Raw genomic sequence first — 144,179 nt, 5'->3', positions numbered from 1 at the left:
ATGGATTATTTAGCATTCTACCTACTTGTGTTGTCACTTTTATAAGGTCATAAGTGATAGGAGCAGAATTAGGCCATTCGGCCCATCGTCTACTCTGCCATTCAATCATGGCTCTATCTCGCCCTCCTAACCCCATTCCTGTCTTCTCCCGTAACCCCCGTCACTTTCAGGGAGCTATGGACTTGGACCCCAAGACCCCTCTGTACGTTATTGCTGTTAAGGGTTCTGCCACAAACAGTGTACTTTTCCCTGTTATTCGACCTCCCTAAATGCCACAACAAATTTGCTCTCATTGAACTACCCTTTTCTCTCTTACCCTCTATGTTTCCCCTCTCAGTCGCTTCCCCTCCAAATGAATTACTTCTGTGAAAATATCTTACGTGTATGGCCACGTGCTAAAGCATTATGTGAAGATATAAATCCCCTATTCAAATTATCAAAGAGCTGAACTGATGATGTTCTTGACTTAAATATACATGGAGGGACATAATAAAATGAATATGGCAGACACAAAATGGAGCGAAGGAATGGGCGACGTTTCAGGTCGAGACCCTTCTTCAGACTGATTAATTGATATTATTATAATAAAATTAATATGCATGTGTATAGAATGATTTCAGTTTCCATAATTGGTGAACACAAAGGGTGGGTTGGGTCAAATTAGTCATAGTTATATTTTACACCAACATATTTTCATGCATTGAGATAGAAATGATGGGCCTAGTGATTCATCTAGACCAGGCCACATTATTTTCCCCAGTGTCGTTCCCAAATAAAATGCTGCTTGATCTGCTGGGTATTTCCCAACATCTTCTGCTTTGTAAAATTGTTTCAGATTTCAAGCATCAGCACTTTTGTGCTCCGATTTAATAAACAGCCATGGGTAAATCAACATTAGCAGCTGTTTAAAGGCTCTGGAATCTGCAGGGGCCTCTAGCCAGTATGTTCAACATTAGAGAGAGTGAGGACAGGTCTGCGGAAGGCAATGGAGTGGTGCACCTCTCCCATTGCAGGGCAGCAACAGGTAGAGTGAAATATATTATCAAGGGAAGCAACAGGTAGAGTTAAATAAATTATAGAGGGCAGAAACAGATATAATGAAAGAAATTATGGAGGGCAAAAACAGGTAAAGTTAAAGAAATTAAGAAGGGCAGTAACAGATACCGTGAAAGAAATTATAGGCAGAAACAGGTGCAGTGAAAGAAATTAAGGTGAGCAGGAATAAGTGCAATGAGAGAAATTAAGAAGGCTGGGACACATACTGAAAAAGATTAAGGAGAGAAAAGACAGGCACAATGAAATAAAGTAAGGAGGCTTGCAACAGTGCAATTACATAAGTGATTGGAGCAGAATGAGGACATTCGGCCCATCAAGTCTACTCCGCCATTCAATCATGGCTGATCTATCTCACCCCATTCTCATGCCATCGCACATAACCCATAAATTACATAAATTAGGAAGGGCAGGAATTGTGAAAACGAAAGAGGGCATGAAAAGATACGGTGAAAAAGATTAAAGAAAGCAGGAGCAGGAACAATGAAATAAATTAAGAACGGCAGGAACAGGTGCAGTGTATAGAAGTAAGGAGAGAATGAACAGGTAGAATGAAAGTAATTAAGAAGGGTTGCCGCAGGTATAATGGCGTGAATTAAGAAGGACATGAAGAATGAAAGAGACTACAGGGCAGGGACATGTACATTAATATATTTATGAGAATCGCAACAGGTAAGTGAAGGAGAACAGGAGATGCTGAAAATAGTCCAAATTCTGCATCATCTTCCAAAGGTGACCAAAAGGCAATGTTTCTGCATGTGTCGCTGCATGATTCCCCCCCCACCTCTCCCCCCCCTCTCTCTCCCCCCCCCCTCCCTCCCATTCTTGCAAAACAGAAATAACCTTTAAGATCATCCAAAGTAAACTCAGCACTTTGTATTCACAATTATTAATAGACTGAAACACCAAAAACGACCTCACCCCCACCCCCCTCCGTCTCTCCAGCGCCCCATCAATCTTCAGACTTATTATTGATCGCAGCACCGGGCGAAGACCCAGCCTGCGCCGGCCACTCTGCACTGCGCTGAAGACGGATCGGATCGGATGCTGGCCTCTTCTCTCCTCGGGAAGACATGTCAAGCTCAAATGTTGTGACCGCCGTCGCCAGGTTGCTGAGTGCTCTGGCCATTATTGTTTCCCTGTTGACTTTCTGCACCAACTGCTGGCTGCTCGCTACCGAAATCTGCGCGCTGCCAAAAAATGACACAGAACCGGAGTTGAGTCAGGTCTGTGAGTTACAGCTCTATTTGTAATCTAAGCACGCAGTTTGAGCGCAAGGAGAGTTATATCGAAGATATGCATTAAGCATGAGCGTTTAGAATAGATTCGGAACTTAAAAAGTCTTAAAATTAAAAAAAACGGAAAAGTTGGGTATGTGTTTACCGTAACTTAACCTGGAGCATGTGTAACTTTATTGGGGGCCTGTAAATCAGAGTTGAGCTCAAGTTTGCAAACCATTCCCTCCTGGAGGCTATACGAAGGCGCAGGTTATTACGGGTGGCCTGTCTTTACTATATTATCCAGAGACTCTGGTACCAAGCGTTGATTTTCGTTAATGATCCGTTAATCCACACTTAACAACCGAGTTAAGATACGTGAGCGACACTGGAAGGGTCTGTCTCCGAAGATCTCTATAAGACTTTGGGAATGTGAGAATGTTAGTGGTGAAACAGAGAACTGCAGATGCTGATTTATTTAAAGAAAGGCACAAAGTGCTGGGGTAACTGAGCAGGGGGGCAGGCATCGTCTCTCGAGAACATGGATTGGGTTACTTCAGCATTTAGTGTACTTTTGTTCCAATAATGAAATGGTGGTGGGTGAAGTGATTTGGAAATGGAAGGATGAGCTCTCATTGTTGGCCATGCAGGTAGGAGTGAACAAAGATCTTAGAGCTGCTCTAAGATCTTTGGGAGTGAACGTAAACAGGTACACAACGGAGCTCAGTGTCTTCCCTATCAACATAGAGCTCACCCCCTGCCACAAGGCTAAGTTGGTTAGTCCCGTATTTGACTGCTACTGCTCGGGTCGAGGGGACTGTCGGGTCAGAGCGCCGTGTGCGGCCCCGCCTCACCCGTCCCGACGTAGTGCAGCCCATGGAGTGCAGCAGCAGAGCCTCGCCCTTGGCCCGTCGGTCGGCAGCCCAGCCAGCAGTCTGACCTTCAGATCTTCGCTTACCGCCGACACCACCACCCCTCCTTCTCATGGCCGATCATCAGTTCATGACTTGGATGACTTTGCGTGCCACGTCGCGCGACCCGGGCCAAAACTCCTCAGCTGGCCCACTGGCTGGGCTTTGTGTGCTGTTCAGCACCTGGGCCAACTCATCATTCATCCAGCCACGGCCGAGTCGGTCAATGAATTGCCTTCGCGAATTTGTTCCTTATTTTGACCTTTAGTTCCATATTTGGGAATGAGAAAGTTGGCACCCCTAGACTGAACAAGGGTCTCGACCCGAAACGTCACCTATTCCTATTTTCCAGAGATGCTGCCTGACCCGCTGAGTTACTCCAGCATTTTGTGTCTATCTTCGGTGTAAACCAGCATCTGCCGTTCCTTTCTACAATAAGATATTGTGTATATATAGAACTGTTCAACACAGGAAGACGCCCTTCGCCCCACAATGCCCATGTTGAACATGCCAAATTAAACTGATCACTTCTGCCCACATATGGTACATATCCCTTCATTTACCTGCATTTCAATGAAAAGCCTCTTAATGAAAAGCCTTTTATCTGCCACCACTGCCATCCCTGGCACCACTGCCACCACTCTTTGTGTCTAAATTGTGCCTTCTACATCTCGTTTCAACTGCCCCGCTCACCTTAAAGCTACACCCTCTTGTCTTTGGAAGTTCAACCCTGGGAAACATGTTCTGATGGTCAATTCCTTCATTTCCTGCATATCCACGTACCCATCGAAAAGCCTCAGACCCCACTATTGGATGTGCTCACACCATCATCACCCCTGGTATTGAGTTCCACGCACCTCCCACTCTCTGTGTGTAAAGAAAATTGCTCTGCACATCTTCTTTAAAATGTCCCCCTCTCACTTTAAAGATATGCCCTCTTGCATTTGACACTTCCAGCCTAGGGAAAGGTTCTGACTGTCCACCCTTATCTGTGCCTCACATTATTTTTGAAATTTCTATCAGGTCTCCCCGTAGCCTCTGATGCTTCAGAGAAAACAATCCAAGTTTCAGGTTTTCTGTTTAAGAATAGTTCATGAATAACACTCGGACAACATAATTATCAAATAAACTTGGGGACATGACTACTTGCACTCAGAGTAGGCTGAGGTGGTCTTATTTCGAGTAAAATCATAGCACTATTTGCCATATCCAGATCTTGAGATTCTGATTCCTACTTATAAAGATATTAGGGAATGATGGAATTTGCAAACATCTTAAAATTTAATGCCATGTTATTTGCAAACAAAATATGGACCCAAATTATCTTGAGTAGCCCATGCCCATTTCAGTGTTAAATTACTTGATTGGCCAAGATAAAGATAACTTGAGCCTATAGTTTAAAACTTGATATGGATCTGTTTCAAAACCTCGGCCTTCAAAGGAAGTAATTTTTCCAATGTGGTAACTATATACTGTTAGAATGAATGGATACAATGCTGGTATTTCAGAGGGTTCTGGCTAAAAGGATTGGTATAGAGTGTGTGTATGCATGCACATGAGCACGTACATACTCATGCATCCATTCACACACGTCTGTTTCTGAGACCATGTCTGCTAGATCGGCATGGTGGCGCAGAAGTGGAGTTGCTGCCTTACAGCACTAGAGATGGTTCGATCCAGACTTTGGCTGATGTCTGTATGGAGTTTGTATGTGTTCCCAGTGACCTGCATGGGTTTTCTACAGGATCCCCGGTTTCCTCCCACACCCCAATGACCTAGAGGTCTGTAGGCTAATTGACTTGGTATAATTATACATTTACCCGAGAGGGTGTAGGATAGTGTAAGTGTGTGGGGATCACTTGTCGGCACGGAATTGGTGGGTCGAAGAGCCTGCTTCCGCCCTGTATTTCTAAACTAAACTTAAAAAGTTCTGTGTTGAAGACTAAAGGGGCTGTCCCACTGCGGCGACCTAATCTGCGAGTTTAGATGAGTTTGCCCTTGACTCAAACTCTCAGCATGGTCGACACGTGGTCCTAGGAGGTCACCGGAACTATCCTTCATGCTCGAGGGAAGTTCCCGCATACTCAGTGGAGTGGGGTCGCTATTTAGTTACAGGCAGTCGAGGGCAGTCGTAGGCAATCTCCTTCACTGACCGGGCATTTTGATTGGTTCATCTGAGTTTTCAGGACCAAAGAAAACCGATCCGTAAGTAAAATGCCTGCTAAACTTTATTAAACTTCTTAAAAGTGTTTCCCCTCCTTCTACCCCCCCAGTCTACCCCTCCCTTCTCCCCCTTTCTCCCCCCCTTTCTCCCCCCCTTTCTCCCCCCCTTTTCCCCCCCCCTTTCTCCCCCCCTTTCTCCCCCCTTTTTCTCCCCCCCTTTCTCCCCCCCTTTCCCTTCCCCCCCTTTCTCCCCCCCCCTCTCTCCCCCCCCTCTCCCCCCCCTCTCCCCCCCCCTCCCCCCCCCTCTCCCCCCCCCCCCTCTCCCTTCTCCCCTCTCTCCTCTTCTCTCCCCTCTCTCTCCTCTTCTCTCCTCTTCTCTCCTCTTCTCTCCCCTTCTCTCTCCTTCTCCCCCCCCCCTCTGTGCTCTCTAAAGGACTTACCGTACACTGTGCAGCCATCTTACCTTCCTCTTCATCGCGGGTCTGAATTTCAGACAGCGCTCCCCTGCTTTCCCAGGCCCCCACCTTTGCGATGTGTGTGTGTGTGTGTGTGCGATCGGTTGCTCCAGCTCACGGTTTCAATGCTGACGGTCAAAGACACTCTTCTTAACTCGCAGATTAGGTCGTCGCAGTGGGAAAGCCCCCTTTAAAGGCCTGTCCCACTGTGGCGACCTAATTGGCGAGTTTAGAAAAGTTTGCCCTCGACTCATACTCGCAGGATAGTCGACACGAGGTCCTAGGAGGTCCTTGTAACTCTCTTTCAATCTTGAAAGTAGTCCCCGCGTACTCTAGGCCTCAGCTACGTCACGGCGTATTTTTCAACATGCTGAAAAATGCCCACGAGTAAAAAAAGGTCGCCATAGTAAAAATTGTTTTTTTTTTACTCGTAGGTTTAGTCGAAGTAGGTCGTAGTAGGTCGGCATGTTATTCGTAGGTAATCAAGGGGTCTAAGGTAATCAATGGTAGTCGTAGATAGTCTTCAACATAGTCGAAGGGAGGTCGAAGGAGATCGAAGGAGGTCATCTTCACTCTCCATTATTTGGTGTCCAATTTTCCCGAAGCTAGTCGAAGCTAGTCTTCAACATAGTCGAAGGAGGTCAAACTCTTCTAACTCGCCAATTAGGTCGCTGTAGTGGGACAGGCCTTTTACGTGTGTTAGGCACTCTGGGGCAAGATTTTGTAAGGGCAATCTACAAAATTGATCTTTCCCTGTTCTAAGCTTTTATCTATAAATTTTAAGATGTTGGCAAATTCCATCATTCCCTAATACCTTTATATGTAGGAATCAAATGATTTGGATTGATTTAGAATAAACTTTTTGATTTTACTTACGTTACATTTAGATTACATTTACGATACATTAAGTTTACATTACATTTTAGATTAAAAAGGGGACTTTTGTTGGTTGGATATGTTCATTTAAACAATAGTCAGGAAGATAATGAACAAGTGGTCTCCTCCAGAAAGAGCCAAGGCAGTATAATATCAAATCACTTGATACTGAAGTAGATAAGACAGCACAAAGTTGGGATAGTTACTTGATGAAAAGTTAATAACCTCACCAAAAAACTTAGGGCTTGTCTATTGTAGTTTAAATTGAATTTTATTGGCTTGTTATATCTTCTCTTAATGGACTGTTATATCGCTCTTAATTGAGTTTTACAATTTTGGTGTTGACTTCTTTCTGATATTAATTATTATTTTAGCTTTGAAAGTGTTGCTTTTTCTACCTGTGTTATTTTCCTTCTAATATGTTTCTTTCCTTACATCTTTCCTGCCCTCTCTTTCTTTCTTGCCCTCTCTTATTCCTTCTCATTCTTTCTTTCCTGCACTATCTATCTGTTTCTCTCTCTCCACCTTTTCTCACTGTATGGAAGTGAGCTCAACAATTGTACAATAGTTTTCACTCCAATTGATTTGTGTCTCTATTAACCATGGAGCACTTGGGAGTGCGTGCATACCAACAATTTAATGAGCATTATCTGCAATTACGCATGGGTCGTACAATAAGTCAGTTAGAAGGGTAAAATATAATGGAGTGTTTCTTGAATAGTTCCACGATTGCTTGGCAAAAGCTGGAAAGTGAAAATAAAACTAGATTTGAAGTCCAGCAATAACAAAGATCAAAACGAATGTTCAAGTGGAAACTTACATTTGTGAGGGAGAAACAAAGCCACACGTAAAGCAGATATTCGAGTACTAGCCTGCATTGGGTTTCATATTTCAGTACTTCAGAAGAATGTACCGTAATCACATTTATCCACAGATTACGAAAGGACTATTCATTGACAGAGGGACAGACAAGGAAATAGCATGTTAATCCATACAGTGCTAGGTGACCAGTTTACCTGCAGAACATGGTGGAACAGAGTGCCAGCCATGGATTGTTCTGAGCATCGAATGTTGATAGGTCCTACTGCAATGTATCTCCTTCTCTTCCTGCTCTTTGCCCTTTAACTGATTCTCCTCTCCTCTTACCCCACCCATGACTGCCCCTTCTTCCTCCCCAGCCATGACTCTTGCCTCTTCTGTCTCACCCAACTGTAACTGAACCCCATTCTCGAAGGGCCGAATGGCCTACTCCTGCAACTAATTTCTCATCCCACCCATTACCTCCTCTCTTCCCTACCCACTCAGTACTGCCCCTCCTCTCTCACCCCAGCCATGACCTGCCCCTCCTCTCTCACTCCTGCCATGACTTCTCCCTCCTCTCTCTCGCCAGCCATGAAGCTTCCCCTCCTCTCTCACCCTCAACTATCACCCTACTCTTGCCCCATCTCTCTCAGGCTAGCCATGGCTATACCCTTCCCATTTGTTTAAGTTGTCATTAAACTGGAAAGTTTGCAATAAAATTGACGAGAATGTTACAGGGAATGGAGGGTTTGACATAAGGAGCGGCTGAATAGACTGAGTTTTTTTTCCTCAGGAGCGTAGGAGTGTGTGGCTCAAAGGGCCAAATGGCCTACTCCTGCACCTATTGTCTATTGTCTATTGTTAAGGTGTGACTATTGAGATTTATAAACAACACTTGCTAAAGAAAGAATGAGAACATCAAAGATGTCATAGAATAAAAACACTCATGTTTAGAGTGGACGTGGCAAAGACGGATAGGGGGCAGCGTCTTTGCAGGAGATGGGGAGGGGGTGGAGTCGAGGCAGCGCCACCTTCTTCCATTCCGTCTCTTGCAAGCTTGTCATCCATTCAAGGACCCTAGCAGCAACTTCCAGGTGAGATCAAATTTACAAGCACCTCACCCAACCTTGTCTATTGCATTCAGTGCTCCCGATGTGGCCCCCTCTACTTTAGTGAGAACAAGGGTCAGACTAGGCAAATGCTTTGCTTAACACGTGCTCTGACCATCAAGGCAGCTCTCCAGCTAAGAGGAGATATCCCTTTATTTAGGTGGGGAATCTGGGAATTTTCGACCTCAGACGGCTGTGGATGTTCAGTCGCTGAGTTCATTCATAACGGCGACTAATAGATTTCTGGATAATAAAGTGATCAAGTGACGGGAAGAGTGCAGGAATGTGGCATTGAGAAAGAAGATCAGCAATGAGCAGGATGGCCTATTTCCACCGTTGATTCTTGCGTCCTTATGTTCTGACCCAACCTCATCGTACTCATAAACCCTATCACCTCCCAAACCATAGGTGTACCTGTTCATTTGGCCGAGAAACTGCGCCACATAGAACCACATACTAATACTTCCCCATACTTCTGTGTGACTGAGTAACACCCATTTGAAGCAGCCGCTTTCATAATCCCTCTCTAATCTCTGCTCAATAGTGGAATTCTCTCTCTCAACTGGAGATCAGCCAAAAGTCATGGGGCCCATGCAAGCTTTTCCAATACACTGGAGCCCCTGGAGAAAATCCAATTTCCTGGTTCAAAAGAGTGCCTGGTCTGTTAAGATTCAATGCACAAGCTGTTAAATGTAGCTTTGTTAAGAAAAAGAAGGAAGCCCCTGCTTCTTCTTAGCACCACGACAGGCTGGACCTATAACATGAACAAAAGTAATGGGACATTTGTTCAGCTTGAGAATACCAAGTGACGCACAAGTAATGGAGTACAGAGTACTTGATTGTAAAATGTAGAAGCTTTTTTATTCAGCATCAGCTTTATATTAAATCGGCTTTATAATTAAACTGAAATATATTTCAATAAGAATCCTGGGAATGAAAATTAAATTGTATTAAATAATCATAATTACTTTGTAAATAATGACATGGATCTTACTTAGTTTAGTTTAGGGATACAGCACAGAAACAGGTCCTTCAGCCCACCGAGTCTGCGCTGATCAGCGCTCCCTGCACATTAACACTATCCTACACACACTAGGGACAATTTACCAATTTACCAAGCCAATTAACCTACAAACCTGTACATCTGCAGTGTGAGAGGAAACCTGAACTTTCCTCCCACACTCCTGGAGAAAATCCACACAGGTCATGGGGAGAATGAACAAACTCCATACAGACATCATCCATATTCAGGATCGAACCTGGGTCTCTGGCGCTGTAAGGCAGTAACTCTACCACCGTACCGTCTTGCTGCTCCTTACTGTTCACATTGTTATATTCAGCTCAATGTGAGTTTTATTATGAATTCATTACTAATCTGCAAGTGCTTGAATTGTGTACAATAGCTAGAAACCTGAAAAATTAATGTGCTTACATTTATTACACATTATTCACGTGCAGCTTTTTCACAAATTATATCATGGGATCAGTTTGCATTACTGTAGCGAAATCTTACTGAAAGGTGTAGAGGGATATGGACCAAATGCGGGGAAATGGGACAAGTTTGGATGGGCATCTTGGTTGACTATGACTCCTGAGTTATAGTCCTACAGTATGAAAACCTGTCCTATCCAAGTACCTGTCTTATTGTTTCTTAAACGTTGCATTACCTTCTCTGGCAGCTGTTCCCTACACCCACTACCTTTAGTTGAAAAGGTTACTCCTCATATTCCTATGAAATATTTCCCCCTTCACTTTAAACTTATGTCCTCTGGTTCTCGATTCCCCTACTCTGGGCAGGGTACTCAACAGGTCAAACAGCATCTCTGAAGAATATGGATGGGTGACATATTGGTTCAGGACCCTATTGCAGGGGTGAGATGGGTCGTTTCCACAGTTCTCTATGCATCGAAGGCCTTGTCCAAATTTGCTGTGTTCCCTCCCCCCAACCCCCCCCCCCCCCCCCCCCCCCCCCCCCCCCCCCACCCCCCCCCCCCCCCCCCCCCCCCCCCCCCCCCCCCCCCAAAATCTCCAACATTGTTTTGAATTATTCATAGGTCATGATGTTATCAAAACTACTTCTAGTTCTGATGTAAGGTCATCTGCTTGGAAGAACTGCTCTTGGCATCACCTAACCTACTGGTGACTTCCAGTTTTTCTGTTGGTATCATAATATTTATTGAACATCACTCGTTTCACTTAGAGCATCAATAATTAACCAGACAGTGTGTCGGGAATTGCATGTAAACCATGTGGTGGGAGAGCAGATGGAAGGGGATGATTTCCTTCCTGATTTCCAATGGCTTTCACAATCCATCAAGCAATCAGATTAAACTTTGACCAGCGATCCCCACACACCAACGCTATCCGACACACTAGGGACAATTTACAATTGTACCTAAACCAATTATCCTACAAACCTGTACTTCTTTGGAGTCTGGAAGAAACCGGAGCACTTGCAGAAAACCCGCGCGGTCATAAGGAATAGGAGTAGAATTAGGCCATTCAGCCCATCAAGTCTACTCTGCCATTCCATCATGGCTGATCTATCTGTCCCTCCTAACCCCATTCACTTGCCTTCTTCACATAATCTCTGTACTAATTAAGGGAGAACGTACAAGCTCTGTACAGACAGAACTCGTTGTCAGGTTCCAACACAGATCTCTGGCACTGTAAGGCAGCAACTCTACTGCTGCACCAATATAGCTTCCTAAATTGCCAGATATAGTATTCGTGCATTGTTATGGTTTGTTCAAAAGTCTGGACAATTGGGGCATTTCTGCATTGACATCACTACTCGGCTGACTCTACTGCATTGTAGTCACTACCATGTAAACCTGTTTAAGAAAGAACTGCAGATGCTGGAAAAATCGAAGGTAGACAAAAATGCTGGAGTAACCCAGCAGGTGAGGCAGCATCTATGGAGCGAAGGAATAGGTGACGTTCCGGGTCGAGTCCCTTCTTCAGTCAGAATATAAACCTCATTCAACAAATAGACATAAATCTTGCACAATTCATTGCTTGACTGAGTCTAGCAAAGCAAGTTATGTGGAAAATATCTTCACATTTTTGTGCAAATCAAAATATTTTTTTGTTTAGTTTATTTAGTTTATTGCCACATGTACCGCGCTGCAGTGAAAAGCTTTTGTTTGCATGCTATCCAGTCAAATAAAAGATTATGCATGAATGTAATCAAGCCATCCACAGTGCTCAGATAAAAGGTACAACCTTTAGAGCAAAATATAACATTGAAATCTGATAAAGTCCAATTAAAGTCTCCAAAGAGATAGATGGGTCAGGACCACACTCTAGCTGATGAGAGGACTCTTCAGTTGCATGATAACAGCAGGAAACTGTTCCTAAATCTGGAGGTATGAAACTTCTGTACCTGTTGTCTGATGGGAGAGGTGTAGAAGTGGAAGTGACAGGTAATGAGACTGGTCCTTGATTATGCTGACAGCCCTGCCGAGGCAGCAGAAGTCTTGGAGTGTATTGGACCTGCACATCCATGCAAGAAGATTATTAAACTCACATTTTACCAGGGGTCTTCAGATTATTTCCAGCAGCACGACTGTTTCCTGACTTGAGATAAACTGGCAAAAATGTGTAAACACTTTGAGCAATTTTCCTTAAGTATTTATACTAGGTATCCTTGTCCTTGTTCCAGTGGAGCAAAGTATTTGTGATTATGGGAAGAAGGCATGAGATGGGATTGAGAGGGAAAAATATATGAGAAGGACGGTGTTATTGCGAACCGAGCGGAGGTGTTGGGCGAAGCGATTGCCAAGCCTACGCTTGGTCTCACCGATGTAGATCAGCTGACACCTAGAGCAGTGGATGCAATAGATGAGGTTGGAGGAGATGCAGGTGAACCTCTGCCGCGCCTGGAAAGACTGCTTGGGTCCTTGAATGCAGTCAAGGGGGGAGGTAATGCGACAAATGTAGCATTTCCTGCGGTTGCAAAGGTAAGTGCCAGGAGAGGGGGTGGTTTGGGTGGGAAGGGACGAATTGACCAGGGAGGTATAGAGGGAGCGGTCTCTGCAGAAAGCAGACAGGACAGGAGATGGGAAGATGTCGCCAGTGGTGTGATCCTGTTGGATGTGGCGAAAATGTTGGAGGATTATTTGTTGTATGTGACGGCTGGTAGGGTGGAAGGTGAGGACAAGGGGGACTCTGCTCTTGTTATGAGTGGGGCGATGGGGAGTGAGAGCAGAGTTACGGGGTATAGAAGAGACCCTGGTGAGAGCTTCATCTATAATAGAAGAGGGAAACCCCGTACCCTGAAGAATGAGGACATCTCCGATGCCCTGGTGTGGAACACCTCATCCTAGGTGCAGATGTGGCATAGACAGAGGAATTGGGAGTAGGGGATGGAGTCCTTACAGGAAGCAGGGTGGGAAGAAGTGTAGTCCGATAATCGGACATTATTGGTCTTCAATGTTAATTCTTACACTAAAGGGTGTACTCTTTAGCCTTTATCTATACACTCTAGATGGCTTGATTATATTCATGTATAGTTTGTTCTTTGACTAGATAGCACGCAAACAAAAGTTGTCCATTTTACCTCGGTACACATGTCAATAATAAATAAAACTAAACTAACCTAAACTAAACACTGTGGACTGCTTGATTGTATTCACATATAGTCTTTGACGAATAGCTTTTCACAGTGCCTCAGTATACATGACAAAATAAACTAAACTAAACTAAACTGCTTCCAGTGGTGAGAGTAGGGGTGGAGATAACTACTGTGTCTTATCAAGGTGGCTCTCTCACTTCTAGTGGTAGGCCATGTGAAGACTCAGTAAATCTTTTGCTTCATGCATGGCATCAGAGATCATTCAGTTTCACTTCAAGATAGACACAAACACTTGGAGTAACTCAGCGGGACAGGCATCATCTCTGGAGAGAAGGAATGGGTGATGTTTCGGGTCAGCACCCTTCATCAGACTATCTTTGGTTTTAACCAACATCTGCAGTTCCTTTCTACACATTCAGTTTCGCTCTGACAGAAGAGGATGCTTTAGGAGACACTGAGATTCTACTGTTGGGAAATCTTACTTGTGGTCAGCTGACATCGCAAGATGAAATGTCTTTGTGCACTTAGAAACGCTTGTTAAAAGTAGGCTAAAACATGTTAAAATCGTGGTGGACACAAAATGCTGGAGTAACTCAGCGGGTCAGGCAGCATCCCTGGAGAAAAGGAATAGGAGGTGTTTCGGGTTGAGACCCTTCTTCAGATAGAGAGTTATACCCCTGTCCCACTTAGGAAACCTGAACGGAAACCTCTGGAGACTTTGCGCCCCACCTAAGGTTTCCGTGCGGTTCCTGGAGATTTTTGTCAGTCTCCATAATGTTCGAAAGTGGTTTCTGCTTCTTCTATGTTCTGGCGATTATTTCAAAAATTTCAAAACCGGTCTCAACAAAAAATAGGTTGGCATTTTAAAAATCGGTAATTTTTTATTCGAAGCCGGTTGCGATGCTAGTTGAAGGTGGTTGCAGGTGGTTGCAGGAGGTTGCCGGAGGTTGCAATAGTGGAAGGTAAGACCTCCCACTACCTGCAACCTCCGGCAACCATCTTCAACTAGCATCGCAACAGGCTTTGACTAAAAAATTATCGATTTTTAAAATGCCAACCTATTTTTAGTCGCGGCCAGTTTTAAATTTTTTGGCACAATACAGCACAATGGCTCAGCTGGTAGAGTCGCTGTCTCAAAGCACCAGAGACCCAGTTTCCACCCTGACCTTGGGAGCTGTCAGTGTGGAGTTTGAACGTTCTCCCTGTGCCCACATGTTTTCTCCGAGTGCTCCGGTTTCCTCCCACATCCCAAAGACATGCGGGTTTGCGGGCTAACTGACTTCTGTAAATTGCCCTTAGTATGTTGTCTATCCAATTCTATCCAGCCTCTCCCTGCAGCTGAAAACCTCGAATCCAGGCAGCATTCTGGTAAAGCTGCCCTGCACCCTCTCCAAAGCCTTCACATCTCTCATGTAATGGGGCATCCAGAACTGCACGCAATACTGCACAAATTCAGCCGAACCAAAGTCCTATAGAGCATCACATTAACCAGAAGTATTTCAACTAAATAATTGGCCAATGCTGTTAATTTGTCAGCTTTCTGGAGATATAACATTAAGTACATCAATTTAGAAAAGTCTAAACATAGATATAAACATTAAATTTACTGGTCCATGACTCAGTTAATGGTGAACTATAGTTAAACACTCAGATGCTTTTAAAATCTCTGTAAGCCGATTTGTTTTCTGTTAATCATTTGTAATTTAATCTGCTGCATTCTATAAATACAACCTTTTTTAATCACAAAAGAAGAGGCTGGAAATACTCAGCAGGTCAGCCAGTGTCCACAGAGAAAGGAAAAACAGTTACTGCTTCAGATCTTGTAAAACGTTGGTGATTAAAAACTTTAAGCATTAAGTTGTAGGGAAAGGGGGAAGGGGCAGGGAGAACAAAAAGTCAGCTGGACAATGGAATAAAGACTATGAGATGCTGAATTATGTCAATTGTAGAGTTGCTGAATGAAACTAGGTGTTCAAGGTTATGGATAACAAAAGGCACTTCTGAGAAAGATGCAGATGAGAAGAGACAAACAAAACTGGCGAGAAGAGCAAATAGGATAAATTGAATTCTGGAACAATGAGATCCACGACTGGACTAGAATGGTTGATATTTTGAGACTGTTGAATTCAGTGTTCACCCCCAAAGGCAGTAATGTAGCAGCTGGAAGATGTCCTGGGGCAGCTCAGTGGCACAGCGGTAGAGTTGTTGCCTTACACTGCAGAAACCCGGGTTCGATCCTGACAGGTGCTGTCTGTGCAGAGTTTGCACGTTCTCCCTGAGACTGCGTGGACTTCCTCCGGGTTTCCCGCTGGTTTCCTCTCATGTTCTAAAAACGTGCAAGTTTGTAGGTTAATTGGCTTCTGTAAGCTGCCCTTAGTGTGTAGGATGCGAAACAGGGATAACATTGAACTAGTGTATAGGTGATCATTGGACAGCATGAAGTCAGTGGGTCAGTGGCATCTCTAAACTAAACAATGTTTAGGACTGGATGGTTTGAAGGGAAAAGATTAAAGGGAAGATGTTACATTTTTCAAGTAGGTGCTTTGGGAGAACAAACAGGTACTGATGGAAACATTGAAAAATAGGTGCAGGAGTAGGCCATTCAGCCCTTCAAGCCAGCACTGTCATTCATGGCTGATCATCTAAAAACAGTACCCCATTCCTGCTTTTTCCCCATATCCCTTGATTCCACTAGCCCTAACTGAAAACATCCAGTGAATTGGCCTCCACTGCCCGTGGCAGAAAATTCCACAGATTCACAACTCTCTAGGTGAAGAAATTTTACTTCATCTCAGTGCTAAATGGCTTACCCCTTATTCTTAAACTGTGACCCCTGGTTCTGGACTCCCCCAACATGGGGAACATTTTTCCCACATCTAGCCTGTCCAATCCTTTATAATTTTATATGTTTCTATAAGATACCCTCTCATCCTTCTAAATTCCAGTGAATTCAAGCCCAGTCGACCCATTCTATCATCATATGTCAGTCCCGCCTCCCGGGAATTAACCTGGTGAATCTACGCTGCACTCGCTCAATAGCAATATTGTCTTTCCTCAAATTAGGACACCAAAATTGCACACTATACTCCAGGTGTGGTCTCGTCAGGGCCCTGTACAACTGCAGTAGGACTTCTTTGCTGCTAAACACAAATCCTCTCGCAATGAAGGCCAACATGCCATTAGCTTTCTTCAATGGCTGCTGTTACCTGCATGCTTACTATCAGTGACTGATGTACAAGCACACCCAGGTCTCGTTGCACCTGCCCTTTTCCTAACCTGACACCATTCAGATAATAATCTGCCTTCCTGTTCTCGCCACCAAAGTGGATAACCTCACATTCACCCACATTATACTGCATCTGCCCACTCACCCAACCTATCCAAGTTACCGCGCAACCTCATAGCATCCTCATCACAGCTCACACTGCCACCCAGGTTTGTGTCATCCACAAACTCGGAGATGTCACATTTAATTCCCTTGTCTAAATCGTTAATATATATGGTAAATAACTGGCGTCCCAGCACCGAGCCTGCCATTCTAAAGAGGACCCAGTAATTCCCACTCTTTGCTTCCTGTCTGCCAACCAGTTCTCTATCCATGTCAATATCCTACCCCCATACCACGTGCTATAATTTTGCACACTAATCTCTTGTGATCAGAAATGGAAGATTGAAGAGAGGAGGGTGACTCATCATAAGTTATAGGAGCAGAATTAGGCCATTTGGCCCATCAAGTATACCATGCCATTCAATCATGGCTGATCTATCTTTCCCTCTCAACTCCATTTTCCTGCCTTCTCCCCATAACCACACTCGAAAGACCTAAGAAATTCCTCATCTCCTTTCTAAAGGTACATCATTTTATTCTGTGGCTATGGTCTCTCGTCCTAGACTCTCCCACCAGACTCTCCACATCACTTCAGGAAGAGGTATAGACAGGAAAACAGGAAGAATAGAGTAGAGCTCTCATAGAATACAGTGTGGGAATAAGTGTAGTTAAGGTATTGGTAGGTCTTAGTGGGCTTATAATGGACAATGGCTGCTGATTGTTCTGAGAAGTAGGGGAATTAGGGAAATGAAAAAATAGTCAAAAATGGATTGTGTTGAAGTAATGGTGGAAACTGGCAGCAAAGGTAATAATACATAAGTTCTGTAGAAGGGCACTAAACAGCATTAAAACTACCATCAATGTGCCACGAAAGGTGGTGAGAGAGAAATCACAACGATGGCAAGGCAAAGCATGGACCCAGGATGGTGAATACTACAAAACATTTGTTATGCAACCCAGACTTGCAAAAATACCCTCAGAAAAGGGAACTGATACCTTCAGTAAATAACTTGCATTGTATGAGGTTTAGTTTAATTTGGAGACACAGTAAGCCCTTCAGCTCACCGAGTCCGTGCCACCCACAGATCACTAACACTATCCTGCACACACTAAGGACAATTTACAATTTTATCAAGCCAATTAGCCTAAAAACCAGTACATCTTTGGAGCGTGGGAGGAAACTGGAGATCCCAGAGAACAAACATGCAGGTCACGGGGGGAATGTACAAACTCTGTACAGACAAGCATCCATAGTCAGGATTGAACCTAGATCTCTGACGCTGTAAGGCAGCAACTTTACTGCTGCGCTACCTTGCACCTTGGCAATTAAGCATTTTTTCGATTGCTGTGGGATAATTCATATATTCCTAAATGTAAAACTTTTGAACTGTATGTTGCAGTATGGATTCATATCATTCAAGGAAACAAACTCAATGAAACAAATTCATTGCACTTTTCAGACAACTTTTAATTGACTTGATGAATTTCCTGTTAATTATATAATGGGCTTTGCACTGCCCAGGGCTGCAACAAATTGCAGAGTTGGAAATATAGCTCAGTCCATAACACAGACCAAAAGTCCCATCATTGACCATCCTGGTCATTCCTTTTTCTCCCTGCTCCTATCGGGCAGAAGGTACAGAAGCTTGAAAGTGCCCACTGCCGGACTCATGAATAGCCTCTACCCTTCTGTTATCAGGCTTCTGAACAGTCCTTCCATAGAATGGGGTACTGTTTGATTTGCATCTACCCCCTTTTGGACATTGGACTTTGTCTATGAAACTGACTTGCTACAATTGCAAAAAACAAGTCTGCACTCGTTTTCTTCCTCTTTGCTCTATAAATTGTACTTGAGTTTAAATTAATGTTTTCCATGTGTGGCATATCTGATCTGTTTGGATGGCATGCAAATCAAAGTTTTTCCTTCGTATCTCAGTGCATGTGACAATAATAAATCTAAACCTAAACCTTTTCTCAATGCGAAAAAATCCTTGAAAATTGATGTATCCTTTACAGGAGTTTCAAGCTGGCAACGAATTGAAGCCAACTCAAATATTAGATGAAGTAAATCAGCTGTCAAAGAACTCGTGGAATCAAAGTGGATATGGAGACCAGGTTGAACGACACATTCAACGACGAAGTATTGCTGAAACATTGAAGAAAGTCGAGCACTTTTCTGAAATATCTAGTTACCACAGCAAAGTAAGAACCAATCTGCATTGTATAAACAGTTACAATGCAGGGTGAATTTTTTTTGGATAAGACTTCAAATTACTATATACAATGAGTGATACCCCATGATAATGAGCTGTGATTTTGGCAGGCGTGTTAGCCCAACAGGTCACTGCTCTTTAGAAGTGCTTACATTACACAATGTGTATATCAGGAAAAGATACATTTATTGTGAACTTTATTGTGGCAAAACAAATAGTTTTCATCTTTATGTCATAGTCAGGGTCACACAGCATGGAATCAGGCCCTTTGCCCACAACGACCAACATGTCCCATCTACACCAATTTCACCTGCCTGCACTTGGACAATATCCCTCTAAACCTATCCTATCCATGTACCTGTCCAAATGGTTCTTAAACATTGCAATCGTACGTGCATCCCATATACCCACGGCTCATTCCATACACCCACCGTGTGAAAAAGTTGCCCCTTGGGTTCCTATTAAATCTTCCCCCCCAACCTTAAACCTGTATCATTTGGTTCACGGTTCCCTTAATATGAAGAATAATGATAGGGGAATTAAATACACCTTGTACTCATCAAAAGTGCAAATACACCATAAAATGAAAGTTCTGGGCTCTGACATTTCACGGGTTCAGTAACACCTACCAGCTCTGCAACAGAGGTCATGTACAAAAGATTGTCTAGTAGTTATCTGAAGACAATCCTGAATGTTTCATGTGCTAGACCACATTTCACTGAGGTTCCACCACAGTAAAAAGATGTAAAATCCCCACGTTGGGAATTTATTGGCCTGGACTCATGATGTTTTCAAGTTAAATGAATTTGGCAAACAGGTTATTCAACTCTTGGGTGAGAGGGGTGTCAGCTGGGCTCCATGCTTCTCGCCTTAAGCAACGTTGGGAAGAAATAAAATGATGAAATAAGGGCAGTGAATGACCTACGCCGAGCTTGCAATCATAACATGATGGGTGTAGAGTTAAGCCATTCAGCCCATCAAGTGTACTCTGCCATTCAATCAAGGTTGATCTATCTCTCCTTCCTAACCCCATTTCCCTGTCTTCTCCCCATAACCTCTGACAATCAAACAAAAAGATCAGCCAAATAGCAAAGCACATATTGTCTTATCCCCCAATCTTCTCAGTTGCGATCAAATACTTATAGTTGGCCAAATGACTCTATATTTATATGATGCTTTTACTGTGGTAAACCACTGTGAGAATATGCACAATAGACACAAAGTGGTGTTGTAACTCAGTGTCAGCATGTCTGGAGAAAAAGGATGGGTGACATTTCGGATCGGGACTCTGAAGAAGGGTTCTGAAACAAAACATCACCCATCCTTTTTCACCAGAGTTGATGCCCCGTTGAGTTATACGAGCACTTTGTGTCTATATTTGGTATAAATCACTATCTGCAGTTCTTTGTTCCCACATTGTGAGAATATGTATAATGAGTTAATAGACAACCCTTCGGCCCACTGTCTCTGCACCGCCCCATGATACCAATCTGCTTACATCCCTTCTGCCCATACATGGTGCTTTTTCCTCTATTTCTTCCCTGTCTGAATGCTCTTATACATTGCATTGTATCAGCTTCTATCATCTCCTCTGGCAGCACATTGCAGGCACTTACCATTCTCTTTGTAAAACAAATCTCCTTTAAATGTTAAGACACAAAATGATGGAGTACCTCAGTGGGTCAGGCAGCATCTCTAGAGGAAAGGAATGGGCAATCTTTTGGGTTGAAACCCTTCTTCAGACTGGAAGATGCTAACTGACCCGCTGAGTTACTTTAGCACTTTGTGTCAATCCTCACTGTAAACCAGCATCTGCAGTTCCTTCCTACACACTACTCCTTTAGATGTTACCTCTCTCAACTTAAAGCTATGATTTCAATTACTTGACATTCCCATTGTGGGACTCTGACTGTCCACTTTATCTATACCTCTCACAACGTTATGTTCTTTCATCAGGGCACGATTTAACCTCCGATGCTACAGAGAAAACAATTTAACTTTGTCCAGCCTCTTCTTCTAGCTAATATTCACCGGTCCAGGTAACTTCCTGATGAACCTCTTCTGCATTCACCCTAAAGCCTCCCAATCCTTCCTGCAGTGTGTTAACCAAAACTGTAGAGAGGCTTTTTATGCAACTACAAAATTGGGAGTGATGAGATATTATACATATGTCCTAAAGGAGGAGAGTAAAGAGCAGAGAGGTTTAATGATGGAATTTCAGAATCTGGGACCCAGACTGAGGAAGGTTAATTTGCTTCACCAACTTCGCTGAATGGGGTTTATTGCTGATTAATTAGCTATGGTTGTTAAAGGAGGGCTTAAAACAGAGAGCAGGTAGAGGAATGCAGCCACTACAAAGGACTCGAGGAGGCTACAAAAATAGTTTGAGCAAGGCTATGTTGCGATTTGAATACAGGGAGGAGAATTTCTATCAGGGAATCATCGCTATCCCAAGAATCAATCTAGATCTGGACTACAAGAGTGATTACAAGACTGATGGTAGAAGTAGACTTCTAACAGTCAGGGCAGCAGAAGTTTGAATGAATTCCGCATGATATAGAAACCAAGGAAGATGTAATTGGTTTCTCTTCTTTTTTGAATATTGAGTTTTGGTTTAAGATGGGAGGCTCTTATTGCACTGTTCCCTCCAAATGACTCCTTTTGTGGAGATGTGAAAGTTCTATGTGGAGGCAATTTCTTCCAGCCATTCACTGTATTTCTGGTGCCAGAGTTAGCTCATGTCTCCACTAGGATCCTACCGATCACTATAACTTCAGCAGGAACTGTAAAAGCTGGCATGAAATGTAGGTCATGGAGTCATAGAGTCATACAGCACAGAAACAGGCCCTTTGGCACACCATGTGTACGCTATCTGTCAAGTTATTCTATATTCATTTCCCAGCACCAGATCCGTAGCTTCTGTGATGACAATTCAAGCATTTAATTTAGTTTATTCTAGAGATACAGCGCGGAAACAGCCCTTCACCCCACTGAGTACACGCTGACCAGTGATCTCCATACACTAATATTATCCCACACACTAGGGACAATTTTACAATTTTTTGCCAAAGCCAATTTTGTATGTCTTCGTAATGCGGGAGGAAACCGGATCTCCAGGAGAAAATCCTGGCAGGTCATGGGGAGAACGTACAAATTCCATACAGCCAGCACTAAAAAACTGAACACCACTGTATCTGCCTCCATCCCAGATATCTCCGTATAAAAAACATGCCTTGCGCATCTCCTTTAAACCTTCCTCCTTAAAGCTATGCAACATTTTTTTCTTTTTTCAATCTTTTCCAAACTGCATATTTGCAATGCTTGGTGATGAATTGGCAAGGCAGAGAAAACACTCACATCTTATTTCACTTTTAACTCGGAATTGTTTTGTGTGAATTTTAAAACAATGGAACTTTTCATTTTAATACAAAAGTAATTAAGTAGATTGTTTAATGCTAAATGAAGGATGAAAAAGTAATGCAGGACATTTTGACCAATTGCAGAGTGTATATTTTTATTGTCTTATGAAGTTGTCGTTGTTTTTCCCCAGGCATCTGCGAAGATATTTCACTATGAGGGTTTCTTCTGGAGTTGTGCAATGAAAGTACCACATATTGACGACAGTTTTTCAATGTATATGTTTTGTGAGTGAATTTTACATTACATTACATTGGGTTTTAACAGTCTCATCCACATAGTAAACATTACAAACCTCTAAAATCCAGTAGATAATAACCCTTTCAGAAAGCTTTATGATGATAAATTCTTATGGGCATAGTAACTAACATCAAAGTTTTGACATGCATGACAATGCCGTAAGGCAGTCCTGGCTACAATTGTTCAAGTGTTCATGTAAGACTGTGGCTCTTGTTTTTGTCTACAAAACAGGTAACTATACCTAAAATTACTTTTGCAGTGTCCTGATAACATGAAATGCAATGTTCTTCCTTTATCTAGCAGAATACTCTGATTATTTTTTTTTGTGCAATGGTTATTAGGCAAACTATGGTTCACTTGTGGTTATCAGGTTTAACCTGTCTTAAATAGTGGAACTAAATTTGTTGTTCCATGCTTTTCGGGGATTGCTCCAGTCTTTATGGAAATCTTGTGTTGGCTGCTAAAGTTCAGTTTACTGAATTTGAACTTTAATTTCTTGAGATTCCAGAATAGTTCATCCTTTCAGTTTATCAGTTACACATTCTTTAACAATATCTGCATGTGTCATTGACCAGTGAGCCTGATTAAACTTGATTTGAATGTGTCCACTCAGCAGACGCATCTGAAGAATCAGTCCACGAGCCTGCTGTAGTCCAGTCTTTCAGTTTAGTTTTACTCCATTTACCTTTTAACTGACTCAGTTGTTAACTGACTTTATTCATAAAATTAACAAAGCCCTAAAACTGTTTTGGGTCTCCTTGATGACCTCTGAAATTTGGTATTACTCTTTTATTTAGTATGAATTCAGTCTCATCAGTCCGACACCAGCAGTTGCTATAGGAGAGAAACACAATGCAACCCTCCATGTTTTACACATTTCATATAAAACCTTTTATTGAAACGCCTTGGATAAATAACAGCAAAAAGCACAAAGACAGATATTCTACAATGCTGAGATTCTCTGTCATCTGTAGCTTGAACCATGCTGTATGTACTGATGTTGCCATGGGTTACGCTGGTTGGAAACCTCTTGGGGGCTTGGGATGAAATGTAGTCTCTTTTCCAAAGATAGACACAAAAAGCTGGAGTAATTCAGTGGGACATCAGCATCTCTGGAGAGAAGGAATGGGTGACATTTGGATCAAGACTCTTCTTTGCCAGTTGGGTTTTGTGTTGGGGGGGGGGGGGGGGGGGGGGGGGGGGGGGGGTTGGGAAGTTAGGGTGAAGTGCAGGGGGGATGTAGACTTTCAGGGGGAGGAGGATGCATTTGGACACACTTTTAGCACATTTGAGAAAAGACGTGTTTCAACATATTTATCTTGGCTTGCATAAACTGCGTGGAATCCAAACTGTGCAAGTCAATTCTTACTTTCGTTATTTTGCGCATTTTCATCACACACACAACCTTTTATTTGCTTGGATTTGTACCAATTCCACCAACAGACTTGTTACTTCATGCTCTGGTTAAGTTAGTCTTTTTGTGATGGGTTAGACATAAACCACATGAATTATAAAGATGGACATTGGTTTCTATTCTAGCTTCTCCCTTCTGTCATGACAAATATTTTTGTAATGATCACATGAACTATCAACTATAAGAAGGCCATTTGTACTGGGAACAGATTTTAGATGATCAGCCATTTTCTATGTTTCTATGTTCCCTTGTAATTTCTCTCCATTCCCATGGCAAACATCTCCATAATCTGCTGAGTGAAGTGATAATTGTTGAAAGATTGACTTAAAAAAAACAAGATGATACATTGAAGCCAAAAGTCTCCTGTTTTCCTTCGTAGCAACACAGAGGAATTAAAAATATATATATATATTTGCCATTCATCGACCAGTGTGGTTTGATTGCATTCAAAAGTTGAAAAATAATTTTTGATGGCCATCTAATTTTGGATAATCTGAGCTGGTGTTATTGGAAGGAATACTAATGAATTAATGAATGAATGAATGTATACGATTATGGGCCAAGTATTCACATACAAGGAATTTGCCTTGGTGCTCCGCCCGCAAGTGACAACATGACGTACCGTGATAGTTAGGAATTACACATAAACATTAAACATTAATAATAAAACATTATTGATTAAACATGTGAATTATATAAAATACCAGAGCAAAAGGAGGCTACAGATTTTTGGTTATTGAGTAGAGCTACTACTGGTGGAAAAAAGCAGTTTTTATATCTGGCTGTGGCAGCTTTGACAGTCCGGAGTTGCCTTCCAGAGGGAAGTGATTCAAAGAGTTTGTGGCTAGGGTGTGAGGAGTCAGAGATGATCTTACCCGCTTGCTTCCTGGCCCTTGCAGTGTACTGTTGTGCCTTTTTGACAGCTAAATAGCCCTTTTACACTTCTGATTTACTTTAGTAACAACCCAGCCTGCGATAATTTCATTTGTTTGTATCGATTCCCTCATATGTAAACCAAACCAATGAAGTATGGCGACACTTTTATCTTGCAAGGAGTTGATCACTTTACTTCTTGCTGTCTATTGGTGGGGGTAGACGATGATAGCATTGTTGTGCAATATCATGTCTTGTGGGATTGTGGGTCACAAATCCGATGCACAAACCACACGCAGTGGGGGCCACGAGGGCCGCTGTGGGAGGATTTAGGGCTGCAGCCTTCCTCCTGTCTCTGACACGAGTTGCCTTTGGCGATTATCTTCGAAACTGCTGACTGCCTTCCTAGTGGTTGTACGCCAACCTGTCCTGCCACTGTCACGGGTTTCCAGTCTTTTGGGGCTAGGCCTGCATGCTGGAAGTCATCCTTGATGCAGTCTTTGAACCATTTCTTTGGGCGTACTGGGTTCCTTTGACCCTGTGACAGAACTCCGTACAGGAGTTGACCAGGCATACGGGATTTATCCGGATCACATGGCCTGTCCATTGAAGTTGGGCCTTTATCATCATTGCTTCGATGCTTGTGAAGCCAGACCGGTCCAGCACTTCCACGTTGGTCACCCTGACTTGTCAGCGTATGCCCATGATGAACCGCAGAGAGCGCATGTGGAATATCTCAAGCTGGCGGATGTGTTTCCTGTACAAGGTCCATATTTCACATCCATACAGCAAGCTGGAGAGTACTACAGCTTTGTAGACTTTCAGCCTAGTTGGCAGCTTGATGTTGTGGTGGTTTAACTTGTTGTCAACTACCTGCATTTCCACTGGGCTTCAAAGGCCAGTGATGAGCAACACTCATCTTTGCAGACACCATTGTCTACAGTTCCCCCACCATTGCCTGTACTGCAGTTGGGAATGTTTCTTCATATTCGGATAGAGTCTGGTACCACATCTCATGGTGCATTTGTCCACTGTGCCACTCATGGGAGGGCTTCAGAGTTAATAGCATAAGAAACTTTAAAATATACAGTGGATATTATTATCAACTCCATTTAAAGTTTATATTTTTGCAAAAGTATGTGTTCGATCTGAGTAAATGTGTTTCCAACTTCTGTCTTATTTAGCTGAGCAGAAAGTATCGAAAAGCTGTATCGGAGCTTACCACCTTCCTTTCCCAACAAGACTGACCCAGAACAGCTCTGCTTATGATCCTGCCATTGGTAAGTGCAGTAATGGAATTTATATACTGGACCTGCAAATGTATTTGTTCAAATTACAGGTATGAATGTGGGACTGAAGCATCAGCCATGATTGATAGTCTGGTGGGTCAAATGGCCTAATTCTGCTTCAACAGCTGAGGAGGTAGAAATCAGATGGTTACTTCTCATGTTTGACAATTTCTTGATAATTAATTGGGGTCTATAGTATAGAGATCTACCCTACTTGTGCCCTACTTGTACCCTACTAGACTTTAGTAAGGTATAAGGTGAGAGGGGGAAGATTTAATGAAGATGGGCAAGATTTCCTACACAAAGAGCAGTGAGGGCCAAGAGCGCATTGCCAAGAATGGTGGTGGTAGACATGATAGTGGCATTTCAGAGGAAACTCAGCGGGTCACGCAGCATCTCTGGAAGAGCTGGATGTATGATGATATCTCTGGATGTATAGGCGATGTTCTGGGTTGGGATCCTTCTTCAGACCCAGCGTAAACATATTAGAAACATAGAAACATAGAAAATAGGTGCAGGAGTAGGCCATTCGGCCCTTCGAGCCTGCACCGCCATTCAATATGATCATGGCTGATCATCCAACTCAGTATCCCGTACCTGCCTTCTCTCCATACCCCCTGATCCCCTTAGCCACAAGGGCCACATCTAACTCCCTCTTAAATATAGCCAATGAACTGGCCTCAACTACCCTCTGTGGCAGAGAGTTCCAGAGATTCACCACTCTCTGTGTGAAAAATGTTCTTCTCATCTCGGTTTTAAAGGATTTCCCCCTTATCCTTAAGCTGTGACCCCTTGTCCTGGACTTCCCCAACATCGAGAACAATCTTCCTGCATCTAGCCTGTCCAACCCCTTAAGAATTTTGTAAGTTTCTATAAGATCCCCTCTCAATCTCCTAAATTCTAGAGAGTATAAACCAAGTCTATCCAGCCTTTCTTCATAAGACAGTCCTGACATTCCAGGAATCAGTCTGGTGAACCGTCTCTGCACTCCCTCTATGGCAATAATGTCCTTTCTCAGATTTGGAGACCAAAACTGTACGCAATACTCCAGGTGTGGTCTCACCAAGACCCTGTACAACTGCAGTAGAACCTCCCTGCTCCTATACTCAAATCCTTTTGCAATGAAAGCTAACATACCATTCGCTTTCTTTACTGCCTGCTGCACCTGCATGCCTACCTTCAATGACTGGTGTACCATGACACCCAGGTCTCGCTGCTGCATCTCCCCCTTTCCCAATCGGCCACCATTTAGATAATAGTCTGCTTTCCTGTTTTTGTCACCAAAGTGGATAACCTCACATTTATCCACGTTATACTGGGTCTGCTATGCATTTGCCCACTCACCCAACCTATCCAAGTCACCTTGCAGACTCCTAGCATTCTCCTCACAGCTAACACTGCCCCCAGCTTTGTGTCATCCGCAAACTTGGAGATATTGCATTCAATTCCCTTATCCAGATTATTAATATATATTGTAAATAGCTGGGGTCCCAGCACTGAGCCTTGCGGTACCCCACTAGTCACTGCCTGCCATTGTGAAAAGGACCCGTTTACTCCTACTCTTTGCTTCCTGTTTGCCAGCCAGTTCTCTATCCACATCAATACTGAACCCCCAATGCCTTGTGCTTTAAGTTTGTATACTAATCTCTTATGTGGGACCTTGTCGAAAGCCTTCTGGAAGTCCAGATACACCACATCCACTGGTTACCCCCTATCCACGCTACTAGTTACATCCTCAAAAAATTCTATAAGATTCGTCAGACATGATTTACCTTTCGTAAATCCATGCTGACTTTGTCCAATGATTTCACCACTTTCCAAATGTGTTGCTATCCCATCTTTAATAACTGACTCTAGCAGTTTCCCCACTACCGATGTTAGACTAACTGGTCTGTAATTCCCCATTTTCTCTCTCCCTCCCTTCTTAAAAAGTGGGGTTACGTTTGCTACCCACGAATCTTCAGGAACTACTCCAGAATCTAAAGAGTTTTGAAAGATTATTACTAATGCATCCACTATTTCTGGAGCTACTTCCTTAAGTACTCTGGGATGCAGCCTATCTGGCCCTGGGGATTTATCGGCCTTTAATCCATTCAATTTACCCAACACCACTTCCCGGCTAACCTTGTATTCTCGAGAGATGCTGCCTGACCCGCTGAGTTACTCCAGCACGTTTGTGTCTTTTGCTCAAGATTCTCACATCTGCAGTTTCTTCTGACTGCTTTCACACTATTGCATAGTTAGTAATTTACAGCTTCTGTTATAATCGGCATGAAACCAATGTTGTTATTTGCCTTTTCTAGGTTATCGCCATTCCTGGAGCGTGCTGATCGTATTGTCTGTACTAACCATTGGAATCGGTTTTGGGCTCATTGTTTATGAAGCTCTCCAAGTGCACGACTCCATGTACATACTGGGAGGTGGATTCTTCATTTTGGCTGGTAAATAAACTTGGGTTTAGTGCATTGAACACTAGGGGAACGTACATGAAAACTCTTGTGTGTGAAATGGCACCTTGGTTTGGAAAGGAGTTGAACTGTTTTTTGGTGGTACTGTTTATTTCAATGTTATTATTCAACATAATGTCCTTCTCCGGTTCTTGACAACCACATCAATTGGCAGAAGACATTTGATGGAGCAGTATGCAGTACAAACTTTATTGATATAAAGCAGTGTTATAGGTCTAATGGTTATACAGAGTAAGTAGCTTTTCAGCTTCCGTTTGTTCAAATTACATTTTCATAACATGTCAATTTGTGTGCTGTATGATTGAATTTTATCAAAAGCCTGTTCACTAAATTACTATAGATACAGCTGGTTGTGCACATTTTTCAATTTAACACACTTTGGTAAACTTGGCCACGATTCTTCTGTCACAGTCTGCCCTCTCCTCATTCTCATCCACTTCACCTTCCGGTACTTTTCCACCGGTCCCTCCTTCTCCTCACCTGCCTGCCTGCCACTCCCCTCTCATCAGCCCAACTCTCCTCACCTGTTGCACTCAGTTGCCTCTGATCACCTATTAACCCGGTATGTAGACTCTCCTCACCGTTCACACAGTACCAGATTGTTCTGAGCATTCATGCAAGACTCTCCAGCGATTTCCCGACTGCCTACACGGATTCGAACCTGCCCCTGCCCCTGCCCCTGCCCATTCCGTCCTGTCGTCTTCCCGGATATCGCCTCAGCCTTCTGTCCCCGACCACGGCCTTCGTCCCGTACCTCCTGGTTTCTGTCTACCTCTCTCCTGGGCTGTCTGGTGTATCCCTGCAACGGCTCCTCGACTTCCTGCCTGGCTTCGACTCTCCTTTCGTCTGTCCCTTGCTGGTTTGTTTGCATCGTGTGTTGGATCTCCTGGTTACCGGACCTTCCAGTACCCCAACTACATCTCCTGCCTGCCCCTCTTCGGAACCCTCGCTCAATCCTGAGCCTCTGTGTGAGTACGGTGTACCCATTTCCTGTGTTACTACTCTGTGCTGCTATTGGGTCCAAGCTATACCCGTTACATCTTCATGCACATTTATAGGTCTCTGGATATGTGCAGCTATGGAGTACAGCACACAATGTGTATTTTGTATGAATGGTGAAGAATATATTTGTATGTACAAAGTCCACAACTGAATGGAGATCTTTGGTGTTACACGATCAACTGGCTTGGAGTTTGAAGTGTTGTGGTCCCTTCATCTGCTTCTGTGCCTGACCTAACCTTCCATCAATCTCAACCTCATCAGACTATATGACTGCCTCCTCTGTCCCCTGTCTGACCATAGTTGCTGCTCTTCTGCCATTTCGGCGATCCCCCTGACCACTGCAAACATCCGTGTTCCTATATCCACCCTCTACAAATCCACCTGCCTACTTGACATCCTTCAACAGTCCATGGAAAAGCTAAGGAAGAAAAGACCATTGCTAATGAAGGAGAGACCAGTGTGCAAGATCTGTTCTCATGCATATATGCATTGAAGCTCTTGTGTGATAGATTCTTTCTGTTAGAGGTCGTTCCTTAACAATGCGGCTTTAACAGCTTTTCTGTAGATATACATTGAAAACCATGTTCCTTGCCATATATTTTGCCTTTGCAATGCAGACTGCATAGTATACGCATCAGGGAAAAGAGCTTGAGATTCCAAAATCCTTTTTAGACACTCTAATCATGGAAACAATGGCACGTGCGTGCACCAAAGCTACTACATTTAGACAAGACGTCCTGACTTGGCTGTTCTAAACTTCCTTGAAGAGCAGTCTTTATTTTTAATTATCTTCCTATGTAAAGAATCTCTTAATATGTGCAGTAAAGAATCTCTTAAAAGAATGTTAAACCTCAATCACTTATGCTTGGCATTGTTACCATCAGGGCATTCTCCTACAGAATCTTGCACTTTGAACACTGAAAGCAAAATACAAGGCATCAATTAATCTAAAAAATGTATCCTGTTTATCTTGGAAAGCCTATTGCTTCGCACTGTAAGCTATTTTGAGCGTTAACCTTTGTCTTCTTATTCATTCATTTACAGGATGAGGGTATTGCTGATAAGGCTAGGATTTACTGTCCACCCTAACATGCTCGTGAGAAGCTGGTCCTGAATTGTCCCCTTAAATGATGGCAAAATGAGTGGTGAAGCGTTGTGCTGTTGGGAAGGGAGTTCCAGGATTTAGAGCCAGCAGCATTGATGAAACCATGATACACTTCTAACACAGAAAGATTTCTGACTTGGATGGAAATCTGCAGGCGGTCTTTTCTTTTACACGCTGCCTTTGACCTTCTTGTTGGCAGAGGTAGTAGGTTTGGGGAGTGTGGTCGGAGTAGCCTTGGTGAGTAACTCCGGTGCATTTTGTTGATGGTGCACCATTCTGCAGCCGATGATGGAAGAATTGGACGTTTTCAGGAGTGTGGAGGGATCAGTCAAGTGGGCTGCTTCATCTTGTATAGTGTGTTTTATCGCCTCTTAAATATTCATATGTTTATAAGCTCATAAGTTATTGGAGCAGAATTACGCCATTCAGCCCATCAAGTCTACTCTGCCATTCATCATGGCTGATCTATCTTTCCCTTTCATCCCCAATCTCCTGCCTTCTCCCTATAACCCCTGACCCATATTTATCAAGATTCTATCAATCTCTTCCTTAAAAATATCCATTGACATGGCCTCCACAGCTTTCTATGGCAATGAATTCCACAGATTCACCACCCTCTGATGAACTATTGCTGGAGAGTACATCAACATGTTCTTAATTCCAAGTGAATAATACTACGCTGCAAACCGGCCTTATAGATGGTGCAACAGCATCACAGAATCAGGAGGTGAGTTGCTTACCACAGCATATACAATGCCTAACTCGTAATCAATGTATTTAATGTGGCTGTTGCAGTGAAATATTTACTCACTGGGGCCCCTTGGTTGCTGATTATTTGCCACCCAGTGATGATAATGCCATTCACTGTCAATGGTCAAATTGAGGTGGTCAATGTCTGACACTTGTGTGAATCAAATATCATTTGCTGCATTCAGCCTGTGTCTGAATATTACTTGGGTCTTTCTGCGTGCAGGCATTTCCTGGGGAGTTGTAATTGAAACTGAACCTTGTGCATTTATTTCTAAACATCCCTCCTTTGCTCTGAAGATGGTTGGGCATAAAGCACTGCCCAGTCTGGCCATTGATGCTGCTCTATTCCCTGATGCCATTCCAATGATACCCCTGATCTCAGCATACTTCAGCGGACCTATATCCACCCTCTACCAATCTAATAGTCTCTTGATGTGACATCCTTGGGCTGGTGACTTACCAACAACCGCTACCATCTTCCTTTCTGCAAGATTTGCAGAACCTTTTCCCTTGAAGGCCATTGATTCCAGGATTCATTATCAATATGCAACAATTATTGGCAACAACACTTCCATAAGTTCATAAGTTATAGGAACAGAATTGGGCCATCCAGCCCATCAAGTCTACTCCACCATTCAATCTTGACTGATCTCACTTTCCCTCTCAACCCCATTCTCCTGCCTTCTCCCCATAATCCCTGACTCCCATACTAATCAACCGTACTCCCTCCTTGTTAACTATTAGCACACGGGCCTTTAAGGCAACATGCTCGGTCCCATCTTCTACTCCCTGCATATCTTTAAATGTGTAGCCAGACAATGCTTCAATGCCATCTCTAAATTCATTGATGACACCATTGTTCAATGAATAATGATGGGTAATGAAGAATCGGAGTGCAGGAGGGAGATCGATAATCGGGTTGAGTGGTGTCCTAGCACAATCTTGCTTTCAATGTTAGCAAGACCAAAGAACTGATTGCTGACTTCACGAGCGGCAAGCTGATGGTCCATGAACCTGTCTTCATTGGCAGCAAGGCAGTGGAGAGAGTCAACGGTTTCATGTTCCTGGGCATTTGAGGTTCTGTCCTAGGAACAGCACATTGATGTAAACACAAAGAAAGCTCACCAATGCCTCTACTTCTTCAGAGGTTTGAAGAGATTTGGCAAGTCACCAAATACTTTCTCATGTTCGTCCAGGTTTATGGTGGAGAGCATACTGACTGGCTCCCTCACGGCCTGGTTTGATGACTCGGGTACCCAAGAACGAAGCAGACTGCAGAACATAGACCTGTACAGTGCAGGAACGACCCCTTTGGCACACAGTGTTTGTGCAGAAGATGATGCCAAGTTAAATTGATCTCATCTGCCTGTACATATCCCTCTATTTCCTGTGCTTCCACATGCCTATCTAAAAGAAAATGAAGGGCATCGGGAATATTGACCTCTTACCATTAAAGGGATTCACAGAATGCACTGCCTGAAGAAGGAAGTAATATCTCCAAAGACCAAACACTGCCCTGGCTGCACTCTCATCTCACTGCTAACATCGAGAAGAAAGGACAGAAGTCTGAGAGTCGTTACCTCCAGGTTCAAGAACAACTTCATCCCATCAATCGTTAGGCTCTGCACAATCCTAAACACAACCATACCTCACCCTGAAATATTATGTACATTATATGAGGTTGCACTACACATGTAGTCTTGCACTATTATGGTCTAGTTAATTAATATAACTAATCATTTATTTATTATTGATTATAGTATATGTATTTGTTGTGTTAATGAGCCTGTAAAGCTGCAGCAAGTAAGAATGTCATTGTTCAGTTCCCGGTACATATAACAATTAAACACCCTTGACACTCTTGACTTGATACTTAATATAACTGTAAATTTATTGTATTGTTTATTGTATATTTACTTGTTGTATTGCTTATTGTATATTTACATGTTGTATTGTCGTGTTAATGTGCTTGTAACACTGTAGCAAGCAACAATTTCAATGTTTAAGACCCAGTGCCAATGACAATTAAACTCTCTTGACACTTAACTCTTGGCTTGACCAGATTTGACAATAAAGTTGGACTAAGTTGGTTATGGTATTAGATTTGGAGTTTTATTAACATTTCTTGGGTTCCTTGCTGGTCTGCACTTTTATGATCTTTCTTTTGGCTTAAATCCAAGAAAGATGAGGATGTAGTAGTGTAAACATTATATTCGGGTGCCACATTCATCCATTTGGTAATATGTTCATGAGGATTGAAAGAAGATGTTTTTAAAAAAGAAGAGGTGCTTGTAAGGTCACAGGTGCCCACAGAAAGCAGAGAGAAACTTTAAAGAACATATGCATGTTCTCTGCATTAGACTCTGATTATTGTGTGGTTAACCTTCTGGTAAAAATTGCTGTGACGACTGAAGTGAACAGAAGTGATATGTGAAAAATTATATATTGTACAAAACCCATCTCTCTTGTATGTAAAATAGAGATACAAGTGTCTGCAGTCCAGATTAAGCATCAACATCAACGGTCCAATTCCCCCCACAGATGCTGCCTGACCCTCTGAGTTCCTCCAGAAGTTTATTTTGTGCTCTATTGTGTCAAGATAATCTTATTAACCTTGCAAGACCAGATTGTCATCCTCATAACCAGCCAATGGTTCAAGAGTGGTAAAGTCAGTAGAACTTTGCGCGGGCACATGGTCTATCAAAAATATAAAACAAAATGGCAATGTAATCTTCTTGGTAAAAATGATGGCTTTCACTTTGAATAACAAGGAACTGAAGATGCTGGTTTACCAAGGAAAGGCACAAAATGCTGGAGTAACTCAGTGAGTCTGGTAGCATTCCTGGAGAATATGGATAGGTGACATTTCAGGTTGAGATCCTTGTTCTTCACTTGAAGCTTTGTCATAAAATCTTGCATTGCCAGTTGCTGCTGGATAGCATGTGTAAGAAGGAACTGCAGATGCTAGTTTTAAGCAAGGATAGACACAACATGCTGGAGTAACTCAACGGGTCAGGCAGCATCTCTGGAGAATAGGCTATTTTTAAGAATAGCCCCAGAGATGTTGCCTGATCCACTGAGTTACTCCAGCATTTTGCATCTAGCTGCTAGATAGTTTGTGTACCTTCCAACAGTATTGATGACACTTTTTCTTTTTATTTTCAGGTATTTTGTCCACATTTTCCATTATTATGTACATCTTTTGGATTCAAGCTCTCAATGCTATAATGAGTCAGATCATTGAACCAAGTAAATCATGTCTACACCCGATGGTTAAAGTTCAGTTTGGTTGGTCTTTCATGTTGGCTCCTGTTGGCACACTCTTTTCCATACTTGCAGGTTTGCTTTTCTTTCAGGTTGGATGGATGGTCCAGAAGAAAAAAAGGGACATAATGTATTCTGTGCCATTTGAAAAAGTTGGTGATGATGACCTCTGATTGTATTTCCATGCTGTGATTTCCTACTTCTTCCATTTTCTCCTAGTTTCTCCAGTAATCACATACATTGAGTATCTGCAGTCCTCTTGTTCCTAATCCCACTACACAAGTGTGGGAAATGATTGTTGATGTGCTACTTGTCCACTGCATCCATAAAGGTGCTGCTCAGCACCATCTATACTGGGCAATAATCAGGTTGGAGTAACTTGCATGGAAGTAAATTGGATTGTTTGTAGAGTCCCATAGCTTACTTAGTGTAGACCGTGTCAAAACATAGGTTTTCATGTTCTAGGTGCATAATGAGGCCATTTGGACCATCAAGTCTACTCCACCATTCAATCATGGCAGATCTATCTCCTCTCCCCCCCTCAGCCCCATTCTCCTGCCTTATGTCCATAACCCCTGACACCTGTAATAATCATTTTTTCTTAGTCTGCATCATTCATGGTTATGTATTTCCTCACTGAACACAAGGAAGCCAGCTTTTTACTACTTTCAGACCTTTTGTGAAAGCTGTGCCTAAGATTTGAAATGCATTTTGCTCTGTAAACAAGTTAATGGAAGACGTTAAGCAATCCTTCTTCCAACAAGTGCCCCCATCACATAAAGCTTTGTAGTTTAAGCGGTGAACTGCTCAGCAGTTTATAGCAATAAACCTTATTCTGCATTTAATTATGCACTATCTAACATGGAGTGTTTTACATTTACAAGAGACATTCAGAACAGTAATGCTTTCCACATAGTTTTAGTGACTTTCTGCACTCTAGTGTCTCCCAAAATGAAAAATTATGAGCTGTTTCAATTGTTGGGGCAAATTATGATAACAAAGCTTAGTTTCAGTTAATATACCTGTATATAGTTTCCACCATCTATTTTCTTTCCTCTTACTTACTTTTAAAGCTCCCATTCGGTTTATTTTTTATCTGCATGCATTTCCTCTTGGCAGTTACGCAGATGCTTCACCTTATTTTGATAAATATTCATGTGAATAGCATTGTACTATCCTGAGATTTTTTTTGCACTTTCCTGAAAAATGTGAATTAATCCATTGAGAGAAATGCAGAATTTAATTCAATCACTTATGTCACCAGGGCTAGTGAAGCCAAGAATAACGGAAACCTTTTATATCCTGTGTGATTTTCTAGCTAAGTACTAAAATTAAAATCTATTTTCTATGTTAAAGAAAACAATAGTATCAAGTAACCAATATAATTCCAAAATACTTTTGTGCCTTTGTGTATGTAAGAATCACTTCACCAAACCTGTTATCGCAGTGAAAAACTGCTTGTGAAGAGAGTTGGAAGCTTGGCTGTGATTTAATCTCATGTTGTTATCTCCATAATGAATGACTAAAATACACTATTAGTAAGCAATGTTCTGTTATGATATTCGCATGCACTTTGGATCGATCCAGCCTTGATTTATAATAATACTGTTATCGAATTGCACAGCACAGAAACAGGCTATTTTGAGCCACCTTTTCCATGGCGACCATAATGCCTGTCGATGCATATTCCATTTGCCTGCATTTCGCCCTCTATTCTCAAAACCTTTCTTATCTAAGAGCCTGTCTAAATGCCTTTTGAATATTGTGATAGTATCAGCTTCCACCACCTTTTCTGGGAACTGATTCCACACAATCATCATTCACTGTGCGAGAAACCTACCCCTCAGATCTCAATGCATCATTGAATCTTTCATGGTGTGTTGAAGGGGGAGGAAATGAACAATTCAGTCATTGGATGAGGCACCAATTAAGTGACTGTTTGTTTTTCCTCAATGGTATAGAGCAGTTTGATTGTTTGAGTGCAGTTATCCAGACACGTGGAGGGTATTCCACCCTATTCCTGACTTGTACCTTGCCAGTGGTGACGAGGTTTTGGATAAAACAAAGTTGTGAACAAAGTTACCACAGAGTATCAGTCTTGGGCCTGTTGTTGCTGCCACTGTGTTTGTAGTTTAGTTTGTTTTTTAGCTTAGAGGTACAGCGCGGAAACAGGCCATCAGCCCACCGTGTCCGCGCTGACCAGCGATCACTGCACACTAACACTATCCTGCACACACTAGGGACAATTTGCAATTATATTAAGCCAATTAATCTACAAACCTGTATGTCTTTGGAGTGTGGGGAGGAAACTGGTGATCCCAGAGAAAACCCAAGTAGGTCATGGGGAGAACATTCAAACACCATATAGACAATCCATCTGTCCAAAGCAAGCGCTGTCTGCGGAGGGCGCTCAGCATCGCCAAGGACTGCTCTCACCCCAACCATGGACTGTTTACCCTCCTACCATCCGGGAGGCGCTACAGGTCTCTCCGTTGCCGAACCAGCAGGTCGAGGAACAGCTTCTTTCCGGCGGCTGTCACTCTACTCAACAACGTACCTCGGTGACTGCCACCCCCCCCCCCCCCCCCCCCCCCCCCCCCCCCCCCCCCCCCCCCCCCCCCCACCCCCCCCCCCCCCCCCCCCCCCCCCCGGACACTTATTATTATTTATTCAAATCGTTTGCTATGTCGCTCTTCAAGAGAGATGCTAAATGCATTTCGTTGTCTCTGTACTGTACACTGACAATGACAATTAAATCTGAATCTGAATCTGAACAAACACCCGCAGTCAGGATCAAACCCAGGTCTCTGGCGCTGTAAGGCAGCAACTATACTGTTACCTCACCATGCTGCCCATGGTTGGTCCAGTTAAATTTCTGATTCTTTTTTGATTCCCATCCCCTCCCCCCTACTCTTACAAAATAATAATTGTCTCTTGTGTTCACTCTGTGGGCCTACTGCTAAAACCATAAGGCTCCCCTATCCATCAGCAGGACAATAGTAAAGGATTTTAGACACTCATCTTTTTTTAATATGAACTACTTGTTAGTAAGACTCTGACTGGAAAAGTGCTTGGGCTTGTTCCAGGCTGGCTAAATGTCCTTGATGCCATTGCACCTGGTCAACTTGGCTGGAGAAGTGTCATCATTGGAGCTAGGATGTTGTTTGGCCCCATAGTGTTACTGTTCACAATTTGCTCAGAGGTTGCTTGACATCACAAGGAATGAATCGAACATATCAAAGATTTACATCTGTGATAGTGGAGCTTGTCCTTCAGACTGATTGGCCAGACCAATGGAAGAAGGATCCCAATCCAAAAGGTAATCTATACATTCCCTCCATAGATGCTGCCTGACTCACTAAGATACTCCAGGACTTAAAATTTTTACTCGAGGTACAACCGTTTGGAGTTCCATGTGTTTCCATGGTTCATCCATGGTAATCCTTGCTGGAGATTATTTCTTATGCTTCTGTTGTATTTTGCACTCCGGTGTAGGACCCTGTCTTCAGTAAGAACAGTCTGTTCTTGCATCTCCTCCTTCCTTTGCCATTCTTTGGATATTGCAGGACTGCAGTTTTGATCTGCGGTGTTGTTCGAAGATTCCTTTACTTTGCTAAAGCAGCTTGTTTCTACAGTTTGGCAAGCACCTAGTTATTTGTGTTATCAATAGTTGGTGGCTTTCTTAGCACTCCTTGCCCTTATCTCTGTTCAGGCTGACTCTTCAGGCATGGAAACTCCATGATCATTCCCACCAAGACTGTAGCCAAGTTCCAGTTACATGCACGTGCAAAAATGAGCCTCTCAGCTCGACCTTCCTGTCCTTGCTTTCCTTCCAGTGGTACAAGCTGAAATAAAGAACAATGCATTCCTGATTTCCAAAAATCATCAAACATGCTGGTTTAATTGGCTGTCTGCCCAACTTCCTGAAAGGATCCTTGCCCGAATCATTTCACGTCTTTCCTTGTGCTTAGAATAAATTGTTTCCTTTAGTTTCATTCTTACCGTTCCATTTCTTGTAAACCTGATTGAATCTTTGTTTGAAATAAACTCACTCCTAACTCTATTTTACTGTAATTATTAAGGTATTGAATTACAGGCAGCATTGAAAGCAGTTGAATGCAGATGTAATTAAAACACAGGGGTAAAAGCATTTATAAGAAAATCTTCCATCAATGCCAGCAAACTGTGATAGCTTCTCCACCCTTATGAATAGAGTTTCTACCCCATCCAAATCTGTTATAAGATGAAGATAGACACAATGCTCGAGTAACCCAGCGGGTCGGGCAGCATCTCCTGAGAAAAGTAATAGGTGATCTTTTGGATTGAGACCCTTCTTCAGACACCTCCCTTCCTACACCTCTAAATATATATAACGATAAAGTTGGATAAAAATAACCAGTTGGGAGGGGAAAACAAGCCTCATTAGGTCTGAAGAAGGGTTTCGACCCGAAACATTGCCTATTTCCTTCGCTCCATAGATGCTGCCTCACCAGCTGAGTTTCTCCAGCATTTTTTTCTACCCTCATTAGGACTGATGGACTCCACAATGGAATGAAATGAAGGTGGGTGCATAAGGTGACTACTGGTTCACTCATCACTTAATTAACGCACGATTAAATTTAATGGTTGAAAAAGAAAGGGAATTCAAAGGTAATTTGCAGACACAGATTTGAGTGAAATATATATTGTAAATTAAAAACTGTAGCTTATTTGAAAGATTAAATTCATTTCACACAATTTTGGAGATTAAGACAGAATTTTCAAGGTATTTGAGACATTCATTATGCAATGCTACAAGATGTGATGACTAAGAATACTTTGTGGTTTTGGCAATGGGTCATCAACACTAAAGGCACAAATCAAAATGACTTCTCTGTAATATGTGGAATGGAATTGAATAAATATTTAATGTATTAATATGCAGATTTCCAATCCAAAAAGAGAACAGAAAGACTGTAACTCCTGTAAAAAAGATGCAATTCTTCTACTCATACAATGTAATGATAGGAACCTGTTTGGGATTGTTAATAAATACTACTTTGCAATAACATAAGTTGATTAATTTGTATTATTATTTCTTGCATTTGTGCTAGGTTAATAAAGGTGGAAATTCATGGAATGATTACACTGCAACCAATGAAATTAGGCATGCTTTCAAAAGGTCATTTTATAAGATGTATAAGATAAGAGACCCCGGTTCGATCCTGATTATGGGTGCGGTCTGTACGGAGTTTCTACGTTCTCACCATGACCGCGTGGGTTTTCTCCGGGTGCTCCAGTTTCCTCCCACACTCCAAAGACGTACAGGTTTGTAGGTTCATTGCTTTGGTAAAAATTGTAAATTGTCCCTAGCCAACAGTTCCACATTTGCTTGATCATCATCGGCTTTGTTCTGTCGTTTTCACTCCATAACCTTCCATATCTCCAGTTTCCCTCTCCCCTAAATCTGAATATGGGCCTCGACAACGGAACATCACCCATTCCTGCTCTCCAGAGATGTTGCCTGACCCGCTGAGTTACTCCAAGATTTTGTGTCTTACACCAAGATGTGTGAGTTACACCAAGATCTTTGGTGTAAACCAGCCTCTGCAGTTCCTTCCTACACCAGATCAGATGTAATTAGATGCTTATGATTATTGAAAATCAATCCTCCCAACCTTAAATATTGCCCTTCTTCAGACTGCTTTACCAAAGATAAACACAAAAGGCTGGAGTAACTCAACCAGTCAGGCACCAGCTCTGGGGAACCAAGGAATAGGTGATGTTTTGTGTTGGAAGCCAAAGTCAGAAGAAGGATCTTGACCCGTAATGTCTCCTATTCCTTGTCTCCAGAGTTGTTGCCAGACCCGCTGAGTTACTCCAGCATTTTGTGTCTATGGAGGATATACTGAAAATTATCATTGTCTGGAACTGTTTGGGCTTCCCATTTTATCAGCTCGTGCCTGAATGTTGCCTTGTTCTCCTTGATGGTGCGGCATGGCCCAGTCGCCGTTGTGGTAGCTCCGCAGAGACTGCGTACTTTTAACGTATGTTCATTTTAAATTTATTTCTAAGTACTAACACTCCAGCATTAACAACGTACGACCGGGAAACTCTCGTAAAACAAAACTTTAACGTAATCAGAGAATTTTTAAACACTGTACTCACCGATGCAGCGTGGCCGGCAGAGATCAACAGAGCGCGCCGTGGCAACAACAATGGGAGCGCGGCTCCAAAGAATAAGCCGGAGAAAACATCGGGGTAAGCGGGGGGGGGGAATTCGGAATAGGCTGAGAGCCCAAGCATTCTTCTGGCGAACGTCCAGTCCCTGGAGAACAAGCTGGATGACCTGAGGGAGAGGATCGGATTCCAGCAGGACATAAGAGACTGCAACATTCTCTGTCTGACCGAGACATGGCTGACCTCGTTGGTGCCAGATCAGGTAATCTGCCCAACCGAGTCCTTCACTCTACAGAACGGAAGAATCTGGGAAATCCAAGGATGGAGTAGTCTGCTTCATGACATGACTGGAAATATTAAAACGCTTTCTCGTACCTGCTCGCCGAACTGGGAGCATCTGACGATCTCATGCCACCCATTCTACATTCCCCGTGAGTTCAGCTCGGTGATCGTCACAGCCGTCTACATTGCACCGCATGCGGACACCGACGTGACACTATCGGCCCTACACGATGTGCTATGTTGACACGGAAACAGAAACCCTGATGCGGCTGTGGTGGTGACTGGAGATTTTAATAAATCAAATCTCAAAAAGGTCATGCCTAACGTCTGCCAACACATCACGTGTGTCACCAGGGGGGAAAGAACATTGGACCACTGCTACACGCCGTTCAGGAAAGGCTACAAGGCCGGTTCACTCCCTCCTTTTGGAAAATCTGACCACGCTGCCATTTTCCTGCTGCCGGAGTATAAACAACCGATAGTACGGGAAGCGGCAGTGACGAGGGACGTAAAGCGATGGACCGACCAGTCAGAGGCCGTGCTACAGGATGCACTGACCGATGTCGACTGGAATATGTTTCAAGCAAGTTCCAGTGATGTCAGTGAGTTGGCGGAAGCGGTCAAGGTAAGGTAAGGGTCAGCATCTTTCCTAATCAAAAACCCTGGGTGGACTGGTCCATTCGCGTTGCCTTGAATGCTCGCACCGGAAATATGGACGGCATCCGGAAATATGGATGACTACAAGGTAGAGTCCTACCGACTGCGAAGGGCAGTGAAGGACGCAAAAAGGAGGTACAGGGACAAGATGGAGTCGCAGTTGGAGTGGCAGGACACTAGAGGCCTCTGGCATGTAACTAACTACCGGAGAAGCTCCCCCTCATCCTGAAGTGCCGGCACCTCCCTAGCTGATGACCTGAACTCTTTCTACGCACGATTCGAGACGAGCAACATCACCCCTAGCTCGATGGCTAACGACAACAACACCAGCGCGCTGGCTAGTGAGGCTGGAGCGAGGTCCTCCGCTGGGAATGAGCACACATTTTCGTTGTCCGAGCACGACGTGAGGAGGGCTCTGACACGTTTATCTGGGCGAGTACTTAAGTCTTGTGCTACTCAGCTAGGTCCAGTGCTCACCACAATATGCAACCTCTCCCTGGCCAAGTCTGTGGTCCCTGCCTGCTTCAAAAGATCCATCATTGTACCTGTACTAAAGAATGCCTGTCCAGCTTGTCTGAATGACTACCGACCGATGCCCCTCACCTCGATAGTCATGAAATGCTTCGAGAGGCTGGTCAAGAACCACATCTGCGCCTTCCTCCCTCGCAACATGGACCCACTACAGTTTGCATACCATCCGAACTGATCCACGGACGATGTGGTCTCCCAGGTTCTGCACACCGCTCTCTCTCATCTTGACAGCCAGAAGGGGGGGCTATGTGAGGATGCTGTTCATTGACTTCAATACGATAGCCCCCACCAGACCTGCTGAGAAGCTGCTGGAATTGGGGCTCAACACCCCCCTGTGTGCCTTGGTCCTGGACTTTCTCACCGCCAGGCCCCAGGTAGTCAAGATGGGGAGAAATACATCGAACACCCTCACCCTGAACACGGGATCGCCCCAGGGTTGCGTCCTCAGACCCCTACTGTACTCCCTGTACACACATGACTGTGCAGCTAGGTTCAGCTCCAACTTGATAATCAAGTTTGCTGATGACACTGTGGTGGTGGGCCTGATCTCCGATAACAATGAGAAGGCCTACCGGGAGGACGTGGCTAATCTGGCACTCTGGTGTCAGGACAACAGCCTCCTCTTGAATATCATAAAAACTAAGGAGCTGATTGTGGACTTTAGAAGGGCTCAACATCCGAGGACGTACATGTCACTGGGGATAAATGGGTCTACTGTGGACAGGGTGAGCTGCTTTAAATCCCTGGGAGTCCACATCACAGAGGATCTGACATGGACATCACACGCTGCCACACTGGTGAGTAAGGCAAGGCAGCGCCTTTACCACCACAGGCAGCTGAGAAAATTCAGAGTCTCGCTGAGGATCCTTCAGTGCTTCTACTCAGGGGCTGTAGAAAGCATCTTGTCCGGCAACATCACAATCTAGTTTGGCAACTGCTCTGCCCATGGCGTCAAGTTGGGAAAAGGGGAAGTGCAACGGGATCTGGGGGTCCTTGTACATCAGTCTATGAAAGTAAGCGTGCAGGTACAGCAGGCAGTGAAGAAAGCGAATGGCATGTTGGCCTTTATAACACGAGGAATCGAATATATGAGCAAATCTGCAGTTGTAAAGAGCCCTAGTGAGACCACACCTGGAGTATTGTGTTCAGTTTTGGTCGCCTAATTTGAGGAAGGACATTCTTGCTATTGAGGGAGTGCAGCGTAGGTTTACAAGGTTAATTCCCGGGATGGCGGGACTGTCATACGCTGAGAGAATGGAGCAGCTGGGCTTGTACACTCTGGAGTTTAGAAGGATGAGAGGGGATCTCATTGAACCATATAAGATTGTTAGGGGCTTGGACATGCTAGAGGCAGGAAACATGTTCCCGATGTTGGGGGAGACCAGAACCAGGGGCCATAGTTTAAGAATAAGGAGTAAGCCATTTAGAACGGAGACGAGGAAACCCTTTTTCTCACGGAGAATGATGAGTGTGGAATTCTCTGCCTCCGAGGGCGGTGGAGGCAGGTTCTCTGGATGCTTTCAAGAGAGAGCTAGGTAGGGCTCTTAAAATTAGCGGAGTCAGGGGATATGGGAAGAAGGCAGGAACGGGGTACTGATTGGGGATGATCAGTCATGATCACATTGAATGGCGGTGCTGGCTCGAAGGGCCGAATGGCCTATTTCTGCACCTATTGTCTATTGACAAGAAGGCTCTGCAGAGAGTAGTGCATTCGGTGGAACGCACTATGGGAACTACACTCGCCCCCCCTGCTGGAACTATACATCAGAAGATGCAGATCCAGAGCCAGCAACATTATGGGGGACCCCTACCCTCCCAGCAACGGACTGTTCCAGCTGCTATGGTCAGGCAAACGCCTCCGCTGCCATGCTGTGAAAACAGACAGGATGAGATAGAGTTTCTTCCCACAGGCCATTAGGACTGTAAAATCCTATCTCTCCAGGTACTAATTTCCTGTTCCAATTTACTGTTGTGTTGTGTATTTTTAAAATTGCTGTTTTTTTTCCTAATATGTAAAAACTGATTCTGTTCTATTTTGTTCTGTAGTTTTTTGCACAATCTGCAGGCATTGCCACTTTCATTTTACTGCACATCTTGTATGTGTATGTGACAAATAAAGTTGACTTGACTTGCAAGCAGCCATGGGCAGCTTAATTTCCTGCGAACTTGCTTTTTATCAAACTTTGGTACTTAATCAATGACATGAGAAAGCAAACACACGATTTACAACATATATTCAAAGATCTGCAGACAGACAGCACTTACAGCCTGCCCCAATATGTTCTGCCAAGTCTGGCCACTGGTGGAAAGAGAAACAGAGCTTACAGTTTAGGTCAAAGATCGTTTCGTTCAGTTTAGAGATACAGCGTGGAAACGGGCCTGTCGGCCCACCGAGTCCGAGCCAACCAATAATCACCCTGAGCATTAGTTCTATCCGACACTCCAGGGACAATTTACAGAAGCCAATTAGCCTACAAGTCTACACGTCTTTGGAGTGTGGGAGGAAAGGGGAGCACCCAGAGGAAACCCACGCGGTCACCGGGAGGATGTGCAAATTCGGTACAAACACCCGTAATTAGGAACAAACCTGAGTCTCCAGCGCTGTAAGACAGCAGTTCTACTGCTGCGCCAACGTGCCGCCTACTTGTGACCATTTGTCAGGACTGGGACCGAGATGAAAGAATCTTGTAAAGCTGCAGGGAAGGTGGGTGTGGGCAGATGTTTCGGACAGTCAAACACAATCACCACTGCATTTTGCAACCCCATACAGTCCTGAGCTAGTGTTCTTTGCCTATGTTCTCACTCTCCAAATGCTCCCGTTCATTCACTAACTCAAACTTCGTTAACAGCTTAACCCCGTGGTCACCTTGGTTTTACCACATCAGACACATCTGCCTCCCCCATCCACCTTCTAGCTTTCCAGATCTGACAACGGGACCCTGCCCTGAAATATGAGCTCTCTTTCTCTTCTCACTGCTGGGATCTGCCCTGCTATGTATTTCTCGCATCTTCTGTTTTTATTTTTAGTATTTGCAAAATTCTTGTTGTTTCCACTTAACTGTTCTGGGCATCAGTCAGAGTCATGGAGACATGAAGTCATCCATACAACAGAATTGGGTCCTTTGGCCCCAACAGCATGACAACCAAGTTGCCCCTTCTAAGCCAGCCCCATATGGAGATCAGTTGATCAGCCGGAGCTAGCATCTTGCTCTCAAATTCAGGGTCCTTTCTCTCGCATGTAGGTGCTAGGTTTGTGTGACCAAACCAGCTCAAAACCCCTTTTTACTTATCTATTCAAACATGATGGTAGCCTCACATGCTTACACTTGGGTCCACTCTGGGAAGGGTTCCAATCTGAAATGTCACCGTCCTTTTCTGCAGAGATGCTGCCTGACCAGCTGGGTTACTCCAGCATTTACTACCTACTCTGGGACTGATCTTTATACTTTGTTCTGTTGTCTCTTACTGTCTCTGGCTAAATATTAACAACATTGACTAATAGTGTTTACACGCAGTCCAAGATAATATATACAGAACAGGAACATGACAGTACATAATTTGCAGTTCAACCAGGGCTTGGTATAGTTGCAACATAACCTCCTGACCTTCTAATTACCTCTTGTTGCTTCATTGAAGGATCTATGAACTTGGACCCCAAAGTCCCTCTGTTCATCGTTTCCTTAAAATGTACCATTTACTGGAGATGTCCTACTCCAGTTGATCTGAAAAGCACCTCTTGCATTTTCCACCTTATACCTTCTCATGTGCTTAGGCAAATTCCTAAAATTGTGAGATAGACACAAAAGGCTGGAGCAACTCCTGTGGGTCAGTCAGCATCTATGGAGAAAAGGAAAAGGTGATGTTTTGGGTTGAGACCCTGCGTCTCCTGAAATGGTATGCCTTGCACACAGCAAACAGAATGAAACATTGCGGATTCCACAAACAGTCTCACATCTGATCTTTGTTATGGAAACAGATTTGTGTGGAAGTTTTCTGGCATTGCGATTGTGATTAGACAATAGACAATAGGTGCAGGAGTAGGCCATTCGGCCCTTCGAACCAGCACCGCCATTCAATGTGATCATGGCTGATCATCCCCAATCAGTACCCCGTTCCTGCCTATTCCCCATATCCCCTGACTCCGCTATTTCTAAGAGCTCTATCTAACTCTCTCTTGAAAGCATCCAGAGAACCCGCCTCCACCGCCCTCTGAGGCAGAGAATTTCAGACTCGCCACTCTCTGTGAGAAAAAGTGTTTCCTTGTCTCCGTTTTAAATGGCTTACTCCTTATTCTTAAACCATGGCCTCTGGTCCTGGACTCCTCCAACATGGGGAACATGTTTCCTGCCTCCAGCATGTCCAAACCCTTAGCAGTCTTATATGCTTCAATGAGATATCCTCTCATCCTTCTAAACTCCGGAGTGTACAAGCCCAGCTGCTCCATTCTCTCAGCATATGACAGTCCCGCCATCCCGGGAACTATGCTGCATTCCCTCAATAGCAAGAATGTCCTTCCTGAAATTGGACCAAAGGGGACCAAACTGTACACAATACTCTTCTTCTTCTGTCGTGTGTCTTTTAGACCTGCAGCTCCGTTGAGGCGAGCCAGGCCAACGTGTCATCGTCCAGGTCAATCAGACCTCGTTCACCATTCGGTGGCCGGTGTTTGGTGCAACTGGTGACTATGTGCTCCACTGTCTGTGTTGGGTCCCAACACTCGCAGGAGGCGCTGTCCACAAGGCCCCACCTCCATAGCGTCCGATGCCTGTCCCCAAGAGGTTGAGGGTTGTCCACTGCTTTTGGGGCAAGTCCTGGCCAGGGACGTCCATGGAGTCATCGATGTAATGGTGTAGCCTAGATGGTTCCGCTGACTTCCACTGGTTTCTCCATCTCGTTTTGACCCAGGCGGCTTTAGAAGCGTCAGTCGGTGTTGTGCAGAGCAGCTCTTGGGCTTGCGTGGCAAAGGGGCGCTCTGTGACAATCTGATGGAGGAGGTGGGGTTTACTGGTCTGTGCCTTTTGAGAGGGCCAGCGTGGCTGCTTCTCGTCCGATGTTGGCTGGGGAGATGCCAGCGAGGACGGGCAGTTGGTTTACTGGGGTGCCTCGTAGGCATCCGGAGACAGACCGCAGGGCACTGTTGAGGAGACAAAGACAGCCTCTACGCGGCCTCCTCCACGAGTAGCTTACAGGCTCATAAGCCCACAAAGCAAAACCAATGTCTTCATCACGTCTGCAGACCGCTAAAAGCCATGCCTCCCCAGGCCAGGCGGCACCGTTAAATGCCACCAACTATCGAGGTTTAGTGCTACTGCAGCTCAATGTTGAAGACCTTACCACCGCCAAGCACAACGTCATCGAACAGATTGCCATCAAAAAACACAATACTCCAGGTGTGGTCTCACTAGGGCTCTGTACAACTGCAGAAGGACCTCTTTGCTATATTCGATTCCTCTTGTTATAAAGGCCAACATGCCATTAGGACACCAATGAGCACCATTGTCCGTCCTCAGGGGCTTTATTTAGTAAAGGGATATATTTGCACGCACAAGAGTTTAGCATGAAAATTGCTGAAATCTCCCGATTTTACTGAAGTTCATGGAATCTGTTTAACATCTGTTTATTAACTCATACTCAACAACAGTTAATGAAACAAGAAATAGTTGGGCATGAGTTCCTGGAATTAAAGCATGTTATGATTGGAATTAGATCATTAGATCATAGAGAATAATTACTTTGGTTCTGTCTTCACTAAGGAAGACATAAATAATCTGCCAGAAATAACAAGGGACCGGGGATCTGAGTGAAATCCAGGTTAGCCGGGAAGTGGAGTTAGGTAAATTGAATGGATTAAAGGCCGATAAATCCCCAGGGCCAGATCAAGTTGCATCCCAGAGTACTTAAGGATGTAGCCGCAGAAATAGTGGATACATTAGTGATAATTTTTCAAAACTCTTTGGATTCTGGAGTAGTTCCTGAAGATTGGAGGGTAGCTAATGTAACGCCACTTTTTAAAAAGGGAGGGAGAGAGAAAACGGGAAATTACAGACCAGTTAGTCTAACATCGGTAGTGGGGAAAATTCTGGAGTCATTTATTAAAGATGGGATAGCAGCACATTTGGAAAGTGGTGAATTCATTGGACAAGGTCAGCATAGATTTAGGAAAGGTAAATCATGTCTGATGAATCTTATAGAATGTTTCGAGGATGTAACTAGTAGAGTGGATAAGGGAGAACCAGTGGATGTGTTATATCTGGACTTTCAGAAGGCTTTCGACAAGGTCCCACATAAGAGATTAGTATACAAACTTAAAGCACACGGTATTGGGGGTTCAGCATTGATGTGGATAAAGAACTGGCTGGCAGACAGGAAGCAAAGAGTAGGAGTAAACAGGTCCTTTTCAGAATGGCAGGCAGTGACTAGTGGGGTACCGCAAGGCTCAGTGCTGGGACCCCAGCTATTTACAATATATATTAATGATTTGGACGAGGGAATTGAATGCAACATCTCCAAGTTTGCGGATGACACAAAGCTGGGGGGGCAGTGTTAGCTGTGAGGAGGATGCTAGGAGTCTGCAAGGTGACTTGGATAGGTTGGGTGAGTGGGAAAATGCATGGCAGATGCAGTATAATGTGGATAAATGTGAGGTTATCCACTTTGGTGGCAAAAACAGGAAAGTAGACTATTATCTGAATGGTGGCCGATAGTAGCTTTCCTGGGTCCTCGTGGGTGTTTTCCTTTTCTCATCTAAAGGTCCCATTAAACTCCAAATTTTTTTGTCGATTTCTGATTATGTCACTCCCGCGACGCCAAGCAGCCCTCGGTGAGTATTTTTTAAATTGTTCCCGACTTTAAAACGGCTTTTTACATAATTTTTACGCTATTTTACGGGAGCTGAGTTCAATGCTGCGCCCTCAGCACAACATGGCGCCACCGGAAGTGGTCATTGTTTTTATGAGGATGAATACTCATGCTTGTTTCATTTATTCACATACAACTGTAAGCACATCTGAATTTTTAAGTGTGCAAAGGAAATGCTGAATGTTAAATGCAGTATCCACCACCAGTATGCCCACAATAAATGAGAAGTGATCTTGAGGTTTGTCTCTGGGATTTCCTTTTGCCTATTTCTTTCAATTCTTTATGAAACATTACATAATCAGAGAGATAACAGCAAGTTGATGTGAGCCACTCTGTCATGTAAGAGTAGAATTAAACACGTACAATTGGAATAGCAAGATATTGGTCTTATTACTTGTGTTCAATCTCTTGGCATTACGGTGGAGTAGTGGTAGAGCTACTGCCTGACAGCGCTAGTCAAGTCAAGTCAACTTTATTTGTCACATACACATACAAGATTTATAATGTGGATAAATGTGAGGTTATCCACTTTGGTGGCAAAAACAGGAAAGTAGACTATTATCTGAATGATGGCCTTTTAGGAAAAGGGGAGATGCAACCAGACCTGGGTGTCATGGTACACCAGTCATTGAAAGTAGGAATGCAGGTGCAGCACAGTGAAGAAAGCGAATGTTATGTTCGAATTCATAGGAAAAGGATTTGAGTATAAGAGCAGGGAGGTTCTACTGCAGTTGTACAGCGTTTTGGTGAGACCACACCTGGAGTATTGCGTACAGTTTTGGTCTCCAAATCTGAGGAAAGACATGCTTGCCCTAGAGGGAGTACAGAGAAGGTTCACCAGACTGATTCCTGGGATGGCAGGACTTTCATAGGAAGAAAGACTGGATAGACTCGGCTTGTGCATGCTAGAATTTAGAAGATTGAGGGGGGATTTTATAGAAACGTACAAAATTCTTAAGGGGTTAGACAGGCTAGATGCAGGAAGATTATTCCCGGTTGGGGAAGTCCAGAACTTGGGGTCCCAGTTTAAGGATAAGAGGGAAGTCTTTTAGGACCGAGATGAGAAAATCATTTTTTACACAGAGTGGTGAATCGGTGGAATTCTCTGCCACAGAAGGTAGTTGAGGCCAGTTCATTGGCTATATTTAAGAGGGAGTTAGATGTGGCCCTTGTGGCTAAAGGGATCAGGGGGTATGGAGAGAAGACAAGGGATGGGATACTGAGTTGGATGATCAGCCATGATATCGAATGGCGGTGCAGGCTTGAAGGGCCGAATGGCCTACTCCTGCACCTATTTTCTATGTTTCTATGTTTCTATTAAATAGGATGTTACTGCCTTTTTACTCTGGCAATGTTAAGTTCAGCACCAATGAATTGTTGGTAACCATTCAAACCATCAATAGTACATTTAATGCATTCAGTCTACAAAGAATGCAAGGTTGGTTGCTGAGATTAGACAAACAATGCAAGTAGAAATATTGGTATTGGTTTATTAGTGTCACAGGTGCTGACATATAATGAAACGTTTTTGTCAACATGCTATCCAATTGAACCAGATAACTTTAGGGTGTCGCAGTGGCACAGTGTATACACCTTTAGGGGTGCAACGGTAGAGTTGCTGCTGTACAGCACCAGAAACCCAGGTTCGAAACTGACTCCAGGTGCTGTCTGTATGGAGTTTATATTTTCTCCCTGTGACCGTGTAGGTTTTCTTCAGGTGTTCTGGTTTTTTCTCCCACACTCCAAAGACCTGCAGGTTTATCGGTTAATTGGCTTCGGTAAAATTGTAAATTGTCCCTAGTGTGTTGGATGGTGCTAATGTACGGGATGATCGCTGATAGCGGACTTGGTGTGCCGAAGAGCCTGTTTCCTCACTGTATCTCTAAAGGGAGAGGTTGAACTCTTTTTCACCTTCCATCACAGTGAGGAATATGGAGGAGTCACTGTGGTTTATGTTCATGTTAAAATGTATTTGGTGTGTTCTGTTGCTTTTTCTTGGTACGACTGTATGGCAAATCAAATTCCTCGTATGTTGCAAAACGTACTTGGCTAATGAAGTATGATTATGATAGTTTTACAACATTGTAAATTGTAGCCAGACACAAACTCCACCTTTCATCAGACTGAAGGTATGGTTAATTGGCTTGGTATAAGTGTAAATTGTTCCTAGTGTGTGTAGGATAGTGTTAATGTGCGGGGATCGCTGGTCGGTGCGGACTCAGTGGGCCGAAGGGCCTGTTTCAGCACTGTATCTCTAAACTGAACCCTGTCCGGCTAGCAGGGCTGTGTAGGGCCAAGTGCCGGGACACGGTGACATCTGGCTCTGATCTCCACAAAGCCAATCACGTATCGAGCAGCGCCGCAGATCAATGGGCCTCTGGTGCTTGGAGTCGGTCCACAGACACAGAGAGAAATTGGATGTTACTCCGGCTTTTTGTGTCTATCGGCAACTTGGCGAGTAGGCTGGACAATGAGTGACACAGCTGGTCACGGCTCCCCTAATCTATGCTATTCCCACACATTTATTGGCCTGTCCCACTGAAGCGACTCTTTAGGCGACTGTCAGGGACTAGTTTTACTAGCATTCACCTACAACACCTTGCGACAATCTATGACATCCTCCAACAGCAAAAATTGTTGCCACTGGCTCTTGTAGTCACCCAAAAGATGGCCTAATTGGGACAGGCCCTTCAGGCTGCGGCTTGGTGCACCCTGGAGGACAACCAGTGGCTGCTGGAAGTAGGTACCAAGCACTGGGTGGAAACGGTGGAAGATAGTGGCCTTCAAATAGGAGTGGTTGGAGAAAGCATCCTGCTTGCCTATCAGATTTTCACTTACTGTAACTGCAGGAAAAATGTTCCCGATGGTGGGGGAGTACAGAACCAGGGGTCACAGTTTGAGAATAAAGGGTAGGCCAGTTAGGACTGAGATGAGGACAAACTTTCTTCACCCAGAGAGTTGTGAATCTGTGGAATTCTCTGCCACAGAAGGCAGTGGAAGCCAATTCACTGGATGTTTTCAAGAGAGTTACATTTGGCTCTTGGGGCTCGCGAAATCAAGGGATATGGGGAAAAAACAGGAAAGAGGTACTGATTTTAGATGAACAGCCATGATCATATTGAATGGCAGCGCTGGCTCGAAGGGCCGAATGGCTTATTCCTGCACCTATTTTCTATGTTTCTATGCTTGAGTATATTGCAATAAAACTCGACCACTTGATTTTGAAGCATTCATGCATGGTGGAGGTATAATGTAGTCATAGAGTGATACAGTGTGAAAACAGGCCCTTCAGCGCAACTTGCCCACACCCGCCAACATGTCCCAGCTACACTAACTGCTTTTAGTCCATATCCCTCCAAACCTGTCCTATCCATGTATCAGTCTAACTGTTTCTTATATGTTGGGATAGTCCCTGCATCAACTACCTCCTCTGGCAGCTTGTTCCATACACCCATCACCCTTTGTGTGGATAAAGTTACCCCTTAAAAAGTTACCTCTTAAAAATACTTCAAACAAAAAACATTGAAATCATACTTCTGCAATGCACTAAAACATATTTTTAATACATCAAATTTCAAAAAGTCCCTACCGTGGGAGGGGGGGACACCTCCACTCCCTCGCCAGGTACCCAAGGCCAGTGATCAGTGATTGCTCAGCCTCCCTACTTTCAAAAACGCTCTGTGGCTCCTGGTTCAAACAGAAAGCACTACCAGATGTGAGCAGGGAACTGTGGCCAGTTGTCCGTGATGTCTGGATCCCAATGCTGAGCGCTTCGTGTTTCGGAGTTGGCTAATGGTATTGATTTGTAATTAGCCTGATTTGTAATTAGTTGATAAAACCTTAATTTATTAATCCGGAATATCCAGGAGGATGGGATAAGTGTAATATTAAAATGACATGTAAGGTGTCAGGCTGTCTGTCACAACATACAGCCCCGATAACCCATTATTTCCTTCAGGTAAATATTGGGAAGGTAGCACTATTGTCATTTGCCACTCAACTATTATGTTTGTTTACCTCACTGACTATTTCTAACCCCCCCCCAACTCCCACATATTCCTTTGACAGGTTGAATAGAAATATCCCCAATCTCGATGTTTTATTAATTGAACATGTAGATGAACATGCTCAAGGAGTGTAATCAGATGGAAACTGATCGGATATTTAAAAGATGCAATATTTAAGAGCTTGTTCAAAGAAGGGGTATATTTTACAGGAGTGACAGAAATACTTGCAGGGGAATGTGTGAGGAGGTTATTATTTGTCTTTAGTTTTAGCTTGAACCAGGATATCTGAAGATTCAAAGTTTAATATACTAATTGTGCTGATACTGACTCCAACCATCCACGTAATGAATATCATCTATTTTGGAGGTTTTATTTTTCTGATGCCATTTAAACTTCACTTAGATTTCAATCACTACAATGTAAAAGTAATTGGGAATGGTGCGCATTGGAACAATTCTTTTCCCGCAGTACATATTGGCTGTAATATAATAATGTATTCACTTTCTTTTTATTATTTTATTCTGTTCAAAATAAAGAATTAAATTAAAAACAAAAAATATATGCATGTTGGTAGGTCCAATCAAAAAAAGATATTTTTTATCATTATTGTGTTATGAATACCACAGAAAATATTATGTACTTTCAAGATCACATTTAATAGAATAATATTGCTTAAATATATAGTTATTGGACTTTGCATTTCGGAAAAGTCCCAGCTGAGAGGAAGACAGCAAAATACTGAAAATATTGGAGGTGAAAATGACTTCAGGACAGTTTGTTAGGAAAATTAAGGAAATAGTAACAGAATACATACAGCTGAGTGAGTATAATTTTATGGATGAGAAATAGTGTTGAACCAATTGATGACTTCTTTGACAAAGTAACTAGCATGTTAGATAACAAGGAAGCCAATGGATGTAGCAAATTTTGTTATACAAAATTTGGTCCGTGATGTGCCCCATAAAAGATTACCGCATTAGATAAGCACCTATGGACTTGAATGTAATAGGTTAAGTCCAGGAGGTCAGATATGGGGCTTTATGTGTGGGCCAGATATATTGTCAGTGCAGAGGGGCTAGGAGCAAGGCCAAGCATGCATCCTGAGTCAAGGTCTGGAATAGTACTAGGTGTGCAGTCAAAGCTGGGACAATGGGGGTGTTCAGCACTGGGAACATAAGCAGGTAAGCAGCTATGATCAAACTAGAATAGGGGGTCAGGTGTAAGGCTGGACTTGGGGTCAGAAATGAGAGAAGGTATGCAACTGGAATCGGGGTTAGGTGCAGTACCAGGTGTGCAGTGAGACCCAGGTTGGTCAACATGGGCCAAGTGTTTGATTATAATCTGATTTCCATACATGAATACACTAAGATCATTCATGTGCTGTATCTGTTGATCAGAGCCTGGCTCGACTGTGGAATCTAATTAGGAATGTAATTTAGCCTAACCTGATTTATAGCTAATCCAATTTAAAGCATAAGTATTGAATTCAAGTGTAAGTTAGAAGAGTCGCTACAGTATGCTCCAGATTGCACAATTTCAATCTGCGAAATGCAAAGGCTCCGTAACAACCTTCCACCCCCCCATCCCCCCCCCCTCGGACACTACGCACCCTCTGGCGTGGTCTCTCACAATTTTTCACTCCCAACTCTCACCCAATGTTGGCAGCCGTGAGAAGACCAAGGAACTCAATGCGTACTTTGGAAGAGGAAGGACCAGGGTCTACAAATTTGTCTTCCTCGATGGGATGATGGTGGAGTCAAAAACTTGAAATTCCTGGGCATGCATATCTCAATAGACAATAGGTGCAGGAGTAGGCCATTCGGCCCTTCAAGCCAGCACCGCCATTCAATGTGATCATGGTTGATCATCCCCAATCAGTACCCTGTTCCTGTCTTCTCCCCATATCCCCTGATTCTGCTATTTTTAAGAGCCCTATCTAGCTCTCTCTTGAAAGCATCCAAAGAACCTGCCTCCACCGCCCTCTGAGGCAGAGAATTCCACATTCACCACTCTTTGTGAGAAAAAGTGTTTCCTCATCTTCGTTCTAATTGGCTTACTCCTTATTCTTAAACTGTGACCCCTGGTTCTGGGCTCCCCCAACATCGGGAACATATTTCCTGCCCCTAGCGTGTCCAAACCCTTAACAATTTTATCTTTTTCAATGAGATACCCTCTCATCCTTCTAAACTCCAGAGTGTACAAGCCCAGCTGCTCCATTCTCTCAGCATATGACAGTCCTGCCATCCTGGGAATTAACCTTGTAAACTTACTCTGCACTCTCTCAATAGCAATTAGGGGACCAAAACTGTACACAATACTCCAGGTGGTGGCTCTCACTAGAAGGCTCTTTGCTCCTATATTCGAATCCTCTTGTTATAAAGGCCAACATGCCATTCGCTTTCTTCACTGCCTGCTGTACCTGCATGCTTACTTTCATACTGATGAACAAGGAACCCCAGATCCCGCTGTACTTCCCCTTTTCCCAACAACACCATTTAGATAGCCTTCCTGTTTTTGCTACCAAAGTGGATAACCACACATTTATCCGCATTAAACTTCATCTGCCATGCATCTGTCCACTCTCCCAACTGTCCAAGTCACCCTGCATTCTCATAGCCTCCTCCTCACAGTTCACATTGCCACCCAGCCTTGTGTCATCTGCAAATTTGCTAATGTTACTTTGAATCCCTTCATCCAAATCATTAATGTATATTGTAAATAGCTGCGGTCCCAGCACTGAGCCTTGCGGTACCCCACTGGTCACTGCCTGCCATTCTGAAAGGGACCCGTTAATCCCTACTCTTTGTTTCCTGTCTGCCAACCACTTCTCTATCCATGTCAACACTCTACCCCCAATACCATGTGCCCTAATTTTGCCCACTAATCTCCTATGTGGGACCTTATCAAATGCTTTCTGAAAGTCCAGGTGCACTACATCCACTGGCTCTCCCTTGTCCATTTTCCTAGTAACATCCTCAAAAAATTCCAGAAGTTTAATCAAGCATTATTCCCCGTTCGTAAATCCATGCTGACTCGGACCAATCCTGTTACTGCTATCCAAATGTTTGGCTAGCTCATCTTTTATAATTGACTCCAGCAACTTCCCCACCACCGATGTCAGGATAACTGGTCTATAATTCCCTGTTTTCTCTCTCCCGCCTTTCTTAAAAAGTGGGATAACATTAGCTACCCTCCAATCCCCAGGAACTGATCCTGAGTCTATAGAACATTGGAAAATTGTCACCCATGCATCCACGATTCCTAGAGCCACTTCCTTAAGTACCCTGGGATGCAGACCATCGGGTCCTGGGGATTTATCAGCCTTCAGTCCCATCAGTCTATCCAACACCATTTCCTGCCTAATGTGGATTTCCTTCAGTTCCTCCGTCACCCCAGATCCTCTGACCACTACTATATCAGGAAGATTGTTTGTGTCCTCCTTTGTGAAGATGGATCCAAAGTACCTGTTCAACTCATTTGCCATTTCCTTGTTCCCCAGAATATATTCACCTTTTTCGGTCTTCAAGGGTCCAACTTTGGTCTTAACTATTTCTTTCCTCTTCACATATCTAAAGAAGCTTTTACTATTCTGCTTTATATTCTTGGCTAGCTTACCTTAGTACCTCATATTTTCTCCCCATATTGTCTTAATGGTTATCTTCTGTTGTTCTTTAAACATTACCCAATCTTCTTTCTTCCCGCTCATCTTTGCTACGTTGTACTTCTTCTCTTTTATTTTTATACTGTCCCTGACGTCCCTTGTCAGCCATGGTCATCCCTTTCTCCCCTTGGAATCTTTCTTCCTCCTAGGAATGAACTGATCCTGCATCTTCTGTATTATTCCTAGAAATACCTGCCATTTTTGCTCCACTGTCATCCCTGCTAGTATATCTTTCCAGTCAACTTTGGCTAGCTCCTCCCTCATAGCCCCTGAGTCCCCTTTATTCAACTGCAAAACTGACACCTCCGATCTACTCTTCTCCATCTCCAATTGTAGATTAAACCTGACCATGTTATGGTCACTACCTCCTAATGGCTCATTAACCTCGAGGTCTTTTATCAAATCCGGTTCATTACATAACCCTAAATCCAGAATTGCCTTCTCCCTGGTAGGCTCCGATACAAGCTGTTCTAAGAATCTATCACAAAGGCACTCTACAAAGTCCATTTCTTGGGGTCCAGTAACAACCTGATTTTCCCAGTCTACCTGCATGTTGAAATCTCCCATAACAACCACAGCATTACTTTGTTACATGCCAATTTAAATTCCTGATTCAACTTGCGCACTATGTCCAGGCTACTGTTTGGGGGCCTGTAGATTAGTCCCATTAGGGTCTTTTTACCCTTACAATTCCTTAGTTCTATCCGTAATGACTCCACATCTCCTATTTCAATGTCACCCCTCGCAAGGGACTGAATTTCATTCCTCACCAACAGAGCAACCCCACCCCCTCTGCCCACCTGTCTGTCTTTTCGATAGGAGGTATACCCTTGAATATTCAGTTCCCAGCACTGGCCCTCTTGCAGCCATGTCTCTGTAAATCCCACAACATCATACTTGCCAATTTCTAACTGAGCCTCAAGCTCGTCCACTTAATTGCCTATACTTCCCACATTCATATACAGAACTTTGACCTCTGTATTCACTTCTCCCCTCGCACAGTTCACAATTGGCCCTGACCTTACTCTGTTGTCTCTTCTCGAGCTTTCTGTCCCATTAATTCGATAATCTTTTGTAATTTTTCCTGTAGCCACTTCCCCTTCAACTCCATCTTTATACTCCCAATTTGTCAATCCCCTCCTCCCCACTATTTAGTTTAAACCCACACGTGTTTAAACTACTACTAAATCTCTGAAGATCTGTCCGATCAGTTCTGCCCTGACCCGCTGAATTACTTCCAGCCCTCGACCACATCGAAGCCCCTGGGGAATTAAAGGGCATTATGGAAATGGGAGTGCCCCGTGTACATATCCAATCGGCTGGTTAGTATCACATTCCCAAACATCACACACCCACTCTTTTCCGCAACCAGCGCCGCTATCGCCACTCGGATCTCCCTCTTCCTAGGAGGTGCAGAATTAGTATTATTTTCCTTAGTATTATTTTCCGGGTCTGTAGGCATATCCTTAATCTAACAGACAAAACCAAGTGAAGGCTGCTACTACTATTCTTCCTAAAATTAGTCGACAAAACACATGTTTACCATATCTTGATCGACAACTGTCAAAAGTGAGAGAAAAGTGCCTGGATTCTTGGAATTGAAACATTCTGCATGCCATCAATTGACCTAATTGGCTTTTGCTAGCAACATGGAGACACAAGGAAGTGCAGCTGCTGGAATCTTGAGCCAAACACACAGTGAGCTGGAGTAACTCAACAGGTCAGGCAGCACCTGCGGAGGGAACCAACATTGGATTATATAATTTTAAGTAATACTAGACCAAGTGCAGACCGGTTGGGTCTGCTCCCCCAATGGTGTGATCCCCCAACCCAATATTCCACCATGCACCCGTCTCCTCCAATGGAACTGAAGCCGTTCTCAAAAGTAAGATTCCAGCACTGCCCTGCCTCTTTAAAAAAAAATCCATTGACACCTCCCCTGCCTGCTGCAGCAGTGATAAGTTCAGTGTTCCTATCTTGCAACTTTGTTTCGAAGTGTGTTGGAAGCTGATAGGAAGGAGCAGCCTGTCCGATCAGTTCTGCCCCGACTCGCTGAATTACTTCCAGCCCTCGACCACATCGAAGCCCCTGGGGAATTAAAGAGCATTGTGGAAATGGGAGTGCCCCGTGTACATATCCAATCGGCTGGTTAGTATCACATTCCCAAACATCACACACCCACTCTTTTCCGCAACCAGCGCCGCTATCGCCACTCGGATCTCTCTCTTCCTGGGAGGTGCAGAAAACTTTTGTCCGCAGGGTCACAGACTTTACTTCTTGGACGCACACACTTGGGGAATTTGTCCCTGACTTGAGTGTGTGAAGCCGGGTGGGGACCCTGGTTTATTCTCATCCGCAAGCAACGCAACGCAGCTCACCCACCCACTCACCCTCGCCATGAAGCGGCAGCGACTGATGTTGATCACTGCGCGGTTCTTCGCGGGAGCGGCGCTGATCCTTTTCTACCTAACGTCCTGCACCAACTACTGGCTCCACGCTGTGACCTGCGGGTCCGACAACAATACGCAGGTGAGGAGAGAAGAGGGAGGGAGGGAGGGAGGGAGAGTGGGGAGGCTAGAGAGGGGGAGAGAAAGAGAAGGGGGGAGAGAGAGAAGGTGGAAGAGAGAAAAAGGAGGGGGAGAAAGGGGAGAGAGAAAATTGTGAATATACAAATGTGCTGGAGTAACTTAGCGGGTCAGGCAGTGAAGAAGGGTCTCGACCTGAAATCACCCATTTCCTTTATCCAGAGATGCTGCCTGTCCCGTTGAGTTACTCCAGCATCTCGTGTCTATCTTCGGTGTAAATCAGCATCTGCAGTTCCTTCCGACATATCCCTGGGTCGAGACCCTTCTCCAGACAAGTCGCTTCATGCCCCTGTACCATTTAGGAAACCTGAACGGAAACTTAACATTAGGCTTACGGAAATTCCACAGTTGGCGATGAATGAGTTCTGACTTGTTTAGACACGGACCCATGTCTCATTGGAAAAGTTAAGATAAAGTTGGTGAGAGAAGGGGGAAAAGAGATTGGGATAAGAGGGAGGCATTTAAAAACCACAAAGTAGCAATGTTACAACATTTTGAGATTTTAAAAAGCAAGTCTGTAATTTATCCCATCAGATAAAGCATAAAAAGACGTTTAATTTGACACCTAATTCACTTTCATATCTTCAGTATTAAAAAAGTTATGGCCATTTTCATACTCGAAAATCAGCATCTTGTTCCCTATTGCTTTTCCATTGACTTAACAAAAAAGCTGTGATCGAGGACAGTCAAATCGCCATAACTTTCTTAAAAATTAAGAGAACTGAAAGAAATTTTCAGTTATTATAGATTGAAGCATTCTGAAACAAATATGAAACAATCTTGATTAGATGACTTGAAATTAAAGCATATAATTAGTTAGTTACCTAATTGTAGCTAATTACAAAATTCAATTACTAGATCTAAACATCTATCAATTTCTTAAGAATAGATTAACAATTTTAAATAGCCTAAGTGCCCAAATAACATTCACACAAGAATTCACAATATAACATAATTTTTAAATCTCATTGTCATGGATTTATAGGCCAAATGGAAGGAATTTAATGTTTAATACCTGTAAATTAATGGGCATTTAAATCAACTTGCGAGTGGGTTTTTCTGGAACGCGACCATTTGGAACGTTGCGGTTTGCAGTGATTTAGTCCCCATATCGGCAAGAATAACACTGCCGGTTCTTATGGGGACTAAATCACCGTTTTGCAACTTAAAATGTGAACTAAAGGCATATTAAGGACCACTTTTATACATAAAATAAGCGGCTTTCGTTTACCTGAAATCCGTCCCCGTTGTCGGCGTTGATGGCTTTAGAAGCTGATTTAAAAATGACTCCAGCGCTGAACTAGTCGGCCGATTTAAAAAAATAAATAAATAAAAATAAATAAATACACAGAACGCCCGTCGGAACGATTCGTCAGCAAAAGCTTGCACTCCAACCAAATATAATCCAGGACAAGGTAAGAAACGCGTTTTAACCCCTCCCCCATCAAAGGCGGCAAAATCGCGCACACGGCCAATGGCAGAATTACAGTACCGCTGAAGGTAAGTATTGTAACATATCTACACAAAGGCGTGTTCAGAGCGTGTACATAAGGATAAGTGAAAAGGGAAGAGTCTCAAGGTTTGTTGGCGGTGTTGAGTCCGACAGCACCAAAACAGGCCATTCGGCCCAAAGCGTCCATGCCGACTCAGGTCCCATATCCAAGGGTGTCCCATTTGCCCGCGTTTGTCCCATATCCGTTTAAAACATCCCAATCTATGAACCTGTCCAAGTGCCTTTTAAATGGTGTTATAGTACTTGGCTCAAAAGCTCATTCCCCCCCAGGTTCCCATTAAATCCTTACATCCGTAGTAGGGAATAGGAAAAATATGTTTTGGGTCAAGACCCTTTTTCAGATGTCAGTCTGACGTAGGGTCTTGACCTGAAATGTCACCCTTTCCTTTTATCCAGATTTGCTGTTTGTCCCGTTGAGTTACTCCAGCTTTTTGCATCTATCTTCCATTCTAATAAGGCCTTGTATATTAAATCTGTTCTGGGCACACCTTGACTTGTTTTCTTGGACAGCAGCCAAAGCTCTTGGTTGAAGGTAGACACAAAATGCTGGAGTAACTCAGCGGGACAGGCAGCATCTCTGGAGAGAAGGAATGGGTGACGTTTCGGGTCGAGACCCTTCTTCAGACTTTGGTTATTTCTTAACATTGTTAATTTATTATCTGATGGAGCACTTGCTGGCGTGAACTTTCCCTTCTGCCATTTTGCCAAACAACTCCCATCCCAGTGACATGGAATCATTATCATCAGTTTGACGGTTCTGTTCCTTAGACATGCCCTTCTCCCAATTCTGCTCGAGCAGGACCACTACCCGAAGCACTATCAAAGCATCGACACTGTATGCATCCAGAGACATACATGGTCGGCCCAGGATTATGGTATTGCCCCGTCATGATCAACTTGATACTGTATTTGTTGCTCCTGATGTAAGCTTCTTTACTTCGGCGATGCCATGCGTAGACTAGGTGACCGTTTCGCTGAGCACCTGCACTCAGTCTGCCAAGGTCAGCTGGATCTTCCAGTTGCTAATAATTTTAACTCTCCGACCCATTACTGTACTGATGTTTCGATCCTGGGCCTCCTCCATTGCCAGAACAGACTGGAGGAAACAGCACCTCTATTTCCACATGGGTAGATTACAATCCAAAGGTATGAACATTGAATTATCCAATTGTAAGTAGCATCCCCTTTCTCAATCTCTCTTTCCCATGCCCCCTAACCTGATGCGTATCCATTACAACCACAATCCCAGCCCTCTTTCCCTTCCCTACCCCTCTCCTCATTGTCCCCTTTAACCTATATCCCTCCCTCTAGCTTTACATTTCACCCACTCTTCTCTCCTTATCTGCCAACCACTTGTCTCCTTTCCATCTCTAGCCCTTGTCACTTACTCCACCCATCTACCAATCAAAGCTTCCTCATCTGTTTCCACATATCGTTTGCCAGGCCTTGTCCCATCCCTACCTCTTTTCCAGCTTTCTCCCCCCGATTACTACAATTAGTCTGAAGAAGGATCCTGAGCCAAATGTTGCTTATTCATTCCCTGCACCGATGCTGCCTGACCAGCTGAGTTATTCCAGCACTTGTGTAGAAAGGAACTGCAGATACTGGTATATACTGAAGATAGACACAAAGTGCCGCAGTCTGAAGAAGGGCTCCAACCTGAAACATCACCGGTCCTTTTTCTCCAGAGATACTGCCTAACCCACTGAGTTACTCCAGCACTTTTTACTCTAGCACTTATTCCATCACGGCTCAATATTCCTTGCTGCAGGTCCTTGTGTCTACTTGATTTCTCTCTCCCTTTGGTGCTTGCTGAGCTTCTGTATATCATTCATTTCAGCACTGACACATCCTTATCAGGTCACATATTTACATTGGCCTTAAGGTCCTCCTGAAGCACTACAAAGAATACATTGACATTGGAACAGCATTGGGGACAGCGAGTCACACTCCAGAATCGTCACTCGTATACAATTCACACTAGCACACTAGTCTCTTGTGTTTCAGATGTTACTTATTGCCTTTGAGCTTACCCTAGCAGCTGCAAAATATAGACCGGCATTTAAAACAGTGCCTTCCACTCCCTCCAATACTCCTGAAGGTACTTTCCATAGAATGAAAAATACCAACTGGGAGGGGATGTCTCTGATGGGGTGAAATTGGGGTGAATATGGGGATAAACAAGGTATCTTGTTAGCGGGGAGACACAGTGGTGCAGCGGTAGAGTTGCTGCCTTACTGCGCCAAAGACTCTGGTTTGATCCTGACTATGGGTGCTGTCTGTATGGAGTTTCCTCCCACACTCCAAAGATGTGCAGGTTTGTAGGTTAATTGGCTTGGATAAAAACAATGTAAATTGTCCCTAGTGTGCAGGATAGTGCGGGTGTACTGGGCTATTGCCAGTCAGCATGGATCTGTTTGCCAAATGGCCTATTTCCACACTATCTGTAAAGTCGAAAGAGTGATTGGGATCAGTTAGTGCATGAGAACTCGGACAAAAGAATGGAGGAGATGTGAAACACAGAGGGCAAAGAGCTAGGCTGATTTGGTACTGAATTTCCTGTCCTGACACGCAAACTCCTTTTGTCATTGAGTTGCTCAACAGTTTTATGTTCTGCTGCAGAGGAGAAGCCAGTGAAGTTACTGAGAGAGTGCAATGATGTATTGTGGGAGAGGTTGGTAGTTTTTTTTTTTTTTAACAAGATTTTATTCCAAACAACACATTTACAAAATACTGGAAAGATTAAAACTGCCCTTCAGTCTGCAAACATAAATCAATCAATCAATCATTAAATTGCAAGTGGGTGAAATGTAAATCATCCTTATCCATGACGTGTTCAAGGAAGGCCTCCAGAGTTCCCATGGACATTGCATGTTCCCTCTCCAAGGACATGTGGGCACGGACATTGAGCTGGAAGAGGGGCAGGCAGTTGGCTCAGGCAGAACCCTCAATGTCCGCTGCATGGACTCGTGAATGGCCATCTTGGCCAGGCCCTGGAGCAAACTGACAGGGAAAATTACTTATTGTACTGCTAATTAATAAGTAATTACTTATTACTGATTCATTTAACTGCATTAGTCTCTTTTGCCTTAGTATTATTTTCCGGGTCTGTAGGCATATCCTTAATCTAACAGACAAAACCAAGTGAAGGCTGCTACTACTATTCTTCCTAAAATTAGTCGACAAAACACATGTTTACCATATCTTGATCGACAACTGTCAAAAGTGAGAGAAAAGTGCCTGGATTCTTGGAATTGAAACATTCTGCATGCTATCAATTGACCTAATTGGCTTTTGCTAGCAACATGGAGACACAAGGAAGTGCAGCTGCTGGAATCTTGAGCCAAACACACAGTGAGCTGGAGTAACTCAACAGGTCAGGCAGCACCTGCGGAGGGAACCAACATTGGATTCTATAATTTTAAGTAATACTAGACCAAGTGCAGACCGGTTGGGTCTGCTCCCCCAATGGTGTGATCCCCCAACCCAATATTCCACCATGCACCCGTCTCCTCCAATGGAACTGAAGCCGTTCTCAAAAGTAAGATTCCAGCACTGCCCTGCCTCTTTAAAAAAAAATCCATTGACACCTCCCCTGCCTGCTGCAGCAGTGATAAGTTCAGTGTTCCTATCTTGCAACTTTGTTTCGAAGTGTGTTGGAAGCTGATAGGAAGGAGCAGCCGTCAACTAATCAAAAGGCAGGAAGGGATCCGTACTGCAGGCGGACGGATTTGAGTTTTATATATTAACTAGACCAAGGGCAGACCCGTTGGGTCTGTTTCCCCAACAGCGTTGGGGGGGGGGGGGGGGGGGGGGGGGAGGGGGAGTAGGGGCTGCGGCTTCACACTCAATTAACCGCCCCCCAAACTCACAGGTGGGGGGAGGGGGGGGGGGGAGGTTGGTGAGAAGAGGAGAGGGAGGGAGAGGAGGAGGAGGAGGAAACATGACAGATTTGGGAGGGAAAGGAGAGACTTTCCTCCTATGGGGTGAGAGAGGGGGATGGGGGGAGAGAGATGTGGGGGAGGGGGAATGGGGAGGGAGGGGAGGAGGGGGGAGAGGGGTGGAGGGAGAGACAGGAAAGAGTGGGGAGTGAGAGGGAGGAGGAGAGGGATAGGGGGAAGGGGGCAGGTGGAGAGAGGGAAAGGGGGTGGAGTAGAAAGGGAAGGGGGGTGAGGGGTGAGGGAGAGGGGTGAGGAGAGGGAGAGGGGTGAAGAGAGGGAAACATAGAAATTAAGTGCAGTAGTAGGCCATTCGGCCCTTCGAGCCTGCACCACCATTCAATATGATCAAGGATGATCATCCAACTCAGTATCCTGTACCTGCCTTCTCTCCATACCCCCTGATCCCTTTAGCCACAAGGGCCACATCTAACTCCCTCTTAAATATAGCCAATGAACTTGCCTCAACTACCTTCTGTGGCAGAGAATTCCAGAGATTCACCACTCTCTGTGTGAAAAATGTTTTTCTCATCTCGGTCATAAAGGATTTCCCCCTTATCCTTAAACTGTGACCCCCTGTTCTGGACTTCCCCAACATCTGGAACAATCTTCCTGCATCTAGCCTGTCCAACCCCTTAAGAATTTTGTAAGTTTCTATAAGATCCCCTCTCAGTCTCCCAAATTCTAGAGAGTATAAACCAAGTCTATCCAGTCTTTCTTCATAAGACAGTCCTGACATCCCAGGAATCAGTCTGGTGAACCGTCTCTGCACTCCCTCTATGGCAATAATCTCCTTCCTCAGATTTGGAGACCAAAACTGTACGCAATACTCCAGGTGTGTTCTCACCAAGACCCTGTACAACTGCAGTAGAACCTCCCTGCTCCTATACTCAAATCCTTTTGCAATGAAAGCTAACATACCATTCGCTTTCTTTACTGCCTGCTGCGCCTGCATGCCTACCTTCAATGACTGGTGTACCATGACACCCAGGTCTCGCTGCATCTCCCCCTTTCCCAATCGGCAACCATTTAGATAATAGTCTGCTTTCTCGTTTTTGTCACCAAAATGGTTAACATCACATTTATCCACATTATACAGCATCTGCCAAACATTTGCCCACTCACCCAGCCTATCCAAGCCACCTTGCAGTCTCCTAGCATCCTCCTCACAGCTCCCCCCCTCTCCATACCCCCTGATCCCTTTAGCCACAAGGGCCACATCTAACTCCCTCTTAAATATAGCCAATGAACTGGCCTCCACTACCTTCTGTGGCAGAGAATTCCAGAGATTCACCACTCTCTGTGTGAAAAATGTTTTTCTCATCTCGGTCATAAAGGATTTCCCCCTTATCCTTAAACTGTGACCCCCTGTTCTGGACTTCCCCAACATCTGGAACAATCTTCCTGCATCTAGCCTGTCCAACCCCTTAAGAATTTTGTAAGTTTCTATAAGATCCCCCCTCAATCTTCTAAAATCTAGCGAGTACAAGCCAAGTCTATCCAGTCTTTCTTCATTTGAAAGTCCTGACATCCCAGGAATCAGTCTGGTGAACCTTCTCTGTACTCCCTCCATGGTCTGTTTCCCCAACGGCGTTTGTGGTGGGGGTGAGAAGAGGGGAGGGAGGAGGAGGAAACGGGATAGATTTGGGAGGGAAAGGAGAGCGGGGTAGGGGGTGAGGGAGGGGGAGAGAGCTTTGGGGGAGGGGGGGATTGGGGAGAGGGGGGGGGGGAAAGAGGGGAAAGAGTGGGGAGGGAGGAGGAGAGGGGGTAGCGGGAGTGATGGAAGAGGGACAGAGGGATAGGGGAAGGGGTGTGGGGGGGAGAGAAGGTAGGGGGTGGGGTAGAGAGGGAAGGGGGTGGTGGAGAGAGGGATGGGAGAGGGGTGAGGAGTGGGGGAGGAGAGAGTGGGAGAGAAGTGGAAGATTGGGGAGGGAGGGAGGGGTAGAGGGGTAGTGGGAGTGGTAGAAGAGGGACAGAGGGGTAGGGGGAAGGGGGTGGTGGTAGAGAGGGTGGGGTGGTGGTAGAGAGGGAAGAGGGTGGGGAGAGAGAGATGGGTGGCAGAGGGAGAGGGGTGAGGAGAGGGACACATAGAAACATAGAAATTAAGTGCAGTAGTAGGCCATTCGGCCCTTCGAGCCTGCACCATTCTCCATTCAATATGATCACGGCTGATAGAAACATAGAAACATAGAAATTAGGTGCAGGAGTAGGCCATTCGGCCCTTCGAGCCTGCACCACCATTCAATATGATCATGGCTGATCATCCAACTCAGTATCCTGTACCTGCCTTCTCTCCATACCCCCTGATCCCTTTAGCCACACGGGCCACATCTAACTCCCTGTTAAATATAGCCAATGAACTGGCCTCAACTACCTTCCATGGCACAGAATTCCAGGGATTCACCATTCTCTGTGTGAAAAATGATTTCCTCATCTCGGTCCTAAAAGATTTCCCCCTTATCCTTAAACTGTGATCCCTTGTTCTGGACTTCCCCAACATCGGGAACAATCTTCCTGCATCTAGCCTGTACAACCCTTAAGAATTTTCTATAAGATCCCCCCCTCAATCTTCTAAATTCTAGCGTGTACAAGCCGAGTCTATCCAGTCTTTCTTCATATGAAAGTCCTGACATCCCAGGAATCAGTCTGGAGAACCTTCTCTGTACTCCCGACATTTTTCCGGTTTTCTCTAATTTAATAAAAATGTGCAAGTCTTATTCATATCGAGTTTCAGCGGTGATTTATATAAATATTTTTACACAATATGTGACAATTTCATGTAGTTTGGTGACTTGGGTCACGAAACTGCTGAATAAAGCTCCTCGGCCCACAGCCTATTCTCTGTACTCCCAATATGGCAACAATGTATTTGAGCCTTGGGCATTGTGACATCACACGATGGAATGTTCACCATGGGCTGTGGCTCCTGCAAAGGCATATGTAAATGAATCCATTCCGATTGGCCATCTGTGAGCATCGGGCATTGTGACATCACACGATGGAACGTTCACAGGGAGCTGCTTGTGTGGGTGAGAATCCAGTTTTTTTTTTGAAAGATTGGGGTGGGGGGGGGGGGGGGGGGGGGGGGGGGGGGGGGGGGGGGTGTAGGATTTGATTAAAAAAGCGTACTTAAACACGACGAAATGTAACGAGGAGCGGATACTTAGAAAGAAAAGCGAAATCTCTACCGAAATGGAAAAGACGTCGGCGATCCTGCGTCCGGTTTCGGAGTTGCGGAGCGTCAAAGGAAGAAACGCGCGGCGGACGCCGTACGGCGGCAGGCGGACTGATTTGAGTTTTATATATATAAGATAGATTGCAGTACCCGCTCATTCTTTCCTATGGCAACGCCCTCTCTCTTCCTGCTGTGCACTTATATCTTCCACTAACACGGCCCTCTTTCAACTCTCCCACTGTCCCACAAATTTCCCCTCTCCCACTGTCCCCTTACATCTATATCCCACCCTCTGGCTTTACAATTCACTCTTCTTCTCTCCTCAGCTGTTAAAGTTCTATCCGCTCTGTCAGACAACAAAACACATTAGTTGGTTTAAGTAAATAACAATTCCCCTTAATTACGCACTGGGAGTGGGAGAGCATGGTTGCACACTCATTGTCCCTCACGGTCCCACTCAATTATTCTGCACACGGGCAGTATATTTACACATGAGTAGTCACGGGTCCAGCTAATCACACAATCAGCACATTTCTGCACCGATTCTTATTGTCTAGAACAGACTTGGTTTTTCTCTGCAGTTCTACTTGGTTTCGGGCCTCTTCCCTTTTTAGTCATGACACCCTTTGCAGTTCTGTAAAACCTCCTGTTATTAATTAGCTTGCAATTCTAAGTAAGTAAAACAGGCTCATCACACGCAACATGCAATCTGTCACATTCACATTAACACTGAAACCCCCATCCTCCATCACATTCCATCCTTGTTGATCCTTGTGCTCAACATTTATACTGTAGAACGAAAGGATTTTAATATCTTCTCTCATTAATCAGTTGGAAAAATGGAGGCATACGTGTTGGACTATAATTTGGTTGGAACCCGTCCTTGGGCTTGCAAAAGAATACCTTTTTCAGCATGCGGAGAGATATGGGCACAAACCCAACGTTCTAATCAGATAAGGGAGTCTGTTTTTTTTTCAGCTGCGAGTTCACTGTTGTTGTTGGTGGACCGATTCGCTTGCCGTCCGTCAAGTGTATCCATCGAGGATGATTTTCGACCATAAAGGGCCTGTCATACTTGCTGATTTTTGTGGTGAGTGCCAGCGTTATTGACTGACGTATTAGCAAGTGTGACAGGCCTTTACCTGCAGTGGGGTTGTTAGGAGCTCATGGAACGGTCCTTTCCACCATGGTCCTAACTTCTTCCGATCCCAATTTCGGACGAGAACGTGGTCACCGGCCACACTGTTTGTTCTTCAAGGGTGTCAGTCGTCGCTCCTTGTACTTCATGAACCTGGGACACAAGTGATAGTGCGCTGGTTAATTGCTGAACATAAGTTACTAGTTCATCACTGAGAGCATGCAGGTCGAAGCTAACCTTTACACTATGGTCTGGCAGAACTTCTATCTATCAGCTAATAAATCCACAATGTCCAAACAATACTTATAGCGCTGTACCCGCAGTAGCTCTATAAAATCTATTTGTATACTTTCAAAGGGTCTGCCGGACATTGGCGCTAATCCCTTTGGGCATTTTAACACTTTCCCTAGGTTGTTTCCTTTACCAATTTCACATTCAGAAGCTTGCTGGCAGATCTTCAGATGCCACCAGGTTGCTTTCGCCATTCTCACCATTCCCACCTTTTCAGCGGCGTCAGTGAATGGATGTAATTAAAGAGGACAGGCAAGAAGGTACACAAACTTGTCCAACAGGGGTGGGCCAAAAATTGGTGCGGGAATCTACGGCACATCCCTTTCGTTTCCATAAATCATGTTGCGCAGCAGAGGTGTCCCTCTGCATAGCCCTAACCTCTCCCATATGTGGCAAGGCCGTTCTATTCACAAGGATCTGTAAGGGGGATCGTAAGGGGGTACGTTTGTGCGGCGGCCTTTGCTGTGGTGTTGGCAAAGGCATTTCCCTGGGAGAACAGATCGGAGGTGCCAGTGTGGGTGCTGCATTTAATTATTGCCAGGTGGACGGGAAGGGCATGGGCCTGCAGCAAGTTGTGGATGAAAACAACATTCTTATTGGGGGGTGCCGGTGGAGGTGAGGAACCCGCGATGCTGCCACAGCGGCCCCGAAATCACGGGCAACGCCAAAATGCGTATTGGGAATCGGTGCAGATATTCAACTGGTGGGCCTTGCCGTGGATGCATGCTCGGGTAAGGTCAAAGAGATCTGCCTGTTGTGCAGAGAGGGGAGACAGGAAAGCGGCAGCCTCAATGACTGGGGTCGTATCTTGGACGATGGTATATCCGGATTATCCGTCGTTGTCTGGTGTCCGAGAAAAGAGATGAGCCATCCACGAACCATGTGGCATCGGCCTCTGGGAGGGGGACGTCCAGCAAGTCCTCGCGTGTGATGGTCAACAGTTGGTTCCGCTGAAGGCTATCATGCTGTGGCCCCACCTGATGATCCGGTAGAGAAGTGAGGAAGGCGGATGGGTTGATAGTTGTGCAATTGTGGAAGGTAAGGTAGGGATTAGTCAAGAGGGTGACCTCATAGCATCCCTGTCGGGCCTGCGTGACGTACCTTGTTTGTCCGGTGGTGAGGAGCGCCACAATGAAATGCTGGGTGTAAACCTGGACTTGCTGATGGAGAGTGATGTTGGCTGCCTCACTGATAGCAGTGTGAAGTTGTAAATAGCTTGTTCTAAGCCCCCCCCCTTTTTGTTTCAGTCAAAAATCACTGAGTCAAGCACTTGCGCAACTAATCTTTATTTTGACAAAACACAATTACAGTTCCCGCTACTATACCTAACCGCCGCCGGTTCGATGCTCGTATCTGCCTGACCAAGCCCATTCTAGGTCGCAATCCTCCTCTTTTTCCATCTATGAACAGGGTCGCTATGACAAATAAGGGGCCCCGGGGTTTTCTCGCTTTGACGCCTGTTTTGTTTTGGTCCTGTTGTTGCTTATTTAGTGACTTAATTGGGCCTCTTCCATTTGTCAGTGATATAATAGAAGAGGCACACATTTGTCTCTTCATCTCTGGCCTTTGTCTCACCCGAAAACAAACCCTCTCATCTATCACTTACTGGCTTTGTTCTATCCCCATCTCTCTCTCTTCCAGCATTCTTCCCCTACTACAGTTTGAAGAAGGGCCCCAATCCAAAACATCACCTATCCATTCCCCCCAGCGATGCTGCCTGACCCGTTGAGTTACTCCAGTGCCTGTGTGTTTTACTAGCAACAGTTCTGTTGACTTGAACAGACAGACTTTTACTCTTGAAATGTTGACTTTAGACTGGAAATGATTACCTTATTCAACCCAATCCAAGCACAGTATTTTAACGTCATAACCTTTTAATGTGTCTGTTGGATTTTGAAACCCAGTCTTCACTCCAAATGCACAGCCTGAATATTAAAAATGAATTATGCTGTCGCTGTTTAATTTAATGGGGGTAATTATCTCTTGTTCTCATTAGTCTGCTGAGACCCAGTTGTCAGACAGCCAGACACAGAAAACACTGACTGACAATGCAACGGAGCTGAAATCTGGCACAGACTCGCGACGGACCGCAGTAAGTCAGCATTTATTTTTATCCCTGTATTGTTAAAGAAAACTTTAAAACATAACGCAAAGATCTGGCAAGAAAATCAAGACTTTATTCAAAAGCGCCAAATACAGAGATCACTGAACGAACAACGAACAAAATTTCATCTGCTCCTTATATACAGACTTTTGATATCCTGTTTTCCATAACAAGCACCTTCGGAATTCCCCTTCTTCCCAAATGGTTTTAAAACACACAGACCATTCACCTTGAGAAAACACAGAACAGTAAACACAGCTAAATGTCACCCGATTACAGATAGACAAATGTCCTGTTACCCTTTCAACCTTATTTTATTGTTTTATGATTGCCATTTGTCCTTTGACAACAGACAACAGAATCTGACTAAAGTAAACTGCAGTGAGTGTCAGCTATGGATGCTCAGTTTCAACCTTCTTTAAAGAACAGAATTATTATAATGCATGAAGAGGTTTTTAAACATTTTAAGCACTCTACCTATCCATATCCCTCTCTGTCTTCTTGAAGTTTTGTAATTTATCTTTGTCAGTATGTTTGGGTTTAGTTTTTATTATTGTCACGTGAACAAACTAGAGTGAAAAGCTTTGCATTGTATGCTATCCAATCAAATAGAAATACAATCAAACCAAAGTTCATCAGTTCATATGTAATAGGAGTAGAATTGGGCCATTCGGCCCATCAAGTCTACTCCACCATTCAATCATGGCTGATCTAAGTCAGGGCTGCCAACTCTCACGCTTGAGAATCATGCCCTCAGGCAAACTCTCACGCCCTCACGCTGATCAGAAATTTCTCACGCTCTGTGGTGAGAAATTCTGTGATCAACGAAAATTTCAAAACTCAGATAAACTGCATAGTCCGCGGATGTTGGGGAGCCTGGGCTGAGGGAGAGATGGAAGCAGCGGGCGGAGACAGATGCAGGGAGCCGGGGCTGTCGAGTGTTTGCGGGGCTGGCGAGTCGCTCGCTGCAGCTCCGGCCATGGAGAGTCCCGGGCCGTCAGAGGCATCGGAGGCGTTGCGCCGCTGCTGCAAGAGTCTCTGTGCCGAAGGGACAGACTCTCAAAGGGAGGTGGAGAGAGAGAGAGAGGGGGTGAGAGAGTTAGGGGGAAAGAGATGGGAGAGAGAGTTAGGGGAGAGAGAGAGGGAGGGGGAGAGAGAGAGAGAGAGAGGTGAGAGGGAGAGAGGGAGAGAGAGAGGGGGAGAGAGGGGGGAGGGAGAGAGAGAGAGAGAGAGAGAGAGAGGGGGGATAGAGAGGGGGAGAGAGAAGAGAGAGAGAAGAGGAGAGAGTAAGAGGGGGGAGACAGGGGAGAGGGAGTGAGAGGAGAGAGAGATGGAGAGAGGAGAAAGAGGGGGAGGGAAGAGATAGGGGGAGAGAGAGGGAGGTTGAGAGGAGAGAGAGCAGAAGAGGGGGGAGAGAGAGAAAGAGGGAGAAGAGAGAGAGGGATGAGCGTGGTGGGAGGGGGGAGAGAAAGAGAGGGGAGAGAGAGAGAGAGAGAGAGAGAGAGAGAGAGAGAGGGGGGGAGATAGAGGCAGGGCTGCCAACTCCCATGCATTGAGTGTGAGAATCATGCATTTCGCCAAATTCTCACGCTGATCACAAATTTCTGTTGTGAGAAATTCTGTGATCAATGAAAATTTCAAAACTCATATCAACTGCATGGGCCGCGGGTGTTGGAACCAGAAGCAGCGGCGGGGACAGATGCGGACGGGGAGCGGGGCTGGCGAGTGCTTGCTGGACTGGCGAGTCGCTCACTGCAGCTCCGGCAATGGAGCAGCCTCAGTGCAAGGCGCCGGAAGCGTTGCGCCGCTGCCATGAGAGTCTCTGTGCCAAATTCGCCCAGGTGACCGGCATGGATCAGGCTGCGGCTCAGTGCAACCAGGAGGACAACCAGTGGCTGCTGGAAGTAAGTACCAAGCACTGGGTAGATACGGTGGAAGATAGTGGACTTCAAAGGGGCAGTTGGTGAAAGCATCCTGCTTCCCTGCTATATTTTCACTTACTGTAACTGCAGGAAAAATGTTCCCGATGTTGGGGGAGTTCAGAACCAGGGGTCACAGTTTAAGAATAAAGGGGGGGGGGGGGGGCAGTTAGGACTGAGATGAGGACAAACTTTCTTCACACAGAGAGTTGTGAATCTGTGGAATTCTCTGCCACAGAAGGCAGTGCAGGCCAATTCACTGGACAATTTCAAGAGAGAGTTACATTTACTTCTTGTGGCTAACGACATCAAGGGATATGGGGAAAAAACAGGAAAGAGGTACTGATTTTAGATGAATAGCCATGATCATATTGAATGGCAGTGCTGGCTCGAAGGGCCGATGGCCTATTCCTGCACCTATTTTCTATGTTTCTATGCTTGAGTATATGGCAATAAAACTCGATCACGTGATTTTGAAGCATTCATGCATGGTGGAGGTATAATGTAGTCATAGAGTGATACAGTGTGAAAACAGGCCCTTCGGCGCAACTTGCCCACACCACACCCGCCAACATGTCCCAGCTACACTACCTGCTTTTGGTCCATACCTCCAAACCTGCCCTATCCATGTATCATGTTGGGATGGTCCCTGCGTCAACTACCTCCTCTGGCAGCTTGTTCCATACACCCATCACCCTTTGTGTGGCTAAAGATACCCCTGAAAAAGTTACCTCTTAAAAATACTTAATACAAAAAACATTGAAATCATACTTCTACAATGCACTAATCGCTGAGTCTCACGTTGCGAGTTAACACAAGAGGTACCCCGAGTTAAAACTCGTGGTAATAAAGTACGATTAATGTACGGAACTCGTGGAGCTTGTCAACTCTTGCAAAAAATCAAACATGTTTAAAATTTTCCATGAGTCAATTTTACTCTTGTGGTTAAGAATTGAAACATTTTAACTCGTTGTAAGAACGTAGTGGCCCGTGCGTTTACTTTAGTGTATCGTGAGTCTACCGTGGGAACTCTTTAACTCAGTGGGCAGGCAGCAGCAGATTGCCGCTCCCTTCAGTTTCCCAGCGCCAATCACCTGCCATAACGTGAGAGAAATCATGTACTGTTGTATGTCTCCTTTGCACGTCTGTGTTTCTGTCTTTCTCCACTCATTGTTGGCCCTATCTGTCACCACCCCCACCTACACCCCTGGGGTTGTTTGCAGTTGCAGAGGGAGGGGGCAAGGGTGGTACAGTTCCCAGTCTCAGCTCCTGTCCAGGGGGGTGGCCGGAGACGTTAGGACCAACGGGACACCGACCCCCAGGCCCACCAGGCCCACTGCAAGCATGGAGAACCCAGAGACCCACAGCCAGCAGCAACTCCAGCCCAGCCCCGCTCCAACTCCAGAGGAACCTGCTCCCCGTAGGGGCAGAAGCTGATGGTGTGCAAGGTACATCTTGTTCTTGGGGTGGCGGATGAGGGGGCGTAGCTCGGGCTGTGGGCGAACTCCCATTTGTCGCCGTAGCGGCTCAACCGTCCACATTCAAAGATTAAATCTCCCGTCTCCCCGCAATGTGTAGACATGGCAGTAAATTCAATTAAAACATATCTAACAAATCATAAGTATAACTGCTCTGGCACTGGATGGTGCACATTTTCCCTTTGTAGGTCACATCAATAGATGCGGCTGCGCTGAATTCTATCTTTAAAACAAAGCCACAGGATGGAGAGGTCTTCTTTAACACTGTTGCTTATTAAAACAAACCTTCAATCAGGATTGGCTCAAGAGTAACTCGGGAGACGAACTTGGAACATCGCAGAAATGACAAGTAAACGGCAAACTTGTCATACCCGTGGGAACTCGGTTAAACTCTTGATCATACACTTGCAATCTCGTACACAACCACGAGTCTTTCACTCGGGGTACCACTCGTGTCAACTCGCAACGTGAGACTCAGGTTTAAAACATGATTTTAATACATCAAATTTCAAAAAGTTCCTACCCTTGGAGGGGGGAACACCCTTCTTCCACACCCTCTCCCCACTCGGTTGCTCCACTCCCTCACCGGGTACCCCCAAGGCCAGTGATTAGTGATCGTTCAGCCTCCTTCTGTCAACTACGCTCCAATCCAATTTAAAGCATATATATTGCATTGAAGTGTAATGTTAAAAGACTCGCTACAGTATGCACCATATTGCACAATTTCAAGCTGAAAAATGCAAACGTTCCGTACCAATTGGAGGGGGACAACCATCTCTCAATGTCTAATGTACTCAATGGGTAGATTAGGAAATACATTCTTGCCATAGAGGGAGTACAGAGAAGGTTCACCAGACTGATTCCTGGGATGTCGGGACTTTCATATGAAGAAAGACTGGATAGACTTGGTTTGTACTCGCTAGAATTGAGAAGATTGAGGGGGCATCTTATAGAAACTTACAAAATTCTTAAGGGGTTGGACAGGCTAGATGCAGGAAGATTGTTTCCGATGTTGGGGAAGTCCAGAACAATGGGTCACAGTTTAAGGATAAGGGGTAAATCTTTTAGGACCGAGATGAGGAAAACATTTTTCACACAGAGAGTGGTGAATCTCTGGAATTCTCTGCCACAGAAGGTAGTTGAGGCCAGTTTGTTGGCTATATTTAAGAGGGAGTTAGATGTGGACCTTGTGGCTAAAGGGATCAGGGGATATGGAGAGAAGGCAGGTACAGGATACTGAGATGGATGATCAGCCATGATCATATTGAATGGCGGTGCAGGCTCAAAGGGCCGAATGGCCTACTCCTGCACCTATTTTCTATGTTTCTATGTAGAGGTGAATCAAACATTACCTTAGCTTACGGAAGGACCATTCAGAAACCTGCTACTAAAGGGAAAGAAGCTGTTCCTGAGTCTGCTGGTGTGCACTTTGAAGCTTCTGTAACTTCTGCTGGATGGGAACAGGGAGAAGGAATGACAGATATGGACAAGTCTTTGTTTATGTTGGCTGTTTTTCCAATTCTCCAATTTCTTTGTGAATTGTAGATGGAGTGGGGAGACTGGTCTGCATGATGGACTGGACTACATCCACAACTCTTTGCAATTTCTTGCAGTCTTGGGCAGAGCAGGTCTCAAACCAAGCTATTGCACCCCAAAAATAAGTTTTCTATCCTGAATCTCTGTGGTTGTTGCACCAGTATTTTGTGTTCTGTGAATGGTTCCCCATGCAGTTTGAAAATAAAATTTGTGCATTATTTATTTTCTATCATTCAATGCTTGGAGCTATCCAACAGTGATATTGAATGCAAAAAGTATCCCGGAGGGAAACTGAGAGTCTTAATAATGTCACTGTGCTTAGTAGTCTTTTCCTCCTCGATCCTACATTTTTCAGGAAGGGTTCAATTTCATTTTTAATCTGCTCTCTTCGGTCAGATCTGACCGCGTCATATTTTCTCCAGTCATCACAACCTCAAATCTCATTTTATTTTGGCTACCTAATATTTTCATAGGGTTCCTGGAAGGTTTTAATATAAAGAAAGTCATTTTCTACATGATCACGGCCATCTCTTGCTATTTGTTCACCTTCAGAGAAACAATTTGCAGATTACATCTCATGGGTAATTCTGATAAAGAAAAATTGATCTAGGTTGAGCTGCTGCCTCAGAGTGCGGGCATCTTGGTTTCAACCTTGACTTTGGCGCTGCCTTTATGAAGTTTGCGCGTCCTCACTGTCGAGTGATTTTTCTCCGGGTTCTCCTGTTACCTTCTCAATCCCAATGCTGTGCAGGTTTGTAGGTTAATTGTAAATTGCCATTTGTGTATAGGGAGTGGACTAACATAGAATTAGTGTAAACGGATGATAAATGGTCGGCATGGACGTGGTGGGCAGAGGACCAGTTTCCATGCTGTATCTATCAATGAATCATTCAGTCAATTGAATGAAAAGTTCCTGCACGCTGGATAGAGTCTGTATTATGGCATCCGACTTGCTTCATTCACACCACTATTTTTGAGTCACCTTTACAACATTGTCTTCCCATCTCAAACAGTACATTCCCCGAGATGTAACATAGTAGATTGAGAGTCGGCTTCAAAGATTGTTTCAACAAATATAGAGACACAGTGCGGAAACAGACCCTATGGTCCAGCAAGTCCGTGCCATCTAGCGATCTCTCCCGTACACTAGCACTATCCTACACACTAGGGACAATTTACAATTTTACCAACGTCAATTAACCTACAAAGCTGTATGGCTTTGGGATGTGGGCGGAAACCAGTGCATCCAGAGAGATGTGCTCACAGGGAGAATTTACTATGTAGACAGCTGAGGTCAGGATCGAACTGTAAGGCAGCAACTCCACTGCTGCGCCACTGTGCCGCACCTGGGTTGAATAAATTGGGCAATATTGCTGTGCATTCTGTACATTGTCCTGTGACTTAGATCAGACCATGCCAGATGTTGCAGCAGTCAATTCCTAATTTGTGTTTGTTGCATTCTGATATCTCATTTCTTTTTGTATTTAATTCTGTTCCAATGGCTAATAAACTATAGACTTATGACCAGTGAACCAACATAGCATCACATCAATTTCTGGTCACCTGTTCTTGGAAGCCCTGCAGAGAAAAATGGTCACCTGCTCTAGGACATGGAAGCCCTGCAGAGAAAAATAAATTATTGGCAAGATTCCTAGAACGCACATTTTCTGCATCAAGCTTGGAAGTGGGCATTACTTTCTTTACAGCGGAGACTGCTCAAGTCGTCAAGTCAAGTTTATTTGTCACATACACATACAAGATGTGCAGTGAAATGAAAGTGGCAATGCCTGCGGATTGTGCAAAAAAAACTACAGAACAGGATAGGACAGAATCTGTATTTACATTATTATAAAAAAAGAAGAGCAACTTAAAAAAGACACAGCACAACAGTAAATTAGCACAGTAAATTAGTCCCTGGTGAGATAAGAGTTTACAGTCCTAATGTCCTGTGGGAAGAAATGCCGTCTCATCCGCTCTATTTTCACAGCATGGCAGCGGAGGCATTTGCCTGACCATAGCAGCTGGAACAGTCCGTTGTTGGGGTGGTAGGGGTTTCCCATAATTCTGCTGGCTCTTGATCTGCACCTTCTGCTATATATTTCCTGCAGGGGGGCGAGTGTAGTTCCCATACTGCGTTCAGTTGAACTGGGATGGGATGAGTGCTGGGATGAGATTTGAGTCATGCCAAGGTCATGACTGGTCTAGATAAAGTAAATAGATGGAAGCTGTCCCCATTAGTGCATGTAGGGCCAAGAGGCATAGATGTACAATTTTTGATACCAGGTATGGATGGGAATAGAGGATAAACTTCCTGTATGCTGAGCGTTATTACAGTCGGAATTCCTTGCCCGTAAGCATGTTGGAAACAGGATCAGGATCAATTGGAGCTTTCAAACAGGAACTGAATAAGCACTTGATAATGATGAATGAATGATATTTTAATATCACATGTGGCATGTCATATAATAATAATAATAATAATAATAATAATAATAATAATAATAATCTTTATTGTCATTGCATATTGATATTCTTTGTTTTGTACATGCAGGCATGCAAACAGTTAGCACATAAAGGGCGCCGACATTTAGTCCCCAATAGTCCTCCTTTGTTCCCCCCCCCCCCCTCGGATAATATATAACTTTTATAACTGAATGGTTCTGTTTCAGAGATTTTTGACTGGAAGAGACGAATCAAGTCCGATGGGTTCATCAATGCCTGAAAATGGAACTTTACAACATCAGAGGAAAAAAAGATATTCTGATTATACCCTATATTTTGGATATACCCTATTATTGGTGAGTAATATGTAGCAATTTTACAACTTTTTGAGATTTAAAAAACCAAGTCTGCAATTTATCCCATCGGATAAAGCATTAAAAGAAGTTTAATTTGACACCTAATTCACTTTCATATCTTCAGTATTAAAAAATATATGGCCATTTTCATACTCGGAAATTATCATCTTGTTCCCTTTTGCTTTTTCATTGACTCAAAAGCTGTGATTGAGGACAGTCAAAAGCCCATAACTTTCTTAAAAATTAAGAGAACTGAATGAAATTTTCAGTTATCATAAATTGAAGCATTCTAAAACAATCTTTGTTTTATAAAACAATCTTACTTGGATGACCTGAAATTAAAGCATATAATTAGTTAGTTACTTAATTGTAGCTAATTACAAAATTGACCATTGTGACGGAAATAGTAATAAACAACCAGACTACCTTGAAAATTAAAAAATGTGATATTCTCATGATCAGAACTTTAATATTATTGTATTATATGCTGTAAGTCTGTTATAGATAGGTAAATAATTTACAATTTCTAGCAAAAGTCTTTATGGAGAAGATCAGCTGCTATCTGGTACATTGGTATATCAAAATCAGTAGCATCATCATACTACTCAGATTGCAACCAATAAGCAACTCTGTACACATTGTTTTCCTCGACTTTTCAATTTTGGCATTGTAAACTACAATTTTTTGCTCTTCAAACCATGCATGACATGCCTTTCTGCCCACTACTTTCCCATTAAGAATGTCCTGTAGATCATCACATTTAGAGTAGTCCAAATTTGGATAATCTCTACCAATCAGTCTCTTTCAATTTTTTTCCTAGTTCTTTTCCTCACTTTCGTATGCCGAGCATGCTCCTTGCCTTTCTGTCGCTTGATGATTTCTGCTCTCAATTCCTTCCTGTTTTTTATTCCGTCTATTCCTCTGCACTCTCCCCCATGTCACTGCCTTACAGAGCACCTCCTCCCTACGTTGCTCCTTGAGATTATCAAGGTAATTGACTGTTTTATTCTTGCAGGCCCGCATCCTACATGACAAATAGCACATGGTGGCATTGGGAGATTTCTGTTTCAATGAGCTAAACATCCCCATTATCTCCTCCGCACCGATGTTGTGTGATCTTGCTGATGTAGTCTCCTCCTTCAGTTTCTCAGTTACATCAAGTTCAAAGTATTTACTATACTGCCTCTCCAACACAGTGATGACAGCTTGAAGACAGCTCCTCATCTTTGAACTGAACTGTGGCTGTACTGGTAGCTCCCAAAGTTTTTTCAATGTGGTGTCAAGATGTACCTCCTCACCGAAGAAATCTTCCCTTGCCAATATCAATTCCTCTGGATCATCTGTGGCCTCCTTTATAGCAGCAATCACCCCTTTAACCACTTTGATGCCATCTACATGGTTGATCTGATACTGGCTTGAAGTGTAGAAGCACTTCATCCAAGGCCCAGTCAGATATTTGCCAAGTAAGTCTAATATCTGAAGTTCTGCTTTTGCTTTAGCCTGGGAGAAGTCATGGAGGATGCCGTTTTTCAACCCCCCACCGGATGTTCCGCTATTCAGCAGAGCAACAAAGTCATCATAATGTTCTATGAGCTTGCTACTAATATGAAACAGTATGTGCAATCTGTTGCCATGGTACTGTGGAGGGACACCTCTGGGGATGTTCCTGTCATCTAAAAATGCGACAAATCCTTTTGGGTCCCATTTTCCGTTTTTGTACCGAAGTTTGCTCATCTGCAGAATGGCATTTACTGCTAGACAGTCTTTCCCAAACAAGAATTGTCCTCCGGATTGTTTCTGCATTTTTAGGGCTAAGCGAACTGATGTAGAAATGGAGTCAAGAGGATGCAAGTGGCAGTAGAGCTTGTTCAAAGATTTACCCCACTCACTACTCGCAATCCTAATAGCAGCATGATTAGCTGCACACCTGTCATTCATTGTGTTTGAAATGTTGTTGATTATCTTTTGTCTGGTATCTTGAAAATTTGCTTGCTCATTGAAATAAGTGTAAGTTTTACACAAATTGTCAATTGTTTCGCAAATATGTAGTCCTCAGCAGTCCCACCAGCCAATTCATCGACTGCTGCAGAGAGACATTTGTTTGTGGTGGTGAAATGAACACTGTTAATGTGGGTCTCTTCCTGTGTGGTTGCATCAAAACCCACAGTCTACCTTCAGGTAGAAGGTACAGGAGCCTGAAGACTGCAACCCTTTGTTGCTAGGAGCATCTCTGCCGTTTGCAACTCAGCAACTGTTCCCAGGTCTCGGGAAACTTGAGTTGGCGTCGATCAGCCATAATCCAGATGAAGTCCACTCCGCGTAGAACTGCTTATCAGGATTGGAATTTTCCTGCACCTAATTTTTGTGTTTACAATACAGTTTGACACCTGCATCCTTGTTGTTGAGGAGTAAGTTTTCTTGAACCTTTGCCTTGACAATACTGCAGCCTGCAGAGTTTCGATTTTTCTTTGATTGTCAACAAGTTTCGCAAAATATGGCGTCTCAGCTGGCCCTCAACACCCAATACCAAGGAACTGATTGTGGATTTTGGAAGGAGTAGGTGGGGGATGAACACTGTTAATTTATATCAACGGGTCGTTGCATGAAATGGTCAGAGCTTCAAACCCTTTTCCTGGGCGGCACATCTGCTGAAGCACCTTTCCTGGTCCAATAACACTAATGCAATAATCCAAAGCTCATCAACTGCTCTGCGTCATAGAAACATAGAAACATAGAAATTAGGTGCCAGTAGGCCTCGGCCCTTCGAGCCTCCACCGCCATTCAATATGATCATGGCTGATCATCCAACTCGGTATCCCGTACCTCCTTCTCTCCATACCCTCTGATCCCCTTAGCCACAAGGGCCACATCTAACTTCCTCTTAAATATAGCCAATGAACTGGCCTCAACTACCCTCTGTGGCAGAGAGTTCCAGAGATTCACCACTCTCTGTGTGAAAAAAGTTCTTCTCATCTCGGTTTTAAAGGATTTCCCCCTTATCCTTAAGCTGTGACCCCTTGTCCTGGACTCCCCCAACATCGGGAACATTCTTCCTGCATCTAGCCTGTCCAACCCCTTAAGAATTTTGTAAGTTTCTATAAGATCCCCTCTCAATCTCCTAAATTCCAGAGAGTACAAACCAAGTCTATCCAGTCTTTCTTCATAAGACAATCTTCCTGAGAAGATTACGGAGAGTTGGTTTGTCAAGGAAGACTCTCTCTAACTTCTACAGGTGCACAGTAGAGAGCATGCTGACCGGTTGCATCGTGGCTTGGTTCGGTAATTTGAGCGCCCTGGAGAGGAAAAGACTACAAAAAGTAGTAAACACTGCCCAGTCCATCATCAGCTCTGACCTTCCTTCCATCGAGGGGATTTATCGCAGTCGATGCCTCAAAAAGGCTGGCAGTATCATCAAAGACCCACACCATTCTGGCCACACACTCATCTCCCTGCAACCTTCAGGTAGAAGTACAGGAGCCTGAAGACTGCAACAACCAGGTTCAGGTATAGCTACTTCCCCGCAGCCATCAGGCTATTAACTTGGCTCGGACAAAACTCTGATTATTAATAACCCATTTTCTGTTATTTGCACTTTATCAGTTTATTTATTCATGTGTGTATATATTTATACACTTATCTGTTCTGTAGTAAATGCCTACTATGTTCTGTGTGCTGAAGCAAAGCAAGAATTTCATTGTCCTATACAGGGCCACATGACAATAAACTCACTTGAACTTGAACATCCTCGTCCCTGTCCTTTAACTTTAACTCATGAACTTTTCTGTGCTGGTGAATTGAAACAGTTTTCCTCTTTTACGTACTGCCACGAAACATCAGCAATTGTCTGTGTGTTCTTTTAAGTCTCAAAAGCTCTGCCTTGGTGTCAACAAGTTCTTGTGTCAAAGTATTCCCACGTAATTTGGTTTTGAGTTCCTGAATCTTTCTGTCCTTTAAATCTATTTGTTTTTACTTTCTCTTTAAGGCTATACATTAACTATACGTTTGAGAGTTTTCATTCATGCCCTAAGTTCACTGATCTTTGTGTGATACTTTGTTGAAATTGCAGCCCTGGATTCAGACAGGAACTTTAGTCTTTTCTTCAATTTCTGTTTCCCTGGTGAAAGACTTAGAAATTCTCTGCTACATGTTGTTGAAGCACTAGATGTCGATGGCATTGGTTCAGGTTCAGGTGAGGCAGCAGCTGTTGTTGGCGTTGCTAGATTCAGTGGAGGATGCAGAATATGACTGTCATCGCCCATGTCCTCAGTGTCTTGAAATATGAGGCACTTGGCTTTCGGCAAATGTCAAGGATTCAGGATCTTGAGCACCAGGCAGTGGAATGTCTAAAGAAATGTGTTGACTGCCTTCTGGAAGTTTAAAAGTTTCATCACAAATTTCCATAAATGCTCCCAAGGTCCTTGGGATTGGTGAGTTTTTTAAACTCAAGCAAAGTCTGGTTAACGAGAGCCTTCACTTAACTTCACAGTACCAAATGAATAGCCTTCTGCATCCAACAAAGAGAAATGTGAACTCAGCGATTTCTCTGTTTCAGACAGACTTTTTCCAAATGAGGTATACAAGTACAAGATGTGTTCATTTTTAAGATCCCTCATAGACTCGGGCATGACAGAACTTCACTTCAAGTTGAACTCTAGCTTTGTCTGTCTGGGCTTTTGGATTGACAATTTTGCGTTTCTTCTTTGGAGACATCTGTTTACAATGTAAATAAAAAAAACCACTGAACAGCATTAACAGAAACAAGTTATTATTTTCAGTTTTAGAAAAAAAGGTAGAAATGATAAAGTTAAACGCCAAAACAAATAGTAAATACTCAACAAGAAAATCATCAGTTTCATCTAAATTCAATTACTAGATCTCAACATCTATCCATTTCTTAAGAAAAGATTAACATTGTCAAATAGCCTAAGTGTCCAAATAACATTCACACTAGAATTCACAATATAACATGGTTTTTAAATCTCATTGTCATTCATTTATAGGCCAAATGGAAGGACTTTAGTGTTTAATTCCCGTAAATTAATGGCCATTTAAATCATCTTGCGAGTGGGATTTTGTGGATCGCGATCGTTTGGAACGTTGCATTTGCAGTGAATTTAAACCCCATATCGGCAGGAAAAATACTGCTGGTTCGTATGGGGCGTTAGTCACCTTTTTGTAACGTGAAATTTTGATTAAAGGCATCCTAAGAAGCACGTTTATATGTAAAAATAAACGGAGTACCTAGCTTTGTCCCGTACGTGAGATCCGTCCCGTTGTCGGCGTTGACGGCTTTAGAAGATGATTTTTAATTTACTCCTGCTATTAAATTATCCAGCGTAGTTTAAAAAAAACTTCAGAGAACGTATGTCGGAGCGATTTTTCTTCAGCAACTAAACAGCCTGACAAAGATCGATTTGAACAGGCTGGAGAAAATGGCATTTTAAACCCTCTCCCTCTCAAAGGCGCCAAAGTCGCGCACACGGGCAGTTACAGAACTGCAGTGTTGCTGAAGGTAAGTTTTGTAACATACCTATAATATGTTCAAACAAATTAAAAGTTGCTTACAAATTTTCTCTAACATTCTTCTCATGAGACATGGTGACTATAACAATCTGAAAGCTTCACAGATTAGCATTTGTTTTGCTGGGAGAGACTGTCTCAATGTCCCTTATTCTTTCCTATTTGTGAGAAAGTATTTGACATGTATTTGACAAAAGTGACGCAATGGAAACCAAACTATAGGTGGAGGTGAACTGGCTCTTAATTCTCTCTCTCTCTGCTCTTATGCACCAATTAGAAAATGACTGTAGGAATAGTGTTCTTATCAGATCTACATGGCAAACAAATAAAGCCACCAAATAATACATTTTACTTCGGAGTCACGTGAGTGACTACGTGACGAAGCCCGCCAGCCCGCATGCGCGTGAATATGTCTAACGCATGGCGAACGACTGGCTGAGAGGCGCGTTGCTCCTCCAGCAGTATGTTTACAAGGCCCTACAGGTAAGTTTTGCACTTATTCTGAGGTCATTTCTTGTGCAGTAATCTTGATGACAGAACTTTGAGATTCGAATTATCATGGAAAAATCCAGGGCGAAGTCCAGACGGGGTGCGGGGAAACCATCTACGGAGGACCACGGGAATGCGGGTAGCTGGCGACCGTCGATTTCGCCAACTGAGTCGTTGATGGTGCGGTCAACGGCTTCCGACTTGGTGCCTGTCGAAAGCACTTTGGTAACCCAGAAAGGGGGTAAAGCCAAGAAAAAGTCAGACAGGCCTGTGTACTCGAACGAGTCAGGCCGGGAGGACTCGCCTCCTACAATGGATAGCGTCTTCGGACGTTTATCCCGGATGGAGCACCTGATGGAAAGGATGCTCCATCGTGATATTCTCCGGGGAACGGAGTTATATCAGCGCGGGTCTCCTCGGGGGCCCGCGGCAGCACCTGGTTCAGGGCTGCATAATGTCTCCCTCTCTGAGGAGGGGAGCGTACGGAGTCAGTTCTGGATTGACTCCGAATTCGGAGGTTTGGCTGGGGAGCATAACATTATGCACGAGGTGTATGAAGCACAGGATTTGCCTGCCATCTATCTATATTTAAAACTCTGTGTGCTGTGCTGTGCTGTGTGTGTTTCTGCCTGGCTGTCTTGTGGGTGCCACATTCGGCCTTTGATTCCATGCTACGCCAGCACTCCGTCATTAAACTCCGTCATTTTTTCCATGTCGCTAGCTCATTCATTTTACATCCGATTTTGCACTCCTCAAAACATTTTTTCTTTTTATGTACCCTTTTTAAAAAAATAAAATCATACACCCCCCCCCCACTCACTCGTTTTGTCGCCTCCTGCTGGCCAGCGACCATACCGGCTGCTGGCGCTCGCCTCTCGCCTCAAAGACGCCATTTAAAAACAGCTGAAAGAAGCCGCCCCACGACCGCCAGCTGTCTCCCCCCTCTCTCTGTCTCTGCCCTCTCTGTCTCTGCCCTCTCTGTCTCTGCCCTCCGTCTCTCTCTGTCTCTCTCCGCTCTCTGTCGCTCCCCTCTCCCCTCCCCTCTCTGTCTCTCCCCTCTCTGTCTCTCCCCTCTCTCCTCTCTCTCCCCTCTCTCTCTCTCTGCCCTCACACTCTCCCCCCCCCCCCCCCCCCCCCAGAAAACAGACCTTCATGGTCAGGTCAACACCTCTGCAACTGGAAATTGGAAGTGGTGCCAAACCGGTGACTCTGTATACCAGGGCTCTCCAAACGATGCCTCTGTCCTCTCTCCTCTAGCCCTCTCCTCTCTCACTGCTCTCCCTCTCCCTCGACCGCTCCAACCCTCCCCCTACGCAGCCCGCGGCTCGACTCATGCACGCCCACTCCAAACCCCCCCCCCCCCCCCTTCACCTCTCTGCCCCTTCCTCTCCCCCACTTTGCCCCCACTCCGCCCCATTTTCCCCCCCGCTCCAACCCGGCTGAAGCGCAGAGTTCTCATCCCTCCCTTCTGCCCCACCCTCCCCTTTCTCTCCATCAGCCAGCCCTGTTCACGCTCTCCCTTACTCTCTCTCTCCGCGGCACAGTGGGCAGATTATTGTGTTTAATAACCAGCCCTCACCTCTGACGACGCGCGGCCTTTGATTCCATGTCCCTCGCCCTCTGTCTCTCCCTCTCCGTCTCCCTCTCCGTCTCGCTCTCGCTCTTTCTCAATTCAATTTCAATTTTCAATTTAAAAACTTTATTGGCATGATAAAAAAAAAAACATTCTTATATTGCCAAATTATAAAACATGACATACATATTTGAAATGCATAAGTATAAATACAAGTATACAGTGCATGGATAGATATGTCCCTGTACATGAACTTGCAATAGACCAATAGCCCTTTATTGATTGCTACATGTTCTTGTAGCTGTAAGCAGTACCACACAATAGCAAGTTTAGCAATTCAATATTAATTTCTTAGTGTTAGTTAATATGGATTAGTGTGTGCGTACATATGTGCATGTTGGTTATTCACCGTCTCTCTCTTTCTTTCTCTCTGCCCCTATCTCTGCCCTCACACTACCCTCCTCCCCCCCCAGAAAACATACCTGGAATTGGAAATGGCTGAGGCTCACTCTGAGGCTGACGGCTGCTGGGTGGCCCTACCCCTCTCCTCCCTCCCTGCCGCCCTCTCCTCCCCCCCTCCCTCCCCCCAACCCCCCCTTCGCTCTTCCCCATCCATACCCCCCTCTCCCCTCCCCCTCTCTCACCCCTTCCCCCCTCACACCCTCCCCCCCCTCCCCCCTCTCCACCATTTCTCCCCCCCGGCCCGGCTCCGTCACGCTAGCATTAGCCACGATCGGCTGGTCCCCCCCTGCTTTTCACCCTCAGATCACTCCGTGACTCGATGGCTGCCCGCAGGCTCACTCCGGACCACGCACGTCTCCCACTCCACATCCCCTCCCCCCCCTTCCCATACTCGCGGTCTGAAGCGTTCGGGGATCGGTCTCTCTCCCCTCTCTCCCCATCCCCTCTCTCCCCCTCCCCTCTCTCTCTCTCATGGACTCGTGTTCACGCCATGAAATCACAGAGCTTTGAAATCTTCATGTAGTCACTCACGTGACTCCGAAGTAAAATAGTAAGATTAAATGAGAACTTACCAGTTTGAAGTTTGATCTTTATTTTATGAGGAGTTATGATGGGGGATTGCGTGCCCTCCGCTCCAAACCCTCTCTCATAAAGGTCAGCTGGTAGTTCTAGCTTCTCGAATCTTCCTATATTTAGTTCAACAACTGTTATCTGTGATTTCACACCGCTGCTTTGAAGGTTGATGCGCATGCGGGCTGGCGGGCTTCTTCACGTAATCCCTCAACGTAACTCCTTATAAAATAACGATCAAACTTCAAACTGGTAAGTTCTCGTTTAATCTTCCTATTGTGCATTTTACACATTTCTATATTTTTTTAAATGAGGAAAAGTAGGGACCTTTGACCCATCCAGCTCCAGAAAATGTGTAGGAAGCAACTGCAAATGCAGGTTTACATCGAAGTTAGACACAAAATGCTGGAGCAACTCAATGGGGCAGGCAGCATCTCTGGATAGAAGGAATGGGTGACATTTTGGTTCAAGAGCCGTCATCAACTTCTTTCTTTATATTGTGTGATATTACAGAAAGATAACAGGTTAACTTACCATCATGAGGGCTTCACCTGGAGATGCTCATTTACCGATAAAGAGGCGGAAAATCAACACTCAAAATTTATTACCAGTGAGTGAACACTTATATTTTGTAGAGTTATAATCTTTTGTCTTTTGGTTAATTGGGGGCTCATCGGATAATGTGACGCAGCTCTGGGATTTTGGAGCCTAGGTACTCACTCGTTACACCATTTGTGTTTTCTGTACACAGTAAATAGGGCAACAAGTACTGGAGTATCTCAGCAGGTCAGGCAGCATCTCTGAAAGACCGGGATAAATGACACCTTGTGTTGGGACCCTTCTTCAGACTGACTGTTATAGGGGGGAGAAAGTTGGGGACAAAGCCTGGTATGTGATAGGTGGATACAGATGAGGGGAGGATTGATTATCAGATGGTGAGTGATGTTCTGGGGCACCATAGGGTTAATGCAGGGCTGCTATCTCATCTAGTGTAATGCCTGCTGTTGGCATAAATTCCCTGCTGGACTCTTGTCCTGACTTTCTACCCTCTTGTTAGGATGCAGGTACTCCGTGTGGTATTGAACAGCTTTAAAAAGAGGCTTTGTTGAAGAGGTTTAATGAGTTTCCACAAAGGGTAGTGGGCGAATTAAATGAACTGCCAGAGGAGGTAGTTGAGGCAAGGAGTATTGCAACATTTAAGATACAATTAGACAGGTACATGGATATGACAAGTTTGGAGGGATATGGACCAAACATGGGCAGGTGGGACTAGTCTGGCTGGGACATGTTGGCTGGTGTGGGCAAGTTGGGCCGATGGCCTGTTTCTATGCTGTATCACTCATTATATGACTACTTTCTCCACTACTAAAAGAAAATCTCCAATGTTTCAAGTCTTTTCAAATATCTGGGTCCATTTTCATAAACCTTTGTCTGCATTTTTCCATGCTGTATGACTATGATTATCAAGAATGATCTGGAATCCTGCTTCTCACTCATGCCTGGGTACTTGAGCTCCAGGATATATGTCTGATAATGTGGCACCACAGGTAAATGGGGTGGTCATAAAGGCTTTTGGCACATAGGCATTCATCAGTTGAGTATAGATGTTGGGAGGTCATGTTGCAGTTGTATAAGACATTGATCAGGCCACATTCAGAGTATTGTGTTCAGTTTTGGGCACCATATTATAGGAAAGATGTTGTCAAGCTGGAAAGGGTGCAGAGAAGATTTACGAGGATGTTGCCAGGACTCGAGAGCCTGATCTATAAGGAGAGGTTGAGCAGGCTGGGACTCTATTCCTTGGAGCCCAGGAGGATGAGGGGTGATCTTAAAGAGATACAAAATCATGAGAGGAATAGTTTGGGTGGACACACAAAGCCCCTTGCCCAGAGTAGGGGAATAAAGAACCAGAGGACATAGGTTTAAGGTGAGGGGGAAACGATTTAATAGGAACCTAAGGGGTGATATTTTCACACAAAAGGTGGTGATTGTATGGATGAGCTGCCGGAGGAGGTAGTTGAGGCAACTACAATTGCAATTTTTAAGAAACATTTAGGAAGGTATTGTACATGGATAAAATAGGTTTAGCGGGGTTTAGGCCAAATGCAGCCATCTCTGAAGGACATATATCTGTGGTCAATATCGCTGAAAGATGTGGAAATCAAGAAAGGCTCTATATCAAGGAGGAATTTACTCAATGACAAAATATGTCTATATTTGATCTCCCATCGAGTGCTCATTTAAAATGTGTGCTTATTTGGAGTGGGAAAGAAAATGCCTGCTGCTGTGGGAACGTCTAGTCCTTTGGCTTATTATTGTTATTATGGGCATATTGTTTAACAGTCAGAAATTAATGTCTTGCTTTCTCTGTTTAGTTTTTCAACCACCTGTAAAGTGTTGTGTGCACGCCTTTTATTCCCCATTTCCAAGCGATCCAAAGTTCATTAATGACGAATTTCAATCTAAACTTGGTAAGTGCTTAACATTTTGCAACTTATTGCACCTAATAAAAAAAGTGTTTTTATGTTATTAACCCACTGATATTTGCTGGTTAGTTCAAGTTTTACAGGGTGGGGCAACACTCGATGCATTTATATTCAGCGATTGAATATGACATATTTCATTTATGAATTAAGATGATTGTAAAACTCTGTTTGCAGTCATATTTGCTTGCAGTTTCATCTACTTTTACTCTCTTGACCTGAAATCTGCAGATGGGTAAATCAGATAATTCTCATAAAAAAGCATAACCCAGGACACGTAAAACATTTATTATAACCCAAGCTCGTTCCACAAGTAAAATAATGTAAATAAATAATATATATATATTTTTAAAAACTACAAATGACATTTTATGCAAATACATCTCGCTCTCTCTCGTTTACAGCTGCTTTGCAAGGTATTCTTCTAATTGCAAACCAAAGATCATAGAGTTACTCTTTGTGTAGTAAGTTACTCCACTCAAAAAGCTGTAGTACATCATGGGTAATTTTTCGCGCCATCTTGATGTGCTGCCTCGTGATTACCGTCATGGCAAGAGTCCGGTCGCTGCAATATATATATATATTTTTTTAATTTTCCTTCACCGCTTTTGGACTTTCCTGAATATAAAATAAAACCCTGTGTGTTGGAACTTTCGGTTGATTTAACAAAATGATAATCCAGATTTGTCTCATAGATATTTGCACCAACTGTAACGCTGTAACAATTATATTTTGACTACCACAATAGATACACTACCGTGCATCTTGAAGGCCAGTGAATCGTGGCCTTCAAGAGGCCAGTTTGGGTGTGAATCGAGAACCAGATGAAAAAATGTAACTTTTTTTAAAGAATATCTTAGCTTCCTGAGTCAGTTCAGTGATATGACAGTACTGGTCATATTGCGCTCGGTGATTTCCTTCGGATTGGGTAAGTGGGTCAGTTGTTGAGAAAACCTTTATCAAATGTATTGGGCTAAAATTAAAAATAAATCTGAACCAGCTTTCGTCTGAGCTAACCGACCGCATCAACTATATTTTGCTTTCCAATAGGAAATACACTCAGGGTGATAGTGGAAATTATAAAAAATATGCAGTATGAACAATGTCAATCATTTGCACAGGTTTGTAACTGAAGGTGCAGGGAGGTCGTGTTGAACTTCGTTAAAACGTTAGTTTCATTAAGGCTGGGATATTGGGCACTGCACTGCACTGCACTGTGAGAAAACATTGCTGAGAGCGCAGACAAGTTTTATTAGAATAGTGTAGGAAGGAACTACAGATGCTGGTTCACACCGAAGTTAGACACAAATTGCTGGAGTAACTCAGCGGGTCAGGTAGCATCTCTGGATAGAAGGAATGGGTGACGTTTTGCATCGAGCCCCTTCTTCGGTCTGAAGAAGGGTCTTGACCCGAAACACACCCATTCCTTCTCTCCTGGGATGCTGCCTGTCCCGGCTGAGTTACTGCAGTAATTTGTGTCTATTTCTTAGAACAGCCCTGCAACCTGGAACTTTGGTTTCAAGGCTGGAGAATGTCTTTTAGGAAGAGCGAAGGCTGAGAGGAGATTTGGTTCAAAATCATCGCGGGCAGAGGGATTAAGGTGGAACGGGTTGCACCGGAGTTTGGGCTGTTTGATCTAATGTTTTGATTCCATTGCACAGTATTTTTCTTTTCACTGTCTTGTACAATTTATATATAATTTATGCTTTCGTGTGTTGTCTATGTGTGCCTGCGATGCTGCTGCAAGCAAGATTTTAATTGTTCCTTTACCCCAATACACTTGTGCATTCGAAAATAAACTAGACTTGAGAACTGGAGATCATATACTTTAAGTGGTTGTCAAAAGAAACCTGGATGTCGCGAAGAAAAAACTTAATGAGTAACTAGGGTCTGAATCCAAAGCCTGACGAGGTAGAAGGAGCTTTAATCATGTTTTTTATATGCAATTTGGTAAGCATCTGAACTAAGGTTATGGGAGATACATAAACACATAAAAACGTAAATCGACTGCTCTTACAGAAAGCATATGGACAGTAGACACTCCACCTTTCCCATCCCACCATCAGTCCCAACCAGTTTTATGATTCCATACAACGCCTCCACGGGGTCTATATTCCACAGAGATACAAAGAGCACGTGAATAGACACAAAATGCTGGAGTAATTCAGTGGGACAGGCAGTGACTCTGGAGAGAAGGTTACGTTTCGGGTCCAGACCCTTCTTCAGACTGAACTGAACTCTCATCGGTGAGAGTACTTGTGATTGTCTGAAGAAGGGTCTCTACCCGAAATGTCACCCATTCCTATCCAGAGATGCTGCCTGTCCCACTGAGTTACTCCAGCTTTTTGTGTCTATGTTCAATTTTCTTCAATTTCAGTTAAATAAAAAACACAGAGTGCTGGAGGAACTCGGCAGGCTAGGCAGCATCTGTGGAGGGAATGGATTAGGAGTTGTTTCGAGCTAGGGTTCTTCTTCAATAGGAAGGAACTGCAGATGCAGTTGTCTTTGCAAAATGCCAAATGATTCCAGGAATGCGGAGTCAAGTGAGTGAGAGATAGATAGTTAGATAGATAGTTAGATAGATAGATAGATAGATAGATAGATAGATAGATAGATAGATAGAGATAGATAGATAGATGGAGAGTGGGGGAGAGTTGTATCTCTAAACTAAACATTATGCACTCCACCTGTTGGTATGTATGCACTACATTTTATTACACTATAGAATGAAAGTGAAAACATATCTTGACATGTGTTCATGGATATTTTATTTACAATATTAGGATTTTATGTATATATACAGTGGCTTGTAAAAGTTTTCATAACACTTGAACTTTTCCACATTTTATCATGTTACAACCACAAACGTAAATGTATTTTATTGGGATTTTATGTGATAGACCAACACAAAGTGGTGCATAATTGTGAAGTGGAAGGAAAATGATACATGGTTTTCAAATTTTTTTACAAATAATAAACTGAAAAGTGTGGCGTGCAAAAATATTCAGCCACCCTGAGTCAATACTTTGCAGAACCACCTTTCGCTGCAATTACAGCTGCAAGTCTTTTGGGGTATGTCTCTACCAGCTTTGCACATCTAGAGACTGAAATTTGTGCCCATTCTTCTTTGCAAAATAGCTCAAGCTCAATCAGATTGGATGGAGAGCGTCTGTGAACAGCAATTTTCAAGTCTTGCCAGAGATTCTCAATTGGATTTAGGTCTGGTCTTTTGACTGGGCCATTCTAACACATGAATATGCTTTGATCTAAACCATTCCATTGTAGCTCTGGCTGTATGTTTAGGGTCGTTGTCCTGCTGGAAGGTGAACCTCCGCCCCAGTCTCAAGTCTTTTGCAGACTCTAACACAGGTTTTCTTCCAAGATTGCCCTGTATTTGGCTCCATCCATCTTCCCATCAACTCTGACCAGCTTCCCTGTCCCTGCTGAAGAAAAGCATCCCCACAGCATGATGCTGCCACCACCATGTTTCACAGTGGAGACGGTGTGTTCAGGATGATGTGCAGTGTTAGTTTTCCGCCACACATAGCGTTTTGCATTTAGACCAAAAACTTCAATTATGGTCTCATCTGACCAGAGCACCTTCCTCCACATGTTTGCTGTGTCCCCCACATGGCTTGTGGCAAACTGCAAACGGGACTTCTTATGGCTTTTTTTCAACAATGGCTTGCCACTCTTCCATAAAGGCCCGATTTGTGGAGTGCACGACTAATAGTTGTCCTGTGGACAGATTCGCCCACCTGAGCTGTGGATCTCTGCAGCTCCTCCAGAGTTACCATGGGCCTCTTGGCTGCTTCTCTGATCAATGCTTTCCTTGCCCGGCCTGTCAGTTTAGGTGGACGGCCATGTCTTGGTAGGTTTGCAGTTGTGCCATACTCTCCATTTTCGGATGATGGATTGAACAGTGCTCCGTGAGATGTTCAAAGCTTGGGATATTTTTTTTTATAGCCTAACCCTGCTAAATTTCTCCACAACTTTATCCCTAGCCTGTCTGGTGTGTTCCTTGGGCTTCATGATGCTGTTTGTTCACTAATGTTCTCTAACAAACCTCTGAGGCCTTCACAGAACAGCTGTATTTAGAGATTAGATTACACACAAGTGGACTCTATTTACTAATTAGGTGACTTCTTAAGGCAATTGGTTGCACTGGATTTTATTTAGGAGTATCAGAGTAAAGGGGGCTGAAGACTTTAGCACGCCACACTTTTCAGTTTTTTATTTGTAAAAAAATTTGAAAACCATGTATCATTTTCCTTCCACTTCACAATTATTCGCCACTTTGTGTTGGTCTATCACATAAAATCCGAATAAAATACATTTACGTTTGTGGTTGTAACGTGACAAAATGTGGAAAAGTTCAAAGGGTATGAATACTTTTGCAAGCCACTGTATATCTATATTACTAAATCTCTGTTCTTGACCGTTTATGGCCTTCTGTGCTGCGATTTCTGAGAGAACGCCGCCACCTACGGCCGTCATTTTTGTCCACCTCGCTCAGAGCCTCCCTCCGCTGCATGTGTGCCGAGGATTTTTCCCGCCGATGAAAAATGACAGAGATATTAATGTTTTTACAAAATTCCCCATTCTCTCTGCTGCCCCTGCTGGAGGGAGGGGGAGGGACTATAAAACCAGGAAGTGGTGTGCTTCAATCAGTCTCTGCAAGTGGTGTGCCTCTATCAGTCTCTGCAAGTGATGTGCCGCAATCAGAGCTCTGAATAACACTGGACGAATGTTACCACAGCTGTGAGTACCATAATGGGGTTTGAAAATGAAAATATGGTTAGTCTGAGGAAAAAAGCACTGCCTGCAAATGATTGTTTGGGTTGAAGTAAAAATGCACCCTCTCTCTCTCTCTCTCCCCTCCTCTCTCTCTCTCCCTTTCTCTCTCTCTGCCCTCCTCTCTCTCCCCCTTAACCCCATCACCCTATCTCCCCCCTCCTCTCTCCCCCCCTCCTCTCTCCCCCCCCCCCTTAACATTCCCCTACACACTGCGAGAGGCGTAACGGAAGTCGCGCTTTGCATTCTAAAATGGCGACCGTTATGCTCTGTTAACTGTCAGTGCATTGGATTACGCAGGAGTGGAGTATCGTACTCTGCTCTATGATCTTGGCCGTAAACCGAACAGTTGTGCTTTAACGCTAAATAATTTTAGGGAGAGTTCACCATGCCAGACACTCAGGGTGTTTTGCCTGTAGCTTCTAGCAACTTGTCCCCTTTCTTCTCAGTCTTCATTACTTTTACATTCAAAACTTGACCAACAACTATCTGACACAAATTTCACTTTTAATTTACCATTTGCAGCTTTTTGTGCATGACAAGGATGCCTTTTCAGAAGAAAAGCTTGTGATTATCTGTAATTTTAAAACTTATCAGTGGAGTTTTCCCGTGATATAAACTCTAGCAAATATCTAATACAGTAACAAGGAACGGCAAATGCAGGTTTTTACCAAAGATAGATACAAAATGCTGGAGTAACTCAGCAGGTCGGGCAACATCTCTGGAGAAAATGGATTGGTGACATTTCGGGTCAAGACCCTTCTTCAGACTGATGGACCATGATTGAATTGCGGAGTGGACACGATGGGCCGAATGGACTAATTCTCCTTCTATGTCTTATGTCTTATGGACTGATGTGCATATAATCTAGCATATAATCTACATCTTTTGCCTGGTAAATGAATCTGTTAGGGATTATTGAATCTGTTAGAAATAAACATTGCTGGTTGCTACTCTACCAGTACCAGCCATTTTTTTAGACTAATGCCAATTTGTGCTCTATTTTTCCAGTTTATCGTAAACTTTGGAGTGCACTAATGTTCTTGGGAGTGATCTTTATTACAATTGGATTCATATGCATCATTTACAAAGCATGCCGTCAGAAACACGAGATATATAAAACAGTGGGAGTAAATTTCATCATTGGTGGTGAGTGAAATCTTTGTATAACTTTCCCATTTATTTGTACTTGCAACCTGTTGTTTTTTTAAAAAGGTACACAAAAAAGCTGGAGAAACTCAGCGGGTGCAGCAGCATCTATGGTGCGAAGGAAATAGGCAATGTTTCGGGCCAAAACCCTTCTTTAGACTGATCGGGGGTGGGGGGGGGGTGGGGGGGGGGGGGGGAAGGGGACAAGAGGGGACAAGAGAAAAAAGGAGGAGGAGCCCGAAGGCTGGGGGATGGGAGGAGACAGCAGGGGGACTGAGGTAGGGGAGGAGGCAGCAAGAACTAACAAAATTGGGAGAATTCGATGTTCATGCCCCCAGGAAGCAGACTCCCCAAGCAGAATATGCTGTGCTATTCCTCCAATTTCCGGTGTTGCTCGCTGTGGCCATGGAGGAGACCCAGGACAGAGAGGTCGGAGACCTTCGATTTTCCAGAATCTGCAGTTCCTTCTTAAACATGTTTTTAAAAAAAAATATTGATTAGTATTATCTGTCAATCTTCCTGCCAAAATATAATCAAATCACATCACACTCACATACTGACCTTAATCTGTCATGGGTCTACCTATTCTACCAGGCTAAGTCCTATGTCTTAAAATATTACCTCAGTCTCATGTTTAGATTAGTTTAAAGATACAGGCCGTTTGGCCCACCGAATCCGTGCCAATCAGCGAGCAGCCGCACGCTAGATCCATCCCACACACTTGGCACAATTTTAAGCAGCCAATTAACCTACAAACCTGCACTGCTTTGGAGTGTGGGAGGAAACCAGAGCACCCAGAGAAAACCCACGTGGTCACACGGAGAACGTTCAAATACTGTCCAGCCAGAACCTGTAGTAAGAATTGAACCTGGGTCCCTTGCACGGTGAGGCAGCAACTCTACCGCTGCGCCAGTGTGATGTATATCCGAATTCTACTGAACTCGTTTTATCTCAAATGGAAGGAGTAATGATGAATGGAGACATTTAGAGAGGTTTTCGCCTGCACTGTTTTTTAATTTTGTGTCTGGGTCATTGCGAGGACAATTAAACTGGGGGTCTGTTGAACATCATTAATGGAGCCCATTTTCCTTTCTTTCCATTAATAAACTGTTGAGCAGGATTTATAATATCTTCACTAATGCTTTAAGGTAAAGTGCATATATTTCAAAAATGTTGTGGCTTATTTGGACAATACCAGTGCTCCGGTTTCTACATTCCAAAGATGTGCAGGTTCGTAGTTTAATTGGCTTCTGTAAATTGTCCCGAGTGTGTAGGATAGAACTGGTGTACGGGCATTCGCTGGTCGGCGTGGAATTGGTGGGCTGAATGGCCAGTTTCCACTCTGTAACTCTAAACTCCAAAGAACATGGGGAGCCAAGTTCCAGCTTCTGACCATTTGCCTCTTTCTGTCCCATTGTTCCAAAGTAGTTAAACAGCACAACTCTCTGTTTATTTTAGAGATACAGCGTGGAAACAGGCCCTTTTGCCCGCTGCATCTGCGCCGACTAGCGATCTCCGCACAGTAGCACTATCCTGCACACAAGTGACAATTTAAAATATTACCAAAGCCAATTAATTACAAAGCTGTATGTCTTTGGAGTGTGGTAGGAAACCGAAGCACCTGGAGTTAATCCACGTGGTCATTGGGAGAGCGTACAAACTCCGTACAGACAGCACCCGCAGTCAGGATCAATCCCGGGTCCCTGGCGCTGTAAGCAGCAGCTTCACTGCTGTGCCACCGTGCAAAAGCGCACTATGTCCATGCACATGGTTATGAAGAACGGTATATCCATGCAAGTCCACTTACATAATTATACAGGTGCACAACCTTTCATCTGGTGTTCCGGAAACCAAAAAACCATTTTTTCCAGGATGTCGTCTGCACACTAAAGCTCGCGTTTGGCTCCAAGCCTGACCCGAAACGACCCACGGTCAACCCAGGTCTGTAATACTGTAGCGACTGCCTCCTCCCCGGAGACCGGGGAGACACTTACACATCTGTAAATCATTGCTTAAATGTTAGTCAGTTAGTTTGGAAGGCTTTTATGTGAGGGGGGGTGAAGGGGGAAACTTTAATTCTTAGTCCCCTACCTGGTTAGAGAGGCAGGGAGCAGGCAATGCCTTACCGGGTCGCCATGCAGTAAGCTCCGGAGCGCTGTGGCCGCCAACTCCCGGGCGGCGCCGGTTGTAACTCCGACCCCGGCAACTCTACCCCTGGCTGCGCAGCGCTCCAAATCCAGCGCGGCCCGTGGCCGGATACCCGCAGCCCCCAGCTCCGCGATGTTGTGTGTTGGTTGGCGGCCACAGCGCTCCGGAGCTTACTGCAGGCGACCTGGTAAGGCATTGCCCGCTCCCCGCTGGTATCCCAGCGCTGCGACGCCGCCGACTCCCAACATCGCGGAGCTGGGGCTGTGGGTGACCGGTCGCGGGCGGCGCTGGATTTGGGAGAGCCGCGCAGCCATGGGTAGAGTTGCCGGGGTCGGAGCTACAACCGGCACCGCGCTGCGCCCGCGGCCGGACGCCCGCGCCCGCCAGCAGCCCCCAGCTCCGCGATGTTGGGTGTCGGCGGCCACAGCGCTCCGGAGCTTACTGCACGGCGCCCCGGTAAGGCATTGCCCACTCCCTGCTTCCCCGACCAGGTAGGGGACTAAGAATTAAAGTTTCCCCCCTCACCCCCACCCCCCCCACCACCACCACATAAAATCCCTGCAAACTAAATAACTAACATTTAAGCAATGATTTACAATGATTCCCCGGTCTCCGGGGAGGAGGCAGCAGCTCCAGACTTTTCAATCCGCCCGCGCTACCTACCTAATCTACGCTAAAAATCTTCCATTCGGAAATCCGAAAAATTCCGAAATCCGACAAGTGTCTGGTCCCAAGGCTTTCAGATAATAGGTTGTGCACCTGTATAATATTTATGTTTATTATTATTGTAACGTACCAGGTACAGTGAAAAGCATTGTTTTGCAGGCTATCAGATCAAATAATAGACACAAAATGCAGGAGTAACTCAACAGGACAGGCTAATAGTATAGTATTAATAGCATTAATAGAATTAATAGTATTAATAGTATACATGAATACAATCTTGTCAGTCTCAGGTCCAATAGATAGAGCAAAAGGGAAGACACAGAGTGCAGAATATAGTTCTCATTATTGTAGCACCAAGGTTCCATCAACAAAGTCCAATGTTCACAATGGGGTAGACGTGAATTAGACAGTACGCTATGTTATTGTAGTACCATTCACCTGCCTGAGTACAGATATATCCAAGCTTGTCCTCACACAAAGCAAAATATATCCACCTTTTCCTTTGTGGGAATTTTTCTTTTAGCCCATCATTCATCATGTGATTTACTGCACTTTTATTATGATCTGCTGCATCACATACCAACTTCAATTCCCGTGTAGGATCATAAGCCACAAGAACCCTGACTATGGATACTGTCTGTACGGAGTTTGCACGTTCTCCCTGTGATCGCGTGGGTTTTCACCAGTGCTTTGTTGAGTGGTATTCCAAATTCCAAAGACATGCAGGTTTGTAGGTTAATTGGCTTCTGTAAATTGTCCCTAGTGTGTAGGATAGAACTAGTGTATGGGCGACCGCTGGTTGGCATGGACTCGTTGGGTCGAAGGGCCTGTTTCAATATCACATCTTCAAACACTAAACTCCAATGAACGTGATGTGATCATTGTTTCTTATGTTGATCATCACATTTCCTCTCTTTTGTATTCAGGCATTTGTTTCACCTTGTCAATTATCATGTACGCCTGCTGGATATCAGCAATATCTCAGATGATCGCAAAAGAAATAGCAAATTGCAAATCTGCAAATAACAATACGAAATATGGCGTGGATTATGGTTGGTCGTTCATGGCAGCTCCTTTTGCCGTATTATTCTCTGTAATCGCAGGTGGTCTTTTCATTAAATTGTCTGCTGCTGAACGCAGTGAAAGTGGTGGCATCGTTTAAATATTTTTTGGATGCAACCAATTTATATTTTTTAAAAGAGGAAAGAGTCATTATTATGCTGAAGCGGCAAAATTTATCAACAAAGAGACATGATAATATGGACTCCCTTTGATTACAGTCGAAATATAACTTTATATAGTAGTACTGGCGTTACATATTATTTGAAATTTTTAATGTATCCAGTGTTTCCTTGATTCCTGAAAGGAAACTGTTGTTATTTTGACAATTGAAAAAGCTGTGGAAAATGCATCACAGTTACTTTGGGGCAGTTTATTCCTATTGGCGAAGAGCTGCTCTATTTCATAGAGTGTGAAATGGCTTGGTAGCTTGATGACAGGTTCTGCAAAAAGTCTAACAAATTCCGAAAATAATGATGTTTTTAAATAATTAAGAGCTCAAGTTAATTAACTTCATAATTATAACTCCCAGTTTATAACTCCCAATAACTGCCATATTATCACGATTTAACAGCGAAAAAATCAAGAAGCAAACTATCATTAGGAATTAGTTTTAGTTGTATTTTGTAATTATTAACATGTTAGTTGGTGCATAATAAAAATATTCTGAATTCATCTTTGTTTTAGATTTTTATATAATGTTATAATCAGCATTTCAAAATATTATTGCAAATTATATTTACCTGATGAATAGAATTGTAAATATTACAGTTCTTAATGGCTTATGTGCTGAGGGCAACACAGCTACATAGTGCACAAAGTTCTGCTACTTCTCTCGGATGCAAGTCATAGATCCAGACAGCAGATTTGCTCTATTGTTCTAGATCTCAAGGCTAACGGAATCAAGTGGTATGGAGCGAAGGCAGGCACGGGTTACTGATTGTGGATGATCAGCCATGATCACAATGAATGGCAGTGCAGGCTCGAAGGGCCAAATGGCTTCCTCCTGCACCTATTTTCTATGTTTCTATGTTCTTGTGGCCCTTTCAAGATATCTGAGAAGATTCTCTGTCAGAAACCCCGCACACTACCCCGTGTGCTCCACACCCTTCCACCCTTTGCACAGCTCGCCCTGTTCCTCTAATCCCAACACCCTGCAGAGTTGACACCCTTTGCCTATCGTCCTGCCAAAGACTCCTTTTAAAATTCATAATCTATTCCCTTTTGGAAGTTGTTATTAAATCTGCTTCCATTTACTTCCTGAAAGTGCCCTTACGGATTTCTAGTTTTAGAGATATTCCTTCCAAAATACACAATGTGCTGGAATAACTCGGAGGATCGGGCAGCATCTCTGGAGAACGTGGATAGGTGACGTTTTGGGTCGGGGCCCTTCTTCAGACTGATGGAGTGGGAGAAGAAGGGTCCCGACCAGAAACTTTGTGTTTTTTCTGGGGTAAACCAATATCTGCAGTTCCTCGGGTCACTGTTACCTAACTTGTTGTTGCTCACCTTGTAGTATTGCCTGCTTGTTAAGATATCAATTGTGATGACGGAGAATGATAAATAGGTTTTGCTAAAGAAGCAAGTTTTTTTTTTTTCCCTAGAATTTTGAATAATTTCAGGAGGATTTTTGATTTGGAACATTTATTTCCATAATGTAGAGATTCACCCCTCATAGAAATCATTGCTGTGGTTTTCTCGATGTCTGAGTAATGAAAAGGAAATCTGAAGTACCTTAGATGTAGTTTGTTAAATGCAAATATTTTGTATTACCTACTCCTCTGTTATAGGGTGGTTTTGTGTATTGGGGCTTTTAACTGAGATTGTATTGTAAATGTGACTACTTGTAAAATAATGTTCATGTTATTTGAAGTACAGGAAGTCTTAATGGAGAATTATGTCTTTCTGTCGGTGCTTGCTATTTGGAAAAGTATTTGGGCTCTGACACACGCTCTTGTTTATAAAATAAATAACATGTAACTTAATATATCTGCAAAGCAAAGGTTAATATTTTTGAAAATAAAGTTTTTATCATGCTTATATAATTAAATGTGTGCCTGTTGGTTTGTCACGTTTCCATCAGTTTAACCAGTTCCTTTATATTCACTTCCTCTGAAGCCTTCATGATTTTGCGCACTGCTTTCACATCTTAATAGGAATCTGAGGGGCACCATTTTCACGCAAAGGGTGATGGGTGTATGGAACGAGCTGCCAGAGGAGGTAGTTACATGGATGGGATAGGTTTGGAGGGATATGGACCAAACAGGGGTAGGTGGGACTAGTCTGGCTGGGACATGTTGGCTGGTGTGGGCAAGTTGGGCTGAAGGGCCTGTTTCTATGCTCTGTCACTCTATGACTCTATAACTGTACTTTCTCGCTACTAAAAGAAAATCTCCAATGTTTCTAGTCTTTTCATATATCTGGGTCCATTTTGATAAACCTTTTTCTGTATTTTCTCCAAAGCCATCACGTCTTCCACAAAGTATAGTGTCCATAAATGGTTATGATTAGCTGTAGCCAAATCAGTGCTTCACAGCATAATTCCTTTGTTTTCTACTCAACTCGTCTATAAAGGCCAAAACACTACGTGTCTTTTGAAATGCCTTCTCAACCTGCAGTATCGCCTTCAAAACAGTGTCCACATGTATTCCCAGTACTAATCGTTTTTGTATTAAGATTCCAATATATAGTTCCATGTGAAATTAAGGGCAGGTCATGATGTAAAAACACACTGTAAATCAAAGTACATTTTTGAGCATTCAAGTGTTATACTTGCTTTATGTAACTGATCTAGAAGATGGTTCTCTTAGTGTGTCCCCCCCCTCTGTCGTGGGTGACCACAGGTGTCTACAGGGTTTTATTTCCTATATGCAGGATGCCTGTACGTGACTCTGTTTAACGTGGGGAGACTGGTGCATAGACAGCCACACCACGGTCCTTGACAGATTGGGTCAGGATCCAGTGGCGTGGAGTCTTAGACAACCGGAGACACTTTTCTGCTGCAGCTTTCATCCACCTTCCCATTCGTTGTGATGCTCCACAAAGGTCAGCCATCATCCTCTGCCTGTTCCACCATTCAGGTCTTGGTTGGATTGCTCTTTGTCAGAGACCTCCCCCTTGACCTTACTGCCATTGGTGGCCCTACCAGCAGTGTTGCTCCAGATGACATCGCCAAGATGGTTCTAGCTGAGATGGTTCAAGATGGTTCTAGCTGAGCTACATTAAGCAATTAAACAGCCCACTGGGATGCACACAAAGAAAATCTCTCTTCATGGTCAGAGGATGGCCCAGCCTTTGTAACAACTCCATGGCAATGAGAGGTTTGGCTTAGGACAAGCACATGTGGGACATCATAGATGAAGACTGGATCAATGAGGAATTCATTACCACAGAAGGCTGCAGAGGCCATGTCAATGGATATTTTTTAGGTGAAGATTTACAGATTTTTGATTAGTAAGGAAGTCAGGTGTTATGGGGAGAAGGCAGGAGAAGGGCTGAGAGGGAAAGATAGATGAGCCATGATTGAGTGGTGAGACTTGATGAGTGGAATAGCCTAATTCTGCTACTGGAGCTTATTAATGTATTGGAGACAGTACTAAATCCCATGTTTTCTCAGAATACATAAGCTTTTGTTAATTGGATAGACACAGTGCTGGACTAACTCAGTGGGTCAGGAGGCATCACTGGAGATCAAGGATAGGTGATGTTTTGGTTCGGGACCCTTCTTCAACATTGGTCTGTTTCCAGGGTAAAGGTGCTGAAATGAATGTAGGAAAGGGATTGTTTGGCATAAGTGAAGATAAACAGCCCATAGTCTATTTTCTGAGATAATTATTCTCTGCAGAAAGGCATTTAACTGAAAAATAGGTTAAACACAGTCAAGTTCAGGTAGTCTATTATTTATATGCAGGTATGGTGAGGTGCAAGTACAATGGAAATCAGGCTAGCAGCAGCATCGTTGGCAAACAGATCACATGGGAAAAAACCCCATAAATTATATATTATTTACATACATTCTACAAGGCAGTGAAAAAAAAAAAGATTTCTCAGGTGTTCTTAGATATGTATGGTAACAACGGATTACTTGGTTGCAAATGACTTCTGGAACGCGATTAATAGTTAAAAATGGAATTTTTGTTATGAACAGATGACGAGGAGGTTAATTTGTGTGGTGGACTGGGCTGTGTTATCAACTTTCTACTATTTCTTGCAAACGTGGGCAGATCAGTTCCCATACCAGCTGTAATGCATCCTGATAAGATGCATCCTACGATGCATCCATAGAAATTGGTAAGAAGCATTTGCCTTCTGCGAAATTAGAAGTAATTGATGGAGGGTTCTGTTGAATTGGTGTGCTATCTTAGCCTGGTAAAAAAGAGTAACTCTGTGGGTCAGCCAACATCTCTGGAGAAAAGGAATATGTGATGTTTTGGGTCAAAACCCTTCATTTGTCTGAAGGAGGTTTTCAGTCCTATTCCTTTTCTTCAGAGATGCTGCCTGACCCACTGAGTTACTCCAGCATTTTGTGTGTATCTGCACCTAACAGTTCTCCACCTCAATATTGAATGTTTCAATTGGCCCAGTACATCACCATCCGTCCATAAGATGAAATACATTTAAAATTGGTTTATGATAAAACTTATGGGAGAAGTGCAAGATTTACACTGCTTTCTAAGTGTAAAAGTGTTTACCACTGTCACTGCAAGATAATACAAATTTGATTACTCAGGCATCTTGTTCTGACTTCCTCTGTCCAAGTTGTTAGAAATTTCCATTCATTGGTCCTCTTACACTTGATACATATATATATATATATCCGGTAGGCGGCGCGACTCTCGTCAGCAGCGGCCTCTGCAGCCCGTCCGCCTTTTTTTTTTTTGTCTATGTTTCTATGTAGTTTTTTTTTTTTTTTGTTTTGTGTGTGTGGGGGGGGGGGGGGGGGGGGGGGGGGGGGGGGGGGGGTGGGGGGGGTGGGGGGTGTGGGGGGGGGGGGGACCCGACCTTTTCTGTCGGGTCTCCGTTGTCGTTGGGGCTGCAATGGAGAGATAAGTTTTTTTGGCCTTCCATCACAGCGATGTGATGGATGTTTATGTAAATTATGTTGTGTCTTGGGTCTATTTGTTTGTAATGTATGGCTTAATAATTGTTCTCAGTGTTCTCAGACCAGGAAAGATCTTCAGAGATATGCACGCCCAGGAATTTGAAGCTCTTGACCCTTTCAACCATCGACCCGTTGATATAAACAGGACTGTGGGTCCCTATCCTACTCCTTCCAAAGTCCACAATCAGTTCCTTGGTTTTGCTGATGTTGAGGCCCAGGTTATTGTGCTGGCACCATATGGATAGTTGCTCGATCTCTCTTCTATACTCTGACTCATCCCCATCAGTGATACGTCCACAACAGTGGTGTCATCAGCGAACTTGATGATGGAGTTCGCCCTATGACCGGCTACGCAGTCATGAATATAGAGTAAGTACAGCAGGGGGCTGAGCACGCAGCCTTGAGGTGCTCCCGTGCTGATTGTTATCGAGGCTGACACATTTCCACCAATACGAACAGACTGTGGTCTGTGAATGAGGAAGTTGAGGATCCAATTGCAGAGGGATGCGCAGAGACCCAATTCTGCGAGTTTGGTAACCAGTTTGAAGGGGATGATTGTATTAAATGCCGAGCTGCAATCAATGAATAACACTGACATATGAGTTTTTGTTGTCCAAGTGGTCCAGAGCGGAGTGGAGAGCCAGCGAAATTGCATTCACCATTGATCTGTTATGGTGGTAAGCGAACTGCAGTGGGTCCAGGTTTTTGTCGAGGTAGGAGCTGATTTGCTCCATGATCAACCTCTCAAAGCACCTCATCACCACCGGCGTTAGTGGCACTGGTCGATAGTCATTGAGGCACGTCGCCTTACTCTTCTAGGGCACCGATATAATTGATGCCCTTTTAAAGCAGGTGGGAACCTCAGACCTCAGAAGTGAGAGGTTGAAAATGTTCGTAAAAACTCCAGCCAGTTGGTTCGCACAGGTTTTTAGAACACGACCGGGTATACCATCAGGTCCAGGTGCTTTTCGAGGGTCACCCCTCTGAAGGATTTCCTGACTTCGGCCTCTGTGACTGACTGAAATACCATCACAGCGAATGGGGGCTCGGGAAGGCACATCAGTATTCTCCCTATCAAAGCGTGCGTAAAACGCATTGAGCTCGTCAGGGAGTGATGTTTCGCTGACATTCGAGCTGCCTCCTGGTTTCACCTTGTAGGAGGTGATTGCATTAAGGTCCCGCCACAGCTGCCGAACATCTGTCTCATCCTCCAGTTTGGAGCACGTCCCTTATGGCCTTTTTGATGGCCTTACCAAGGTCATATCTGGACTTCTTGTAGACCACTGTATCTCTTCTCATCTGCATCTTGAGTGTTAACACCTCATTCCAGAAACAATTTCCCCAGCAGAGGAAATGAGGGAAAAGGCTGGTTTCATTCTGAGAAGATCAAAGTTGTAAGAGAGTAAGAGGAGAAAGGAGAAGCAATATTCATATAAAGATACTAGACCAAGTGCAGACCCGTTGGGTCTGTTCCCCCAACGTGCGGTTGTGGGGGGGGGGCTGGCATGCAGCATCACACACACTAACTACACCCCCCCCCCACACTCACGCTGATGGAGGGGAGGAGGGGGGGGAGAGGAGAGAGAGAGAGAGAGGGGGGGAGGAGAGAGGGGGGGAAGGGAGGAGGAGGAGGGAGGAGGGGGGGATTGGAGGGGAGGAGAGGAAGGGGGGAGGAGAGGAAGGGGGGGAGAGGAGAGGAAGGGGGGGGAGAGGAAGGGGGGGGAGAGGAGAGGGAGGGGAAGAGAGGGAGGGGGGGAGAGGGAGGGAGGGGGGGAGAGGAGGTAGAGGGGGGAGGGAGAGGGGGGGGGGGAGAAGATGGAGGGGGGAAAGAGAGCGAGAAAGAGAGAGAGGGGGGGGGGAGAGGAGAGGGGGGGGGGGGGGGAGGGGAGGGGGGAGAAGGGGGGAGAGGAATGGGAGAGGGGGAGAAGGGAGGGTGGGGAAAGGGGAGGGATTGAGGGGGAGGGGAGAGGAGAGGGCGGAGAGGAGGGGGGAGGGAGGAGAGGGAGTGGAGAGGGAGGGGGGAGGGAGGAGAGGGGGGGGGGAGAGGGGGGAGACGAGGGGAGAGAGGGGAGGAGGGGGAGGAGGAGAGAGAGGGGTAGAGGAGGGTAGGAGGGGGAGAGGGGAGAGGAGGGAGAGGGGAGAGAGGAGATGGGGAGAGGAGGAGAGGGGAAGAGGGGGAGAGGGAGAGGAGGAGAGGGGGAGAGGAGAGGGGGGGGAGAAGAGGGGAGAGGGAGAGGGGGAGAGGGAGAGAGGGAGGGGGGAAGAGGAGAGGGAGGGGAGATGGAGGGGAGGGGGATGGGAGATGGAGGGGGGGGGGGGGGGGGGGAGAGGAGATGGAGGAGAGGGGGAGAGGAGAGGGAGGGAGGGGTGGGTGGGTGGAGAGAGAATGCCTTTTTACTTCAACCCAAACCCAAACCACCATTTGCAAGCAGTGCTTTTGTACCTCTAACCATATTTTCATTTTCAAACCAAATTAAGGGTACTCACAGTGCTGTAGACATTTGCCAGTGTCATTCAAAGCTCTGATTGAGGCACACCACTTGCAGAGACTGATTGAGGCACACCACTTGCAGAGGCTGATTGAGACACACCACTTCCTAGTTTTATAGTCCTTCACCCTCCCTCCAGCAGGGGCAGCAGAGAGAATGGGGAATGTTGTAAAAACATTAATATTTCTGTCAATTTTCATCGACGGGAAAAATCCTCGGCACACATGCGGCGGAGGGGGGCTCTGAGCGAGGTGGCCAAAAATGACGGCCATAGGTGGCGGCGTACTCTCGGAAACCGCAGCACAGAAAGCCAAAACCGGTCAAGAACAGAGTTTTAGTAATATAAATAATTTTATTGTTCAAGACCTTGATCCGGAATGTTGAACATCCTTCTGCCTCCACAGATGGTGCCTGATCAACTGAGTTCCTCCAGCAGTTTGTTTCTTGCTCCAGATTACAGTTCTTGTGCCTCAATTCAAGCGGTGCTGGCTCGTAGGGCCGAATGGCCTCCTCCTGCAACTATTTTCTATGTTAATTCCATAAGAATTGTATGAACAGAGACAATTGCTGGCTCATGCCGACTTTATTTCATACGTTATAGAAACAGAATCAGGCCATTCGTCCCATCAAGTTTCTTCTGCAATTCAATCATGGCTGATCTGCCTTTTCCCCTCAACCCCATTCTCCTGCCTTCTCCCCGTTGACCCCTTTTTCTGTATCAAAAATAATCTATTTAATTACTATCGCCTTACAAAACCAAACCGTGGTGACCCACCCACCCACCACCATATTACCAAATTACCAAATTATTCAGGCACTAAATTTATAAACAACGATGTTACAAATATACTAAATAACTACTGTACAACTATGTCCCTCTCTAACACCACCCGGGCACGGACGTAACCCCGGTAAAGGGGCAAGCATCTGGTTTGGGCGAAGCCCTCTTCCGCCTGGCGCTGTGACTTGTGGAGGGATTACTTGGCCAGGCTTAGGAGCAACCCAACCAGGCCATCTTCAGCCCTACCTCTCCCTAGATCCCGTCACTAGTCCTTCAGTCACTGACAGCAGAGTCGCTCCTTCCCCTACAGACCCTAAGTGGAGTGGCGGTGCTCTTTGCTCTCCGGACCTTGATCTTTTCGTCTTTTTTTGTTCTTTTTAGTGTGTTTAAAAAGTATGTGTTGATGTTCTCTGGTTTGTTTTATGTGGGTGGTGGATGGGTGGGGGGGGGGGGCCTTGCTCGGAACTGACTTTGAGCCCCACCGCGGGCGTGGACTTTCCATCGGAGCTGATTCCTGGCCTGGGATCGATGCTCGAACTGCCGCCTGCGGACTTTAACATCAATGAGCTCGCTGTCTTGGGTTGAGACCGACGTTGGGAAGCTCCGAAAGCTGCACGACATTTAACTAGCCCCGACCTGGGCTAGATCGCCTGGCGAGGAGGAGTTGAAATCCCCCCCCCCGATGCAGTTGCTTGATCACCCCAACGAGGAGGCCCACCGCTGGCAGCGGGAGTAAGATCGTCCTGTCAATGGAAGGTTAGAGGCCCCCGACCGCTGGAGGACAAAGAAGGGAGAGATCCAACTTATTTTCACCTTCCATCACAGTGAGGAACATGGAGGAGTCACTATAGTTTATGTTCATGTTAAAATGTATTTTGTGTGTTCTGTTGCTTTTTCTTGGTATGACTGTATGGCAAATCAAATTCCTCGTATGTTGCAAAACATACTTGGCTAATGAAGTATGATTATGATGATTATGATAGTTTTACAACATTGTAAATTGTAGCCAGACACAAACTCCACCTTCAAGTTTGCCCACACAGCCAGCTGTGTTGGATGAATTGCAGATGACCATAAACTGGAGTATAGGAGGGAGATGAGGCGGAGTATAGGATGAGCTGGAGTAGAGGAGGGAGATGAGGCTGAGGAGTAGAGCAGGGAGATCGATCAACTGATCAAACGGTGCCAGAATAACAACCTTGCTCTTAATGTCAATAAGACCAAGGAACTGATTGTGTGCTTTGGAAGAGGAAGGACCAGGGTCCACAAATCTGTCTTCATCGATGCGACGATGGTGGAGTCAAAAACTTGAAATTCCTGGGCGTGCATATCTCTGAAGATCTGTCCGATCAGTTCTGCCCCGACTCGCTGAATTACTTCCAGCCCTCGACTACATCGAAGCCCCTGGGGAATTAAAGGGCATTGTGGAAAATGGGAGTGCCCCGTGTACATATCCAATCGGCTGGTTAGTATCACATTCCCAAACATCACACACCCACTCTTTTCCGCAACCAGTCTATCGCCACTCGGATCTCGCTCTTCCGAGGAGGTGCAGAAAACTTTTGTCCGCAGGGTCACAGACTTTACTTCTTGGACGCACACGCTTGGGGAATTTGTCCCTGACTTGAGTGTGTGAAGCCGGTGGGGACCCTGGTTTATTCTCATCCGCAAGCAACGCAACGCAGCTCACCCACCCACCCACCCTCGCCATGAAGCGGCAGCGACTGATGTTGATCACTGCGCGGTTCTTCGCGGGAGCGGCGCTGATCCTTTTCTACCTAACGTCCTGCACCAACTACTGGCTCCACGCTGTGACCTGCGGGTCCGACAACAATACGCAGGTGAAGAGAGAGGAGAGAAGAGGGAGGGTGGGAGAGAAGGGGGGAAGAGGGAAGGTGAAAGAGAGAAAGGAGGAGAGAGAAAGAGAGAGGGGAGGGGGAGAGAAAATTGTGAATATACAAATGTGCTGGAGTAACTTAGCGGGTCAGGCAGTGAAGAAGGGTCGCGACCCGAAGTCACCTTTTCTCCAGAGATGCTGCCTGTCCCGCGGAGTTACTCCAGCATCTCGTGTCTATCGTCGGTGTAAATCAGAATCTGCAGTTCCTTCCTACACATCCCTGGGTCGAGACCCATCTTCAGACAGGTCGCTTTACTCTTTTCCCTTTAAAGATTGTTTAAAACGACGCTGGGTCCTTGTGTGTATGTTGTGTGTATGTTGCGTGTGGTGTTGGGGTGGCGGTGTTTAGAGTGAGGGATATCAGGCAGCTCGCTTCTCTCTGCACAAGTGTATTTGTGAAAAGTTGCAAATTCCACAGAGTTGGCGATGAATGAGTTTTGACTTGTCTAGACACCGACTCATTGGAAAAGTTAAGATAAAATTGGTGAGATAAGGGGGAAATGAGATTGGGATAAGAGGAAGGCATTTAAAAACCACAAAGGCGTGTTCAGAGCGTGTACATAAGGATAAGTGAAAAGGGAAGCGTCTCGAGGTTTGTTGGCGGTGTTGACTCCGACAGCACCGAAACAGGCCATTCGGCCCAAAGCGTCCATGCCGACTCGGGTCCCATATCCAAGGGTGTCCCATTTGCCCGCGTTTGTCCCATATCCGTCTAAAACGTACCAATCTATGAACCTGTCCAAGTGCCTTTTAAATGGTGTTATAGTACTTGGCTCAAAAGCTCATCTGGATTCCATATGCCCACTGAGTGTAAACGTAGCCCCTCAGGTGCCCATTAAAAATTGCCTCTCTCACCGTAAACCTATGATTCCTCCACTCTTGGGTAAGAGTATCCTAAAATCTTCTAAACGTATATTAGAACCAAGAGAGTAGTTAAGGAAAGAACAATAATAGTTAAGGAAAGTCATCTATTTGTGGAGCTACAGGAAATGAGGGAGTTCCTATATAAACATTTCTCATGGTATTGACTGGGAAGAAATGGAGGTTGGAGAGGTGGTGGTGGACTATATTGATATTCTGGAGTTTATCTGTATCAGGAAGGAGGAAGTATGAGGGGAGCATAGAGCAAGTAAATCACCAGGGTTTGACAGGATTTATACCAGAATGCAAATTGAAGCAAGGGAGGAGATTGTGGATGTTTCCACTGGTGGGAGAGCCTAGGCCCAGAGGTAATAAATAGTCTAGGAATTAAAGGGCGCTCTTTTAGAAAGGAGGTGAGGAGGAACGTCTTTAGTCAGAGGCGAGTTAATCTGTGGAACCCAAAACCCATTGCCACAGAGGGCTGTGGAGGCCAAGTTAGTGGATATTTTTAAGGCAGAGATAGACAAATTATTGATTAGAACGGGTGTCAATAGACAATAGGTGCAGGAGTAGGCCATTCGGCCCTTCGAACCAGCACCGTCATTCAAAGTGATCATGGCTGATTAACCCCAATCAGTACCCCGTTCCTACCTTTTCCACATATCCCCTGACTCCGCTATCTTTAAGAACACTATCCAACCCTCTCTTGAAAGCATCCAGAGAACCTACCTCCACCGCCCTCTGAGGCAGAGAATTCCACACACTCACAACTCTCTGTGAGAAAAAGTGTTTCCTCGTCTCCGTTCTAAATGGCTTACCCCTTATTCTTAAACTGTGGCCCCTGGTTCTGGATTCCCCCAACATCGGGAACATGTTTCCTGCCTCTTGACATTAAAAGGAGGCGAGTGGCGGATGTGTGTATAGTGACTATCAGTCTGTAAAAAGTGGTGTACCATGCCTGCAACGTTGCTTTGTTATATATATATATATATATATATAGATGGTCTGATCAGTATGTTTGCACATGACTTGAAAATTGGGAGAATTTAGTGTGTAGATGCAGAGTGGAAACAAGTCCTTTGGGCCACCGGGTCTGGCTGACCAGTGATCCTGGCATATTAACACTATCCTACACACACCAGGGACAATTCACATTTGCACCAAGCCAACAAACCTACATACCTGTACGTCTTTGTAGTGTGGGAGGAAACCGAAGATCTCGGAGAAAGTCCACGTGGTCATGGGGAGACCATACAAATGCCCCGTAGTCAGGATCGAACCCGTGCCTCTGACGCTGGAAGACCAGCTCTACCGCTGCACCACCAATTGTAGAAGTGTAGTGAAGAAGACTATTGAGGAATACACTGAGACATTCCTCATTATCCTTTAAGGGAAGTTCAAAACCAACATAGATTCATACAGATCTTATCGGACAATCCTACCAACAACTAGAGAGCAGTCCTGAGTGACTATCTATGTCATTGGAGACTATGTACGATTGGACTTTACTGTATAAACTAAACTAGATTTGTTCAAAATGTACAAGATAAAGATGAATCGGTGCTGAAATGGAGGATTCGTGAGATAGACGTTGGATTTTCTGCTCCTTCTTCCATCCATCACGATTTTAAGGTGCTATGTTTTTTTTTGTTACATCTTCTGCCATAAGTTGTCTGGAGGCGGTTTAATTTTACTGGAGATGTTGTGTAGTTTCTATTTCAATAAGTGTAGGGAGGAACTGGAAATACTGGTTTAAACCAAAGATAGGCAGAAACAGACAGCATCTCTGGAGAAAAATATGTTTTGGGTCAAGACCCTTTTTCAGATGTCAGTCTGACGAAGGCTCTCGACCTGAAATGTCACCCGTTCTTTTTCTTCAGATTTGCTGTCTGTCCCGCTGAGTTACTCCAGCTTTTTGCATCTATCTTCCATTCTAATAAAGGCCGTGCATATTAAATCTGTTCTGGACACACCTTGCCTTGATTTCTTGGACAGCAGCCAAAGCTTTTGGTTGAAGGTAGACACAAAATGTTGGAGTAACTCAGCGGGACAGGCAGCATTTCTGGAGAGAAACAATGGGTGATGTTTCGGGTCGAGACCCTTCTTCAGACTTTGGTTATTTCTTAACGTTGTTAATTTGTTATCTGATGGAGCACTTGCTGGCGTGAACTTTCCCTTCTGCCATTTTGCCAAACAACTCCCATCCCAGTGACATGGAATCATTATCATCAGTTAGACGGCCCTGTTCCTAAGACATGCCCTTCTCACAATTCTGGTCGAGCAGGACCATAATTGCTCTCATTAAGATCCACTCCCTACCCGAAGCACTATCAAAGCATCCACACTGTATGCATCCAGAGACATACATGGTCGGCCCAGGATTATGGTATTGCCCCGTCATGATCAACTTGATACTGTATTCGTCAATCCTGATGTAAGCTTCTTTACTTCGGCGACACCAAGCGTAGACTGGGTGACCATTTCGCTGAGCACCTGCACTCAGTCTGCCAAGGTCAGCTGGATCTTCCAGTTGCTAATAATTTTAACTCTCCGACCCATTACTGTACTGATGTTTCTACCCTGGGCCTCCTCCATTGCCAGAGCAGACTGGAGGAAACAGCACCTCATATTCCACATGGGTAGATTACAATCCAATGGTATGAACATTGAATTCTCCAATTATAAGTAGCATCCCCCTTCTCAATCTCTCTTTCCCATGCCCCCTAACCTGATGCGTATCCATTACAACCACAATCCCAGCCCTCTTTCCCTTCCCTACCCCCCTCCTCATTGTCCCCTTTAACCTATATCCCTCCCTCTAGCTTTACATTTCACCCGCTCTTCTCTCCTTATCTGCCAACCGCTTGTCTCCTTTCCATCTCTAGCCCTTGTCACTTACTCCACCCATCTACCAATCAAAGCTTCCTCACCTGTTTCCAAATATCGTTTGCCAGGCCTTGTCCCATCCCCACCTCTTTTCCAGTTTAATCCCCCCGACTATTACACTAAGTAATAGTGGACAAGCTTTTCCCTTTGAGAATAGGGAAGATTCAAACAAGAGGACATGACTTCAGAATTAAGGGACAGAGGTTTAGGGGTAATATGAGGGGGAACTTCTTTACTCAGAGAGTGGTAGCGGTGTGGAATGAGCTTCCAGTGGAAGTGGTGGAGGCAGGTTCATTGGTATTATTTAAAAATAAATTGGATAGGCATATGGATGAGAAGGGAATGGAGGGTTATGGTATGAGTGCAGGCAGGTGGGACTAAGGGGAAAAAAAATTTGTTCGGCACGGACTTGTAGGGCTGAGATGGCCTGTTTCCGTGCTGTAATTGTTATATGGTTATATGGTTATATGGTTATGTCTGAAGAAGGATCCTGAGCCAAAATGTTCTTATTCATTCACTGCACCGATGCTGCCTGACCAGCTGAGTTACTCCAGCACTTGTGTAGAAAGAAACTGCAGATGCTGGTATATACTGAAGATAGACACAAAGTGCCACAGTTTGATTAAGGGTTCCAACCTGAAACATCACCCATTCTTTTTCTCCAAAGATACTGCCTAACCCATCGAGTTACTCCAGCACTTTGTGTCCATTTACTCTAGCACTTATCCAGCACTGCTCAATATTCCTTGCTGCAGGTCCTTGTGTCTTCAACTTGATTTCTCTCTCCCTTTGGTGCTTGCTGAGAAGCTGTGTATCATTCATTTCAGCACTGATTCATCCTAATCTGGTCTATTTTGTGCAGATTAAAACTGCCCAGCAGTCTGCAAACATAAATCAATCAATCAATCATTTATTACTGATTGGGGAATTAATTTAACTGCATTAGTCTCTTTTTGCCTTAGTATTATTTTCCAGGTCTGTGGGCGTGTCATTAATCTAACAGACAAAACCAAGTGAAGGCGGCCATTATCTTCTACTCTTCCTACAATTGGTTGACAAAGCACATGTTTGCCATATCTTGATCGACAACTGTCAAAAGTGAGAGAAAAGTGCCTGGATTCTTGGAACTGAAAAACATTCTGCATGCCATCAATTGACCTAATTGGCTTTTGCTAGCAACATGGAGACACAAGGAAGTGCAGCTGCTGGAATCTTGAGCCAAACACACAGTGAGCTGGAGTAACTCAACAGGCCAGGCAGCACCTGCGGAGGGAACCAACATTGGATTCCATAATTTTAAGTAATATTGCCGTACCTGCTTATTCTTTCCTATGGCACCGCCCTCTCTCTTCCTGCTGTACACTTATATCTTCCGCTAACCCTCTTTCAAATCTCCCAACTCTCCCACTGTCCCACTAATCTCCTACATTATTTGGTTTAAGTATATAACAATTCCTCTTTATTACGCACTGGGAGTGGGAGAACAACCCCGAATACGGTTGCACACTCATTGTCCCTCACGGTCCCACTCAATTATTCTGCACACGGGCAGTATATTTACACATAAGTAGTCACGGGTCCAGCTAATCACACAATCAGCACATTTCTGCACCGATTCTTATTGTCTAGAACAGACTTGGTTTTTCTCTGCAGTTCTACTTGGTTTCGGGCCTCTTCCCTTTTTAGTCACAACACCCTTTGCAGTTCTGCAAAACCTCCTGTTATTAATTAGCTTGCAATTCTAAGTAAGTAAAACAGGCTCATCACACGCAACATGCAATCTGTCACATTCACATTAACACTGAAACCCCCATCCTCCTTCACATTCCATCCTTGTTGATCCTTGTGCTCAACATTTATACTGGAGAACGAAAGGATTTTAATATTTTCTCTCATTAATTAGTTGGAAAAATGGAGGCATACGTGTCGGATTATAATTTGGTTGGAACCCGTCCTTGGGCTCGCAAAAGGATAACTTTGTTCAGCATGCGGAGAGATATGGGCACAAACCCAACATTCCAATCAGATAAGGGAGTCTGTTTTTCTTTCAGCTGCGAGTTCACTGTTGTTGTTGGTGGACCGATTCGCTTGCCGTCCGTCAAGTGTATCCAACGAGGATGATTTTCGACCATAAAGGGCCTGTCATACTTGCTGATTTTTGTGGTGAGTGCCAGCGTTATTGACTGACGTATCAGCAAGTGTGACAGGCCTTTACCTGCAGTGGGGGTTGTTAGGAGCTCATGGAACGGTCCTTTCCACCATGGTCCTAACTTCTTCCGATCCCAATTTCGGACGAGGACGTGGTCACCGGCCACACTGTTTGTTCTTCAGGGGTGTCAGTCGTCGCTCCTTGTACTTCATGAACCTGGGACACAAGTGATAGTGCGCTGGTTAATTGCTGAACATAAGTTACTAGTTGATCACTGAGAGGATGCAGGTCGAAGCTAACCTTTACACTATGGTCTGGCAGAACTTCTATCTATCAGCTAATAAATCCACAATGTCCAAACAATACTTATAGCGCTGTACTCGCAGTAGCTCTATAAAATCTATTTGTATACTTTCAAAGGGTCTGCCGGACATTGGCGCTAATCCCTTTGGGCATTTTAACACTTTCCTTGGGTTGTTTCCTTTACCAATTTCACATTCAGAAGCTTGCTGGCAGATCTTCAGATGCCACCAGGTTGCTTTCACCATTCTCACCATTCCCTCCTTTTCAGCGTGCGTCAGTGAATGGGTGTAATTAAAGAGGACAGGCAAGAAGGGACACAAACTTGAAATCACGGGCAACGCCAAAATGCGTATTGGGAATCGGTGCAGATATTCAACTGGTGGGCCTTGCCGTGGATGCATGCTCGGGTAAGGTCGAAGAGATCTGCCTGTTGTGCAGAGAGGGGAGACAGGAAAGCGGCAGCCTCAATGACTGGGGTCGTATCTTGGACGATGGTATGTCCGGATTATCCGTCGTTGTCTGGTGTCCGAGAAAAGAGATGAGCCATCCATGAACCATGTGGCATCGGCCTCTGGGAGGGGGACGTCCAGCAAGTCCTCGCGTGTGATGCTGTTTCCCCACCTGATGAACGGGTGGAGAAGTGAGGAAGGCGGATGGGTTGATCGTTGTGCAATTGTGGAAGGTAAGGTAGGGATTAGTCAAGAGGGTGACCTCATAGCATCCCAGTCGGGCCTGCGTGACGTACCTTGTTTGTCCGGTGGTGAGGAGCGCCGCAATGAAATGCTGGGTGTAAACCTGGACTTGCTGATGGAGAGTGATGTTGGCTGCCTCACTGTGTGAAGTTGTAAATAGCTCGTTCTAAGCTTCCCCCACCCTGAATATTAAAAATGAATGATGTTGTTGCTGTTTAATTTAATCATTAGTCTGCTGAGACCCAGTTGTCAGACAGCCAGACGCAGAAAACACCGACTGACAATGCAACAGAGCTGAAATCTGGCACAGACTCGCGACGGACCGCAGTAAGTCAGCATTTATTTTTATCCCCGTATTGTTAAAGAAAACTTTAAAACATAACACAAAGATCTGGCAAGAAAATCAAGACTTTATTCAAAAGCGCCAAATACGGAGATCAATGGGATGAATCCAATGAACAAAATTTCATCTGCTCCTTGTATACAGACTTTTGATATCCTGTTTTCCATAACAAGCACCTTCGAATTCTCCTTCTTCCCAAATGGTTTTAAAACACACAGACCATTCACCTTGAGAAAACACAGAACAGTAAACACAGCTAAATGTCACCCGATTACAGATAGACAAATGTCCTGTTACCCTTTCAACCTTATTTTATTGTTTTATGATTGCCATTTGTCCTTTGACAACAGACAACAGAATCTGACTAAAGTAAACTGCAGTGAGTGTCAGCTATGGATGCTCAGTTTCAACCTTCTTTAAAGGACAGAATTATTATAATGCATGAAGAGGTTTTTAAACATTTTAAGCACTCTACCTATCCATATCCCTCTCTGTCTTCTGGAAGCTTTGTAATTTATCTTTATCAGTATGTTTGGGTTTAGTTTCTATTATTGTCACGTGAACAAGCTAGAGTGAAAAGCTTTGCATTGTATGCTATCCAATCAAATCAGAAATACAATCAAACCAAAGTTCATCTGTTCGTAAGTGATAGGAGTATAATTGGGCCATTCGAAGTACAATAGGTAGAGCAAAGGGGAAGATGCAGACTATAGTTCTTAGCATTGTGGGGCACTATTTCCAGAGCCAATGTCTAATGTACTCAATGGGATAGAGGTGAATCAAACATTACTTTAGCTTATGGAAGGACCATTCAGAAACCTGATACCAAAGGGAAAGAAGCTGTTCCTGAGTCTGCTGGTGTGCACTTTGAAGCTTCTGTAACTTCTGCTGGATAGGAACAGGGAGAAGGAATGAATAGAATAGAATAGAATAGTTTCTTTATTGTCATTGTAACATGGGCCATGTACAACAAAATTTAAAATGTCAGCCAGTCAGTGCAGCATTCAAACATTTCTAAAGCTAACGATACATACAAGGTAAAATAATAAAGATAAGCAAATAAATAAAAATCACAGACAAAGCACGCATACACACCCAACCCTCCATCCTTCTGTCGATTTCACCGTTACCACAGTCCTTTAGTATGTATCGCCCAATGCGTAAAAGGGCGGCTACATGTTAGTACTTTTATAGCAGTGGGGTGCAAAAACTGTTTTTTAGCAGCTAGTTTGTCCTGCTCCTTGTGGATCTGTACCATCTGCCTGACGGAAAACCCTCTTACACAGTCCCTCTGATGGTCAGTGGTCCATGGGGTGGGAGATGTCCTTTATTATATTCCTTCTGGGTTTTTTTGGTGCAGCGGGAACTGTGTAGGTCCTCCAAGGTAAGGAGAGGGCAGCCGACAATCCTCTGGGCGTTGTCAATGGCCCTCTGGAGCGCTTTCCTCTGAGCCGCTGTGCAGCTGGTGTACCACACGCATACACAGTATGTTAGTATGCTCTCAATGGAGCACCGATAAAAGGACAGCAGCAGCCTCTGAGTGATGTTGTTCTTCCTGAGCACCCTCAGGAAGTGCAGTCTCTGCTGGACCTTTTTTCAGCAGCGCAGTGGTGTTCACGCTCCACGTCAGGTCCTCCTCAATGTGGATTCCCAGGAAGCGGAAATCCGCCACCCTCTCCACACAGTCCCCTCTGATGGTCAGTGGTACCATGTCCGTTTTGTTCTTCCTGAAGTCTGGGTATGACGGGTATGGACAAGTCTTTGTTTATGTTGGCTGTTTTTCCAAGGCTTTGTGAATTGTAGATGGAGTGGGGAGACTGGTCTGCATGAAGGACTGGACTACATCCACAACTCTTTGCAATTTCTTGTAGTCTTGGGCAGAGCTGCTCCCAAACCAAGCTATTGCAACCCAAAAATAGGTTTTCTATCCTGCATCTCTGTGTTTGTTGCACCCGTTTTTTGTGTTCTGTGAATGGTTCCCCATCCAGTTTGAAAATAAAATGTATGCATTATTTATTTTCTATCATTCAATACTTGGAGCTATCCAACAGTGATATTGAATGCAAAAAGTATCCCAGAGGGAAACTGAGTTAATAATGCTACTGTGCTTAGTGGTCACTAGAAAATAGACAGTTCGATCGATTGTTTATTGACTCTTAATAATGTCACTGCTTAGTACAGGTGCACAACCTTTTATCCGGAGTTCCAGAAACCGAAAAGCTCCAAAAACCGGACAATTTTTCCAGGGTTTCGTCTGCACACCAAAGCTCGCGTTTGGGGCCAAACTTGACCCGAAACGACCCACGGTCAACCCAGTCTGTACTACTGTAGCGGCTGCCTCCTCCCCGGAGACCGGGGAGACACTTAAACATCTGTAAATCATTGCTTAAATGTTAGTCAGTTAGTTTGGAGGGCTTTTATGTGAAGGGGTGGGGGGGGGGGAGGGTGAAGGGGGAAACTTTAATTCTTAGTCCCCTACCTGGTCGGAGAGGCGGGGAGCGGGCAATGTCTTACCGGGTCGCCGTGCAGTAAGCTCCAGAGCGCTGTGGCCGCCGACGCCCAACATCGCGGAGCTGGGGCTGTGGGCGTCTGGCCGCGGGCGGCGCCGGTTGTAGCTCCGACCCCGGCAACTGTACCCCTGGCTGCGCGGCGCTCCAAATCCAGCACGGCCCGCGGCCGGACGCCCGCAGCCCCAGCTCCGCGATGTTGTGTGTCGGCGGCCACAGCGCTCCGGAGCTTACCGCACGGCGACCCGGTAAGGCATTGTCCGCTCCCCGCTGGTATCCCAGCGCTGCGACGCCGCCGTCTCCCAACATTTCGGAGGTGAGGCTGCGGGAGTCTGTGGATTGTGCAAAATACTACAGAACAGAATAGAACAGAATCAGTATTTACATTATTAGAAAAAAGAACAGCAATTTTAAAAAGACACAACAGTAAATTGGCACAGTAAATTAGTCCCTGGTGAGATAAGAGTTTACAGTCCTAATGGTCTGTGGGAAGAAACTCTGTCTCATCTGCTCAGTTTTCACAGCATGACAGCTGTGGTAGGGGTTTCCTATTATTCATCAGGCTCTGGATCTGCACCTTCTGATGTATAGTTCCTGCAGGGTAGTGAGTGTAGATACCGTAGCGCATTCGGCCGAACTGGGATGGGATGAGCGCTGGGATGAGATTTGAGTGATGCCAAGGTCATGGCTGGTCTAGATACGGTAAATAGAGGGAAGCTGTCCCCATTAGTGCATGTAGGGCCAAGAGGCATAGATGTACAATTTTGACACCAGGTATGGATGGGAATAGAGGAAAAACTTCCTGTATGCATGTTGGAAACAAGATCAATTGGAGCTTTCAAACAGGAACTGAATAGGCACTTGATAATGGTGAATGAATGAATGAATTATATTTTAATATCACATGTGGCATGTCATATTGGGATTCTTTGTTTTGCACATGCAAGCATGCAAACAGTCACCACATTAAGGGTGCCGACAATGTAACAAAGTATTTTATTTTGTCCCCAATAGTCCCCCTTTGTTCCCGGTGACCCCCCCCCCCCCGGGTATGGGACTAACTGAATGGTTCTGTTTCAGATGTCTTTGACTGGAAGAGACAAATCAAGTCTGGTGGGTTCATCAATGCCTGAAAATGGAAATTTACAACATCAGAAGAAAAAAATAAATACTGATAATGAATTTACTTATAATGTATTTAGCCTATTATTGGTGAGTAATATGTTCAAACAAATTAAAAGTTGCTTACAAATGTTCTCTAAAATTCTTCTCATTAGACATGGTCATTAGACATGGTGACTATAACAATCTGAAAGCTTCACAGATTAGCTTTTATTTTGCTGGGTGGGTGGCTCAGTGTTCCTTATTCTTTTCCTATTTGTGAGAATGTAGCTTGACAAAATTGACACAATGGAAACCAAATTATAGGTGGTGAACTGGCTCTTACTTCTCTCTCTCTGCTCTCATTCACGAATTGGAAGATGACTGGAGGAATAGTGTTCTTATCAGATCTATATGGCAAACAAATAAAGCCAACAAATAATAAATTATGCATTTTACACATTTCTATATATTTTTAAATGAGGAAAAGTAGGGGACTTTTGACCCATCCAGCTCCAGAAAATGTGTAGGAAGGAACTGCAGATGCAGGTTTACATCGAAGTTAGACACAAAATGCTGGAGCAACTGAATGGGGCAGGCAGCATCTCTGGATAGAAGGAATGGGTGACATTTTGGTTCAAGAACCTTCATCAACTTCTTTCTTTATATTGTGTGATGTTACAGAAAGATAACAGGTTAACTTACCATCATGAGGGCTTCACCTGGAGATGCTCATTTACCGATAAAGAGGCGGAAAATCAACACTCAAAATTTATTACCAGTGAGTGAACACTTATATTTTGTAGAGTTATAATCTTTTGTCTTTTGGTTAATTGGGGGCTCATCGGATAATGTGACGCAGCTCTGGGATTTTGGAGCCTAGGTACTCACTCGTTACACAATTTGTGTTTTCTGTACACAGTAAGTAGGGCAACAAGTACTGGAGTATCTCAGCAGGTCAGGCAGCATCTCTGAAAGACCGGGATAAATGACGCCTTGTGTTGGGACCCTTCTTCAGACTGACTGTTATAGGGGGGAGAAAGTTGGGGACAAAGCCTGGTATGTGATAGGTGGATACAGATGAGGGTAGGATTGATTATCAGATGGTGAGTGATGTTCTGGGGCACCACAGGGTTAATGCAGGGCTGCTATCTCATCTAGTGTAATGCCTGCTGTTGGCATAAATTCCCTGCTGGACTCTTGTCCTGACTTTCTACCCTCTTGTTAGGATGGTACTCCGTGACTTCCCACAAAAGGTAGTGGGTGAATGAAATGAACTGCCAGAGGAGGTAGTTGAGGCAAGGAGTATTGCAACATTTAAGAAACAATTAGACAGGTACATGGATAGGACAGGTTTGGAGGGATATGGACCAAACATGGGCAGGTAGGATTAGTCTGGCTGGGATATGTTGGCTGGTGTGGGCAAGTTGGGCCGATGGGCCTGTTTCAATGCTGTATCACTCATTATATGACTACTTTCTCCGCTACTAAAAGAAAATCTCCAACGTTTCAAGTATTTTCAAATATCTGGGTCCATTTTCATAAACATTTGTCTGCATTTTTCCATGCTGTATGACTATGATTATCAAGGATGTTCTGGATTCCTGCTTCTCACTCATGCCTGGGTACTTGAGCTCCAGGATATAGGTCTGATAATGTGGCACCACAGGTAAATGTGGTGGTCATAAAGGCCTTTGGCGCATTGGCATTCATCAGTCAGAGTGTTGAATACAGATGTTGGGAGGTCATGTTGCAGTTGCATAAGACATTGACCAGGCCACATTCAGAGTATTGTGTCCAATTCTGGGCACCATATTATAGGAACGATGTTGTCAAGCTGGAAAAGGTGCAGAGAAGATTTACGAGGATGTTTACGGGGATGAGCTGCCGGAGGAGGTAGTTGAGGCAACTACAATTGCAATTTTTAAGAAACATTTAGGAAGGTATTGTACATGGATAAAATAGGTTTAGCGGGGTTTAGGCCAAATGCAGCCATCTCTGAAGGACATATATCTGTGGTCAATGTCGCTGAAAGATGTGGAAATCAAGAAAGGCTCTATATCTTATTTGGAGTGGGAAAGAAAATGCCTGCTGCTGTGGGAACGTCTAGGCCTTTGGCTTATTATTGTTATTATGGGCATATTGTTTAACATTCAGAAATTAATGTCTTGCTTTCTCTGTTTAGTTTTTCAACCACCTGTAAAGTGTTGTGTGCACGCCTTTTATTCCCCATTTCCAAGCGATCCAAAGTTCATTAATGCCGAATTTCAATCTAAACTTGGTAAGTGCTTAACATTTTGCAACTTATTGCACATAATAAAAAAAGTGTTTTTATGTTATTGAACCACTGATATTTGCTGGTTAGTTCAAGTTTTACAGGGTGGGGCAACACTCGATGCATTTATATTCAGCGATTGAATATGACATATTTTATTTATGAATTAAGATGATTGTAAAACTCTGTATGTGGTCATGTTTGCTTGCAGTTTCATCTACTTTTACTCTCTTGATCTGAAATCTGTAGATGGGAAAATCAGGTAATTCTCATAAAAAAGCATAACCCAGGACACGTAAAACATTTATTATAACCCAAACTCGTTCCACAAGTAAATTAATATAAATAATATATATAACATTTTGGTAATCCTGCCATGCCACTCCCCTTTTTGATAAGTTTTGTACGGGCCTGGTGTGTAATATTTTTGACGCTGTCATAGGCCTTTCTTACATATGCTGTCACAACGCACTGTAGTCTCTAAACAACACTTCAGTAATTTTCCTTGCCCTTCATTTCAGAATAATAGCGTTTTAAACTCAACACGACCACTGGCAATAAATAAAAAGCGCAGCTTTCCAGCCCTCATCTCATTGGCCACGCTCGGCTGCACATCGGTGTCAATCTGGTGGACTCTTCCATCTTCCTCTCGTCTTGGGGGTGGGGGATTTGGAGGGGCCTCAAAAGTGGAATAACCTAGGGCCTCTCCTCAAAATCCGGCCCAGGCTGCTGCAAGTAAGATTTTAATTGTTCCTTTACCCCAATACACTTGTGCATCCGAAAATAAACTAGACTTGAGAACTGGAGACCATATCATTTAAGTGGTTGTCAAAAGAAACAGAGATGTCACAAAGAGAAAACTTAATGAGTAACTAGGATCTGAATCCAAAGCCTGACGAGGTAGAAGGAGCTTTAATCATGTTTTTTATATGCAATTTGGTAAGCATCTGAACTGCGGTTATGGGAGATACATAAACACATGAATACGTAAATCGACTGCTCTTACAGAAAGCGTATGGACAGTAGACACTCCACCTTTCCCATCCCACCATCAGTCCAAACCAGTTATATGATTCCATACAACGCCTCCACGGGGTCTATATTCCCCAGAGATACAAGGAGTTCTAGTGAATAGACGCAAAATGCTGGAGTAACTCAGCAGGACAGGCAGCGACTCGGGAGAGAATGGGATTGGTGACGTTTCGGGTCGAGACCCATCTGTGGAGGGAATGGATTAGGAGTCGTTTCGAGCCAGGGTTTGTAAATACCTTAGTCTCTCACAGGTTAAAGCACAAGCATCTTTATTGTCTAGTTCATCATCACAAATGCAGTACATCACACGTTCAGTCCACTGCAGCAACTACCAGACAGTAGGCGAGTGCTTACACTGTAAATCTTATAATTAGGCTGAGTTATAATTACTAAGCATTCTGATTGTCTCGCATGCAATAGCCAATCTACATCTCTTCTTGTCGAAATGATAAAGCAAGTAAGACATTTCAAACGATAAGCCGAGTAAATAATAATGGGGTTAAACAAAATCGCCATATCTAATAGGTGGCCAGCTAACCCACCTTGTCCTCGCACAGTATGGGGCTGCTTCATCAACCTTTTCTTCCGAAAAGTTGAGGGCTGGGGTAGGTGGAATCGCGGGGGACCCAATGCGTCTGTGGGGGGAGGCCACCATGGCGGAACCTGGGGTGGATCGATGCGGGGACCACGGGGTGCCGGTTACAACGGGGGACGCAGGGCCAGAAAGACGCGGTGAATGGGTGGACCCAGTAGCAACAGGCTGCATCAGGCGTTGATTTAAACTTGAGTGGTGGGGCATCAGGACCCTGGGATGCCGGACACCGTTCCTTCACAGGAAGGAGATGTTGACGGTTGAGTCTATCGAGGACACCATCGACTTCGACCAGGTAGGAGTGTGGTTCCTTAGAGGGGCCATGAATGTGTCCCAGTTTGGAATGTCCTTTATCTGTTTGCAGTCGTACCACTTGCCCTTGTGTAAGTGGTTTAAGTGGTTTGCTGGTCTTGTCATAGAAACGCTTCTGCGTGTCTCGATTAAACTGTACACGCTTCTGTATTACGGTAGGGGAGCAGACCTTTGGTTGTAGCTGTTGCTGGGAGACAGGCAGTGGAGGGCATGCACGGCGGGACATTAGCCGCTGGGCTGGAGAGCCGAGAATGTTGTCTCCTGCAATATTTTGCAGGTCCAGGTAGACCTCAGATTTAGCTAGATAGGAGCGCTCCATGAGTTGTTTTGCACTCCGAACAGCATGCTCGGCAAGTCCGTTGGACTGTGGGTATTTTGTGCTGCTGGTATCATGTTGGAAGTTCCACCATTTTACAAAGTCCTTAAACTTTTGGCTGGTGAATTGAGTTCCATTGTCAGTCTGAAGTCGAATGGGTACCCCATGCACGGAATGGTGTATTTTCAGATTTTGGATCACAGTTTCAGAAGTGATTGTTGGCAGAAAGTCAAGTTCGAACCAGTTTGAGTAGGTGTCCACTAAAACAAGGTTGTGCTTCCCGCGCCATTCGAAGATGTCGGCTAAAAGTGTTGATCATGGTAGAGAGGGAGCTGGCTGGGTTAAGTGGGGCTGCTTTGCTGATGTGGTGTCTGACTGTTGCAGATCGCGCACGATTCTGTTTTTTTCAGGTATGTACTTGGTCATCCCGGGCCAGTAGATCATGTCCTTGGCTCGTTTTAGAGTGGCCTCCATGCCAGGGTGGCCTCCGTGGATTTCCTCATAGTACTCGTTCCACGGAGCTGGGGGAATGACCGCCTTGTGACCCTTGACGATTATTCCGTCCTGTAACACTAATTCGTCACGGACCAGAAAGTAGGGTCGTATTTCAAACGGGATGCTTGACTGCTTATTTGGTCACCTGCCTCTTATGACAGAAGTCAGCGGTTGTGAGGTTTTGTCTGCAGCTGTGTGTTCGGCAAGGCGGTGATCAGTGGCACAAACGAGACCTTCAGGACCGAGAATTCGTCGTGTTCAAAGGGGTGGCGTTCGCTGGTGGTGAGCGGGGCTCTGGAGAGCATATCTGCGATGTGCATGTCTTTACATTTCTTGTAGATAATGCAGACGTCAAACTGTTGCAGCTGCATGATCATTTGCTGTAGTCGAGCTGGGGCATCATGGATAGGCTTGCTCAGGATGGTAACTAGTGGCTGGTTTCAACCGTGAAGGTTTTGCCAAAGATAAAGTCTTTAAATTTCGAGAAGGCAAAAACAACGGCAAGCAGTTCCTTCTCGATCTGGGCATAGCGTTGCTCAGTTTCAGCCTAAGTACGTGATGCGTAAGAGATGGGCATCACGTCGTCGTCGAAGGATGTTTGCAGGCATGCTGCGCCTAGCCCATACTGGGATGCATCGCAGGTGATGGTGACTGCCAGGTTGAGATTGAAGTATGCCAATATAGGTGCGCTGGCTAGCTGGAGTTTTAAAGTCTCGAAGGCTCTTTGGTGTTGCGGGTACCAAGACCATGCATTGTCCTTGTGGGTCAGTTATCATAGGGAAGCAGAAAGTTCACTGAGGTTGGGAATAGATTTACCCAGGTAGTTGACCATGCCGAGGAATCGCTGTAAGCTGGTAACGTCGGTTGGGATGATGGCTGCAGTCTTTAATGGATCAGGTTTTAGTCCGTTGCTGGTGAATACATGACCGACGTAGGTGACTTCGGAAACTCTGAACTTACATTTCAGAGGGTTCAGTTTCAGATTAATGTCTCTGGCACGGTTCAGTACTTTTTCCAGGTTGGCATCATGCTCAGTCACATCATGGCCGTACACTAGGATGTCGTCAACAATGATGGCACATGGATATTCTGCGAATAGTTGTTCCATTGCGCGCTTAAAGACTTTGCTGACAGAGTTGATGCAAAAAGGCATCCTTAAAAACCTGTAGCGCACCTGGAAGATATAAGACTCCTTCTAGCAGGCAAATCAGACCATTTCCAAACTATTTGGTCTGCATTTATCGACTCACAACAAGTATAAGGTGCAACAGAATTCTGAAAATAAATGGTTTCAGGACCTGGTGAGGGGGGAGGAAAAATATGAAGTTGGTATATCCCTTCCAGCTCTGTTTTCTACTTTTAACATAGCTTTTGTTTCTTTTTCTCTTTTTTCTTTTCTATGGCTTACTTCCTAACTTTATTCTCTAACTCTTCACGCCTATGGGCCTTTTTTCTTGATCACTTTTTCACACACTCACGATTCTATCTCACTTTCTTTACCTTTTTTTCTTTTTAAAGCTTAAAAAATGAAGTGGGACAAGAAATGTATTCAAGTTATATTTGGCTTATATTATTGTAATGTACTTCTAATAAATACATTTTTTTTTAAATTAAAAAACCTGTAGCGGCCGAATGGTGTGGCAAAGGTTGTTGGGGCAGACGATGCTCGGTCCAGCGGTATTTGCCAGAAAGAGCTTTTGGCGTCGAGGACTGAGAATACCGTTGCATTGCCAATCTGTGCCGCTACGGCCTCGGTGGTTCTCATTGAATAGTGTTGCCGTTTAATTGCTGTATTTAAATTTTTAGGGTTGATGCAGACCCGTAATTCTTTCTTGTCTTTTTTGGTGGTGACGACGATGGTGGAGACCCAGTCCGATGGTTCGCGGACCTCGGCAATGACTCCAATGGAGATCATGTGCTTGAGTTTGGCGTGTATTCTCTCCCGCATGCCATGGGGAACGCAGTGAGGTGCGCAAACTTTTGGGGTGACAGCATGATCTACAATTATCTTGTATATTGTGGGCAATTTAGCAAGTTTGTTGTCAAACAAGTCTTTATAATTGGATAGCATCTGCTTTGTTGGTTCTTCTGTTTGTGGGCAGCACGCCCGAAATAAACCAGACCTAGATCATGGCATGCATTGATGCCAAACAGGGTTTCTGAGTTTGGTTGGACAATGTAGAAGAGCAGGTTTTTTGTCTGCTCGTTGACAGTGCACTTTAAATCAGCTTTACCCCCCCCCCCCCCCCCCCCCCCCCCCCCCCCCCCCCCCCCCCCCCCATGTAGCATGTGGAGGAATCTTTTTTCATGAAGGTTCAACTGTTGGGTATAAATGCAGGAATAGCAAGATGGATTCAACAGTGGCTGAATGGGAGAAGCCAGAGGGTAATGGTGGATGGCTGTTTATCGGGTTGGAGGCAGGTGACTAGTGGGGTGCCTCAGGGATCTGTGTTGGGTCCTTTGTTGTTTGTCATGTACATCAGTGATTGGATGAAGGTGTGGTAAATTGGATTAGTAAGTATGCAGATGATACCAAGATAGGGGGTGTTGTGGATAATGAAGAGGATTTCCAAAGTCTACAGAGTGATTTAGGCCATTTGGAAAAATGGGCTGAAAGATGGCAAATGGAGTTTAATGCTGATAAATGTGAGATGCTACACCTTGGCAGGACAAATCAAAATATGACGTACATGGTAAATGGTAGGGAATTGAAGAATACAGTTGAACAGAGGGATCTGGGTATAACCGTGCATAGTTCCTTGAAGGTGGAATTTCATATAGATAGGGTGGTAAAGAAAGCTTTTGGTATGCTAGCCTTTATAAATCAGAGCATTGAGTATAGAGGCTGGGATGTAATGTTAAAATTGTACAAGGCATTGGTGAGACCAAATCTGGAGTATGGTGTACAATTTTGGTCGCCCAATTATAGGAAGGATGTCAACAAAATAGAGAGAGTACAGAGGAGATTTACTAGAATGTTGTCTGGGTTTCAACAATTAAGTTACAGAGATAGGTTGAATAAGTTAGGTCTTTATTCTCTGGAGCGCAGAAGGTTAAGGGGGAACTTGATAGAGGTCTTTAAAATGATGAGAGGGATAGACAGAGTTGATGTGGTCAAGCTTTTCCCTTTGAGAATAGGGAAGATTCAAACGAGAGGACATGACTTCAGAATTAAGGGACAGACGTTTAGGGGTAATATGAGGGGGAACTTCTTTACTCAAAGAGTGGTAGCGGTGTGGAATGAGCTTCCAGTGGAAGTGGTGGAGGCAGGTTCATTGGTACCATTTAAAAATAAATTGGATAGGCATATGGATGAGAAGGGAATGGAGGGTTATGGTATGAGTGCAGGCAGGTGGGACTAAGGGGAAAAAAAAAATTGTTCGGCACGGACTTGTAGGGCCGAGATGGCCTGTTTCCGTGCTGTAATTGTTATATGGTTATATGAGTTCAGCGGTTCTTATCTTGTTGAAGCCTTGTTATTGATTATCATGGTCACCCCAGGGTCCATTAGTTTGCCTGGGGAGTGCAGGTTAAGGGAAAGTACAGTTGAGCCATTGTCTGTGTTATCAGAATAATTCCCATGGGAAACATCATCTTGTTCTTGGGAATCAGAATCAGACGGCTCTTGTTGAATCAGGTGCAGATTTGTCCTTGAAGCATTGCTCCCACGCGACCAACAACAAGTGGTAAAATGGTTTAGTTTCTTGCACTTGTGACAAACTTTCCCATGGGCAACGCAGAAAGTGGAAATGGTTGCAGTTTGGGCATCTCGTGGCAGGCATGTTCGGACCTTTGCGGGATGCTTTTCTGTGGAGAGTAGGTAGGTAAATTTATGTTATGTTACTGTTGAGGACTGGTGGGGTCAAAATCAGCCAGTCGGGGCTACAGTTTCTGCCATTCGACATGCATGAATGGCTTGCTCTAAGGTCAGGTTCAGCGTTCTGAAGCAGTTCAGCTCTTAGCTTGCGTTCGCTCTTTCCTCCCACAATTTTGATCACGCACGAGCACGTTTGTCAACACACCAAAGCGACACCGTGAACTCGTGTGTCGTAGGTCGCTGATGAATCATTCGACAGGCTCATCAGCCTGTTGCTGTCGGGCAGAAAATCTTGTTCTCTCGTGTATACGATTCGATGGCAGGTCGCATAGTTCTCTAACCTTTCTCAGTAGGACCGTTGGGTTGTCGATAGTTTCAGCTGGCACCAGCACCAGACCTTTCACGTCGAGATGTGCTGGGGCGAATTCAAAGGTGTCTGTGCAGATCATTGCTTCCAGACCTGCTAGATTTAACAGTAGGGATGCCTTCACGTCACCGGGGTCATTTCGGTGAACGATGCGGATATAGTGAGGATAGTCTCGCTCAAACAATCGCCATTGCTCGGCTATGTTAGAATCAAATACAATCGGGCTTGGCTTTCGACAGGAGTTAGCCATGTCGTCAAAATCACTCACAAATAAAAACTGATAACAAAATAAATCACGGTAAACAGACGAGGGCTAGAACCAATTTTCTGACACCATGTAAATAGCTTAGTCTCACACAGGTTAAAGTACAAGCAACTTTATTGTCTAGTTCATCATCACATATGCAGTACATCACATGTTCAGTTTACTCCAGCTACTGCCAGACAGTAGGCGAGTTCTTACACTATACATCATATAATTAGTCGGAGTTATAATTACTAAGCATTCTGATTGGCTAACATGCAATAGCCAATCTACAGGGTTCTTCTTCAATAGGAAGGAACTGCAGATGCAGTTGTCTTTGCAAAATGCCAAATGATTCCGGGAATGCCGAGTCAAGTGACTGAGGGAGAGTGAACGATGGATGGATGGATGGATAGATAGATAGAGAGTGGTAGAGAGCATGTGAGAGAGATGGTGGAGAGAGAGAGAGGGTGAGGGAGAGCGAGTGAGAAAGAACAAGAGAGAGAGGGAGAGAGATAGAGAGATTCCAGCCCCTTAACCCCAAGCACCGTGGTAGATCAGTGCTTACAAAAATAATCATAGAGATCTCGAAATTTAAAATACTAATAGATTTAATCTTTAATAATTTTTAGACAGTATGACTTTTATATCATTGCATTTTATATGCAGCAAGATCTTAAGTCAATATCACCGGGTTGTTACTTTTCCATTGGCGAGTGGTATGTTAATGAAACTTTGGCAAAGCGTAATATCTTGTATAAAGGTATACATTTTATTAAGTAATACTAATCATGGTTTGCACCAGACCACTTTGTGCAATATTATGATTGCTTTGTAATATAACCTCCCAGAAGCGGAGTTGTCAAGTATCCATTAATATATTTGGTTATCAAAAATAAGTAAAAATAACTTTGTGATCATATCATAGGAACAGAGAAGCTACTTGCAACTTCCAGTATATATGGGAAATATTAAGCTTGATGTGGTGACTTGCACATTCCCTGACAGGAATATGCTTCTGAACTAACACTCTCTCTCTCTCTCTCCCCCCTCTCTCTCACTCTCTCTCTCTCTATTCCCCTCTCTCCCCCCCTCTCTCCCCCCTTTGCATGTTCTCCCTTTGACCATGTGGGTTTCCATTTTAAACTGGTGCTCCAGTTTCCCCCCACATCCCAAAGACGTGGGGGGTTGCAGGTTAATTGGCCCTTTGTAAATTGCCCCTAGTGGATGAGGAAATGGGATAACCTAGAAATAGTGTGCATGGTCAGTGTAGGTTGAGTGGGCCGAATAGCCTGTTTTAAAGCTGTATCTCTAAACTAAACATTATGCACTCCACCTGTAGGTATGTATGCACTACATTTTATTACACTAATATAGAATGAAAATGAAAAAAAAATTTTATTCACAATATTAGGATTTCATATATATATATATATATGTGTGTGTGTAGAGAGAGAGAGATTGAAGGAAAAAGGTTGCTAAAATTATTAGAGGAAATCACAAGAAAGAAACTAGAGATATATCTATATTACTAAAACTCTGATCTTTACCGCTTTTGGCCCACTGTGCTGCAATTTCCGAAAGAACGCCGCCACCTATGGCCGTCATTTTTGGTCACCTCGCTCAGAGCCACCCTCCGCCTTCCGGGTGCAGAGGATTTTTCCCATCGATGAAAATCAGAGACATAGTAATGTTTTAAAAAAATTCACCATTCTCTCTGGTGCCCCTGCTGGAGGGAGGAGGAGGGACTATAAAACCTGGAAGTTGTGTGCCTCACTCAGTCTCTGCAAGATGGATGAAGCTAAAGGTCACGTCTCTCTGAGCTCTGAATAACACTGAACAAATGTCTACACAACTGTGAGTCCCCTTAATGTGGTTTGAAAATGAAAATATAGTTTGTTTGAGGTAAAAAGCCATTGCCTGCAAGTGGTTGTTTGGGTGCTTTGGCTTGAAGTAGAAACGCATTACTTACTACAAATGGTGGCTTGATGTTGAAAGGCACTACTTACTGCAAATGGTGGAATGAAATGAAAGGCACTACTTATTGCAAATTGTGGCTTGGGTGCTTTGGCTTGAAGTTGAAAGGCACTACTTACTGCAAATGGTGGCTTGGGTGCTTTGGCGTGAAGTTGAAAGGCACTACTTACTGCAAATGGTGGCTTGGGTGCTTTGGCTTGAAGTTGAAAGGCACTACTTACTGCAAATGGTGGCTCAGGTGCACTGGCTTGAAGTTGAAAGGCACTACTTTCTGCAAATGATGGCTTGGGTGCTTTGGCTTGAAGTTAAAAGGCACTTACTTCCTGTTTGCACTTTATATTGAATTTAGATAAAACGCTACCACTTACGGCTGTGATTTTTGGCCATCTTACTCAGTCCCCCTCCGCTGAGCAGGTGCAGAGATTACTTCCCATCAATGAAAAATAAAAGTGTTATTAGTGTTTTAAAAATGTTGAGAATCTCTCTCCTGTCAATCACGCCATGAAAGCCACACCTTTTCCGGTGGGAGGGGGAGGGGTTATAAAACCCGGAAGTGTGGGTGTGGCTCAGTCTCTGCATGATGGGGGAGGGAGAGGTCACGACTCTGTCTGAGCTGTGAATCAACTGAACACACTGAATGTCTACTGAACTGTGAATTTGGTGTTTTGTGTGGTTTTATGGTGGTTTCACCCTGCATGAAATAGTATGAAGCTACATTTGAATTTGGTGGCCTTGCACCCTGCTTGAAGTGGAATGAAACTGCACTTGAATTTGGTGGCCTTGCACCCTGCTCAAAGTGGTAAGAAACTGCACTTGAATTTGGTGGCCTTGCACCCTGTTTGAAATGGTAGGAACATGGATTTGAATTTGGTGGCCTTGCACCCTGCTTGAAAAGGAATTTCACGGAATAGTCATGAGTCAACTGCCAGCCCACCAGCCGTGTTTGAGCTGCCAGCAGATCAGGCTTGAGGGACTGAGCTGCCACACCAAGAACCCATACCAGCACTCCAGAAAGCCCCCCCACTGGCCACCAATATTGGAATTGGTGGAGAGGTGGAATATTGCATCGGGGGACCAGTGTTAAGCCTGGATGCGAATAGATCGACATCTGGTGTTCCGTATCATGCTGTAATTTCAGCAAATACTTTTTTGTCCAACATCCATTCGATGTTCTCATTGAATTTGCGTGACCTGGTGTCTGCCACTAAGTTTTATCTACCTGGTAAGTAGGTAGCTGATATCCAAATTCCTCTGCGGATACACCATTGCCAGATCTTGTTTGCCAGATTGTCACATGATGTCGATTTGTTTCCACCCATGTGGTTGATGTATGCTACCACAGTGGTGTTATCAATTTCTAATCTCACATGCTGGTGAGATAACCCTAAGCAATATGACTTAAGGCCATGAGAAGCTCCCAACATTTCTAAATAATTTAAGCCCAAAGTGTGTAGTAATGATGACTTCTGTTCATTCCATCTCCCACCACAGCTGTTGATGGAATCCATGGCACCTCATCCGAGAGCACTAGCATCCGTTTGTAGTGTGATAGACGGATTGCTCATAATGATTAGATTGGAACAATGCCTAATGTTTTCTTTCCACCATTGTAGTTCTAATATGGCTTCTTTTGGTAGTTCCATAGGTCTATCAAAATGACCTCCATTGTATTTTAGAGCTCTTATTTTTGCCCTTTGTAAATTCTGATAATATAAAGGTCCGAATTGTGCAGCTGGAAAAGCTGCTATTATCTTGCCAATCATTCTCGCCACCTGTCTAATAGATGGTTTTCTTGTGTCAAATGATTTTGCTGCCATCCTCCTCGAGGGCTATTGCTTTGTCTTGTGGCAAAGTCACTGACATAAGAAGTGAGTTAATGGTAAATCCCAAGAAATCCATTGTTGTTGAAGGTTTCAATTGAGCCACCATTTCAAGTAAGTTCCCACTCACCCCTTGCACTGAGTTTTCCATCAGTTCCTGTTCAGGGTCAGTCCAAATCTGCCCTGCTATGCTGTCCTGGGAGGCAATAGACGCCGAATACAGCCCTGAATAAGGTACTGCAGAGGGGCTGTATGTCTGCGCAGTAGAGACAGACCCCCTCTGGAGTATTGCCTCCATCAGCCGCTCCATTTTTGTCCAGTGCTCTCGGGCACCTGGCTCTTGCGGCTTATCCTGGACCAGCTGCCGCTCCAACGCGGTACAGAGCTTTTGAGCGCTGACTGCTCGCGGTCGCTGGTCCCGCAGCTCAAACGCGTTCCAGTGATCTCGGTCACTGGTCGCTTGCTGCTCCTCCAATTCCTTCAGCCCCACAGGCCCCTGAGCGTAGGGTGGCGTGGGGCTGTTCGAAATCCGAGTCGTCCGAAAGAATGGCTCTGTCGGTTTTGTGTTTAGCCTTTCCACCCGCCGGTGGTGAGGGTAGCTCCGGCACAGGTGCTCCCGACAATGGAGACAGCCCTGCTGTCTGCCGCCGCTGGCTGCCCGTTCCTGCACGGCTGTCCCCCGCCAGCTTTTTTGCAGCTTTGGTTCGTCTTCTGTCCATCCTAGAGGTAAGAAAAACGTAGATCTCTTACCTGTCTTCGTTGGTTTTATACACCATACCGAACGTTCTTCCTCCATCGAAATGACTCGTGCAATGCGTGTAGCGTAATGATGCGCATGCGGACTAGTGGGCTCTTCGTGGAGTCCCTCACGTGACTCCGAAGTAAAATCCACTTCTTTTGCTGATAAATGAATCTGTTGGGGATTATTGAATCTGTTAGAAATAAACATTGCTAGTTGCTACTCTACCCGTACCAGCACTTTTATTAGACTAATGCCAATTTGTGCTCTATTTTTCCAGTTTATCGTAAACTTTGGAGTGCACTAATGTTCTTGGGAGTGATCATTGTTACAATTGGATTCATATACATGATTTACAAAGCATGCCGTCAGAAACACGAGATATATAAAATAGTGGGAGTAATTTTCCTCATTGGTGGTGAGTGAAATCTTTGTATAACTTTCCCATTTATTTGTACTTGCAACCTGTTGTTTTAAAAAAATATATTGGTTAGTATTATGTCAATCTTCCTGCCAAATTATAATCAAATCACATCACACTCACATACTGACCTTAACCAGTCATGGGTCAACCTATTCTACCAGGCTAAGTCTTAAAACTTAAAATATTACCTCAGTCTCATGTTTAGATTTGTTTAAAGATACAGGCCGTTTGGCCCACCGAATCCGTGCCAATCAGCGAGCAGCCGCACGCTAGATCTATCCCACACACTTGGCACAATTTTCAGCAGCCAATCAACCTACAAACCTGCACTGCTTTGGAGTGTGGGAGGAAACCGGAGCACCCAGAGAAAACCCACGTGGTCACACGGAGAACGTTCAAATACTGTCCAGCCAGAACCTGTAGTAAGAATCGAACCTGGGTCCCTGGCACGGTGAGGCAGCAACTCTACCGCTGCGCCAGTGTGATGTATATCCGAATTCTACTGAACTCGTTTTATCTCAAATGGAAGGAGTAATGACGAATGGAGACATTTAGAGAGGTTTTCGCCTGCACTGTTTTAAAATTTTGTGTCTGGGTCATTGCGAGGACAATTAAGTTGGGGGTCTGTTGAACATCATTAATGGAGCCCATTTTCCTTTCTTTCCATTAATAAACTGTTGAGCGGGATTTATAATATCTTCACGAATGCTTTAAGGTAAAGCGCATATATTTCAAAAATGTTGTGGCTTATTTGGACAATACCAGTGCTCCGGTTTCTACATTCCAAAGATGTGCAGGTTCGTAGTTTAATTGGCTTCTGTAAATTGTCCCGAGTGTGTAGGATAGAACTGGTGTACGGGCATTCGCTGGTCGGCGTGGAATTGTTGGGCTGAATGGCCAGTTTCCACTCTGTAACTCTAAACTCCAAAGAACATGGAGACCCAAGTTCCAGCTTCTGACCATGTGCCTCTTTCTGTCCCATTGTTCCAAAGTAGGTAAACAGCACAACTCTCTGTTTATTTTAGAGATACAGCATGGAAACAGGCCCTTTTGCCCACTGCATCTGCGCCGACTAGCGATCTCCGCACTGTAGCACTATCCTGCACACAAGGGACAATTTAAAATATTACCAAAGCCAATTAATTACAAAGCTGTATGTCTTTGGAGTGTGGGAGGAAACCGAAGCACCTGGAGTTAATCCACGTGGTCATGGGGAGAGCGTACAAACTCCGTACAGACAGCACCCGTAGTCAGGATCAATCCCGGGTCCCTGGCGCTGTAAGCAGCAGCTTCACTGCTGTGCCACCGTGCAAAAGTGCACTATGTCCATGCACATGGTTATGAAGAACAGTATATCCATGCAAGTCCACTTACATAATTATATAATATTTATGTTTATTATTATTGTAACGTACCAGGTACAGTGAAAAGCATTGTTTTGCAGGCTATCAGATCAAATAATAGACACAAAATGCAGGAGTAACTCAACAGGACAGGCTAATAGTATAATATTAATAGTATTAATGGATACAATCTTGTCAATCTCAGGTACAATAGATAGAGCACAGAGTGCAGAATATAGTTCTCAGTATTGTAGCACAAAGGTTCCATCAACAAAGTCCAATGTTCACAATGGGGTAGACGTGAATTAGACAGTACGCTATGTTATTGTAGTACCATTCACCCGTCTGAGTACAGATATATCCAAGCTTGTCCTCACACAAAGCAAAATATATCCACCTTTTCCTTCGTGGGAATTTTTCTTTTAGCCCATCATTCATCATGTGATTTACTGCACTTTCATTATGATCTGCTGCATCACATACCAACTTCAATTCCCGTGTAGGATCATAAGCCACAAGAACCCTGACTATGGATACTGTCTGTACGGAGTTTGCACGTTCTCCCTGTGATCGCGTGGGTTTTCACCAGTGCTTTGTTGAGTGGGATTCCAAATTCCAAAGACACGCAGGTTTGTAGGTTAATTGGCTTCTGTAAATTGTCCCTAGTGTGTAGGATAGAACTAGTGTATGGGCGACCGCTGGTTGGCATGGACTCGTTGGGTCGAAGGGCCTGTTTCAATATCACATCTTCAAACACTAAACTCCAATGAACGTGATGTGATCATTGTTTCTTATGTTGATCATCACATTTCCTCTCTTTTGTATTCAGGCATTTGTTTCACCTTGTCAATTATCATGTACGCCTGCTGGATATCAGCAATATCTTGGATGATCGCAAAAGAAATAGCAAATTGCACATCTGCAAATAACAATACGAAATATGGCGTGGATTATGGTTGGTCATTCATGGCAGCTCCTTTTGCCGTATTACTCTCTGTAATCGCAGGTGGTCTTTTCATTAAATTGTCTGCTGCTGAACGCAGTGAAAGTAGTACCACCATTTAAATATTTTTTTGATGCAACCAATTTATATTTTTTAAAAGAGGAAAGTGTCATTATTATGCTGAAGCGGCAAAATTTATCAACAAAGAGACATGATAATATGGACTCCCTTTGATTACAGTCGAAATATAACATTATATAGTAGTACTGGCGTTACATATTATTTGAAATTTTTAATGTATCCAGTGTTTCCTTGATTCCTGAAAGGAAACTGTTGTTATTTTGACAATCGAAAAAGCTGTGGAAAATGCATCACGGTTACTTTGGGGCAGTTTATTCCTATTGGAGAAGAGCTGCTCTATTTCATAGAGTGTGAAATGGCTTGGTAGCTTGATGACAGGTTCTGCAAAGTTTAACAAATTCCCAAAATAATGATGTTTTTAAATAATCAAGAGCTCAAGTTAATTAACTTCATAATTATCTCCCAGTTTATAACTCCCAATAACTGCCATATTATCACGATTTAACAGCGAAAACATCGAGAAGCAAACTATCATTAGTTGAGGAATTAGTTTTAGTTGTATTTTGTAATAATTAATATGTTAGTTGGTGCATAATAAAAGTATATAACCTGAAATTCTGAATTCATCTTTGTTTTAGATTTTTTATAATGTTATAATCAGCATTTAAAAATATTATTTTTAAAATATAATAAAATAACATTTATAAAATAATAACCTAATGATGGGTGTTTTTTTGGGTCGGGGCCCTTCTTCAGACTGATGGAGTGGGAGAAGAAGGGTCCCGACCAGAAACTTTGCCTATCCACGTTCTCCAGAGATGTTACCTGACCTACTGAGCTACTACGACATTTTTTTTCCTGGGGTAAACCAATGTCTGCAGTTCCTCGGGTCACAGTTACCTAATTTGTTGTTGCTCACTTTGAAGTATTGCCTGCTTGTTCAGATATTAATTGGTGGTGACAGAGAATGATAAACAAGTTTTGCTAAAGAGGCCAGTTTTATTTTCTTCCTAGAAATTTGAATAATTTCAGGAGGATTTTTGATTTGGAACATTTATTTCCATAATGTAGAGGTTCACCCCTCCTCATAGAAATCACTGCTGTGGTTTTCTCGATGTCTGAGTGATGAAAGGGAAATCTGAAGTACCTTAGATGTAGTTTGTTAAATGCAAATATTTTGCATTATCTACTCTGTTATAGGGTGGTTTTGTGTATTGCGGCTTTTAACTGAGATTGTATTTATTGTAAATGTGACCGCTTGTAAAATAACATTTGTATTATTTGGTACAAAAAGTCTTAATGGAGAATTACGTCTTTCTGTCGGTGCTTGCTATTTGGAAAAGTATTTGGGCTCTGACACGCACTCTTGTTTTTCAAATAAATAACATGTAACTTAATATCTGCAAAGCAACCTTAATATTTTTGAAAATGAAGTTTTTATCATGCTTATATAATTAAATGTGTGCCTGTTGGTTTGTCATGTTTCCATCAGTTTAACCAGTTCCTTTATATTCACTTCCTCTGAAGCCTTCATGATTTTGCGCACTGTTTTCACATCTTAATAGGAATCTGAGGGGCAACTTTTTCATGCAAAGGGTGATGGGTGTACGGAACAAGCTGCCAGAGGAGGTAGTTACATGGATGGGATAGGTTTGGAGGGATATGGACCAAACACGGGCAGGTGGGACTAGTCTGGCTGGGACATGTTGGCTGGTGTGGGCAAGTTGGGCTGAAGGGCCTGTTTCTATGCTCTATCACTCTATGACTCTATAACTGTACTTTCTCGCTACTAAAAGAAAATCTCCAATGTTTCTAGTCTTTTCATATATCTGGGTCCATTTTGATAAACCTTTTTCTGTATTTTCTCCAAAGCCATCACGTCTTCCACAAAGTATAGTGTCCATAAATGGTTATGATTAGCTGTAGCCAAATCAGTGCTTCACAGCATAATTCCTTTGTTTTCTACTCAACTCGTCTATAAAGGCCAAAACACTACGTGTCTTTTGAAATGCCTTCTCAACCTGCAGTATCGCCTTCAAAACAGTGTCCACATGTATTCCCAGTACTAATCGTTTTTGTATTAAGATTCCAATATATAGTTCCACGTGAAATTAAGGTTAGGTCATGATGTGAAAATACACTGAATCAAAGTACATTTTTGAGCATTCAAGTGTTATACTTGCTTTATGTGACTGATCTAGAAGATGGTTCTCTTAGTCCCCCCCCCCCCCCCCCCCTCGGTCATGGATGACCATGGGTGTCTCCAGGGTTTTATTTCCTATATGCAGGATGCCTGTATGTGACTTTGTTTAATGTGGGGAGACTGGTGCATAGACATTCACCCCACGGTCCTTGACAGATTGGGTCAGGGTCCAGTGGCGTGGAGTCTAAGACAACCGGAGACACTTTTCTGCTGCAGCTTTCATCCACCTTCCCATTCGTTGTGATGCTCAACAAAGGTCAGCCATCATCCTCTGCCTGTTCCACTATTCAGGTCTTGGTTGGATTGCTCTTTGTCAGAGACCTCCCCCTTGACCTTGCTGCCATTGGTGGCCCTACCAGCAGTGTTGCTCCAGATGACATCGCCAAGATGGTTCTAGCTGACATGGTTCTAGATGGTTCTAGCTGAGCTACATTAAGCAATTAAACAGCCCACTGGGATGCACACAAAGAAAATCTCTTCATGGTCAGAGGATGGCCCAGCCTTTGTAACAACTCCATGGCAATGAGAGGTTTGGCTTAGGACAAGCACATGTGGGACATCATAGATGAAGACTGGATCAATGAGGAATTCATTACCGCAGACAGCTGCAGAGGCCATGTCAATGGATATTTTTTAGGTGAAGAGTTACAGATTTTTGATTAGTAAGAAAGTCAGGTGTTATGGGGAGAAGGCAGGAGAAGGGCTGAGAGGGAAAGATAGATGAGCCATGATCGAGTGGTGAGACTTGATGAGTGGAATAGCCTAAGGCTACTGGAGCTTATTAATGTATTGGAGACAGTACTAAACCCTCAACCCCATTCCCCTGCCTTCTCCCCGTAGACCACTTTTTTTGTATCAAAAATAATCTATTTAATTACTATCGCGATACAAAACAATACCGTGGTGACCCACCCACCACCATATCACAAAATTACCAAATTAATTAGAAACTACATTTGCAAACAACTATATTACAAATATACTAAATAACTACTGTACAACTATGTCCCTCTCCCAACACCACCCGGGCGTGGATATAACCCCGGTAAAGGGGCAAGCATCTTATTTGGGCGAAGCCCTCTTCCACTGGTGCCGTCTCTCGCAGATGGCTAGCTTGGCCAGGCCTAGGAGCAACCCAACCAGGACATCTTCAGCCCTACCCTCTCCCAGGATCCCGTCACTAGTCCTTCGGTCGCTGACTGCAGAGCCGCTCCTTCCCCTATAGACCTCGGTGGAGTGGCGGTGCTCTTTGCTCTCCGGACCTTGGCTACAAAGGACGCTCTACTGGTCCCCCCCCACCCTGTAACCCCTTGGTGGGGTTGGTGGGACTGAAGCAATTGACGAGAGTTTGTTCAGTGCTACCTATAGTATCTCATGTACCGAGCCGCAGTCTGGGTCCATTGGATTGGAGAAGGGATTTTTAGAGTTCAGGACAATGCTTTGAAGAGGTGAAGTTGCTCATGGAAATCAATTCTTGTCATCTACACTTCAAGATTACTTATGTGTATAAAGCTGTATTGTATCTTTTTATTCTTGTTATCTTTCCAGTCCTGGTGACAGCTAACTGATTATCCTGAGACAAGTAATTTAGCTGAAAAATTAAATCCTCAGTGAAGGTAAACTCTGGTATGCCCAAAGAATTTGACTATGATTATTGCCCATCGGAATTTGTAATTCTGGGCTCAAATTGCTGGTGAACAGTGCCATCTATTGTTCTGCTTGGCCAGGTATGAATTCAGCTTCATGTCCAACTTGGCCCACTAGGGATAATCAGATAGCTAATGACAATCTTGACATGGTTTTCCTAACAGCAAGTAACGATGACTGGATGTGCTCATGCCCTCAAATATTGGTGTAATGTAAAATTACAATACATCAAATGAGCATTTGCTATGTGCCAGCTTGCATAGTCACTTGCAGCATATCTTTCACAATGAAGTGGCGCCTGACCCAGCAGAGACCCAGTCATAATTTGCTCCTTTCTTCACTCACCACTACACACCAGCAATACTTTTACTGTTTGCTTAATTTGAACTGCACGATCCTGTCAGAATTAATTGTTACGTAGCAAGTTAAAACGAACGACTAATGTAGGCCATTCAAGAATTAACAATGGAGCCTACTGTCAATAAACCTGCAAGTCATAAAACGTTGTCATTTAAAATAAATCTTGACAGTGAGTTCCACAAGCAAAGTAAAAATAAGGCTGTATTTTTCTCTCTCGATAATGTTTAACCAACCAATTGTGTGTGATTTGCAGTTATGTAAGAATGATGGAGTGTTAACAATTGATATGTGTGTAATCAAAGCTCAGAGAGCAGCCTCCAATGCTCAAGCATGTCCACAAACTATGTCAATTAAATACTTCTGTTTGACACGAACTGTTGAATTTTGATGAAGAATGATGGTAAGAATCAGTTTTGGTCATAATGTGATCAATATAAAATACTGCATTGCTTGCCACAACAGCCAAAATCTATAATGATTCAGTTTTAATTTTTAATTTTTTTATTATATTCTATTTGTAAATTGGCGGGATACTTCATAGATAACAATGTTAGCCAATTTACACTGGAAGCAATCCGATTATGTTTTATAATTTATTTCTAATGAGTCATAGAGTCATACAGTGTGGAAACAGCCCCAGGCCCAACTTGCCCATACATGTCCCATCTACACTTGTCCCTCCTGTCTGTTTTTGGCCCACATCCCTCTAAACCTTTGCTATTCATGTACCTGTCTGATTATTTCTTAAACATTGCAATAGTACCTGCCTCAACTACCTCTTCCAGCAGCTTGTTCCATACACCCACCAACCTTTGTGTGAAAAAGTTACCCATCTTTTCCCCTTCACCTTAAACCTATTTCAATTTATTTCTATTCAGTACTGGCCTGCCATCGATGTTGATGGGACGTCGACCTTCATTGGCAATGAAGAGGTCTCCATAGGTCTTCAGCTTTATTGTACCTTGCCTTCTGGAAAATTTCCATGTTGGTTCCAAAAGAAAGGTCAACACAAATCTGATTATCTTTTGTGGCTTGACCCAATGTGATCTCTCGAGACCTCATCAGGTATCAGACCATTCCCTCCATAAAAAAGCCAGCGTCTGGTGATCAAAATTGGGAGAGTTGATAGCCATGACATTGTCAACTAGTACCTGCCACTTTGGAGACTCCTGTTTCATGCTGTCAGATCTTTATTTTCATTTAATCCACAGATGCGCCGAGGAATTCCCCAACATATCAGCAGTTCATCTTCAAGTTAGAAAAAGCCGCTCCTCGTCTTAGATGAACGAGATTTAAATTATAAACCAATGAGGTGCACTGGAAAAAAGAATCAGGAAGGAATCTTTCTGGAAAAAAATCAGGGGTCTAAATTAGATTGCAACTGAACATAGAACAAAGTACAGCACAGGAAGGGCTCTTTTGGCAACCATTGTCACTACAGGTGCACAACCTTTTATCCGAAGTTCCAAATAACGAAAACCTCCGAATAGCGGACATTTTTTCGGTCCTTGAGAAAGGTCCTTGAAAACGTTCACCGAGGGCGGCCCACAGAGGTGACAGCGGAACCTCCGGTCGGTCCTCGAAGAAAGGGGAACTAAATCCCCATTCATAAAAGAGAAGGTGAGGGTATATTGCGCGGGAGGGTTAATAATTGACAATCTGCTGCTGCCTGCCCGCTGAGTTAAAAATGTTCCCATGGTAGACACGATACACAGTGTATCGTGAGTCTTGCGTGGGAAATTTTTAACTCAGCGGGCAGGTAGCAGCAGATTGTCGCTCCCTTCAGTTTCACCCCACCTACACCCCTCTGCTTCCCGGCCATGTGTGTGACCCCTTCCCTCCCCTCTCCAGCTCCCCGCCCATTGCACTGGCGCGGGGGCTTTGCACTGTCTTCACGTCGGAGCCAGTGCCAGTCTCCGGAGACGTCAGGACCAACGGGACACCGGCCCCCAGGCCCACTGCAAGCACGGAGATCCCAGAGACCCACAGCCAGCAGCAGCCCAGCCCCGCTCCAA

General features: G+C 44.3%; 3 protein-coding genes across 4 annotated transcripts; all 3 read left to right on the top strand.

The window, feature by feature from the left end:
* The first annotated feature begins 1,962 nt into the window (after positions 1-1,962).
* Positions 1,963-35,324, top strand: LOC129698183 (transmembrane protein 182-like). The gene is made up of 6 exons (XM_055637136.1): positions 1,963-2,279; positions 18,506-18,691; positions 22,253-22,346; positions 25,831-25,926; positions 28,239-28,376; positions 34,426-35,324. Exons 1-6 carry the CDS (start codon positions 2,127-2,129, stop codon positions 34,695-34,697), a joined length of 939 nt encoding a protein of 312 aa, XP_055493111.1. The 5' UTR covers positions 1,963-2,126; the 3' UTR covers positions 34,698-35,324.
* A 23,353-nt stretch (positions 35,325-58,677) lies between these two features.
* LOC129698182 (transmembrane protein 182-like) lies at positions 58,678-102,105 on the top strand. Its single transcript, XM_055637135.1, has 7 exons — positions 58,678-59,208; positions 71,316-71,411; positions 79,026-79,154; positions 88,282-88,378; positions 90,144-90,239; positions 96,057-96,194; positions 99,935-102,105. The coding sequence occupies exons 1-7, from the start codon at positions 59,077-59,079 to the stop codon at positions 100,168-100,170; spliced, it is 924 nt and encodes a 307-aa protein (XP_055493110.1). The 5' UTR covers positions 58,678-59,076; the 3' UTR covers positions 100,171-102,105.
* A 7,818-nt stretch (positions 102,106-109,923) lies between these two features.
* LOC129698181 (transmembrane protein 182-like) lies at positions 109,924-139,413 on the top strand. Of its 2 annotated transcripts, XM_055637133.1 has the most exons (7): positions 109,926-110,279; positions 117,458-117,553; positions 121,157-121,288; positions 121,862-121,958; positions 123,363-123,458; positions 135,444-135,581; positions 137,760-139,413. In XM_055637133.1, exons 1-7 carry the CDS (start codon positions 110,148-110,150, stop codon positions 137,993-137,995), a joined length of 927 nt encoding a protein of 308 aa, XP_055493108.1. In that variant the 5' UTR covers positions 109,926-110,147; the 3' UTR covers positions 137,996-139,413. The 2 variants fall into 2 exon arrangements, with proteins under 2 accessions (XP_055493109.1, XP_055493108.1); XM_055637134.1 differs by lacking the exon at positions 117,458-117,553 and having other exon boundaries at positions 109,924-110,279.
* Positions 139,414-144,179: the final 4,766 nt, after the last annotated feature.

Source organism: Leucoraja erinacea, chromosome 6 (genome assembly GCF_028641065.1).
Source record: "Leucoraja erinacea ecotype New England chromosome 6, Leri_hhj_1, whole genome shotgun sequence".
Classification (NCBI taxonomy): domain Eukaryota; kingdom Metazoa; phylum Chordata; class Chondrichthyes; order Rajiformes; family Rajidae; genus Leucoraja; species Leucoraja erinaceus.
Note: the sequence above shows the minus strand (reverse complement) of the source record. Positions and strands in the feature narration are given on the sequence as shown.

Excerpts from the sequence above, each read along its gene's own strand:
- LOC129698182 (XM_055637135.1), top strand. The coding sequence starts at position 59,077 with ATGAAGCGGCAGCGACTGATGTTGATCACTGCGCGGTTCTTCGCGGGA. Across the intron at positions 59,209-71,315 it reads GGTCCGACAACAATACGCAG|TCTGCTGAGACCCAGTTGTC; the intron begins GTGAGGAGAGAA and ends TGTTCTCATTAG. Across the intron at positions 96,195-99,934 it reads AGTAAATTTCATCATTGGTG|GCATTTGTTTCACCTTGTCA; the intron begins GTGAGTGAAATC and ends TTTTGTATTCAG.
- LOC129698181 (XM_055637133.1), top strand. The coding sequence starts at position 110,148 with ATGAAGCGGCAGCGACTGATGTTGATCACTGCGCGGTTCTTCGCGGGA. Across the intron at positions 110,280-117,457 it reads GGTCCGACAACAATACGCAG|TCTGCTGAGACCCAGTTGTC; the intron begins GTGAAGAGAGAG and ends TTTAATCATTAG. Across the intron at positions 123,459-135,443 it reads CGAATTTCAATCTAAACTTG|TTTATCGTAAACTTTGGAGT; the intron begins GTAAGTGCTTAA and ends CTATTTTTCCAG.
- LOC129698183 (XM_055637136.1), top strand. The coding sequence starts at position 2,127 with ATGTCAAGCTCAAATGTTGTGACCGCCGTCGCCAGGTTGCTGAGTGCT. Across the intron at positions 2,280-18,505 it reads CAGAACCGGAGTTGAGTCAG|GAGTTTCAAGCTGGCAACGA; the intron begins GTCTGTGAGTTA and ends TATCCTTTACAG. Across the intron at positions 18,692-22,252 it reads TATCTAGTTACCACAGCAAA|GCATCTGCGAAGATATTTCA; the intron begins GTAAGAACCAAT and ends GTTTTTCCCCAG.